The sequence below is a fragment of the Mercurialis annua genome, linkage group LG5, assembly GCF_937616625.2.
Source record: "Mercurialis annua linkage group LG5, ddMerAnnu1.2, whole genome shotgun sequence".
Taxonomy (NCBI): domain Eukaryota; kingdom Viridiplantae; phylum Streptophyta; class Magnoliopsida; order Malpighiales; family Euphorbiaceae; genus Mercurialis; species Mercurialis annua.
The window spans coordinates 35475371-35619549 of NC_065574.1; the positions used below are offsets into that span (position 1 = coordinate 35475371).

A 144179-nucleotide genomic window follows, 5' to 3' on the forward strand; every position below is an offset into this window, starting at 1 on the left:
GGGAGTGTCCGACATCTGGGCAGCATATGTCTAACTCCAGTGTGGCGCAATCGTCTTACCAGCAGCAGAGACCTGCGTTTACACAGTCTGTAGGGTACTCTCAACCTGCAACATCTTTTGGTGGCCAGAAGGGCCGTGGTTCTGGTGGCAGAGGTTTCGGTGGCCGTGGTAACGGTGGCAGAGGTTCCAACAGTTATGCTACTGGGCAGAGTTCTCAGCAGCAGCCGCATGGTCAGGCCAGAGTGTTCGCTCTTACTCCTCAGGATGCGTTGCTTCAAATGCCGTGGTGCAAGGTTGTCACGACCCAAAATATTGAGCCACAACCGGCGCTAGGGAACGGGAGTGGTAGCTCCGGAACCCGTAGCAAGCCTTAAATCACTATTAATTTTTCGCAAATAATAAACAAATAATATCAAACAACGGAAGCAATTACGTACATATCTCATATAACAAAATATTTACATTATCTGTTTAAACCTCGCGGGCTCTAGTTATCGTACCTCGTACGAACTAGCCTCGCGGTACTATATACATCAGTTAATGTCTCAAAACATCTCACCGGCATCTGGGGCCGTGGATCATATATATACCACACGCAACATTCACAGAAGTCAGAAACTATACATATACAGCTGACTTCTAGACTTCAAAATTGGCCTCTAGCTAGGTCCACAAACTAAGCACCTGAAAGACATCAAAGGTGACGGGTCAGTATTCGGGAAATACTGAGTGAGTTGGCATCTACTAACAATATTAATATGGAAAACATAGCATCGCATCTCAAGAAAACAATAATATGAAACATATATACATGTATTTGATCCGTACGAAACTAATATCCTAGCATGCGACACATATCTCGAATAATCATATATCATCCAACCCAATCGTAAATCTCAAGCTGTGAGTCCAACTCACTGGTGGGCCCCACCCACTTGATACGGGGACTTTCAGGCTACACCGTAGCCGAGTTCACTCTCGTATCAAATTCATATCATATCCTAAATATTCAATCATTTCTCAAATGCAAACACACTAGACTGACTCAATACTGGTGATCACACAGCCTATTGACACCCAATAGGTAGCTAGTTTCTCCGGATCGCATACTAGTTCTCGTATATAGAAATTAATAAAACATATAACATTTCAATCAATTATATGTAATGCGATGCGTGTAAACAATATATATATCTATATAAAATAACTTTCATATATAATACATGAAAGTAAAATACAACTCACAGTGACCGCTATCCACTCTACAACAAGATCGATGTGGTAATATGCTCGTACTAGTACACCTCTAGTGCCCTCACTGCTCGGTCGTACGTCTGATACATATTAATTACCGTTTAATAGTCAGACGTATATCATGTGTTTATACATATAATACTTCTAAGTTTTAGGGTTTAGTTTCATTCTTGTACTTATTTACGTATTCAATACCTTTAGTCGTATAGACGACTTAGCGAATGCCATTCCTCATAATTGAGAATCGTTTAACGTCCTTGACGTTTTCCATTATTATTAATTATCAAAAATGTCGAGCTAATCTCGAGACTTTTGATTCTCAAGTCCGGAATCCGTCCTTTAGAGTCAAATTACTCAAAACGTCAAAAACATAGGTCAATTACAGTTTGCATACGCGTGGGGGTGAGTCGGGGTGCACGGGCGTGCCCTTTGGTGGGTACACGATCGTGCAACCAAGTGCACGTTCGTGCACCTCACTGGTGCACGTTCCTGTACTTCTTGTACACGTTCGTGCACCATGAAGAGTGCACGTTCGTGTACTTCAGGTGCACGTTCGTGCACCTTGCTAGGTGCACATTCGTGTACTTCTAGTACACGTTCGTGCACCCGTGGTGCACGGTCGTGCACCACGTGCACAGCTCCCTGGGAGTCGATTTTCGGGGTTTTACCACCATTCCGACGTGCTTCACACACCCACATTTCGGTTTCTTCAAAAACGGCATAATAACTTTAAAAACGTCGAATTCAAACCAATACGCTATAAAACTCAAAACAGCCATTTATTATCGATTTTAGCACCAAATTTCAAGAACTTTACCTCGAAACGAAGCTGAGGATCGATAGAGAACAAGATTCTGAAGAGATTGCCGCTTGAATCGCTTGAATCGGACGTCGAACGGAGAAACGGCGGCGAAACGATCGTAACCGACGATAATCTCATAATTCTCTCGATCCTTCTCTGCTACCTCTTCATTCATATCTCACTCCTTTTATAATCCGGCTAAAGTGCCACTTTAATCCTTGTTCTTTTTGTTTACTATCATTTATTCTTTAAACTTTTCTTTTATATGATTTAATCCATAGCTAAATCATTAAACTCTTTTATTGCGACTTATACGTATTATTTATATCCGATAAATAATACAAAGCTCGATATTAGCACTTTCCTGTCAAAATCCAATATTTCTATTTTCGACAAACGTCACTCACCTATTCACGTTACCGAATCCTTGATTTATAAACGTAAACTTAGTACTTAAATTCTAAGTTATCGACTTAAATTAACACTATCGTATTCCAAATACGATTCTTAGCTTTGATCGTGTTTTGACACTTAGTCGAGATACTTGTCATATCTCTTTTTAATTAATCGGGGTCCTTAATCGTTTTTAGGATCTAATATTAAAAATATCAAAATCCTATTTCCTTAAGGCTAAAAGTCCATTTTAATCCCTCGGGCAAAAAGTCCAGTTTAGTCCCTCGTGGACCCACTGTGCGCCCGCACAGGGTGGTGTGCGTTCGCACACCTTGGGTGTGCGTCCGCACGCCGTTGGGGTGCGTTCGCACACCACCACAGGGGTGCGATCGCACACCATGTGCGATCTGCACGCAGCCCCCCGGAAACAGTGTTTCCGGGCTTCCCGTCGTGCTATCTTCCGCCAAACATACCAAACACTCCATTTCCGACAAAACCCTTAACTTCGATTTTCCAAAAACGCTAAAACCGAGCTTAAATCGATAAATTTCTATTTTATACTAAAACCATCCTTTAATTCGAATTTATTACCAAATATCGAGTTATTTACCTCAAAATGATAATTAGGATCGATAGAGGATTCGATTCTGAAGAAATCGCCGCTTGAATCACTTGAATCGGACGTCGAACGGCGAAACGGCGGCGAAACGATCGATCGGCGACAATTCTCTCAATTTCTCTCGATGGTTCTTCTGCTCTCTAAATCAATTCTTCTTCTTCTTATATTTTGGCTAAAATGCCACTTTGGTCCTTGTTCTTTTTGTTTGTTATCATTTATCTTTTAAACTTTTCTTTCTTACGATTTAGTCCATAACTAAATCGATAAATTCTTAAATTATTACTTTTACGTATTATTTATATCCGATAAATAATACGAAACTCAATATTAACATTTTCCCGTCAAACCTACAAATTTCTATTTTCGACACAAAGTGGCTAAATTACCACTTTGGTCCCTGTACTTTATTTTGGAATTTTCTTGACATTTTTCCTTTTAATTCCAATTCTAACTTTAAACTTGAACTATATTATTAAATTCCTCGCATATAATCCTTTCCAAAACCGACCTACTAAAACTTATTCATCGGAAAACTTTCCGATTTTGCCACTCTGGCAAATCTTGACTTGACACGTGGTCCAATTAGATAATTTAATATTTTGGGGTATTACAGGTTTCATCTGCATCGACTAATTGGTAATATTTTGCATATACAAATGTTTTATGTATTTGCGATTTGAATATTTAATTGTAAAATTTTAGACTCACTTAGAAATATTTATATTTCTGACCCTCCCTAATGTTTACCTTTCAGGTTATCAAGGTTTGAGGTCGAACTTCCACAATAATTCCGGAAGTCAATGTAAACCTTACCTCTAGAGCTGCAAGTAGTTGGGTACGGGAAGTCTGTCTTTTTATTTAGAGAAGTTCAAACTTATTTTGATAAACTCTGATTTGAACTACTGTATATGTATATGTTTGAAAAGATGTGTTTTTTCTAAAATACTAGAACCAGGTGTTTGAGTGATACACTGGTTTCATGTGTTTAGTATTTTAGGATTGTATTAGAAATAGAGCAGGTGCGTCAACTGAGATTGATGTTTGCGCTCTGGTCTTTTTAAATACAATCGGGGTTTTACGAACCCAGTTTTCAGAAATAAGTTTTCATTGAACGAGAAAAGGTTTTAACGATACTTTCTGAAAACAGATTATATGTGATATATGATCTTGAATTGCGATCGCGTTTTTAATAAAAGTGTTAAAGTATTTCTGCAACGAGGTTGCAAACCTTTTTATGTTTTAAAAAGCGAAAAATTTACAAAGGTTATTAGGCTTGCTACGGGTTTCGGAGCAACCACTCCCATTCCCCAGCGCCGGTCGCGATCCATGAATTTTGTCGTGACAAAGTTGGTATCAGAGCAATAGTTCTAGGACTCAAGAATTTAAAAACATTGCTGATACATGGAAATAAAATATGGGGTAGATGTCATAGGTACTCATAGGAACTACTGCAGCACATAGGATTCGAGTCATGTCTCCTACATATATTCTTATGTTTCATAGATTCTCAGCCTTCCCTCATGGGATATAAGACTGCGATATATGTGTGCGAGTCGTCTAGACAATTCGATATCGATGCTTGATTATCAAGCATGGAAATAATGTGAAGACACTTGTAATATCCCGTAAAATTTTAATTTATTTTCTTAATAACTTCCGACGATTTTCCGATCGTTTTTAAGAAAAATCAAAGTTAACGGTCTCGTTCGAGTTGGTTCGTGATGGGTTGATGTTGTGGTTCAACCATTTATATTTTTAAATCAAAAGGAAAAAAAAGAATTTTACTGAATTCCCATTCGAGAATTTGGATTCTCGAACGAGAATCCATTTTTCCAGGCCTGGTCTCGTTCGAGACCAGGGTTCTCGAATGAGAACCAAGCCCAAATGGGCTGTTCTCGTTCGAGAACATGTCAGCCCCATACGGCCCTTTCGTCCAGCCCACTTCGTAACCATTTTCGACCTACTTCCTTTCGTTATTTAAAGTCAACTTCTAAATGAAAAACCTAGACCACGCTGCAAACAAACCCTGGCCGTTTTCCTCTTGTCCATTCGCTGAGTATCGAAGCTGTTATCATCCTCTAAAGATCGTTGTCCGGTAAGCTTCTTATTCCATTTGATTTCAGATTTTGTCTTTGAACGGCATTACGTATCTCTGATCGTTCTCTTCCGTTTCTTGATCGAAATCAGAACCGTTCGATCCCAGAGATTGTAGACTCACGTATCTTCGATCCCCCACCTTGTTTTTGTTGAACGGTACGTGATCGACCTCGTTTCCAATCGCCGTACGGTTTCTGTTTTTAGTTTTGCCTTTACTGTTCTTTCTTGGATAAGTTGCTGCCGTTTCTTTTCCCTTGTTTAATGCTATGGGATGAATGATTATTGAGGGATTAGTTGTTGTTAGTTGTGAATAACTGCTTAGATTGAATTGGTACGAAAATTGCTTCGATGATCGTCGTCCTCCTCCATTTTTGTTATTCGGTTTTCTTTGTTTTCGGGTGTTCATGATTTAAATTCCATCTCTGTTGATTTCATTGATATCTTTAGCATTAGGTTTTATTTAGTTAAGTTTGGTATTGAAGCATTAAGGATAAATGGTGTTGTGATTCAAATTTGGGGTAGGCGGGTTAAACAGTAAGGTTAGAGCTTGAAGATGGTTGATGTGCTAGGGTGGTTCCTCAATTTCTTTGTTTAAAACAAGTTAATACTTAAGGTTTTTGATAATTGATTTTGTTTTAATAATAATAACTTTCAATTCCCGCTTTGATTATAAATTGGTAAATTGTAAATAATAAGTGTTTTACAAAATTAGGTTAATATAATTACTCGGGTAATTATAATTTATCTTCGAACAACTTAGTGGCTAATTTGCAATTTAGCCCCTAAATATTTTTAAAACTTATTTAATTAAGTTTTTGGTTAATAACTTTATATTTAGTTTTAAATTGTAAACAAAAGCAATTAAATTGATTTTGGATGTCAAATTGGTTAAAGTACAATTTAGTCCCTAATTGGCAAAAGTACAGTTTAGTCCCTAAATGGCTAAAGTACAATTTAGTCCCTAAACTTTTATAAACTTAAAATGGTTAGATTTTTGGGGTGTAACTTGGGTTACTTGGAATTGAAGTTATTGAGTTCCGCTTTTAAAATGGTTTATTATTTTATGGAATTATTTAATAAATATAAACTCGGGTTTATATTTGATAAACGTTTTGAGTCGGGTTAGACTTGGGTCAACCGACAAGTGAGGTTAGCTTGGTAGTTAATGATAACTCGGCTAACCCACTATTTGGAAATTAGTTATTATTTAAAGATTATTAAATAATATTTATAAATTGGATTTTAAAGCAAGAATTCAATAGACTTGTATTAATTGGGCTTTATTACCTATTGGGTATTTTGTGTTAATTTGGTTTGTTTTATTCCGACGTGCTATCTGTGCTAGTCCTATGTGGTGTCTAGTACTCTCTAGAGTTAGGGTCTGTTTTTAATAATTATTTTATTTGTTTAGACCCGTCTATTGTTCGTGCTCCAGAAGTAAACCAGGATTAGTTGCTTGCCAGTATTTCACGTGGATTAGCGAGCAGTGAGTTTGTACTTACTATTTACCGCTTTATTAAGTAAATTGTTATTTTAATATTAAATATATATACTGTACGTATATTTTGAACTGTTTTTATATTATGGCTTCTAGTTGGAACATGCTACATAATGGACATCATTAGGACTGTGTGCGCACCGGTAATGATCTGGGAAAGGTAATTACGGTAATGTGGTAACTCGGTGTGAGCATAGCTCTCGGGACCAAGTAGAGTAACTCGGTGTAGCTCAGCTCTCGGGACTCTGGTATAAGTGTGGTCAGTGGTAACTCGGTGTAGCTCAGCTCTCGGGACCAGACCTATTGGATTATGTTTATTATTTAGAATTGTGGATTAGGGTTCCAACTATTATTCGTAATATCGTTATTAAATGTTTTAAACGGTTTTAAAGGTTTTCCACTTAATAAATGTAGATAGTGGTATAAACTCATCTCAGTATATCTGACCCCGTTGTTTTCCAATTTTTCCCAGGGTTATGATCTGAGAGAGTCTGGTGATCTCTGCATTTACTTTTCCTCGGAGGTTCCATTTATTTTAGTAGAACTATCAAACTATTTTATTCTTAGACCGCAGTAGTTGACTAGACGACTTTATTATTATTACAGTTGTTTGTCGGATTTGTTTGACTAGTTATATTGCTCTGGCATGTTATATGATTATTTCGGATTATTTATGTTATGCCTATTTTTAGACTCAGAATTGGATAAGCATGTTATATTAATTATTGAATATTATAACTGCTAGATTTAGGCTGAAGTCTCGGCTGCCCCCGAGCATTGGTTTTCTACAGGTTTAATTCAATTGTATGTTATAAGGAAGGCTAGCTACGGGTGTTGGTACTACATTACCCATGCCCTAGCGCCGGTCACAATTCATGAAAATGGGTCGTGACAACACTGTCAAAGTCATACGATAGTAGTACAAGGAGACAATTGACAGAAGAAGTACTAATTTAGAGGAATGGAGTAGTTGTGGAGAAATCTTACTGGTTACAGAGTTTAGGGTCAGAAGGAAACTTACAAAAAAAACCAAATGATATAACCTATTATTGTTATTCATTTACATGATTTTAAAAGCATAATTGTGCATAGACATGAGACGTCATCACCCTATGCACAATTACGCAAATGTTTTAAAAGTGATTTTTAAAATAAATTGTTTTGAAACGGCGCCAAAGGTGATTGAAATATTTCAAACAGATTTGTTTTTCTTGTAAGTATACCTAGACCAGAACTCTGTAACAAAAGTAAATATTCGAGATCAAGTAGTAAGCGATTCTCGTGGGGGGGGGGGGGGGGGGGGGCAACATAAGCATATAAGAGTGAAAGTTGGAGAATATAGTTATGGACAAGAACGCATGAAGCGAGTTGTAGTTCAACAAACTATAATATGTATTCGGATAGCAATGCATATCCGAGTTACGACAAGTTAAGGATAAGAATATCCTTAAACAAGGTGTTTAGGGCATTGTACCCTGAGACACTAGGAGTAAGAAATGAGAGATAGAACCTACTGATCGAGCAGTGGTTAAGACGATAGAGATATATGATTTCTAACTAGCGATTAGTATAACTTGAGTTTAGGAAGACTCAAGGTAAGTGGAAGAATACGATTCAAAGTGTAGTTGATAGAGATAGTTTATTGATTAAGCGAGTTTTAGATGATGTCTGGAAACTGACAGGGTGTAGTAAAACTCTGATAACTTTTAATTGAACCGTTGGATCGGTTTAATATTGAAATATCATGTTCCTAAGACGGTTACCTAGAGATTAACAGTTGCGATCGTCGAACGGAGAGGTAGACGATAGTTGTTTTCGAAAGTAACGATAGGAAACTTGCGTGAATTTTGGCAGTATGCCAAAAGTGCAAGTGATAAAAGAATGAAGTATCGAGTTTAATTAACTTAGGATTATCAATGTAAGATCCATATATATGTTAATGAATTTGAAAACTGTTGTGAAACAGTAGTTTCAAAAAGTGAAAATTCTGATAACGGGGCCTAGTGACTATGAAGTCTTGGCTGGCTGGTGCGGAATATACATGTAGAGTACATGTATTTGAAAGTCGGGACAGAAACGTGTAAAGTATGGCCGATCAAAAATTGAAAAGTGAAACAAATGTTTTATTTTTAATATGAAATGTTTTTAAAATGGAGCGAGAAGTTGATAATCAGTTAATTAAATATACAAGTGGCTATAGAGCATTGAGAATGACTCTTAGCTGTGAGTAAGAAAGCTATATATGAATAAAGTTAAAAGGTAATACATAGCGATAGTCAGATCAAGATGTAAGGTCTGAGAATGTTATGCATCAATATGAATGAAAGATTCTGAGTAAGCCATAGTTTGAGGTAAATGACATGCCAAGAGTAGAAATATTCGGATATCAAGATAAGAGTTGCGCGATAATGAAAGGAAAAGACTGCATAACCATGAAGAGACACAACATTAGTAAAGATATGTAAGAATATAAAGAGGTGATATAGAAAGTAACATCGTATGAAACGAGTTACGATGGAATAAGCGTACGAGTATAAGATAAATTGCTTATTAAATGAAAAAAGGATGTACAAAGAAAAGAAGTATAGAGCCTAAGAGCTTATATTAAAGAATTATATAAGCTATAAATTCAGAATAAGAAGAGAAAACATAAGCTGTGATTGGTATGTATCTATACTGTAAGTAACATGAAAATGTTTTATCGATACATACAATAGTGAGTTTGACTTTACCTAGCTATAATGTAAGTAAAGTCACAAATTTAAGCTCAATTGAGATTGAGATAAGATACACTAACAGTGAAGGTGTCAGTAGTAGACATAATTATAGGAGTGCAAAAGAGTATTGCATGAAAAGAGATAGAGAAGTATAATAGAAATCCGCCTCACACGTTTGTTAAACGTGGAAATAAAAGAAGTTAAACAAAATCCTACCATGAAGGTAGTATAAGTTAAATTCGATAAGTGGATTTGCATAACGTAGTATGAGTACTACTAGTTCTGATGTGGACATGGAGTGAGCGAACACTTCAGTTGTTCTTATGAAATATATAAGAACAAGGAGTTAAGCTACTCCTATATTATTTCTGGAAGTGGTGTTAATGGACAATGAGTCTGTGTGACTAATAAAGAAAGAAGACGCACAATGTGTGCAACCAGTGATGTAAATTCTGAAAGAACGTCAGAATTAAGTTAAGATTTCCAAATGTAAGTGATAATTTGGAAACACTAGAAATCTTAGATGATATCTAGTTTATCTAAGATGTGGTTAATAAGTTAAGGTAACCAGCGTGGTTATAGAAGTTCGTAATTTTTTTTGAATTTCGCAAAGTATTACGAAAAAGAAAACATCTTGCACCAGTAATAAGAGTTAACCCATGAAATGGGTGAAAGTTGATTAGGCAAATCAACATAAAATGTTTTCAGGATTAAAAGGAACGATTGACCAGTGTACAAGACTTGTAACAATTATAGTACACTGAGTATTAAAGAATCAAGTAAAGATATGTTGTGATATATAACATAATCGAGTTATAGAAAATGTGCCTCGATGAATGAGAAAGCACGAGGTAAATTGTCAATGCATGATTAGGAATTAACAATAGTTATAGTCGCACTAAAAATCGAAAGATACTAGTAGTGTGATATAAAGTGCGAACTAATTACGAGATAAGAGATATTGTGATAGAAGTTGAGAGACACTACCTGTAGGATAATGTGTACATTACCTACGAACTAAAACTCAATGGATGTTGATTTTTAGACATGAAAAGATGCTTGGTAAGTAAAACCAAAAGATTATGATATAAGAAGAATATCATATAGAGATCCTACAACCTAACTGTATAGAGAACAATTATTGAATTGTGAATCAGAGTAGCGCAGTGAAAGTGTGGAGGTTTGCAGAAATTACATGCATACTACACTATTGTGCTAACGATCATTCAAAGTATGATCTAATATTAGACGAAAGGTTTTAAACATTAGAATTCTATTGGCTCAGCCAAGTATGAGACCAATATGAAATAATTAGATCAAAGAGAGTATAAGTTAGAAGTACACAATTCAAGTATGTGTTGAGTATTGATACGCAAAGAAAAGTTTGCGAATTCAGTATTGTTGATGAAATACTGAAACAGGACAATAGATTGTGTAAACGGACATATATTGTCACGACTCAAATTATTGAGCCGAGACCGGCGCTAGGGAATGGGAGTGGTAGCTCCAAATCCCGTAGCAAGCCTAAAATCCTCTACAAATTTTTCGCACTTAAAAATATATCACTCGTAAAACGTTTTCAGAAAAGTCTTTAAACAAATATTTATAATTATTAAAATATCCTATTCATTTTCTGAAAACCGAAACGAAACAATTCTTAGAAACCAGGGTCTTACAAAGCGATATCTCATATCCAGCACCGCCTTATTTCTAATCATAATCATAACCAATTCCATTCATGGAAATTGGTTAAGCAAATCAAATGGATAAAAGGGCACAGCTTTATAAAACTATGTACATGCATTATATCATATTAGAGTTAACAACAAAACACCGTTTGATACAAAACATCATTCATGGTCTGATGTCTATTAACTACTGCGGCGCTACGAAGTAAACATACTTCTATACATACTTCAAAATATCATAGACTCCCGTAACAAGGATGGAAGTTTAACACGTCAAAATACTATTCACCAGAAAGGAAATTGTGAGGGGTCAGTATATGGGGATATACTGAGTGAGTTCGTAAAAATACTGTAGAAAATTAACGAAAATATAAAACATCTTTATATGCATCCAAATAACGAACCGAATGAAACCCTAAGTTCGTTATGTTTCTCTATTAAGTTCGTACTTCTTATTTATTCAAGCAAAGCTTAGTTATTGTCCCAGTCCCGGGATAGTTCCACCGTGCTGACTGGGAGAGATACAGGTCCCGGGATAGTTCTACCGTGCTAACCTCGTATCTCGATTGATGTAGTCCGGGGATAATTCCACCGAGTTCAACTCACATCAATCATCTTAAAGGATATTCTTCATGGCTTCATATCTTATTGAATATTGGTTGTATTTTATCTATATTAAGTTTATTATGACTGGTGTACACACAGTTCTATAGTTGCCCAATAGATAGCTCGTTTCATCTGATCCTTATAAAGGTTTTAAAACATTTAATGTAATAAAACAGATTAAATAAAGCATTTTATAAAATAATGCAAGTATTAAAAATCGACCATATTAATATAAACTCACAAAACACGCTATTCCAAAAACACCACGTTGCTCAGAAAAAGTAAAGCTTCCCGAGCTCCTTGTCCGGTAGTTGCCTGGGTCGCCGGATCTAAAACGATATCAAATAACTCAAAACGTCAAATTATTAATCAAATAATTAATGAGTTGACATTTTGTTAACTCAAAACTAGTTTTTCCAAAACTAGCTTAACTAGTCGACTTTGGGCTATTAAAACGTTCCCGTAAAATAATCCAAGTACCAAACAAACTTGATACCCTTATAGTCCGTAATCCCGTCTACAACTTTTGTTTAGGTTCTAGACATAAATGATAGTCCTAAGGTGTCGAGAATTTATCCCGAAGTTGGTTCCCTGAAGTTGCTGTTTTTGGCTGCCAAACAACCTTACTATCGCTGCTGTTTTAGGCTCTGAAAGAGCATGTACAATAGTCGAAATGAAAAACAAATTCGACATTCCTATACTCTGTACTCTCACCTACAACTTCCATGAAGACATCAACTAGTTTCGATGGTTCGTTTGGTCACAATAAAATCCTAAAGTTGGCTTCTTAGTAAGCTTCAACCTTTTTCTACATTTTTCTTATTTTTCACTAAACTTAAAGCTTAAAAAATATTTTAATTTATCTTATCAATACCCCGATTAATTTTCTCAAAATCAATCCAGTATATCACTCATTCCCGAGTAAGACTTATTATGTATCGAGGTCCGTTTTTAACCTCAAAACAGCCCTCATGACTTGATCATAAACATTTTCAGATTTTAACTAACTCACTTGCTACCTTCATCAATCAAAACCAGCCCTTTCCATACAAGCAAATCCTAAACAAATTCGATATTCTTATATTCCACAATACCGTTTATATTTTCTATTAAGACTCGAACCAAATCCGACATTTCATTTATCCTCAAATATGATCTCAAAGTTAGCTCCTAATCCTATTTTCTACACTTATTTAAATTCGTTATTAAAATTCCAAAAACATCATTTCGGGTCCGAATACGCGCACACCGGCGTAGCCGCCGGTGTCTCTTTCTTTGACATCTGAACTGCTGCTTATTGCAGCGGATATTAAACTCTCTGGGTCACTTAAATCTCAGAAAATTTCAAAAAGATCACTAAAGTCAATTTTCTTAAAAAGTGGTCACTGAACTATACCTTTTATTTCAAAATTATTTCTATTGTTACGAAAAGAACACTAAACTTTTTGTGAACTACAAAAAAATCATTGGGTTATTCTTTTTATTACAAAAAGGTCATTGAACTATGTTTTCTTTTTGTAATTTTGGCTTGCCACGTAAGCAAAAATGTTAGGTTTTTACATCGTTTTATATGGGTGAACTCTTTTGTAATAAAAGGTATAGTTCAGTGACCATTTTGTAAGAAAATTGACATTAGTGACCTTTTTGAGATTTTCTGAGACTTGAGTGGCCCAGGGAGTTAAATATCCTTATTGCAGCAGTTTACTGCTGCAATTCTGCAGCAGTTTTGCTGCTGCAATTTGCAGCAGTTTTGCTCTTGTTGCGGCAGCAATTCTGCTGCTGCTCCGACACACCGTCGGCCGCCTCTCCGCACCGATCGAATAGACTCCGAAAACGCTCCGTTCCGACGTTCCGACACCCCTCAAAATACCTCCGCAAAACAGCTTCTATACACTTTATTTTCGTAACAAAATCAACCTATCTTAACACATAATTCAAGCCTATAACATATCAATTTTAATCCTTCAACCTCAACCTCAAAACAGCCAAAACACATCAGCCCTAAAACTCTATCCTATTAGCTCAAACCCCCTATCATAACTGAACCTTAAACTCCAAAGAATCACCCAAAAATACTTCAAATTATCACTTAAACTCAACTTAAACTTAGCAAAAACAGAGAAGAAAATACAATCACTTTGAACTCCGTAAACATTATCAAAATCATAATCACTTTCAGCAATTAAGGAGTTACCTTGTTTCTTAGCGTGTTGGCTTTCGAATCGAGTTTGATTTACTGAAATTGATGATCGATTGACGGAGTTATGGTCCCTGTCGTCTTCATCGCACAAGAAGGAGAAGAAAATGGGAATAAACCTTCAGCAAGGAGATGAAGCTTCTGGGGTTTGATTTCTCATTTGGGTATTTAGATTATGCTTAGGGAAAAATGTCCATATGGATTCCTAAGTTAACCACCTGTTGCACTTTAATCCTTAAGCTTTAATTCCTTTTTAATTTAATTCCAAATCATCTTAAAATCAAGCGGAACCATGACGATATATATATATATATATCGATAAATAATGGACCTTTATCACTTTATTTATTTATCCGAGTCCGATAATTATTTTCATATTATTTCCCTTTTTCAATAATTAAAGTTCCGCTTAATTAAATATCTTTGTCCAATTTATAACATTGAATCTTAACCCCTTAATTTAATTTAATTTTTTTTTCGAACGTTATCGTAAAATTTACTAGCTCGGAACTTTCCATTTATTTTTATTTTTATTTATTAATTCCCCTTAGTCCCGCTAAATTCCAATTTATCGAATAATAATGTTTACTTACATTATGATTTTACGATAATTTTAATAGACAGCTTTGGTCTAATTGCTTATTTTCGAACTTAATTCTGATGTCCTTGATTTACTTATCGCACTTACGTCGCGTGACACCTTACTTTGTACTTTTAAAAGTACGGGTTATTACATTCTTCCCCCCTTATAAAAATTCGTCCTCAAATTTTCATAAATATAATAATACTACTCTTATCCATCAAATATTACACTTCTTTGCAATTCTTATTGCTTCTTACTAAGACTTAAAGTCTCGCTCCTCACACTATGGTTACCAGTATTTTAAGTCCTAATGACCTCGTCTTTTATGAATATTGTACACTATTGTCTTTGAAATCCATTATGTTCCTTGAAGTTCTTCTTATTGTCATTCCTTGACGGTATCTTATTTACTTGTCACTAGTAAGGTTCCTTAACTTACATTACTTAATTTACTTACTTGCTGCAATTGCTTTACTTATGATACTATTCCTTTTGATCTTTTCTTCTTGTGGCACTTAATCTTATTTATTTCTCTTATCCATGTAATTGCCTCACTTGTAGTTTTTACTATCATTGATCCTATATCCTTCATTTTTATCATTACTTTCCTTTTTATGATACTTAATTTCACTCTAGTTGATCGTAGAGTGAAAGGATACTATGTATTTGTAAACTATTATTAACTTTACTTCATTCATGATCTTGTATCATGAGTTGAGTTTTTTTTTTTAGTTGCTCAATATTTATGTCTTTATTGAATTGGTCTTACTTAGACCCTGAAATCTTCTTATAATGTTTATCTTTTCTGCGCTTCCGACACATACTCCTCTATACTTCCAATACATACTCCTCTACTGTCACGACCCATTTTCATGAATCGCGACCGGCGTTAGAGTATGGGTAATGTAGTACCAAAACCCGTAGCTAGCCTTTCATTTAACATATAAACACGTAAACATGCAAAAAAACCAATGCTTGGGGGCAACCGAGACTTCAGCCTAAATCTAGCAATTATAATATTCAGCAATTAAAAATAACATGCTTTCCAATGATAGTATTAAATCGGCGTAACATAAATAATCCAGAATAATCGTTTAAAATGCCAGAGCAATAAATAATCAGTCAGACCAATCTGACAACAACTAGAGTAAAATAAAGACATCTAGTTACTACTACGGTCTAAGAATAAAACAGTTTTACAGTTTATCAAAAAATAAATGGAACCTCCGAGGAAAAGTAAATGCGGAGATCACCAGACTCTCTCAGATCATAACCCTAGGAAAAATTGGGAAAACAACGGGGTCAGATATACTGAGATGAGTTTATACCACTATCTACATTTATTAAGTGGAAAACCTTTAAAACCGTTTAAAACATTTAATAATGATATTACGAGTAATAGTTGAAACCCTAATCCACAATTCTAAATAATAAACATAATCCAATTGGCCTGGTCCCGAGAGCTGAGGTACATCGAGTTACCACTGACCACACTTTACCATATCCAAAGTCCCGAGAGCTGTGCTACACCGAGTTACTCTATTTAGTCCCGAGAGCTACGCTCACACCGAGTTACCACGTTTCCATAATTACCTTACCCAGATCATTACCGGTGCGCACGCAGTCCTAATGATGCCCATTAGGTAGCATGTTCCAACTAAGAGCCATAATATATAAACAGTTCGCAATATACGTACAATATATATATTTAATATTAAAATAACAATTTATTTAATAAAGCGGTAAATAGTAAGTACAAACTCACTGCTTGCTAATCCACGTGATAACCGGCAAGCAACTAATCCTGGTTCGCCTCTGAAGCACGAACAGTAGACGGGTTTAGACAAATAAAATAATTATTAAAAACAGACCCTAACTCTAAAGAGTACTAGACACCACATAGGACTAGCAAAAATAACACGTCAAAATTAAATAATCCAGAACAACACAAAAATACCCAAAAGGTAACAATGCACAATTATTACAAGTTTATTGAGTTCTCGCTTAAAATCCAATTTATAAATATTATTTAATAATCTTTAAATAATAATTAATTTTCAAATAGTGGGTTAGCCGAGTTATCAATAACTACCAAGCTAACCTCACTTGTCGGGTGACCCAAGTCTAACCCGACTCAAAACGTTGATCAAACATAACCCGAGTTTATATTTATGAATAATTCGATAAAATAAAATCCATTTTAAAAGCGGAACTCATTAACTTCAATTTCAAGTAACCCAAATTACAATCAAAAAAATCTAACCATTTTAAGTTAATAAAAGTTTAGGGACTAAACTGTACTCTAGCCAATTAGGGACTAAACTATACTTTAGCCGATTAGGGACTAAAATGTACTTTAGTCAATTAGGGACTAAACTGTACTTTAGCCAATTTCATATTTGAAATCAAATTAATTACTTTTGTTTATAATTAAAACAAAATATAAAGTTACTAACCAAAAACTTAATTAAATAAGTTTTAAAAACGTTTAGGGACTAAATTGTAATTTAGCCAATTTATACCAAATCAAAATTTGAAATTAATTATAATTACCCGAGTAATTATATTAGCTTAATTTATAAATAACTATCGTTTTAAATATTTAATTTATAATTAAAATAAAATCTAAGTTATTAGTTAAAGTTTAACCTTAAGGATTTATTTGTTTTAGTCAAAACAATTAATTGGTCAAAATGACCTTTTGGCTATCTTCCTCAATTTGAACAAAACACAACCCTGCCATGCTTTGCAAAAGCATTAAATTACAAAATCTCAAATAACGAACTCACATCAATAAATCAATTAAACCTAGATCATAAAAACTATATAATCAATCACAACCTACACATCACTCATCTAGCTATAACTAAACCTTATGGCAACTCATAAACAAGAAGAACAGTAGCTAATGAACCAACGGCAGACCATGACATGCGTTCGGCAATTCAAAACGGCGGCATCAATTAAATTTATCACGTTACTAACAATCAGTTTATGAATCACAACCATGAATTATAACTAAACTCAAGAAAAATGGAAAGGAATGGTTCGGCAGAAACCATAACAACCAAGAATAGTGTTAATGAACTAAAAGCGATAAATCGTACGGAGATTAAAACGAGATCGATAGCGTACCGTTCAACGATAACGAGATAGGGGAACGTAGAGAATCGAGTCTACAATCTCTGGGATCAAACGATTCTGATTTCGATCAAGAAACAAATGAGAACGATCAAAATTACGTAATGTCGTTCAAACGTTAAAACTGAATTCAATGAATTAAAGAAGCTTACCGGATCAGCAACTTTGAGAGATGATTTCAGCAGCGTTTCTTAGTGAAAAAGAATGTTAAAGGTGTCTAGGGTTTGTTTGTAGTGTGGAGGATAGATTAGGGTTGAATTTTAGGTATTTAAATAGGTCGATTAGGTTAGAAACGGAAGACAAAAATGCCCCCCCGCACAGCAATCAGTTCTCGAACGAGAACAGCCAAGCTGGGCTTGGTTCTCGTTCGAGAACTCCTGGTCTCGTTCGAGACCAGGCCCCTAAAACGTGATTCTCGTTCGAGAATCTTAAGATTCTCGAACGGGCTTGAAAGAAAACAAGGGTCTCGTACGAGACCCTTAAACAACAACGTAATCCATATTTTTTTTCTTTTTTTGTTTATAAAATCTTAATTGGTTGAACCTAGATCAATCCCAATCCCGAACCAACTCGAACCAAACCGCTATCTTCGAATTTACTTTAAAATGACTGGAAAATCGTCGGAAATTATAGAAAAATAAATGTAAAATTTTACGGGATATTACATCTACACCTCCGACACATACTTATGGCACATGTGTCTTCGAACGTATAGGGTCTAACTTATTTGGTCTGTCTATAACATTTTTATGAAAAACTGTCACCTACTTCTTCACATGACAATCACAACGGTTATTTCTTAAATAACCGTTTTGGGTATATCATACTCCAATACCAATATGATCCAACGGTTTAATCAAAAGATATCCTAATCTTTTTAAACTTAACATTTTTTTTGATATCGTTTAGAATTCGTTCCGCCAACTTATAAAGTTTGTCTTCATAATACTGGTCCTTGATCTATAAGTTGTTTACTAAATCTCACTGTCATCTTTTATATTGTTTTGCTAAACAATATGGATCGATATATAGGTTCGAAGTTATCGTTGGATGATTCCTCAGAAGTTGCCTCTTTACTCATTACTATTGTCGTGCAGTGTCTTGCCGTTATCTATCGATATTGTTGTTGGAAAGACAAGATTATGTTTATTCAAATCCTAACTACGTGGTAATAATACTAACTTTTCGCATTTTCGACTTGTTCTCCATCGTCGCGAACTTAAGAGTTCTTCCGTTTCGGCACTACTTCCTAATATCCACAGAGTTCTGTCTAGTTATTCTTATTCAAAACCTTTAAAACTATTTGGAAATCTTTTTTTTTTGTTATACCGTATATGTCTATAAAAACACTTGTAAATACCTTTGTGAGCTCACCTTTGAAACAATTCTTTGTAAAATAATATATAATATATTGTAAAATACATACATAATTGTGGCAGGATGATGACACCTCTCATCATCAAAGAGTTGCTTCATATCTATAATCATCCATCTAATGTTCATGATGCATGTTCTAATCGTATTCAATTCTCTTTCTTAATTATTAATTATGATATATATATATTTCTAATAGTGAATGCACAATGTATGCTTATGACATGTCTAGCCACAATTATGCAAATTTTAAAAACTTTTAATAAAACTTTTCAGAAAGTTCAAAATCTTTTCTATAATACATTAAAACATTTTCATATTCAAACTTCACTAGACGTTTCAACTCTGTGGATGGTAAACCTAATCCCAATGTTCATGGGTAGATAATTGCATCTACTAAGCACATAACGATTTATCATCTAATTCTTATATATAAGTAAACGCAATATAAAATAATTGACTTGACCTTAACGTAATAATACCTTGATTAATAGTGATGTTGTTTAAAGCATCATGAGCTTGTTGAGCTGTTCCACTTGTCGTAGCTTGCTCCCACAAGTTAATAGGTTCACTTGGACCAATTCCTTAGCTTCCAACCCTACGCCTATTCATCCTTGGCCTATTCCTTCTCCGTCCATACCCTTGAAATTGATGCTATCTTCATAAATATTCACTCGAGTTTGTCTAGGAAATCCTATACCCATTGGTTTTGACTGCTGATAAAAGGGATTCATCCTTCCTTCCTGAAATCTCTCTTGCTCTAAAATAGGGCATTCTCTTATAAAATGACCATACTCGCCGCACCAAAGACAATTGCGCAGAACATAACGACAGACACCTGGATGTCGCCTTCTACACGTTGGACAGGCTAACGGAATGTATTCTGGATATCTTGGCCTGAGATTTTGATGAATATTACCACCCCTTGCATGTCCAACATTCATGTTTGGGTTAACTCTTATAGACCTTTGTGGGTTTCTAGGTCTTACCTGTAACCTATAAGCATCTTGTCCTGATCCTTCTAATAGCTCTGTTGCACCACTAAGCGATCCAGATCCTAATATGTTTGACTGCCTGCTTTCTAACATCTCATTCCTATTTTCCAATTCATTCATACGCCGACCTTGTTGCAGCATAATTTGATTCATCCTCAATACATTACTTTGCATAACAGCAATTCCTGGTAGCAATTGATTCATATCGATGTTGGATTGTGGATTGTAATACCTCGTAATTTTAAATAATTAGAATATGCCACGAGGTCAAATTGGAGTAATCAAAATATTAAAAATAATATTTTGAAGTTTCGAATATTAAAAAAAATATTCGGAAAGACTAAATTTAATAGTCAAAGGATAATAGTTAGGTTTGACTATTTAAGATTATTAAATCACGGGAAGTTATTTAATAAATTCTGAATACGTAAATTAAATTTAAACGTAAATTTAATTTACACGAATCCTTAAAAGAGTATCGGAATAATATGAATTTTAAATTTAAATCAGGAATTTAAATTTTAATAAACGAGTGTGAACGGGAGTAATTAATTTGAGAATACTCTCTAGCATCGTATAAATTGATATATTGATAATTAATATATCAATGTACCACTCTAAATGAAGAGTTTAAGATTTCGGACAAAATCCCGAAATTAAAATGTCGAAACTCGGAAAGCTCGATAAGTTATGGACAAATATACGTTAAGATATATATAAATATATATATATATATATATATATATATATATATATATATATATATATATATATTAAATAAATAAAAAAGAAAAAAATAAAAGAAAAGAAGAGGCGGTGGAGTAGGAGTGGGGATGAAGTAATGGGAAGGAAAAATGTCTATTTTAGTCCCTAAACTTTTACTTCAATTAGTTTTTAATTATTAACTAATTAAATATTATTTGTTAGTCCAAATTAAAAGAAAATAATTTATAAGTCCCGAGCAAATAATTTTGGTGTTAATATTCGCGAAATAATTTGACGAAGCTACCGTCAAATTTTTATAGAATTTGGACATAGTAATTTTAATTAAGCGGGACTGATTTGAACTTAATAAATCTTTGGAGATTTATTAAAAATAAAATATAAGTCGGATGCGAATAAAAAATATATTTTTATTCGTTTTATATTTTATTAGATATTTGGGTAAAGTTTCGTAAAATTTAAAATTAGTCTCTTTTTAAACTACGAACGACTAATTAAAATCAGAATTAAAGTGCATTATTGAACTAGTACCAAATGGTATTTTAGCCAAATCAAATTCCTATAAATAGGAACAGAGGGGGACGCATAACTCACCTCAATTGTTACTTGAGGTGCTTGCTAGTTATAGCAAGCCGAGGCCGGCGCGGCGCGATCCATTTCGCGACTCCGACTCTAATTCTTCAACGAATCCAGTAGTAATCGAGGTATTAATCTCGTATACGATGTTTATTTCGATATATATTAATTATATATTCGATATTAAACGGTAAACGTAACGAATCGATCGCGTACGTATCGATTCGATGTTTTAATTATAGAATTGAATTGTTTTGGTTGTGATTAAATGTTCGGAGCGGGAAAAATCAATCAAGCACGTCGGAAAGTGGCTCGGGAATGAAATCCCGGTGCCTGCACGTGTGCACGACCGTGCATAGGCAGTGCACGAACGTGCACTGGCCAAGGCTGTGCACGAACGTGCACAGGCAGTGCACGAAAGTGCACAGGCCCTGCACGGACGCGTAGTCCGACTCCGACGGGGTCTTTTCGGACGGAGAATCCGAGGGGACTTCGCCTAGTAGGACGGTGTGTTTACCGTCAGTTAGTAAATATTTAAAGGTGAACGTTTTAAAATAATATAAGTCTATACGTTAAAACGATACGACGTTTTAACTAGGGTCTACATTAATCAATGTGATTAATGTTAAAAGGACTATAAGTCTATACCAAGAGTGGTATTATATATTGAACGAGAAGTTCAATATTGAGATTAGTTCATATGTTTGTTTATAGAGTCGTCTATGAACAATAGTTGTTCGAGTCTATCGTTTATTCGATAGGACTAGAGTTAGAAATTCAATGTCTAATATTCTTTTGACATTTGAATTTTAATTAGATCCGACGAGTAGTCGATCTAGCGAGTCAAACACCAACGTGTTTGACTGACAAGCTTGTTTGGAGCTTACGTTTTTGAAAATGGGGACGACAGTACTGTGAGTTTTACTTTGTGGTTTTTACTTTTAAATATTTATATTTAAACTGTTTTAAATAACAAATCGCACTAGTATAACTTAACCATGAAAGATCCATTGGAACAAGCTTCCTATTGGTTGTCAATAGGACTGTGTGATCACTAGTAGTGTTTCTCGATACGAGCCTGTGTCTGACATAGAGGTCAGTTAATGTAATTGCGCGTTGGAAGTGCTAGCGACCCTGATTTAACAGTTTGAGACGGCAGTAACGGTTACGATCACAGATAGTACTATGATGGCAGTTTCACGGTTACGGTCCAAACACCCGGGTTAGACGGCAGTGATTCAGTTCACCGTCTAAGGCCTATATTGTATAGGTTGAGACCCATACACAAGTCTTACTTGTAGGGTTTCATCCCATATACAAATGTTTTATGTATTTGCGATTTGAATATTCAATTGTAAAATTATAGACTCCTCAGAAATATTTATATTTCTGACCCTCCTCAATGTTTACCTTTTAGGTTATCAAGGTTTGAGGTCAGACTTCCATAATAATTCCGGAAGTCAATGTCAACCATACCTCTAGAGCTGCAAGTAGTCGGGTACCGGGAAGTCTGTCATTTTATTTACAGCAGTTCAAACTTATTTTGATATACTCTGATTTGAACTACTGTATATGTATATGATTGAAAAGCTGCGTGTTTTCTAAAATGCTAGGACTATGTGTTTGAGTGATACACTGGTTTCATGTGTTTAGCATTTTAGGATTGTATTAGAAACAGAGCAGGTGCGTCAACTGAGATTGATGTTTACGCTCTGGTTTCTTTAAATACAATCGGGGTTTTACGAACCCAGTTTTCAGAAATGTGTTTTCATTAAACGAGAAAAGGTTTTAACGATACTTTCTGAAAACAGATCATATGTGATATATGATCTTGAATTGCGATCACGTTTTTAATAAAGGTGTTAAAGTATTTCTGCAACAAGGTTGCAAACCTTTTTATGTTTTAAAACGTGAAAAATTTACAAAGGTTTTTAGGCTAGCTACGGGTTTTGGAGCAACCACTCCCATTTCCTAGCGCCGGCCGCGATCCATAAATTTGGATCGTGACAAAGTTGGTATCAGAACAATAGTTCTCGGACTCGAGAATTTAAAAATATTGCTGATACATGGAAATAAAGTATGGAGTAGATGTCATAGGTAATCATAGGAACTACTGCAGCACATAGTATTCGAGTCATGTCTCCTACATATATTCTTATGTTTCATAGGTTCTCAACCTTCCCTTTTGGGATATAAGACTGCGATATACGCGTGCGAGTCGTCTAGACAACTCGATAACGATGCTTGTATATCAAGCATGGAAATAACGTGAAGACACTGTCAAAGTCATTTGATAGTAGTACAAGGAGATGATCGACAAAAGAAGTATGAATTCAGAGAAGTGGAGTAGTTGTGAGGAAATCTTACTGGTTACAGAGTTTAGATTCAGGAGGAAACTTACAAAAACCAAATGATATAACCTGCTATGGTTATTCATTTAAATGATATTAAAAGCATAATTGTGCCTAGACATGAGACGTCATCACCCTATGCACAATTATGCAAATGTTTTAAAAGTGATTTTTTAAAACAAATTGTTTTGAAAAGACGCCAAAAGTGATTGAATTATTTCAAACGGATTTGTTTTTCTTGTAAGTATACCTAGACCAGAACTCTATAACAAAAGTAAATACTCGAGATCAAGTAGTAAGCGATTCTCGAGGGGGAAACATAAGCATATGAGAATGGAAGTTAGAGAATAAAACTTATGGACATGAAAGCACAAAACTAGTTGTAGTTAAACGAATTACAACTTGTATCGGATATATATATATATATATATATATATATATATATCCGAGGTACGACAAGTTAAGGATAAGAATATCCTTAAATAAGGTGTTAAGGGCATTGTACTCTGAGACACTAGGAGTAAGAAATGAGAATAGAACCTACTAATCGAGCAGTGATTAAGACGTTAGAGATACATGATTTCTAACTAGCGATTAGTATAACTTGAGTTTAGGAAGACTCAAGGTAAGTGGAAGAACACGATTCAAAGTGTAGCTGATAGAGATAGTGTATTGATGAAGCGAGTTTTAGATGATGTCTGAAAACTGACAAGGTGTAGTAAAACCCTGATAACTTTTAATTGAACCGTTGGATCGGTTTAATATTGGAATATCATGTTCCTAAGACGGTTACCTAGAGATTAACCGTTGCGATCGTCGAACGGAGAGGTAGACGATAGTTGTTTTTGAAAGTAACGATAGGAAACTTGCGTGAATTTTGGCAGTGAGCCAAAAGTGCAAGTGATGAGATTATGAATTATAAAGTTTAATTAACTTAGGATTATCAATGTAAGCTCCATAGATATGTAAATGAATTTGAAAACTGTTGTGAAACATTGGTTTCAAATTGTGAAAATTCTGATAACCAGGACTTGTAACCTTGAAGTCTTGGCTGGCTGGTGACAGGATATACATGTAGAGTACATGTAGTTTGAAAGTTGAGCCAAAAATATGTAAAGTATGGTCGACCAAAAGTGAAAATGCGAAACAAATGTTTTATTTTTAATATGGAATGTTTTGAAAACGGAGCGAGAAATTGATAGTCAGTTAATTGAATATAGTAGTGGTTATAGAGCATTGAGGATGACTCTTAGCTGCGATCATAGAGGCTATATGTGGATAGTCAAGACGTGATACATAGCGATAGTCAGATCAAGCATATGAGGTCTGAGAATTTTATGCATCAGAATGAATGAAGGATTGTGAGTAAGCCATAGTTTGAGATAGATAATATGTTAAGAGTAGAAATATTCGGATATCAAGATAAGAGTTCCGCGATAATGAAAGGAAAAAAACTATAGACCAGTGAAGGGACAAAGCTATTAGTAAAGATATATGAGGAGATACGGAAGTGTTATAGAAAGTAACGTCGTATGAAACGAGTTACGATGAAATGGGCGTATGAGTGAAAGGTAAATCGCTTATTACATTAAAACAGAAAGTATATGGAAAAGAAGTATTGAGTCTAAGAGCTTATGTTAAAAAAAAATCATATAAGCCATAGTTACAGAACAAGAAGAGAAAACATAAGTTGCAAGTAGTGTCTATCGATATTATGAGTAACATGGAAACGTTTTATCGATATGCATGATTGTGAGTTTGACTTTACCTAACTATGGTATAAGTAAAGTCACTAACTTAAGCTCAATTGAGATTGAGATAAAGTACACTGGCTGAAAGTGTCAGTAGTAGACATACTTATAAGAGTGCAAATGAATATTGCACGAAGAGAAATAGAGAAGTATAATAGAAATATGATTCACACGTTTGTAAAACGTGTACACGAGAGAGGTTATGATACAACCTATCATGAAGGTAGCATAAGTTAAATCTGATAAATGGATTTGCAGAACGTAGTATGAGTACTACTAATTCTGATGTGGATACGGAGTGAGCGAACACTTCAAATGTTCCTATGAGATATATAAGAACAAGTAGTCAAACTATTTCTTGATTATTTCTGGAAGTGGTGTTAAGGGAGAATGAGTCTGTATGACTAATAAAGAAATGAGATGCACAATGTGTGCGACTAGTGTTGTAAATTTCCAGAGAACGTCAGAATTAAGTTAAGATTTCCAAAAGTGAGTGACATTTTGGAAACACTAAAAGTCATAAATGACATCTAGTTAATCTGGGAAAGATTCAAGTGGTTAACAAGTGGAAGTAATCAGTGTGGTTAAAGAAATTAGTAATTTCTTGAGTTTCGCAGAGGACTGCGAACACTGCTTGCAAGATTTTTCAAAAAAGAAATTTGCATTAGCAATGGAATTCAATAAAGAAAGTGTGAAGGTTGATTGGATAGATCAACGTGAAGTAAATTTTGGAGATTTAAAAGGAATTATTGGCAATAGTGCAAGTGTTAGCACTATTCATAAGATACATAAGTTGTGTTAAAGAGTCAAGCGAAGATATATTATAATATAACATGACTGAGATATAGAAAGTGTTCCTCGATGGTCGAGAAAGCACGAGGTAACTGCCAATGTGTGAATTGGAAATTGACAATAGTTATAGTCGCACTGAAAGTCGAAAAACACTAGTAGTGTGATATAAAGTGCGAATTATTTATGAGAATAAAAGATATTGTAATAGGATTCAAGAGGCACTGCTTGTATTATACAAGGAGTAAGTTGCCTACGAATTAAAAGTCATAAAAGTTAGAATACTATGATATAAGATGATCAGATAAGGATCCTATAGCCTAACTGTAAAGAGAACAGTTAGTGAGTTGTATATCAGAGTAGCGCAGTGGAAGTGTGGAAGGTTGCAGAAATTATATGCATACTACACTACTGTGCTAGCTACCATTAAGTAAGACATTCAAATTTTGAATAATCAAGTGTTGGACGTAAGGTTTCAAACCTGAAAAGTCTATTGACAGAGCCAAGTATAAGATGAAGTGGAAACATTCCAGTTGAGTATATGATGGAATGTGTGATATAATATATGATGGAGGATGTGCTACATGTAGATCAGCAAAGAGAAGTTTGCGATTTCAGTATTATTGATAAAATACTGAAACAAGACGATAAATTGTGTGAACTAGACACGTATAGTCTAAGTATCACAAAAAGTGTTTTGTCAAAGTACCACAAAGAGGTACTATGAAATCATAGAAGTGTTTCGTTGGAACAATATGAGTAAGGCAATGGAAAGGATAATAGTTAAATGTCCAAAGGACCAGTAAGTCAAACTAGAATGCCAGTGACTGTACTGATTTTGGCAGCTATGTCAGATCTAGAATAGAAATGAGAAGAGATGTCAAGGGAATTGTAGTCAAAATACCTGATTATCAGGAAGTTTTGACTCGACATAAGTGACTGTGAACAGTATGATGAAGATCATATGTTCCATACTCTCAAAACTTTGCATATAACAACAAGTTGACGAGAGTCTAGACGATAAAGGAGAAGTCTACAGGCGACAAAAACTTCTAAGAAGTTTTAGGTCAATGATTAGAAGATAGTATCGTTTGTTGCCCATAAGTAACAAACGACTTAAATGGGTAAACTCAATAGTAAGAGTATACACACCTTAAGTGTATAAAAGACTATGGAGTTAGAAAACTCATAAAGTAATGCTATCAGAAAGCATTATGAGATCAAAGCAACTGATCTCCTCTGTGTTAAGAGAACTGAAGAAAAAGAAACTATATGAGACATGATTTGACAAAGAAACCAATCATGAGTACACATACGATTGAACAGTGTAAGGATTACACTTCGTTGACATACGAAGGACACTGATCCAAAGAGGAAGCGTAATTGAGAGGTTAAGAGGAATACGATAAAGAAATGTGGAGTGTGAGCTCCAAGTCATGATGAATCGTGACATATAAGTATATTGCATGAATATGCAACCGACGAGCTAGTGTCGTGATAGGTATTTCGTGCTTCGTACATGACTACTATAAGGATAGGGCTTAGAACCTACCTATATCTGGAATTAAGCTTATGCTACGTAAAGCATAAGGATTGACGTATAAAAGGTTTGTATGGAGTCATTTGAGTATGTGGATTTAGATTTTAAATTTGAGGACGAATTTTTATAAGGAGGGGATAATTAATACCCTGTAATTTTAAATAATTAGAATATGCCACGAGGTCAAATTGGAGTAATTAATATATAAAAAATAATATTTTGAAGTTTCGAATATTAAGAAAAATATTCGGAAAGACTAAATTTAATAGTCAAAGGATAATAGTTAGGTTTGACTATTTAAGATTATTAAATCACGGAAAGTGATTTAATAAATTCCGAATACGTAAATTAAATTTAAACGTAAATTTAATTTACACGAATCCGTAAAAGAGTATCGTAATAATATGAGTTTAAAATTTAAATCGGGAATTTAAATTTTAATAAACGAGTGTGAACGGGAGTAATAAATTTGAGAATACTCTTTAGCATCGTATAAATTGATATATTGATAATTAATATATCAATGTACCACTCAAATTGGAGAGTTTAAGATTTCGAACAAAACCCTGAAATTAAAATGTCGAAACTCGGAAAGCTCGACAAGTTATGGACGAATATACGTTAAGATATATATAAATATATATATATATATATATATTAAATAAATAAAAAAGAAAAAAATAAAAGAAAAGAAGAGGCGGTGGAGTAGGAGTGGGGATGAAGTTAATGGGAAGGAAAAATGTCTACTTTAGTCCCTAAATTTTTACTTCAATTAGTTTTTAATTATTAACTAATTAAATATTAGTTGTTAGTCCAAATTAAAAGAAAATAATTTATAAGTCCCGAGCGAATAATTTTGGCGTTAATATTCGCGAAATAATTTGACGAAGCTACCGTCAAATTTTTATGGAATTTGGATATAGTAATTTTAATTAAGTAGGACTGATTTGGACTTAATAAATCTTTGGAGATTTATTAAAAATAAAATATAAGTCGGATGCGAATAAAAAATATATTTTTATTCGTTTTATATTTTATTGGATTTTTGGGTAAAGTTTTGTAAAATTTGAAATTAGTCTTCATTTAGACTACGGACGACTAATTAAAATCAGAGTTTAAGTGCATGATTGAGCTAATACCAAATGGTACTTTAGCCAAATCATATTCCTATAAATAGGAACAGAGGGGGGACGCATAACTCACCTCAATTGTTACAATTGAGATGCTCGCTGGTTATAGCAAGCCGAGGCCGGCGCGGCGCGATCCATTTCGCGATTCCGACTCCAATTCTTCAACGAATCCAGTAGTAATTGAGGTATTAATCTCGTATACGATATTTATTTCGACATATATTAATTATATATTCGATATTAAACGGTAAACGTATCAAATCGATCACGTACGTATCGATTCGACGTTTTAATTATAGAATTGAATTGTTTAGGTTGTGATTAAATGTTCGGAGCGCGAAAAATCAATCAAGCACGTCGGAAAGTGGCTCGGGAGTGAAATCCCGGTGCCTGCACGTGTGCACGATCGTGCATAGGCCGTGCATGAACGTGCACAGACGTGCACAGGCCGTGCACGAACGTGCACAGGCCGTGCACGAACGTGCACTGGCCAGTGCACGAACGTGCACAGGCAGTGCACGAACGTGCACAGGCCCTGCACGGACGCGTAGTCCGACTCCGACGGGGTCTTTTCGGGCGGAGAATCCGAGGGGACTTCCCCTAGTAGACGGTGTGTTTACCGTCAGTTAGTAAATGTTTAAAGGTGAACGTTTTAAAATAATATAAGTCTATACGTTAAAACGATACGACGTTATAACTAGGCTCTACATTAATCAATGTGATTAATGTTAAAAGGACTATAAGTCTATACCAAGAGTGGTATTATATATTGAACGAGAAGTTCAATATTGAGATTAGTTCATATGTTTGTTTATAGAGTCGTCAATGAACAATAGTTGTTTGAGTTTATCGTTTATTCGATAGGACTAGAGTTAGAAATTCAATGTCTAATATTCTTTTGACATTTGAATTTTAATTAGATCCGACGAGTATTCGATCTAACGAGCCAAACACCAACGTGTTTGACTAACAAGCTTGTTTGGAGCTTACGTTTTTAAAAATGGGGACGACAGTACTGTGAGTTTTACTTTGTGGTTTTTAGTTTTGAATATTTATATTTAAACTGTTTTAAATAACAAATCGCACTAGTATAACTTAACCATGAAAGATGCATTATAACAAGCTTCCTATTGGTTGTCAATAGGACTGTGTGATCACCAGTAGTGTTTCTCGATACGAGCCTGTGTTTGACATAGAGCTCAGTTAATTTCATTGGGCATTGGAAGTGCTAGCGAGCCTGACTTAACAGTCTGAGACGGTATAAATGGTTACGGTCACAGGCAATACTGTGATGGCAGTTTCACGGTTACGGTCCAGACACCCGGCTTAGACGGCAGTGATTCAGTTCACGGTCTAAGGCCTATATTGTGTAGGTTGAGACCCATACACCAGTCTTACTTATAGGGTTTCATCTGGATCGACTAATTGGTAATATTTTACATATACAAATGTTTTATGTATTTGCGATTTGAATATTCATTTGTAAAATTATAAACTCCTCATAAATATTTATATTTCTGACCCTCCTCAATGTTTACCTTTGAGGTTATCAAGGTTTGAGGTCAGACTTCCATAATAATTCCGGAAGTCAATGTCAACCATACTTCTAGAGCTGCAAGTAGTCGGGTACCGGGAAGTCTGTCATTTTATTTACAGCAGTTCAAACTTATTTTGATATACTCTGATTTGAACTACTTTATATGTATATGATTAAAAAGCTACGTGTTTTCTAAAATGCTAGGATCAGGTGTTTGAGTGATACACTGGTTTCATGTGTTTTGCATTTTAGGATTGTATTAGAAACAGAGCAGGTGCGTCAACTGAGATTGATGTTAACGCTCTGGTTTCTTTAAATACAATCGGGGTTTTACGAACCCAGTTTTCAGAAATGTGTTTTCATTAAAAGAGAAAAGGTTTTAATGATTCTTTCTGAAAACAGATCATATGTGATATATGATCTTGAATTGCGATCGCGTTTTTAATAAAGGTGTTAAAGTATTTCTGCAACAAGGTTGCAAACCTTTTTATGTTTTAAAACGCGAAAAATTTACAAAGATTTTTAGGCTAGCTACAGGTTTTGGAGCAACCACTACCATTCCCTTGCGCCGGTCGCGATCCATAAATTTGGGTCGTGACATGGATGCACTTCCAATGCTTGCGCCTCTTCTCCAAAATCTTGATTCATATCATCCGCTTGGTCAACAAATTGCTATGGCACTTCCAATGCCTCCTCCACTCTGGCATTACCTTGATTTCCATCTTGATCATGGGCTACTTCCTCCATCTGTATTAGTCCATTCTCTATCATGACGTCATGTGCTTCATCATGAACCTCCACCTCGCCTTTTGTATTCATAGCATGCTCACTGAATCGTCTTTGATCCTCCATCTACTAATAATACACAACTCGTTCAATCTACTACCGAATCATAAACTAAACAATCGTAACACGACTATTCCATACTAACACGGAAAGTGCACATCCATATAATCAAATCTCCACGCAAAAGCGACATATAAACGCCTCAACGAAACAATTAAACGTAAGTTGAATGTCTATGCATAAGCAGATGGTCTACGCGTGCGTATCTCGTCAAACAATCCTATCGAACGTACAAACATACTCGCTTCCTAAAGTGGAGAGTTGAAAATTTTAAAATCAATGAAAACCGATCAAAGACATGACTCGAATCTTATGTGCTGCAGTAGTTCCTAGGTAGACTGACACACAAAGCAGTGGTATCTTGGAGCAACTGCTCTGATACCAAATCTGTCACGACCCAAACTATTGAGCCGAGACCGGCGCTAGGGAATGGGAGTGGTAGCTCCAAATCCCGTAGCAAGCCTAAAATCCTCTACAAATTTTTCGCAATTAAAAATATATCACTCGTAAAACGTTTTCAGAAAAGTCTTTAAATAAGTATTTATAATTATTAAAATATCCTATTCATTTTCTGAAAACCAAAACGAAATAATTCATAGAAACCAGGGTCTTACAAAGCAATATCTCATATCCAGCACCACCCTGTTTCTAATCATAATCACAACCAATTTCATTCATGGAAATTGGTTAAGCAAATCAAACGGATAAAAGGGAACAACTTTATAAAACTATGTACATGTATTATATCATATTAGAGTTAACAACAAAACACTGTTTGATACAAAACATCATTCATGGTCTGACGTCTATTAACTACTGCAGCGCTACGAAGTAAACATAATTCTGTACATACTTCAAAATATCATAGACTCCCGGAACAAGGATGGAAGTCCAACACGTCAAAATACTATTCACCTGAAATGAAATTGTGAGAGGTCAGTATATGGGGATATACTGAGTGAGTTCATAAAAATACTGTAGAAAATTAACGAAAATATAAAACATCTTTATATGCATCCAAATAACAAACCGAATGAAACACTAAGTTCATTATGTTTCTTATACATTATGTTTCTCTATTCAGTTCGTACTTCTTATTTATTCAAGCAAAGCTTAGTTATTGTCCCAGTCCCGGGATAGTTCCACCGTGCTGACTAGGAGAGATACAGGTCCTGGGATAGTTCTACCGTGCTAACCTCGTATCTCGATTAATGTAGTCCCGGAATAATTCGACAGAGTTCAACTCACATCAATCATCTTAAAGGGTATTCTTCATGGCTTCATATCTTATTGAATATAGGTTGTATTTTATGTATATTAAGTTTATTATGACTGGTGTACACACAGTTCTATTGTTGCCCAATAGATAGCTCGTTTCATCAGATCTTTATAAGTGTTTCAAAACATTTAATGCTATGAAACAGTTCAAACAAAGCATTTTATAAAATAATGCAAGTATTAAAATTCGACAATATTAATATAAACTCACAAAACACGCAATTCCAAAAACACCACGTTGCTCAGAAACCGTCAAGCTTCCAGAGCTCCTTGTCCGGTAGTTTCCTGGCTCGCCGGATCTAAAACGATATCAAATAACTCAAAACATCTAATTATTAATCAAATAATTAATGAGTTGACATTTTGTTAACTCAAAACTAGTTTTTCCAAAACTAGCTTAACTAGTCGACTTTGGGCTGTTCAAACGTTCCCGTAAAATAATCCAAGTACCAAACAAACTTGATACCCTTATAGTCTGTAATCCTGTCTGCAACTTTCGTTTAGGTTCTTGACTGAAATGATAGTCCTAATGTGTCGAGAATTTATCCCAAAGTTGGTTCCCTGGAGTTGTTGTTTTTGGCTGCCAAACAACCTTACTATCGCTGCTGTTTTAGGCTCATAAACAGAGCATGTACAGTAGTCGAAATGAAAAACAAATTCGACATTCCTATACTCCGTACTCTCACCTACAACTTCCATGAAGACATCAACTAGTTTCGATGGTTCGTTTGGTCACAATAAAATCCTAAAGTTGGCTTCTTAGTAAGCTTCAACCATTTTTTGCATTTTCCTTATTTTTCACTAAACTTAAAGCTTAAAAAGTTTTTAATTTATCTTAACAACACCCCGATTAATTTCCTCAAAATCAATCCACGCAACACCGTCTATGTATATCACTCATTCCCGAGTAAAACTTATTACGTATCGAGGTCCGTTTTTAACCTCAAAACAGCCCTCATGACTTGATAATAAACATTTTCAAATTTTAACTAACTCACTTGCTACCTTCATCAATCAAAACCAGCCCTTTCAATACAAGCAAATCCTAAACAAATTTGATATTATTATATTCCACAATACCGTCTACATTTTCTATTAAGACTCGAACCAAATCCGACATTTCATTTATCCTTAAATTTGATCTCAAAGTTAGCAACTAATCCCATTTTTTACACTTATTTAAATACGTTTTTAAAATTCCAAAAACTTCATTTCGGGTCCGAATACGCGCACACCGACGTTTCGGGTCCGAATACGCGCACACTGGCGTAACTGCCGGTGTGTCTTTCTTTGACATCTGAACTGCTGCTTGCAGCAGTTTGCTGCTGCTGTTTGCAGCAATTTACTGCTACAATTCTGCAGCAGTTTTGCTGCTGCAATTCTGCAGCAGTTTTGCTGCTGCTCCGACACACCGTCGGCCGCCTCTCTGCACCGATCGAATAGACTCCGAAAACGCTCCGTTCCGACGTTCCGACACCCCTCAAAATACCTCCGCAAAACAGCTCCTATACACTTTATTTTCGTAACAAAATCAACCAATCTTAACACATAATTCAAGCCTATAACATATCAATTTTAATCCTTCAACCTCAACCTCAAAACAGCCAAAACACATCAGCCTTAAAGCTCAATCATATTAGCTCAAACCCCCTTTCATAACTGAACCTTAAACTCCAAAGAATCACCCAAAAACACTTCAAATTATCACTTAAACTCAACCTAAACTTAGAAAAACAGAGCAAAAAATACAATCACTTTGAACTCAGTAAACATTATCAAAATCATAATCAATTTCAGCAATTAAGGAGTTACCTTGTTACTTATTCCAATCGAGTTTGATTTACTGAAATTGATGATCGATTGATGGAGTTATGGTCTTCGTCGTCTTCATCGCATAAGAAGGAGAAGAAAATGGGAATGAAACCTTCGGCAAGGAGATGAAGCTTCTGGGGTTTGATTTCTGATTTGGGTATTTAGATTATGCTTAGGGAAAAATGTCCATATGGATTCCTAAGTTAACCACCTCTTGCACTTTGATCTCTAAGCTTCAATTCCTTTTTAATTTAATTCCAAATAATCGTAAAATCAAGCGGAACCATGATGATATATATATATTGATAAATAATGGACCTTTATCACTTTATTTATATATCTGAGTCCGATAATTATTTTCATATTATTTCTCTTTTTCAATAATTAAAGTTCCGCTTAATTAAATATCTTTGTCCAATTTATTACATTGAATCTTAACACCTTAATTTTATTTATTTATTTTTTCGAACGTTATCGTAAAATTTACTAGCTCGGAACTTTCCATTTTTTTTATCTATTGATTCCCCTTAGTCCCGCTAAATTCCAATTTATCGAATAATAATGTTTACTTGCATTATGATTTTACGATAATTTGAATAGACAACTTTGGTCTAATTGGTTTTTTTCGAACTTAATTCTGATGTCCTTGATTTACTTATCGCACTTATGTCGCGTGACACCTTACTTTGTACTTTTAAAAGTACGAGTTATTACATATATAGTCTGAATATCACATAAAATGTTTTGTCTTAGTACCATGAAGAGGTACTATAGGGGTATGAAAGTGTATCTGTAGAATAATATGACAAGGATGGTAGTAAATGTCTAATGGACTAGTAAGTCAAACTGGAATGCAAGTGACTATACTTAATTTGGCAACTATTGCCAGAACTAAAATAGAAATGAGAAGAGATGTCGAAAGATTTGGTAGTCAAAACACCTAAGTATTAGGAAAGTTTTTACTCGATATATGTGATTGTGAACAATATGATGAAGATCATATATTCCATACTCTCAAGACTTTGCAAATAATAGCAAGTTTATGAGAGTTAAAACGATAAAGGTGAAGTCTACGGGCGACTAAAACTTGTGAAAAGTTTTAGATCAGTAAATAGACAGTAGTATCATTTGTTGCCCATGACTAACAAACGACTTAAAGAGGTAAACCCAGTAGTAAGAATATACACATCCCAAGTGTATAAAAGAATAAGGAGTTAGGTTAACCTAACCGATAATGAAAAGATCATAGAATAATGCTAAGAGGCAGCATTATAAGATCAAAGTAATTGATCTCCTGTGTATTAAGAGAAGTAAAAGAAAAAGAGACGATATAAGACATGATTTGATATAGATACAAATCATGTGTATACATACGAGTGAACAGTGTAAGGATTTACACTTCGTTGACAGACGAAGAACATTCAGTAAAAGACACTGATCGAAGGAGAAAACGCAATACGATAACGAGTATAACCTAGGTTATAACGGAATGTGGAGCGTCAACTCCAAGTCATGATGAATCGTGACATATATGGAAGTTGCATGAAGAATGCAACCGACGAGTTGGCGTCGTGACAAGTATTCTGTATATCATACACGAATACTGTAAGGGCGAAGTTTAGAATCTACCTCTGGTAGAAATAAGATCATGCTACGTAAAGCATTAGGAATAAGGTATAAAAGATGCTAAGGGTTACTAAAGTTATATGACTAAGATTTTAAATTCGGGGACGAATTTTTATAAGAAGGGGAGAATGTAATACCCCGTATTTCTATAAGCCACATGTAAAGAATTTATTAGCCAGGAATATATAAATTAAATTTAAGCGTAAATTTAATTTATAAATATCCTAAACATATATCGTAATAATCGGAGTTTAAAAATTAAATCGGGGATTTAAATTTAAACCAAGGGATATGAACGGCTAATAAACGGAAAATACGATTTGGGGTCGTATATGAAAATTTATTGATAATTAATATATCAATATACATCTCTAAATAGAGAGTTTAAGATTTCGTACAAAACCTCGAAATTAAAATGTCGAAATTCGGAAAGCTCGACGAGTTATGGACGAATATAAATAAAGATATATATATATATATATATATATATATATATATATATATATATAAAAAGAATAAGGGTGAGGCGGCTGACTATGTCTGCTTAAAAAAGAAAAATTCTTCCTTTAGTCCCTGAATTCTTTACTTTAATTAGTTTTAATTATAAACTAATTAAATGGTATTAGATTTTCTAAATTGAAAATAAAATTATTTATAAGTCCCGAGCGAATAATTTTGGCGTTAATATTCGCGAAATAATTTGACGAACCTACTATCAAATTTTTATGGAATTTGGACATAGTAATTTTAATTAAGCAGTACTCATTTGGACCAAATAAATCTTTCGAGATTTATTGAAAATAAAATATAAGTCGGATGAGACTAAAAATTATATTTTTATTCGTTTTATATTTTATTGGATTTTTGGGTAAAGTTTCGTAAAATTTGGAACTAGTCTCCATTTGCATTACAGACGACTAATTAAAATAAGAATTAAAGTGCATGATTGAGCTAGTACCAAATGGTACTTTAGCCAATCCAATTTCTCTATAAATAGAGAGGGTGGGGGACTCAGAGGCTCACCTCAGTTATGAAACTGAGGTGCTTGCTAGTTATAGCAAGCAAAGGGCGGCGCGGCGCGATCCATTTTGCGATTCCGACTTCGATTCTTCAACGAATCCAGTAGTAATTAGGGTATTAATCTCATATACGAAGTTTTATTTTGATATATATTAATTATATATTCGATATTAAACGGTAAACGTATCGAATCGATCGTGTACGTACCGAATCAATCGCGTACGTATTGATTCGATGTTTTAATTATAGAATTGAATTGTTTGGATTGTGGATAAATGTTCGGAGCGAGAAAAATCAGTCGAGCACGTCGAAAAGTGGCTCGGAAATGAAATCTCGGTGCCTGCACGTGTGCACGACCGTGAATAGGCCGTGCACGAACGTGCACTGGCCAAAGCAGTGCACGAAAGTGCACTGGCCAAGGCTATGCACGAACATGCAGAGGCACTGCACGAACGTGCACTGGCCTTGCACGGACGCGTAGTTCGACTTTGACGGGGGGCTTTTCAGGCGGCGAATCCGAGGGCACTTCGCCTAGTAGGACGGTGTGTTTACCGTCATTCAGTAAATGTTTAAAAGTGAACGCTTTAAAATGATATAAGTCTATACGTTAATACGATACGACGTTTTAACTAAGCTTTACATTAATCAAGTGGATTAATGTTAAATGACTATAAGTCTATACCAAGAGTGGTATTATTTATTGAACGAGAAGTTCAATATTGAGATTAGTTTATGTGCTTGTTTATAGAGTCGTCTATAAACATTAGTTGTTTGAGTCTATCGTTTATATGATAGGACTAGAGTGAAAAATTCAATGTCTAATATTCTTTTGACATTTGAATTTTAATTAGATCTAACGAGTAGTCGATCTAGCAAGCCAAACACCAACGTGTTTGACTGACAAGCTTGCTTGGAGATTATGTTTTTGAAAATTGGGACGTCAGTTCTGTGAGTTTTACTTTGTGATTTTGACTTTTGAATATTTATATTTAAATTGTTTTCAATAACAAATCGCACTAGTATAACTTAACCATGAAATCCATTGGAACAAGCTTCCTATTGGTTGTCAATAAGACTGTGTGATCACCAGTAGTGTTTCTCGATACGAGCCTGTGTCTGACATAGAGGTCAGTTAAAGTCATTGGGCGTTGGAAGTGCTAGCGACCCTGACTTAACAGTCTGAGACGGCGATAACTGTTACGGTCACAGGCAATACTGTGATGGCGGTTTAACAGTTACGGTCCAGACACCCGGCTTGTACGACAGTTATTCAGTTCACGGTCTAAGGCCTATATTGTGTAGGTTGAGACTCATACAATAGTCTTATTTGTAGGGTTTCATCTGCATCGACTAATTGGTAATATTTTACATATACAAATGTTCTATGTATTTGCGATTTGAATATTCAATTGTAAAATTGTAGACTCACTCAGAAATATTTATATTTCTGACCCTCCCTAATATTTACCTTTCAGGTTATCAAGGTTTGAGGTCGGACTTCCATAATAATTCTGGAAGTCAATGTAAACCTTACCTCTAGAGCTGTAAGTAGTTGGGTACGGGAAGTCTGTCTTTTTATTTACAGCAGTTCAAACTTATTTTGATGAACTCTAATTTTAACTATTGTATATGTATATGTTTGAAAAGATGCGTGTTTTCTAAAATTCTAGGACCAGGTGTTTGAGTGATACATTGGTTTCATGTGTTTAGCATTTTAGGATTGTATTAGAAATAGAGCAGGTGCGTCAACTGAGATTGATGTTTTCGCACTGGTTTCTTTAAATACAATCGGAGTTTTACAAACCCAGTTTTCAAAAATGTGTTTTCATTAAACGAGAAAAGGTTTCAACGATACTTTCTGAAAACAGATCATATGTGATATATGATCTTGAATTGCAATCGCGTTTTTAATAAAGGTGTTAAAGTATTTCTGCAACGAGGTTTCAAACCTTTTTATGTTTTAAAACGCGAAAAATTTACAAAGGTTTTTAGGCTTGCTACGGGTTTCGGAGCAACCATTCCCATTCCCTAGTGCCGGTCGCGATCCATGAATTTGGGTCGTGACATATTCCTTCTCTGATACTAATTACCCATTTCATGACCTCTCATATCGAGTCTTATGGAGTTGGATCTATACTAAGCATCATATAACATACATCAAACTCTTTCCTCGTTTTATTCTCTGTAGTGCCAACTATAGAGTAACTAATTCTGAAAGTTTACCCTCTTCAATTCCTTATTCGGAATTATTAGCACGGTTTATGTTATTATTTATTGTTGTTCTTAGTTATACTTTCACGTCCCTTATTATTCTCATCATCGTCTATTGATTTGAGAATCATATTTCATCTATCTTTAGCATATCTATTAACTTTAGATAACTCAATTCTTCCATTAATACTATTATGAACCACTAGCACGTAGTTGTAGCTTATCTCGTACCTGGCTACTTCTCATGTCAACCGCTTACGTCTTTTATGTCTTAATCAATTGTTGTACATTTCTCTCTTATTAAGCTACATTACCTCTCTATATCTTACACACTTTTTCCTTATCCTTATGACAAGGTTCTACCCATTTACCTCTTTCCTTCAACATACAACATTCACGTCCTCGTTTAAGAGTTATTGACAATCGTTCATAGTTGTCATACTATATCTTTCATTCTTTGCCATACGAATTCAGGTCTCGTGCCCTTTACAATTATGTTCCTTAGCTCCTTAATCAACTTTTCTAATTCCCTAACTTACTCTGTATAATACACATGTCTCATTTCTTAATCTCATTAACCAAATACTTCACACTATTCGTATTTATATTGATTTTCCATAAATGATCTCAATATATCTTATATTCCTACAGCTAGTTCACTAGCCTGGTCCTCTCTATTCATATAAGTCTTTTGGTATTCTTTTCATAAACACTTTCGTGTGACTCTCTATTTGACGATCACCATGGTTCCTTCCTAAGTAACCTTCTTAGGAATGTCATACTCCGACGTCTTAGTTTTACTTATCTTGGCAATTCCCTGATAGCACTTAAAATACGCTTTTTTAGTTGGTAAAGATCGCCCCTATATCTCTATTACCTTAGTCTTACAATTCGCTTACTAGGTTCTGTCATCTTTCTTTATACATCTACTATCTTATAACATTATGTCCTAAACACCCCATTTACAAATTAGAACGTCCTAGCTCACTGCTTAATCGTATACACATCGCTATACAAATACATCTTACTATTCTACTCGCAGTATAGTTCCTTAAACTACGGAAAACCTTGTATAGTCAAAACATAAATCTTCATTTTGTATTCTAATGCACATTCGTTTTGCCTTCACGAGTTGCTTGCAGCTTAATCTCGAGCATTTTACCTTCGTTACAGAGTCTTGGTCTAGGTATACTTACATTAAAATAAAAATGTTTGAAAACATTTCAACAATCTTTGAAATCCAAAGAAACTAACTCTTTTGTGAAATTATCGATGAAATCCTTTTAAAAAAATTAGCATAATTGTGCACTAGGGTGATGAAGTCTCTCATCCCCAAAGAGTTGCCACGACTCACCTTACGGTCTGAGTACAATGCATATGATGCATGTCCTACTAATGAATGAATCCATTTATTATTCTTTCCATTTAGTGTGTATGTAGTGATGCAGTTCTATTTATGTCGTGGCAATATTGCATTTCTATTTCGGGTCTAGGCACAATTATGCTTTTAAAAGCATTAAACAATTAACTTTAAATCACACTCTTTTGATTTTGTAAGTTCTTCAGACTTTAAACTCTGTAACTTGGTAAATTCTTCCGCCTCTTTAAATCCACGCATTTTTTGTCAATCATCCCTTAACGCTTCTATCGTATGGTTCCAATAACGTCTTCACGTCATACGATGCTTAACACACTAGCCTGGTTATCGAGTCAAATAAATACTAATTATTTAGTTCGCATGCAATTACACACAACAATCGCGGCCTTATATCCTAAATAGGAAGGCTGAAACAACAGAAAACAGAAGACAACGTACAAAAGACATGACTCGAATCCTATATGATGCAGTAGTTTTCTAGGTAAACTCACACAAAGCAGTGGTATCCTGGACCAACTGCTCTGATACCACATTTGTCACAATCCAAAATCGGGCCGCGACCGGCACTAGGGAATGGGAGTGGTAGCTCCAAAATCCGTAGCAAGCCTAAATTTACTAAAAACGTTTTCGCATTTTAAAATCGTCATAATACTTAGTAAAACCATTTTCGAAAAATCGGCAATATAACGGCTGAAAATTTAATAAACCACACCTGTTAAAAACACACAAATCACCCTGTATAATATACTAAATAACCATATATTAAATTTCTGGATAGTTCACTTTTTGAAAATACATTGCTAGTACAAGGCGTGAAACAAGCATAAATCATTTGCTACTGGCTAGGTCTATTATCATGACTACTACAGCTCTAAGAAGGATAGAACTTTCCATAACTGAGACTTCCAGAACAATGAATGGAAGCTCAACCACGTCATTATATGTTAAGCCTGAAAGAAAACACTGTTGGGGGGCAGCCAACACTGAGTGAGTTCACAATTTACTAACGGTATTATAATTAAAATAAGGTCGCATTCACGATAAAACATACTTTATTATATATTGAAACAATAAACTTATTATTCAAACATATTTCGATAATAAACGATTAAGTAAACATAAACAATTGTAATGTAAATTAATAGTTTCCAATATCGGATCCATTCGAAACCCTAAACCCAAGTGCTATGGACTTATTGGACACATCGATAATAACTGCTCTTCGATCATATCGTCCAAGTGGCCGGGTCCCGAGATAGTTCGACCGAGTTACTCGCTACCCCGTGGCATAGTCCCGAGATAGTTCAACCGAGTTAGTCATGCCACTGCTTAATCCAAAGGTGTGAGTCCCGAGATAATTCGACCGAGTTACTCACTAGACACAGGTCCCGAGATAGTTCCACCGAGTTACCCCGAGATAGTTCCGCCTAGACTCAAGTTGACACTGGTGATCACACAGCCTACTGACGCCTAATAGGTAGCTCGTTTCCCCCGGATCACATATTGGGTTTAAATAATAATTTCACATAATAAACAATGTATAAGTTCGTATAATAAACATACATGTAGCGAAGCTATTAAAATAACAAATGCTATAATTAAATTCTCAAATTCTCTATATCAATATACATGCTAAAAGGCATTAGAAGAATAAAGAGCATTAATTAAATAATACTTGCTCTTCTAAATTAATCGACGCTATTTCATTGGCGATCTCACGATCTAACAATCGCCGACTACAAATCACATCATCCTTAATAAAATCAAAGTCTAATATCAAATATATTTCAAACTCAATTTATGTGACCTTTAATAAAGTATAATATATTTTAATCATTCATAGCATAAATTAATAAAAATCACAAACTTATTATTTAAAATACCATAATGAAGCTTTAGTAATATTAATATCAATTCTATACATAAATACATGGGTTTAAAAATAAACATTCAACCAAATACATATATCTATTTATATATAAAAATAATAATACTTGAAAGTAAATCGTGAACTCACCTCGATTGCTTAATCCAATTTTTTTTAAAAGCAAATATAAAATATCTCGTTGCTTAACCCTCCAAATTCTCTACTTCTCTTATCCAAATACGTGTACGATTTATAATACAAATAAATACTAAATTAACATCTTAATTCGTAATTATTTTATTTTCAAAATTTCGCGTTTATATTCAAGCGTTCAAACTTGCATTGGTTCTAAGTCCATTTCTTTTACTTTTTCCTTCTTAACAACCTATTTAACCAATTCGACTTTCCACTTAACAAATCCGTTAAACCAACCATTTTTAACTGCTAAATTTTAAACTTTATTTTAAACTTTACCTTAAATATCCTAAATCATTTTAAATCCATTCATTCGACTCACAAAATATCTTAATCCCTCCTAAAAACACTTTAAATTTTACATTCAAGCATTTAGGCTTGAATTTGATTTATGCCATAATCTCTTCTAACTTCCCATTTGAAAATCACTTGTTAAAGTCTTAAAATTTCCATTTTCAGCCTTAGTTTTTATACTTAATCCAATTTGTTTAAATTTCCAAAAACACTCTGTTTTAGCAAAATTGTTCGGCGACACAAAGACACGGAGCGACCGCTGGTCTGCCCCTCGAAGCAGACCAGCAGGTCTGCTCCTTAAGTGCAGTCGGTCTGCTCTTCTGAGCAGAAGGGTCAGGCCCTCCGTGGCCTGACTGGTCTCTTTCAGTCACCGCACTTCCGACAAACACGGCCTCTATTCAGCTCAAGTTGCAATTATTAGAAATCTTAAAAATTACAGCTTTGTTCTTAAACTTTCTTTATAAAATTGATTAATTAAACCTCTAAACCAACTTTAATCTGGCATCTTTCAATTAAATAATTACCTGTGACAAATTAATCTACACTCCATACTAACTCCAAGAGATTAAAGATAGCAATTGCTTGAATTATATTTGCAAAACCCATAAACCCTTAACTATTCAATTCAATAATTTTAGCCATAGATAAAGAACAATTACCTTTACTTACAGCTTCAATTTAAAGGTGGATGGAAGATGCAACTTGTTAATAAGAGAATTGCTTCAATTTGATACCACACTTTGACATCGTCACTTTCTCCATGACTTAGCCTTTGAAAAGAATAGGAGATTGCTATCTCTGGATTGTTCTTTATTTTCCTTCTTAATTCTAAGGGATGGGCTTAATGTAATATGGGCTCACTCCAATTTAAAATTTTAATCTTTTATTATTCTTTAATTTAAAATCCATAATTGTTAATCCATCGATTAACCAAGTCGTTTTTTTGTTGCCGAGCTTAAATACAATTTTTCAAACGATAATAAATTATACGAAGCCTTTTTATTAGTCCAAAATATTAATTATTTCCTTTTCCTAAAATTTTATTATTTAACCGTATAAGTTAAGTCGCGCTTAAACTCGTATTTAAAAATAATATTCTAAATATTTATGAATTCTCTTAAAATAATCCAAATAATAAAATCTATGTATATTATTTAAATATCCATTTTAAAATCATTCATTTTATTAATGGAAATTTTTCCAATTCTTTTCCATTAAATCCCGACATCTTTATCTCGATATCCAAATACGAGATAAATTTTAATTCTGATTAATTTTAATCTAATAACATAGTCCAACTTTATTAAAATTCATTTCTCGTCAAAATTCTATTTTCCGTCTCATTTACGGAAATTCCCTTATTTTTAGCTGTAATTGGCTAAAATAATATAATTAATCGAATAAATACTTTTACCAAAAATACGGGGTATTACATTAAATTGATAAAAACGTGAAACGTTTGGATTTGTTTCGTAACGTTTGTAAACGTTTGGCTTAAATCTATAAAAAGGTTGAACATTCTGATTTGTTTCGTAACGTTTTAAACGTTTGGATTTGTTTCGTAATGTTTTTAACATTTGCCTTAAATCTCTAAAAAGGTGAAATGTTTGGATTTGTTTCGTAACATTTGTAAACGTTTGTCTGAAATAGCTAAAAAGGTGAAACGTTTTGTAATAACCCGTAAATTTTTAAATTTTTCTGATGGGTTCCCGGTATAAATTCAGGTCATTTTTCGGTTTGGTGGTTTTATTCGTTGTTTGATTTATGGTTCGGTTTAATTTTAGGTTTGGGTCAGGTTCCTTTAGGTTGTGGTTCAATCAAACGGTTGAACCACAAGTTTTTGCTCAAGTCTCAAAAGAGACCTGATTTCCTCGTAATGTCGCGTTCGAGACATTGAAGTCTTGAACGAGACATTAGCAAATTACTGCTGGTCTCGAACGAGACCTTAGCAGTTTTGCTGGTCTTGTTTAAGACCAACATCTGATTCCTCCAAAGGCATTTTTGCCTTTTCATCCTCCCAATTTGCCCTCGATTTTAACCTAATTCATTCACCTCACTGCAATCAAACCCTAGCCTTCCTCTTTACTACAAATCGCTGAGAATTTAAGAGCTAATCAATAATCAAATTTGGGTGTTTATCGGTAAGTTCTTGAGTTTATATTTCAGTTTTGGTTTAGAAACGACCTCTCTGTATTTTGATTCATTCGTAACCATTTCATATCCAAAGTCAGTTTCGATTTGTCCTAGTCGAAGTAGAATCACATCTCTAAGAATCCCATCTTTAGTTTCGCAAAACGGTACGTTATCCTTTCTGTTATAACTGCCGCTGTTTTACCATTTTTAAGTTATTTACTGTTTTGAACTCTAAAATCGATACCTTCGTTTTTTGATCCGTTCGTAGTCGTTTCTAGTTCGAATTCAGAGTCGTCTCGTCCCCGTGAAAGTAGACTTATTCCTGTACAATTTTGCTTTTCGTTTCTCGCAAATTGGTACGTAAATCACCTTGTATCAATTGTCGTCGTCTCGCCGTTTTTCTTTGTTATCAACTGATTCCTTGAGTTTGATTGCTACTGGTTTCTTGTGTTCTTCTTGAGTTATAATTATGTTTATTTCTTTGGTTATAACCTCTGGATTGTTGTTATTTAAGCTATCAGTGAGTTCTGCTAGATCGTTCAGATTATTATTGATCGTTCTAAGAACGATAAAACATTGCAGTGATGTTCTTTGTTGTCTTTTGATGTTAATGTCAAATGTTGTAATTGATGGTGTTGGTTCTAAGTTCCGGGTTGTTGTTGTTGGTGTGATTAGGGAGCCCTCAATTTAAAAATATGGATTGAATATTGTTGTTCCGGTTTCTATTATTGATAATGGCGGGTCTGTAAGTTTGAGTTTTGTATGTTGTAGAAGATGATGGTGACGTGGCAGTGTGAGGTTGGTTCCTTTGAAATTGTTTTGGCTAAAAGCTATAAATGGTCACTGAGATCTTATGACTTAATTAAATAAGTTCCTTAAGTTATTTATTAACTAAGTATAATTAATTTTATTCATTGATTAATTAACTTTGATTTCTAAATTGGGGATTTCATTTTAATTTGAAAGTTTATCAAATTAGTAATATTATTTTTAAGACATAAAAATAATATTGGAATTATTTAAAATTAAATTAATAATAATTATTAATTATTATTTAATTGATAATTTGAGATTTTTGGCTTAGCGTGCCAATGTGATTAAATTTATATTTTTAATTATTGGTTTGCGTTTCAAATTATAAATTGACAAATTGAAAACGATGATCATTTTTGTAAAATAAGTTAATATAATTACTTGGTTAATTATATTTTATTTTAAATATCTTTTTCGTTTGTCATTACAATTTAGCCCTTAAACGTTTTTAAAACTTATTTTATTAAGTTTTTGGTTGTAACTTGTGTTACTAGAAGTTAAAGCTATTGAGTTCCGTTTTAAATATCGATTTATTATTTTATCAAAGTTGATTCTATAATTATAAACTATGGTTTATAATTGAATATGATTATATTTATTTTATCAAAGTGGAAATTATAAACTCTGGTTTATATTTGAGAAAATTAGAATAAATACTCCATTTTTAAATATAATTTGATTTCCTACCTCAACAAGGAAAACATAGAGAAAATACCTCACCGTTTTAATGTTTTTATTTTTTTAGTCTAACACCTAATTATACCTCTCTTTTATTATTATTTTACTCTATTTATATTTTTTCTACTCTTAAGTGACAACTGTCACTTATTTTCTTTTTTTCTTTTTCTTCTCCATTCCTTTTTTTCTCCTTTTCTGTTCTTTTTTTCCGCCATTATTTTTCTTCATTTTCTTCTTCTTCTTAATTCCTTCTTCATTTTTGTTCTATTCTTCTTCATCATTAATTCATCATTTCGCCATCATTCCGCCGCTGCTCAGCCGTTTTTCATATTCAATTTTAGCGTTTTTTCCTCGACTCGTGGTAATTAATATGATTTGTTTAACTTTCATATCTAAATAAATTACTCTTGAATTTTCTCAATTTTATATCTAAAAATCTGCATTAAAAACATTTTTATACACAAAAATTATTTTCTGAAAAAAAAACTGCTTCTGATTATCATATGAGTATTATCAATGCATTATTATGCAAGTATCATAACACTGCAGAAAAAATCAATTTTTTTATTAAAAAATAGCGTCTGATTATCATATTATTACCAATAAATTATCATGTCGTTATCATAATATTATATGATTATGAGAAGATTATGATAATACCATGTATGATAATGATAACTAGATGATAATGAATTATGATAAGGTTATGATAACTGGATGATAACGTACGTGAAAATATAATTACAAAAAGATTCATGACACCAATATGATAACCAGATGATAGTAAAATAATAAAGTTATGATAATAGTATGATAATATGATACATATATGTAAAAAATTACAGAAAAATTATGATAATGAGATGATAATGTGAAAATAATAGTATGACAATATGATTCTTGTATGAAAAAATAATTACAAAAAAATTATGATAACGGGATGATAATATGAAGATAATAGTATGATAATATGATACATGTATGAAAAAAACAATTACAAAAAAATTATTATAACCAGATGATAATGTGAAGATAATAGTATAATAATATGACCTTATTATACTTCATTATCATATTATTTTCTTCACATTATAATTTCGTTATCATAGTTTTTATGTAATTCTTTTTCATATAGGTATCATATTATCATACTGTTATCATAACTTTATTATCATGTTATTGTCATAATATTATCAGTTAGGTAAAATAATACATTATCATTGCGGTATCATATGATTATATTATGAGATGATATTACAGTGATAACAAGATGATAATCAATTTTTTTTGTAGAAAATCTTTTTTTATGCAGTGTTATGATAACAACATTATAATACAGTGACTCATATGATAATCAGAGACTTTTTTTTTTTATAAAAAATCATTTTTCCTGCAGTTTTATGATAATCATATGATAATCAGATGCTGTTTTTGTTTTTTGCAGAAAATTATTTTTTTATCATAATATCGTTTTATCATGCAGATTTTTAGATCTAAAATTGAAAAAAATATCAAGACTAGTTTATTTATATCAGAATGTTAAAAATTCGCAATAATCACCATGAATTTAAGAAAAAATAAAATATAAATGAACAATGCAGCGAGTGGAGCAATAAAAAAACAGCGGCGAAGCGATGAAGGAACGACGAAAAAAGAAAAATGGTGAAGAAATGAAGAAGGAGAAGAAAATTGACGAAGAAAAAAAAAACAGAGAAGAAGAGCAAGAAGAAAAGGAGAGAGAAAAAAAGAGAAAAATATAAAAATATGACAGTTGTCAGATGATAAGAGTAAAAATATATATTTAGAGTAAAAAATTAATAAAAAATATGTATAATTATAATATAAACATGCTTTATAGTAAACAAATAAAAGCATTAGAATGATAAGGTATTTTCTCCATCTTTTCTTTATTGAGGTAGGAAATTAAATTATATTAGAAAATTAAGTATTATCCTAATCTTCTCTTTATATTTTGATAAAATATTTAGGTCGGGTTAGACTTGGGTCACCCGACATGTAAGGTAGCTTGGTAGTTATTGGTAACTCGGCTAACCCAATATTTGAGGAACTGGATTTAAGTTATTATTTACTTATTATTTAATCAATATATTCCGGAACGGATTTTAAAGCGAAAACCTAATAGACTTGGCTTATTTATTTATTTATCGAGTATTGCGTTACTCGATGTGGTTCATTTTTGACTCGGGTCATTATATGATTAATTGTTCATTCTATTCTAGTTATGTTTATACTTGACTCGGTATTCTGCTAGTCCTATGTGGTGGATAGTACTCTCTAGAATTAGAGGTTGATTTTAATAATTGTTTTAATATGTTCTTAGACTCGTCCACTGTGCGTGCTTCGTAGTTGATTCAGGTTTTGTCGCTTTCCAGGTTTTCACGTGGATTAGCAAACATTGAGTTTGTAGTGCTATTTACCGCTTTATTAAGTATCGAATCTTATTTTAGTATTATAAATGTTTTTGAACTGTTTTAAGCGATTATGAATCTGGATTGAAACGAGCTGCTCGATAGGCTTGTATCGAGACTGTGTGCACCGGTAAGTACTCTGGGATCGGCAGACTAATATTTTGCTTACCCTGATATATGATGAGGATTTGTTCTCGTCCACTCTGGGTTTATCAGTATGCCATGTTATACTTACGCTGGAATCATTTTAATACTGTTGTTCCATAATCATATTATATATTAGTATAAAAGATTTTGATTTAAGGGTTTTAAACTTAATAAATGTAAATAGTATTGCGAACTCATCTCAGTATATCTGACCCCCGTTGTTTTCCCATTTTCCAGGTTTATTATTTTGAGCGAGTCTGTTGATCTCCGATTCTTTATTCCTCAGAGGTTTATTTCATTTTAATAAATTGTCAAACTAAATTTTGTTCTTAGACCGCAGTAGTAAACTAGAAGTCTACATTATTATAGTTGTTGTCGGATTTGGTCTGACTTGCTTATTTTATGCTTGGGTTTTATTATCATTTAATTATGATTAATTATTATTCAATGGAAATATTATACTTAAACTGTTAGTTTAAGTTGGAGTCTCGGTTGCCCCCGAGCACTGGATTTTCTACAAGTTTATATGATAAGTTGTTTTCCTCAAGGATTGTTACGGGTTTTGGTACAACCATACCCATACCCTAGCGCCGGTCACAATTTTTAAATTGGGTAGGGACACATTTGGTTTTTTTGTAACGTTTTAAACTTTTGGATTGGTTTCGTAACATTTTAAACGTTTAGATTAAATTGGTAAGAAGGTGAACCGTTTGGATTTGTTTCGTAACTTTTTTAAACGTTTGGATTAAATTGCTAAAATGGTGAAACGTTTGGATTTGTTTCGTAACGTTTTAAATGTTTGGCTTAAATCGTTAAAATGGTGAAACGTTTGGATTTGTTTGGTAATTTTGTAAATGTTTGGCTTAAATCGCTAAAAAGTGGAAACGTTTGGATTTATTTCATAACGTTTTAAACGTTTGGATTGGTTTCGTAACATTTAAAACGTTTGGCTTGAATTGATAAAAATGTGAACCATTTAGAATTGTTTCGTAACGTTTGTAAACGTTTCGCTTAAATCGCTAAAAAAGACGAAACGTTTAGATTTGTTTTCTAACATTTTAAATGTTTGGATTGGTTCCATAACGTTTTAAATGTTTGGCTTAAATAGCTAAAATGGTGAAATGTTTAAATTGGTTTTGTAACATTTGTAAACGTTTGGCTTTAATCGCTTAAAAGGTGAAACGTTTGGATTTATTTCATAACGTTTGTAAACGTTTGCCTTAAATCGCTAAAAAGGAGAAACTTTTAGATTTGTTTCGGAACGTTTTAAACGTTTGGCTTAAATTGCTAAAAAGGATAAACGTTTGGATTTATTTCGAAACGTTTTAAATGTTTGGCTTAGATCGCTAAAAAGGTGAAACGTTTGGATTTGTTTCGTAACCTTTGTAAACGTTTGGTTTAAATCGCTAAAAAGGTGAAATGTTTGGATTTATTTCCTAACGTTTGTAAACGTTTGGCTTAAATAGCTATAAAGGAGAAACGTTTGGATTTGTTTCGGAACGTTTTAAACATTTGACTTAAATTGCTAAAAAGAAAAAAACGTTTGGATTTGTTTTGAAACATTTTAAATGTTTGGCTTAAATCGCTAAAAAGGCGAAACATTAGAATTTGTTTCGTAACGTTTTAAACGTTTGGCATAAATCGCTAAAAAGGCGAAACGTTTGGATTTGTTTCGTAACTTTTGTAAACGTTTGGCTTAAATCGGTAAAAAGGTTAAACGTTTGGATTTGTTTCGTAACATTTTAAACGTTTGGTTTAAATCGTTAAAAAGGTTAAACGTTTGGATTTGTTTCGTAAAATTTTAAACGTTTGAGTCAAATCGCTAAAAAGGTGAAACATTTGGATTTGTTTCGAAATGTTTTAAACATTTGGCTTAAATCGCTAAAAAGATGAAACGTCAGGATTTTTTTTGTAACGTTTGGCTTAAATCTCTAATAAAAGGTGAAACTTTAGGATTTGTTTCGTAACATTTTTAATGTTTGGTTTAAATCTCTAAAAACTTAAAACGTTTGGATTTGTTTCCTAACGTTTAAAACGTTTAGCTTAAATAGCTGAAAAGGTGAAACGTTTGGATTTGGTTTGTAACGTTTTAAACGTTTGGATTGGATTCATAACATTTTAAACGTTTGGATTTGTATCGTAACGTTTGTAATTTGGCTTAAATCGCTAAAAAGGTTAAACGTTCTTAATTTTTTCGTAACTTTATAAACGTTTGGATTGGTTTCATAACGTTTTTAACGTTTGGCTTAAATCGCTAAAAAGGTGAAACATTTGGATTTGTTTCGTAACATTTGTAAACGTTTGGCTTAAATAGCTAAAAATGTGAAATATTTGGATTTGTTTTCTAACGTTTTAAACTTTTGGATTGGTTTCGTAACATTTTAAACGTTTAGATTAAATTGATAAAAAGGTGAACCGTTTGGATTTGTTTCGTAACGTTAGTTAACGTTTGGATTAAATTGCTAAAAAGGTAAAACGTTTGGATTTGTTTCGTAATGTTTTAAACGTTCTGATTGGTTTCATAATGTTTTAAATGTTTGGCTTAAATCGCTAAAAAGGTGAAACGTTTGGATTTGTTTCGTAATGTTTATAAATGCTTGGCTTAAATCGCTAAAAAGGGGAAACGTTTGGATTTATTTCATAATGTTTTAAACGTTTAGATTGATTTCGTAACATTTTAAAAGTATGTCTTAAATTGATCAAAAGGTGAACAGTTTAGATTTGTTTTGTAACGTTTGGCTTAAATTGCTAAAAAAGGTGCAACATTTGGACTTGTTTCGTAACATTTTAAACGTTTGGCTTAAATCGCTAAAAAGGTGAAACATTTGGATTTGTTTCGTAACGTTTTAAACATTTGGATTGGTTTCGTAACGTTTTAAATATTTGGGTTAAATTGCTAAAAAGGTGAAACGTTTAAATTTGTTTCGTAAAGTTTGTAAATGTTTGGCTTAAATCGCTAAAAAGGTGAAACGTTTGGATTTATTTCGTAAAATTTGTAAAAGTTTGGCTTCAATCGCGAAAAAAGGGAAACGTTTCGATTTGTTTCGGAGCGTTTTAAACGTTTGGCTTAAATTACTAAAACGTTTTAAACTTTTGGATTTATTTCATAACGTTTGGCTTAAATTGCTAAAAAGGAGAAATGTTTGGATTTGTTTCGAAATGTTTTAAACGTTTGGCTTAAATCGCTAAAAAGGTGAAACGTTCGGATTTGTGTCGTAATGTTTCAAACGTTTGGCTTAAATCGCTAGAAAGGTGAAACGTTTTAATTTGTTTCTTAACTTTTAAAACTTTTAGCTTAAATTGATAAAACGGTAAAACGTTGGGATTTGTTTCGTAACGTTTCTAAATGTTTGGCTTAAATCACTAAAAAGGGGGAAAATTTAGAATTTGTTTCGTAATGTTTTAAACGTTTGGCTTAAATTGCTAAAAAGGTGAATCGTTTGGATTTGTTTCCTAACGTATAGCTTAAATTGCTAAAAAGGTGAAACGTTTGGATTTGTTTCGTAAAATTTTAAACGTTTGAATTAGTTTCGTAACATTTTAAATTTTTAGCTTAAATTGATAAAAACGTGTAATATTTGGATTTGTTTCGTGACGTTTGTAAACGTTTGGCTTAAAACTCTTAGAACAAGAAACAATTGGCTTTTTTTCATAACGTTTTAAATGTTTGGATTGATTTCGTAACGTTTTAAATTTTTGGATTGATTTCGTAACATTTTAAATGTTTGACTTAACTTGCTAAAAAGGTGAAACATTTGGATTTGTTTCGTAACATTTGTAAATGTTTGACTTATATCGCTAAAAAGGGAAAAGGTTTGGATTTGTTTCGTAACGTTTTAAACGTTTGGCTTAAATTGCTAAAAAGGTGAAACATTTAGATTTGTTTCGTAACGTTTTAAGCGTTTGGCTTAAATCACTGAAAAGGTTTGTATTTGTTTTGTATCGTTCATAAACGTTTGGCTTATACTGTTAAAAAGGCTAAACGTTTGGATTTGTTTCGTGAAGTTTTTAACGTTTGGATTGGTTTTGTAACGTTTCAAACATTTGGCTTAAATCGCTAAAAAGGTGAAACGTTTGGATTTATTTTGTCACGTTTTAAACGTTTGGCTTAAATCGCTAAAAAGAGGAAACATTTGGATTTGTTTCGTTACATTTGTAAACGTTTTGCTGAAATCGCTAAAAAAGGTGAAACGTTTGGATTCGTTTCGTAACGTTTTAAACGTCTGGACTGGTTTCGTAACATTTTAAATGTTTGGCTTGAATTCATAAAAAGGTGAACTGTTTGGATTTGTTTCGTAACGTTTATAAACGTTTGGCTTATATCGCTAAAAAGGCGAAACATTTGGATTTGTTTCGTAATATTAAACGTTTGGATTGGTTTCATAACGTTTTAAATGTTTGACTTAAATCGCTAAAAAGGTGAAACGTTTGTATTTGTTTTATAACGTTTGTAAACGTTTGTGTTAAATCGCTCAAAAGGTGAAACATTTGGATTTGTTTCATAACGTTTTTAACGTTTAGCTGAAATCGCTAAAAGGTGAAACGTTTGGATTTGTTTTGTAACGTTTTAAACGTTTGACTTAAATCACTAAAAAGGTGAAATGTTTCGATTTGTTTCGAAACATTTTAAATGTTTGGCTTAAATCGCTAATAAGGTGAAACGATAGGATTTGTTTCGGAACGTTTTAAACGTTTGGCTTAAATCTCAAAAAAAGGAGAAACTTTAGGATTTGTTTCGTAACGTTTTAAACGTTTGGGTTTGTTTCGTAATGTTTTAAACGTTTGGCTTAAATCGCTAAAAAGGTGAAACATTTGGATTTGTTTCCTAAATTTTAAAACATTTAGTTTAAATTGCTAAAAAGGTGAAACGTTTTGATTTGTTTCGTAACATTTTAAACGTTTGGATTTGTTTCGTAATATTTTAAATATTTGGATTAAATTGATATATGAAACATTTGGTTTTGTTTTGTAACATTTGTAAACGTTTGGCTGAAATCGCTAAAAATGTGAAACATTTGGATTTGATTCATAACATTTTAACATTTGGATGGGTTTCGTAAAACATTTAACGTGTTGATTGGTTTCGTAACGTTTTAAATGTGTGGCTTAAATCGCTAAAAAAGATGAAATATTTGGATTTGTTTCGTAACGTTTGTAAACGTATGGCTTAAATTGCTAAAAAAATTAAACGTTTGGATTTGTTTCGTAACGTTTTAAACTTTTGGCTTAAATCATTGAAAAGGTGAAACATTAGGTTTTGTTTAGTAACGTTTTAAACGTTTGGCTTAAATCACTAAAAAGGGTGAAACGTTAGGATTTGTTTCCTAACGTCTTAAACGTTTGGATTTGTTTCGTAACGTTTTAAACGTTTGGATTAAATCGCTAAAAAGGTGAAACGTTTGGATTGTTTCCTAACGTTTAGCTTAAATTGCTAAAAATTTGAAATATTTGGATTTGTTTCGTAATGTTTTAAACGTTTGGATTGGTTTCGTAACATTTTAAACTTTTGGCTTAAATTGATAAAAACGTGAAACGTTTGGATTTGTTTCGTAACGTTTGTAAACATTTGGCTTAAATCACTAAAAAGATGAATTATTTGCCTTAAATCGCTCAAAGGTGAAACGTTTTGATTGGTTTTGTAATGTTTTAAATGTTTATTTAAATCGCTAAAAAGGTGAAACATTTGGATTTGTTTCGTAACATTTGTAAACGTTTGTCTTAAATCGCTAAAAAGATGAAACGTTTGGATTTGTTTCGTAACGTTTTAAACGTTTGGTTTAAATCTCTGAAAAACTGAAACGTTTGGATTTGTTTCGTAACGTTTGTAAACATTTGGTCAAACGTTTTGATTTGTTTCATAACGTTTTAAACGTTTGAATTGGTTTTGTAACATTTTTAACGTTTGGATTAATTTGATGAAAAGGTGAACCGTTTGGATTTGTTTCGTAAGTTTGGATTTGTTTCGTGACATTTTACACGTTTGGATTTGTTTCATGACGTTTTAAACGTTTGGATTTGTTTCGTGACGTTTTAAACTTTTGGATTGGTTTCGTAACGTATTAAATGTTTGTCTTAAATCGCTAAAAAGGTGAAACGTTTGGATATGTTTCGAAACGTTTGTAAACGTTTAGCTTAAATCGCTAAAAAGGCAAAACGTTTGGATTCGTTTCGTAACGTTTTAAACATTTGGCTTAAATCGCTAAAAAGGTGAAATGTTTGGCTTTAATCGCTATAAAGGTGAAATGTTTCTATTGTTTCGAAGCATTTCAATTGTTTGGCTTAAATCGCTAAAAAGGTGAAACGTTAGGATTTGTTTCGTAAAGTTTTAAACCTTTGGCTTAAATCTCTAAAAAGGTGAAAATTTAGGATTTGTTTCGTAATGTTTTAAATGTTTGGCTTAAAATGATAAAAACTTGAAACATTTGAATTTGTTTCGTAACATTTGTAAACGTTTGACTTAAATGGCTTAAAAGGTGAACATTTGGGTTTGTTTCGTAACGTTTTAAACGTTGGAATTGGTTTCATAACGTTTTAAATGTTTAGCATAAATCGCTAAAAAGGTGAAACATTTGGATTCGTTACGTAACCTTTGTAAATGTTTGTCTTAAATCGTTAAAAAGGTGAAACGTTTGGATTTGTTTCGTAACGTTTTAGACGTTTGGCTTAAATCACTAAAAAGGTTAAATATTTGAATTTGTTTCGTAACGTTTTAAGCGTTTGGCTTAAATCGCTAAAAAGGTGAAACATTTGGATTTGTTTTGTAACGTTTGCAAACGTTTGGCTTAAATCGCTTAAAAGGTGAAACGTTTGGATTTGATCCGTAACGTTTGCAAACGTTTGGCTTAAATCGCTTAAAAGGTGAAACGTTTGGATTTGTTTCGTAACGTTTTAAATGTTTGGCTTAATTCGCTAAAAAGGATAAACTTTTGGATTTGTTTCATAACATTTTAAACGTTTGGCTTAAATTGCTAAAAAGGGGAAACGTTTGGATTTTTTTCGAAATGTTTTAAACGTTTGGCTTAAATCGCTAAAAAGTTGAAACGTTAGGATTTGTTTCGTAACGTTTTAAACGTTTGACTTAAATCTCTAAAAGAAGGTGAAACTTTAGGATTTGTTTCGTAATGTTTTAAACATTTGGCTTAAATCGCTAAAACATTGAACCGTTTGGATTTGTTATGTAACGTTTGTAAATGTTCGGATTAATTGCTAAAAAGGTGAAACATTTGTATTTGTTTCGTAACATTTTAAACGTTTGGATTGGTTTCGCGACGTTTTAAATGTTTGGCTTAAATCGCTAAAAAGGTGCAACGTTTGGATTTGTTTCGTAATGTTTGTAAATGTTTGGCTTAAATCGCTAAAAAGGGAAACGTTTGTATTTGTTTCATAACGTTTTAAACATTTGGATTGGTTTCGTAACATTTTAAACGTTTGGCTTAAATTGATAAAAAGGTGAACCGTTTAGATTTGTTTCATAACGTTTGTAAACGTTTGGCTTAAATCGCTAAAAAGGTGAAACATTTGGATTTGTTTCGTAACTTTTTAAACGTTTGGATTGGTTTCATAACGTTTTGAATGTTTGGCTTAAATAGCTGAAAAGGTGAAATGTTTAAATTTGTTTCGTAACGTTTGTAAACGTTTCGCTTGAATCGTTGAAAAGGTGAAACGTTTGTATTTATTTCGCTACGTTTGTAAACGTTTGGCTTAAATCGCTAAAAAGGAGAAACGTTTGGATTTTTTCGGCACGTTTTAGACGTTTGGGTTAAATTGCTAAAAAGGAGAAACGTTTAGATTTGTTTCGAAACGTTTTAAACTTTTGGCTTAAATCGCTAAAAAGGTGAAATGTTAGGAATTGTTTCGTAACGTTTTAAAAGTTTGGCTTAAATCGCTAAAAAGGTGAAGCGTATGAATTTGTTTCTTAACGTTTTAAACTTTTGGATTGGTTTTGTAACATTTTAAAAGCTTGGCTTAAATTGATAAAAAGGTGAACAGTTTGGATTTGTTTCGTAATGTTTGTAAACGTTTTGCTTAAATTGCAGAAATGTTTGGATTTGTTTCTTAACGTTTTAAACGTTTGGATTGGTTTTGTAACGTTTTAAGTGTTTTTCTTAAATCGTTATAAATATGAAACATTTGGATTTGATTGGTAAAGTTGGTAAACGTTTGGCTTAAATCGCTAAAAAGGTGAAACAATTGGTTTTGTTTCGTAACGTTTGTAAACGTTTGGCTTAAATCGCTTAAAGGTGAAACATTTGGATTTGTTTTGTAACGTTTTAAACGTTTGGCTTAAATTGCTAAAAAGGGGAAACGTTTGAATTTATTTGGTAACGTTTTAAATGTTTGGTTAAATTGCTAAAAAGGTGAAACGATTTGTTTCATAACATTTGTAGACGTTTTGCTTAAATAGCTAAAAAGGTGAACTGTTTGGATTTGTTTCATAACGTTTTTAACGTTTGGATTGGTTTCGTAACGTTTTAAAAGTTTCGCTTGAATTAATAAAAAGGTGAAACGTTTGGATTTGATCTGTAACGTTTGTAAACGTTTGGCTTAAATCATTAAAAAGGTTAAACGTTTGGATTTGTTTCGTAACGTTTTAAACGTTTGTCTTAAATCACTAAAAATGTTAAACTTTTGGATTTGTTTCATAACGTTATAACCATTTGGCTTAAATCGCTAAAAAGGTTAACCGTTTGGATTTGTTTCGTAACGTTTTAAACGTTTGGCTTAAATTGCTAAAAAGGCAAAACGTTTGGATTTGTTTCAAAATGTTTTAAACGTTTGTCTTAAATCACTAAAAAGAATAAACGTTAGGATTTGTTTCGTAACGTTTTAAACGTTTGTCTTAAATCTATAAAAAAAGGTGAAACTTTTAGATTGGTTTCGTAACATTTTAAACATTTGGATTAAATTGATAAAAAGGTGAACTGTTTGGATTTGTTTCGTAACGTTTGTAAACGTTTGGATTAAATTGCCAAAAAAGGTGAATCGTTTGGATTTGTTTCGTAACGTTTAAAATGTTTGAATTGGTTTCGTAACGTTTTAAACGTTTGGCTTAAATCGCTAAAAAGGTGAAACGTTTGGATTTGTTTCGTAATGTTTGTAAATGTTTGACTTAAATCGCTAAAAAGGAGAAACATTTGGATTTGTTTCATAATGTTTTAAAGGGTTTGGAATTGTTTCGTAACATTTTAAACGTTTGGCTTAAATTGATAAAATGGTGAACCATTTAGATTTATTTCATAAAGTTTGTAAGCGTTTGGCTTAAATCGCTAAAAAGGTGAAACGTTTGGATTTTTTTCGTAACATTTTAAACGTTTAGATTAGTTCAGTAACGTTTTAAATGTTTGGCTTAATTAGCTAAAAAGGTGAAACGTTTAAATTTGTTTCGTAACGTTTGTGAACGTTTGGCTTAATTCGATGAAAAGGTGAAACGTTTGTATTTATTTCCAAACGTTTGTAAACATTTGGCTTAAATCGCTAAAAAGAAGAAATGTTCGGATTTGTTTCGGAACGTTTTAATCATTTGGCTTAAATTGCTAGAAAGGAAACACGTTTGGATTTGTTTCGAAACGTTTCAAATGTTTGGCTTAAATCGCTAAAAAGATAAAATGTTAGGATTTGTTTCTAACGTTTTAAATGTGTGGCTTAAATCGCTAAAAAGGCGTAACGTTTGGATTTGTTTCGTAACGTCTTAAATGTTTGGATTGGATTTGTTTCAAAACGTTTTAAATGTTTGGCTTAAATCGCTAAAAAGGTGAAACATTAGGATTTGTTTCGTAACGTTTGTAAACGTTTGGCTTAAATCGCTAAAAAGGTTAAACGTTTGGATTTGTTTCGTAACGTTTTAAACGTTTGGCTTTAATTGCTAAAAAGGTTAAACGTTTTGATTTGTTTCGTAACGTTTTAAACGTTTGACTCAAATCGCAAAAAAGGTGAAACATTTGGATTTGTTTCAAAATTGTTTTAAACATTTGGCTTAAATTGCTAATAATTGAAACGTCAGGATTTGTTTTGCAACGTTTTAAACGTTTGGCTTAAATCTCTTATAAAAGGTGAAACTTTAGGATTTGTTTTGTAATGTTTAAAACGTTTGGTTTAAATCGCTAAAAACTTAAAACGTTTGGATGTGTTTTCTAATGTTTAAAACGTTCAGATTAAATTGCTAAATTGGTGAAACATTTAGATTTGTTTCGTAACGTTTTTAACATTTGGATTGGTTTCATAACATTTTAAACGTTTAGCTTAAATTGATGAAAACGTGAAACGTTTGGATTTGTTTCGTAACGATTGTAAACGTTTGGCCTAAATGGCTAAAATAGTTAAACGTTCTGATTTCGTAACGTTTTAAACGTTTGGCTTAATGTCACGACCCATTTTCATGAATCGTGGCTGGCGCTAGGGCATGGGTAATGTAGTACCAACACCCGTAGCTAGCCTTCCTTATAACATACAATTTAATTAAACCTGTAGAAAACCAATGCTCGGGGGCAACCGAGACTTCAGCCTAAATCTAGCAGTTATAATATTCAACAGTTAATATAACATGCTTATCCAATTCTGAGTCTAAAATAGATTTATCATAAACCAATGTAAATAATATAACATGCCAAAGCAATATAACCAGTCGAACCAATCCGACTAAATATATAATAATAACAAAGGCGTCTAGTTACTACTGCGGTCTAAGAATAAATCAGTTTTACAGTTTTATTAAAATAAAAGGAACCTCCGAGGAAAAGTAAATGCGGAGATCACCAGACTCTCTCAGATCATAACCCTGGGGAAAATTGGGAAAACAACGGGGTCAGATATACTGAGATGAGTTTATACCACTATCTACATTTATTAAGTGGAAAAACCTTTAAAACCGTTTAAAACATTTAATAACGATATTACGAATAATAGTTGGAACCCTAGTCCACAATTCTAAATAATAACATAATCCAATAGGTCTGGTCCCGAGAGCTGAGTTACCACTGACCACACTTATACCAGAGTCCCGAGAGCTGAGCTACACCGAGTTACTCTACCTGGTCCCGAGAGCTACGCTCACACCGAGTTACCACATTTCCATATATATCTTACCCAGATCAATACCGGTGCGCACGCAGTCCTAATGATGCCCATTAGGTAGCATGTTCCAACTAAGAGCCATAATATAAAAACAGTTCGAAATATACGTACAGTATATATATTTAATATTAAAATAGCAATTTACTTAATAAAGCGGTAAATAGTAAGTACAAACTCACAGCTTGCTAATCCACGTGAAAACCAGCAAGCAACTAATTCTGGTTCGCCTCCGGAGCACGAACAATAGACGGGTCTAGACAAAGATAATAATTATTAAAAACAGACCCTAACTCTAGAGAGTACTAGACACCACATAGGACTAGCACAAATAACACGTCGGAATTAAATAAGCCAGAACACGCAAAAATACCCATTAGGTAATAAAGCCCAATTAATACAAGTATATTGAGTTCTCGCTTAAAATCCAACTTAAAAATATTATTTAATAACTTTAAATAATAAATAATTTCCCAAATAGTGGGTTAACCGAGTTATCATTAACTACCAAGCTAACCTCACTTGTCGGGTGACCCAAGTCTAACCCGACTCAAAATATTTATCAAATATAAACCCAAGTTTATATTTATAAAAATAAATTAACAAAATAATATTCCATTTTTAAAGCGGAACTCAATAACTTCAATTCCAAGTAACCCAAGTTACAAAACAAAAAAACTTAATTAAATAAATCTTATAAAAGTTTAGGGACTAAATTGTACTTTAGCCAATTAGGGACTAAACTGTACTTTTGCCAATAAAGGACTAAATTGTACTTTAACTAGTTTGATATCCCAAATCAAATTAATTACTTTTGTTTATAATTTAAAATTACTAATCAAAAACTTAAGTTCAATAAGTTTTAAAACGTTTAGGGTTCAAATTGTAATTTAGCCGATTTAGACCCAATCGAATTTCAAAGTTAAGTATAATTATCCGAGTAATTATAATAACTAAATTTATAATTAATTATCGTTTTCAATATTTAATTTGTAAATCAAAATATAATCCAAGTTATTAGGTAAAGTTAAACTTAAAGGATTAATCTTCTTTAAGCAAAATAATTTGATGGTTAAAGTGGCTATTTAGCCATCATTTTCCTTTTAAAAAGGAAACAAACCCGCCAACAACACCATCATCTTCTTCATGAAGGAAAATTTGCAGAAACATGAAACTCCCATATTTAAACCAAATCATCAAGCTTCATAATTCTTAACAACCTATGCTAACATTATCACAATCAACATAGCAAGAACAAAAACAACACAGAACCAACTAATCAAAACACAACCGAGAACATCAATTAACGATGGATTCGAATTGGTGGATTCAAACCACAACCGATAGCATAAAACGATAAACGACTAACATACTAAGAGATTATAATCATAACAATCAAATTCATGGCCAAAAGAAACAGAAACATTCGGCAGAAACTACATATTCCAAGAACAGTGTATAGCATTCCTAAAACGGAAACCGTACGGCGATTGAAACGGGATCGATAGCGTACCGTTCAACGAAAACGAGGTGGGGGATCGAAGGTATGTGAGTCTAGAATCTACGGGATCAAACGAAACCAATTTCGATCTAGAAACGAGAGAGAACGATCAAAAATACGGAATGTCGTTCAAAGGTAAAATCTGGAAATTATAGGAATTATGAACACTTACTGAACAGCAATCTTTGGAGGATGATTACGGCTTCGATACTCAGCGAAAGAACGAAAGAAAAGTGGCTAGGGTTAGTTTGCAGTGTGATCTAGATTTTCTGTTTAGAAGTCGACTTAAAATAACGCAAGGAAACGGGCCGTAAACGAGATCGAAAAGGGCTGGGCGAAGGGGTCCTATGGGCTGAATGTTTCTCGAACGGGAATGGCCTTTCAGGCCATGATTCCCGTTCGAGAATGCCTGGTCTCGAACGAGACCAGGCCCAAAAATGAGATTCCCGTTCGAGAATTTCAATTCTCGAACGGGAATGGTCCAATTCTATTTTTTTTTCTTTTTAAAATATATAAAAAAAAACAAATGGTTGAACTACAAATCAAATCATTCACGAACCAACACGAACCCGACCATAACTTCAATTTACTTCGAAACGATCGGAAAAACAATTGTCCGAAACACAGTGAAATTTACGGGGTATTACACTTAAGTCGCTAAAAAGGTGAAACGTTTGGATTTGTTTTGTAACGTTTGTAAACGTTTGGCTTAAATAGCTAAAAAGGTGAAACGTTTGGATTTGTTTTATAACGTTTTAAACTTTTTGATTGGTTTCGTAACATTTTAAACGTTTGGATTAAATTAATAAAAAGGTGAACCGTTTGGATTTGTTCTGTAACGTTTGTAAACGTTTGGATTAAATTGCTAAAAAGGTGAAACGTTTGGATTTGTTTCGTAACGTTTGAAACGTTTGGATTGATTTCGTAACGTTATAAATGTTTAGCTTAAATCGCTAAAAAGGTGAAACGTTTGGATTTGTTTCGTAATATTTGTAAATATTTGGCTTAAATCACAAAAAAAGGTGAAATGTTAGGATTTTTTTTGTAACATTTTAAACGTTTGGCTTAAATCCCTAAAAAGGTGAAAAGTTTGGATTTGTTTCGTAACCTTTGTAAACGTTTGGCATAAATCGCTGAAAAGGTGAAATGTTTGGATTTATTTCCTAACGTTTGTAAACGTTTGGCTTAATTCTCTAAAAAGGAGAAACGTTTGAATTTGTTTCGGAACGTTTTAAACATTTGACTTACATTGCTAAAAAGGAGAAACATTTGTATTTGTTTCGAAACGTTTTAAATGTTTGGCTTAAATCGCTAAAAAGGCGAAACATTTGGATTTGTTTCGTAATGTTTTAAACGTTTTGATTGGATTTGTTTCGTAACGTTTTAAATGTTTGGCTTATATAGCTAAAAAGGTGAAATGTTAGGATTTGTTTCGTAACTTTTATAAACGTTTGGCCTAAATTGCTAAAAAGGTTAAACGTTTGGCTTAAATTGCTAAAAAGGTTAAACGTTTGGATTTGTTTCGTAACGTTTTAAACGTTTGGCTTAAATCGCTAAAAAGATGAAACGTCAGGATTTGTTTCGTAACGTTTTAAACGTTTGGCTTAAATATATAAAAAAAGGTGAAACTTTCGGATTTGTTTCGTAATGTTTGAAACGTTTGGCTTAAATCGCTAACAAGTTGAAACGTTTGGATTTGTTTCCTAACATTAAAAACGTTTAGCTTAAATTTCTAAAAAGGTGAAACGTTTGGATTTGTTTCGTAACGTTTTAAACGTTTGGATTGGTTTCGTAACATTTTAAATGTTTGGCTTAAATTGATAAAAACGTGAAACGTTTGGATTTATTTCGTAACTTTTGTAAACGTTTGGCCTAAATCGCTAAAAAGGTTAAACGTTTGGATATGTTTCGTAACGTTTTAAACGTTTGGATTGGTTTCGTAATGTTTTTAACGTTTGCCTTAAATCGCTAAAAAGGTGAAACGTTTGGATTTATTACGTAACGTTTGTTAACGTTTACCTTAAATAGCTAAAAAGGTGAAACGTTTGGATTTTTTTGTAACGTTTTAGACATTTCGATTGGTTTCGTAACATTTTATACGTTTGGATTAAATTAATAAAAGGTGAACCGTTTGGAATCGTTTCGTAACATTTGTAAACGTTTGGATTAATTGCTAAAAAGGTGAAATGTTTGGATTTGTTTCGTAACGTTTAAAAAGTTTCAATTGTTTTCGTAACGTTTTAAATGTTTGGCTTAAATGGCTAAAAAGGTGTAACGTTTGGATTGGTTTCGTAATGTTTGTAAATGTTTGGCTTAAATCGCTAAAAAGGGGAAACGTTTGGATTTATTTCATGATGTTTTAAACAATTGGATTGGTTTCGTAACATTTTAAATGTTTGGTTTAAATTGATAAAAAGTTGAACTTTTTTTATTTGTTTCGTAACATTTGTAAACGTTTGGCTTAAATTGCTAAAAAGATGAAACTTTTGGATTTGTTTCGTAACATTTTAAACGTTTGGATTGGTTCCGTAACGTTTTAATTGTTTGGCTTATATAGCTAAAAAGGTGAAATGTGTAAATTTGTTTCGAAACATTTGTAAACATTTGGCTTAAATCGCTGAAAAGGTGAAATGTTTGGATTTATTTCCTAACGTTTGCTTAAATCGCTAAAAAGGAGAAACGTTTGGATTTGTTTCGGAACGTTTTAAACATTTGGCTTAAATTGCTAAAAAGGAGAAACGTTTGGATTTGTTTCGAAACTTTTTAAATGTTTGGTTTAAATCGCTAAAAAGGTGAAACATTAGGATTTGTTTCGTAACGTTTTAAACGTTTGGCTTAAATCGCTAAAAAGGCGAAACATTTGGATTTGTTTCGTAATGTTTTCAACGTTTGGATTGGATTTGTTTCAAAACGTTTTAAATGTTTGGCTTAAATCGCTAAAAAGGTGAAACGTTAGGATTTGTTTCGTAACGTTTGTAAATGTTTGGCTTAAATCACTAAAAAGGTTAAACGTTTGGATATGTTTCGTAACGTTTTAAACGTTTGACTCAAATCACTAAAAAGGTGAAACATTTGGATTTCTTTCGAATTTAAACGTTTGGCTTAAATCGCTAAAGAGATGAAACGTAAGGATTTATTTTGTAACGTTTTAAACGTTTGGCTTAAATCCCTAAAAAGGTGAAACTTTAGGATTTGTTTCATAACATTTAAAACGTTTGGCTTAAATCGCTAAAAACTTATAACATTTTGATTTGTTTCCTAACGTTTAAAACGTTTAACTTAAATTTCTAAAAAAGGTGAAACATTTAGATTTGTTTTGTAACGTTTTAATCGTTTGGATTGGTTTCATAAAATTTTAAATGTTTGGCTTAAATTGATTGATACGTGAAACATTTGGATTTATTTCGTAACGTTTGTAAACATTTGGCTTAAATCGCTAAAAAGGTTAAACGTTCTGATTTGTTTCGTAACATTTTAAACGTTTGGATTAGTTTCGTAACGTTTTTAACATTTGACTTAAATAGTTAAAAAGGTGAAACGTTTTGTAATAACCCGTAAATTTTTAAATTTTTCTGATGGGTTCCCGGTATAAATTCGGGTCATTTTTCGGTTTGGTGGTTTGATTTATGGTTCGGTTTAATTTTAGGTTTGGGTCAGGTTTCTTTGAGTTGTGGTTCAACCAAACGGTTGAACCACAAGTTTTTGCTCAGGTCTCAAAAGAGACCTAATTTCCTCGTAATGTCCCGTTCGAGACATTGAAGTCTCGAACGAGACATTAGCAAATTACTGCTTGTCTCTAATTCCTCCAAAGGCATTTTTGCCTTTTCATCCTCCCTACTTTGCCCTCGATTTTAACCTAATTACGTACTATATATACCTATTTTTTTACCCTAATTCATTCACCTCACTGCTATCAAACTCTAGCCGTCCTCTTTACGACAAATCGCTGAGAATTTAAGAGCTAATCATAAATCAAACTTGGGTGTTTATCGGTATGTTCTTGAGTTTATATTTCAGTTTTGGGTTAGAAACGATCTCTCTGTATTTTGATCCGTTCGTAACTGTTTCAGATCCAAATTCAGTTCTGATTCGTCCTAGTCGAAGTAGACTCACGTCTCTACGAATCCCATCTTTAGTTTCGCAAACCGGTACGTTATCCTTTCTGCAATAGCCACCACCGTTTTACCGTTTTTAAGTTATTTACTGTTTTGAACTCTAAAATCGATACCTTCGTTTTCGATCCGTTCATAGCCGTTTCCAGATCGAATTCAGAGCCGTCTCGTCCCCGTGGAAGTAGACTCATTCCTCTATAACTTTGCTTTTTGTTTCTCGCAAATCGGTACGTAAATCACCTTGTATCAATTGCCGTCGTCTCGTCGTTTTTCTTTGTTATCAACTGATTCCTTGAGTTTGATTGCTACCGGTTTCTTGTGTTCTTATTGAGTTATAATTATGTTTATTTCCTTGGTTATAACCTCTGGATTGTTGTTATTTAAGCCTTCAGTGAGTTCTGCTAGATCGTTCAGATTATTGTTGATCGTTCTAAGAACGATAAAACATTGCAGTGATGTTCTTAGTTGTCTTTTGATGTTAATGTCAAATGTTGTAATTGATGGTGTTGGTTCTAAGTTCCGGGTTGTTGTTGTTGGTGTGATTAGGGAGCCCTCAATTTCAAAATATGGATTGAATGTTGTTGTTCTGGTTTCTATTATTGAGAATGGCGGGTCTGTAAGTTTGAGTTTTGTATGTTGTAGAAGATGATGGTGACGTGGCAGTGTGAGGTTGGTTGCTTTGAAATTGTTTTGGCTAAAAGCTATAAATGGTCACAGAGATCTTATGACTTAATTAAATAAGTTCCTTAAGTTATTTATTAACTAAGTATAATTAATTTTATTCATTGATTAATTAACTTTGATTTCTAAATTGGGGATTTCATTTTAATTTGAAAGTTTATCAAATTAGTAATATTATTTTTAAGACCTAAAAATAATGTTGGAATTATTTAAAATTAAATTAATAATTATTATTAATTATTATTTAATTGTTAATTTGAGATTTTTGGCTTAACGTGCCAATGTGATTAAATTTATATTTTTAATTATTGGTTTGTGTTTCAAATTATAAATTGACAAATTGAAAACAATGATCATTTTTGTAAAATAAGTTAATATAATTACTTGGTTAATTATATTTGATTTTAAATATCTTTTTCGTTTGTCATTACAATTTAGCCCTTGAACGTTTTTAAAACTTATTTTATTAAGTTTTTGGTTGTAACTTGTGTTACTATAAGTTAAAGCTATTGAGTTCCGTTTTAAATATCGATTTATTATTTTATCAAAGTTGATTCTATAACTATAAACTATGGTTTATAATTGGATATGATTATATTTATTTTATCAAAGTGGGAATTATAAACTCTGGTTTATATTTGAGTAAATTAGAATAAATACTCCATTTTTAAAAATAATTTGATTTCCTACCTCAACAAGGAAAACATAGAGAAAATATCTCACCATTTTAATTATACCTATCGTTTATATTACTCTATTCATATTTTTTCTACTCTTAAGTGACAATTATCACTTATTTTTTTTTCTTTTTCTTCTCCATTCCTTTTTTTCTCCTTTTCTGTTCTTTTTTTTTTCCGCCATTCGTTTTCTTCATTTTCTTCTTCTTCTTAATTCCTTCTTCATTTTTGTTCTATTCTTCTTCATCATTAATTCATCATTCCGCCGTTGTTCAGCCGCTTTTCATATTCAATTTTAGCATTTTTTTCCTCGACTCGTGGTAATTAATACGATTTGTTCAACTTTCATATCTAAATAAATTACTCTTGAATTTTCTCAATTTTAGATCTAAAAATCTGCATTAAAAATGTTTTTATACACAAAAATAATTTTCTGAAAAAAAAACTGCTTCTGATTATGGGTTTTTGATATTTGGGTGCCTCAAAGGTACCCAAATTTCTAAATCAGTGTCTCTTTCGGAATTAATTCCGAAAGAGTGCCTGGTCCCACTTGTTCCGCATTCTAGGAATGCGGAACAGATGGGGTTCCGCATTCCAAGAATGCGGAACGGTTAAGCAGCTGATTAACTTTTGTTAATCAGCTGCTTAAGCACGTTCCGCATTCTAGGAACGGAACGTGCTTACCCAATGATTGGGGAGAAAGTTTTATCTCCCCAATCATTGGGGCTGCAATGATTGGGCATTTACTGCCCAATCATTGCAGAATTTTAATTTAAAAAAAATATTATGTTAATTTTTTTAATATACACTATAAACTAAAAACAAGTTAAAATAATAACGATATATTAAGAATCGATTTAAATGCTTGTTTGATTTAACTACTGATTTTAACAAACGCTTATAAAAAAATTAAAAAATTAACAGAGGATTTAAATATTTGTTTTATTTAACTAATGATTTTAACAGACGCTTATAAAAAAATAACAATTTTAACAAACGATTATAATATTCAAAATATAGTAAACATACAACATATACTAAAATACAAAAATCGATAAATGAATAAAAATATGAAATCTAATCCTCATATCTACGAGTCCTCGGTCTCTGTATCCTCAAACCGTGAGTCTCCCGTCGGTGCCGCGAGCTGTCTGTAATCGAGTGAAACTGTCTGGGTACCGGAGGGCTCTCGCTGTCGTCGTGGGCGTCCTCGTTTTGAGCTGAAAGCTCAACGTCTGCTGCTGGTGGTGCAGTACCGGTCTCCTCCTGCGTGGGCGGTAGGAGTCTGAAAGATGGAGGTGTGAGATCCGGTCGTGATAAAAGCTCCTCGTACGCCTTTGAACCGATCTCCGGACCGAATAACCATGACTCTGACAGTGTAAAATGTAGCTGTGATGGATCCTGAGCCTGGTGAGAAGAAGATGGCCGCGAATTTGACGTCGACGGCTGATCATCCGGAGGCAGCGTGGGACGGTAACACTGATCGAAAGAAGTGAACTGCTGATCATCCGTATATGGCGCTGGACGGTAATACTGATCTGATGCAGCAAACGGCGGTGGTGTGGCCTGCCGAAACAGAGACGCCGGTGGCGTGGCCTGCCGAAACTGAGATGCCGGTGGTGTGGCCTGCTGGAACTGAGACGCCGGTGGTGTGGCCTGGTGGAACTGAGACGGCAACGTGTCCAGAGGAGTCGTATATGTTGTCTGTCAGTACGACGACTCAAAAAATGGCATCGACGAAGTCTGGACCTGATACGATGATACCTGGGGTCCCTGAAACACAAAGTTAAAAACGCAACATTTAGATTATATATTTAACTACGAGTTAAAAAAGCAATAAAATAATTAACAAATGATATGAAACCTGTGGGAAAGAGGTCTGAGGCCACGGAGGCTGTGATGTTGAAGCGGAGGTGGAACCGTAGTACTGAGTCGGCCCATAGTACTCCCCCTGTCTGTCTATAGTGGCTGTAGGATCAAAGTGGTAGTAGACCGGTGGGGAGATAGGGTCTGCCGGGCGCTCGCGAGGCTGGGCGGCTCTAGGATGCCGTCTACGCGCTCCCCTGATGTGAGCCAGATCGATGGTCAGGGGAGGAATAGGAGGTAGTACGTAAGCCGGAACTGCTGGCTCTGGTGGGGGCAGTGTGACGTCACGGCGCTCTTCTCCGTAAGCTAATTGGGAACTGCGCGCAGCAGTCCTAATCCTAGACGCACGCGCCACTCTCTGAAGGGCGATCATCTCGAAAGTGTCACGCTGTTTACATCAAACAAACAAATTGTCAGTGTATACAATAATAAGAGAAATTTAATAATAAAATAAATACGTATACTCTGTCCGGCCGCTGCGCCCTCATGGGTAATCCAACGCCGGCTGCGGCTCCGAAACCACTCCATATACGCTGAATGGTAGTGAGGTGGACGCTGGTAACCCTGAACAACGTAAGCCGCTCTGTTGTTCCAAATCTGGATGTAATCTGAGAGCAGTTCATCGAAGTTGTAGTTCCCCTGATACTGGATGTTATGAAGGCGCCGATCTTGCATAGCAGGTAGGGGAATGGATGCATATTGGAGTGTAGTGAACGTTTGTGGCAATCAACTCCTCATAAGTCTTCCAACGCGTGTCGACCATTTTAACCATCCGATCAAAAATTGCCTCAAGCATTGATGTGATCGGAAGCCTCATTATATTCTTCAGTGTCGCGTTGACAGACTCATCATAGTTAGTTGTCATCACATTGTGGCGTTGCTCTTTTTTGTCATACACCCTTGCCCACTTTTCTTTAGGCCGCTTTTCTTTCTTAGTCAGCCATGCATACGCTTCTGGGCTTCTAATATCGATCGTTTCCATGTAGCGTTTATACTTCTTCTTCTGATATGCTCAGCCTAAAACACAAACCATAATATTAGCGCATAATAATAACCTATTTTGTCAACATAATCACTCGTAAAAAATCATTACCTGCTTTCTCCGCCAGCTTCTCCAAAACCTTGTTCCTAAACTTGGTCTGAAAATTACTACAGAAATGTCTGATGCAAAACTTGTGAGCGACACCGGCCCATTCAGGACGCTTCAGAACCGATAATATTCCAGCGTGCCGATCAGATATAATGGCCACCTTCCTTTCGCAAATCACTTGCTCACGCAAATGTTCAAAAAAGTACTCATAACTAGCAGTACTTTCAGATTCAACAAGTGCAAATGCCAGTGGCATGATGTGACTGTTCCCATCGATTGCCGATTCGATCAACAAGGTCATTTTATATTTGCCATACAAATGAGTACCGTCGACGAACAAAACTGGCTTGCAAAAACGAAACCCTTCAATTGTCGGTTTGAAAGTCCAGAACATTCTAATGAACGTTACGACTTTCGGCTGAAGGATCCCGTCAGTGTACACCTCAGCGCCTACATATCACAAGTTCAACAAAATTAGAATTATTACTTGAAGCAACTCGTTCTATAACAAATTACAGTTATTACGTATACCTTCTGCATCCCAGAAAGATCCAGGGTTGACATGCATCATCTCGTTCATGAACTTGTGAACCATAGCAAATGATTCATACCAGCCACCGTAAACATTAGCTATTGCCTTTTCCTTTGGATTCCAAGTTCGTTTATACGGAGGCCTAACTCCATATTGTTGCCAAATTCCAGCTCTGAGGGTATCGATCCGTATGTCACGTTGCAGCTTTACTTGACCCTTGATATAGTCTGCGATCGCACCAGACCCAAAATTCCGATGGTTTGGATCAAGTAACAGCTGATTGCACGTGTGCGGGCCAATATATTTTGTCAACGTCCACGTCTGAGTTGATTGCAGAAGTGTAGCGCGCAACCACCATTTACATACAGGGTTGTGCCTACAAGCCAACACAATTGTGGAGTTGGTAGTCCGGCGACCCTTGTACTCCCTTCCCAACCCGACCGAATAAGTAGTCGCACAAGCTAGGACGGCATCGCGATTTGGGAAGACCATCCCTACTCGGAATTCCATCCCAGGATCCCACATAATATTTTCATCAGCCTCCGGGGCGACGTCAAAGTCGCAAAGATCCGCCGTTCTTACATGCTCAGGAAGTTGCGATTGATATTATGAATCTGCTCCTAAGTCTTCCTCGACATCCTCTTCGTTGCTGTCATATAAATCCTCTTCTTCCTCTTCTTCCTCTTCACCACTACCCCTCTCAGACCCGCTGGAATCACCTAAAACCAACTGGTCCAGTGAAGTCTTGTTGCGAACCACAGCCTCGTATTCCACGTACAATTCCAAAATCTCCAGTTGCGGATACCGCACGACCTCGTTCAAAATTCCAAACACATGCTCGTTATTCTCCACAGAAAACAACGAGTACGAGCGTATCGCACCCTCAACTATTCTTGGAACTGCTCTTCTACAAATATTTTGTAATTCTTCGAAACTCATTCTCTCGCTAAGCGCCATATTAACCGGACGACCCCCGTGGTATTCTATTCCACATGGAGAACTCACAATACGGCCATCACACCATATCAACAAAGATATATTTGGACTCGTCATTTCTAATTAATAAACAGCAAACATATCACCGTTATATTTAAAATGCGAATTTTAAATTTATAGCGTTAACATATCAATTGTAATTACTGTTACTTTATTTCTAATATTTTTTTTAAATATTATAAAATTAAATTAAACATATCCTAATATAATTGTATGAAATAACAATTTATATTGACAATTAATTTTTTTAACAATTAACAATATTTTAATAAACTACAATAATTTTTAGAAACAACAATATTAATAATTAAAGTCTAACAATAAAGATATTAACAATATTTTAATAAAAAAATTAATAATTAAAACAATTATAAATATAATCTAATTTTTTTATATTATACATACATTTCTAAATAACTATTAAAAGCTAACATTTTTCTATATTATAAGCTTTTTTATACATGTATTTCTGAATTATAATTAAAATCTAACATTTTTCTATTATAATTAAATTTATACATGCATTTCTAATATTAACTAACACTAAAATTATTTAAAACAATAAATAAAATAATTAAACGTACTAACCTCTTGTAGTCCTCCAAAATAATTAATATTAAATAAAAAATATAACTCCTTAACTCCGAAATATAGATCCGCAATAAAAGCACCTCCAAACTATAGATCCGAAATAAAGGCACCTCGACTCAAAAAATTTCCGCTCAAAATAAAAACCGTCTCCCTCGAACTTCTAAAATTTATCTTCTCAAATTTTTCTGCTCAAGTTAACCATTTCACATCGGCTCAACTTAATCACAAGTGAAATTGTGATTTTTTACTGATGTTGAAGGCTGAATTTATAGCCTTGGTTCCGCATTGTAGAAATGCGGAGCATTTAATGTGTTCCGCATTTCTACAATGAGGAACACCTTTATTATACCGTTGGGAGCTGTCAGCTCCCAACGGTAAAGTCAGCGTGTTCCGCATTCTGGGAATGCGGAACAGGCATTAATCAGCTGATTATTAATTAATCAGCTGATTAATGTGTTCCGCATTCCCAGAATGCGGAACACAACATGGTCCTCATTTCTAGAATGTGGACCATGTGGGAACAGGCACTCTTTCGGAATTAATTTCGAAAGAGGCACTGATCCGAAAATTTGGGTGCCTCAAATATCAAAAACCCTCTGATTATCATATGAGTATTATCAATGCATTATTATGCAAGTATTATAACACTACAGAAAAAATTAATTTTTTTATTAAAAAATAGCGTCTGATTATCATATTATTACCACTAAATTATCATGTCGTTATCATAATATTATATGATTATGATAAGATTATTATAATACCATGTATGATAATAATAACTAGATGATAATGAATTATGATAAGGTTATGATAACTGGATGATAACGAACGTGAAAATATAATTACAAAAAGATTCATGACACCAATATGATAACCAGATGATAATAAAATATTAAAGTTATGATAATAGTATGATAATATGATACATATATGTAAAAAATTACAGAGAAAATATGATAATGAGATGATAATGTGAAAATAATAGTATGACAATATGATACTTGTATGAAAAAATAATTACAAAAAAATTATGATAACGAGATGATAATGTGAAGATAATAATATGATAATATGATACATGTATGAAAAAAACAATTACAAAAAAATTATGATAACCAGATGATAATGTGAAGATAATAGTATAATAATATGATCTTATTATACTTCATTATCATATTATTTTCTTCACATTATCATTTTGTTATCATAGTTTTTATGTAATTTTTTTTCATATAGGTATCATATTATCATACTGTTGTCATAACTTTATTATCATGTCATTGTCATAATATTATCAGTTAGGTAAAATAATACATTATCATTGCGGTATGATTATATTATGATAACGAGATGATAATACAGTGATAACAACATGATAATCAATTTTTTTTTGTAGAAAATCTTTTTTTATGCAGTGTTATGATAACAACATTATAATACAGTGACTCATATGATAATCAGAGACTTTTTTTTTATAAAAAATCATTTTTCCTGCAGTGTTATGATAATCATATGATAATCAGATGCTGTTTTTGTTTTTTGCAGAAAATTATTTTTTTATCATAATATCGTTTTATCATGCAGATTTTTAGATCTAAAATTGAAAAAAAATATCAAGAGTAGTTTATTTATATCAGAATGTTAAAAATTCGCAATAATCACCATGAATTTAAGAAAAAATAAAATATAAATGAACAATGCAGCGAGTGGAGCAATAAAAAAACAGCGGCGAAGCGATGAAAAAATGACAAAAAAAGAAAAATGGTGAAGAAATGAAGAAGGAGAAGAAAATTGACGAAGAAAAAAAAAACAGAGAAGAAGAGCAAGAAGAAAAGGAGAGAGGAGAGAGAGAGAGAAAAAAAGAGAAAAATATAAAAATATGACAGTTGTCAGATGATAAGAGTAAAAATATATATTTAGAGTAAAAAATTAATAAAAAATATGTATAATTATAATATAAACATGCTTTATAGTAAAAAAAAATAAAAGCATTATAATGATAAGGTATTTTCTCCATCTTTTCTTTATTGAGGTAGGAAATCAAATTATATTAGAAAATTGAGTATTATCCTAATCTTCTCTTTATATTTTGATAAAATATTTAGGTCGGGTTAGACTTGGGTCACCCGACATGTGAGGTAGCTTGGTAGTTATTGGTAACTCGGCTAACCCAATATTTGAGGAACTGGATTTAAGGTATTATTTACTTATTATTTAATCAATATATTCCGGAACGGATTTTAAAGCGAAAACCTAATAGACTTGACTTATTTATTTATTTATCGAGTATTGCGTTACTCGATGTGGTTCATTTTTGACTCGGGTCATTATATGATTAATTGTTCATTCTATTCTAGTTATGTTTATACTTGACTCGGTATTCTGCTATTCCTATGTGGTGGCTAGTACTCTCTAGAATTAGGGGTTGATTTTAATAATTGTTTTAATATGTTCTTAGACTCGTCCACTGTGCGTGCTTCGGAGTTGATTCAGGTTTTGTCGCTTTCCAGATTTTCACGTGGATTAGCAAACATTGAGTTTGTAGTGCTATTTACCGCTTTATTAAGTATCGAATCTTATTTTAGTATTATAAATGTTTTTGAACTGTTTTAAGCGATTATGGATCTGGATTGAAACGAGCTGCTCGATAGGCTTGTATCGAGACTGTGTGCACCGGTAAGTACTCTGTGATCGGCAGACTAATGTTTTGCTTACCCTGATATATGATGAGGATTTGTTCTCGTCCACTCTGGGTTTATCAGTATGCCATGTTATACTTACGCTGGAATCATTTTAATACTGTTGTTCCATAATCATATTATATATTAGTATAAAAGGTTTTGATTTAAGGTTTTAAACTTAATAAATGTAAATAGTATTGCGAACAATGAATGGAAGCTCAACCACGTCATTATATGTTAAGCCTGAATGAAAACACTGTTGGGGGGCAGCCAACGCTGAGTGAGTTCACAATTTACTAACGGTATTATAATTAAAATAAGGTTGCATTCACGGTAAAACATACTTTATTATAAACTTATTATTCAAACATATTTCGATAATAAACGATTAAGTAAACATAAACAATATTAGTATAAATTAATAGTTTCCAATATCGGATCCATTCGAAACCCTAAACCCAAGTGCTATGGACTTATTGAACACATCGATAATAACTGCTCTTCGATCATATCGTCCAAGCGGCCGGGTCCCGAGATAGTTCGACCGAATCACTCGCTACCACGTGGCATAGTCCCGAGATAGTTCAACCGAGTTACTCATGCCACTGCTTAATCCCAAGGTGTGAGTCCCGAGATAATTCAACCGAGTTACTCACTAGACACAGGTCCCGAGATAGTTCCACCGGGTTACCCCGAGATAGTTCCGCCTAGACTCAAGTTGACACTGGTGATCACACAGCCTATTGACGCCTAATAGGTAGCTCGTTTCCCCCAGATCACATATTGGGTTTAAATAATAATTCCACATAACAAACAATGTATAAGTTCGTATAATAAACATACATGTAGCGAAGCTATTAAAATAACAAATACTATAATTAAATTCTCAAATTCTCTATATCAATATACATGCTAAAAGGCATTAGAAGAATAAAGAGCATTAACTAAATAATACTTGCTCTTTTAAATTAATCGACGCTATTTCATTGGCGATCTCACGATCTAACAATCGCCGACTACAAATCACATCATCCTTAATAAAATCAAAGTCTAATATCAAATATATTTCAAACTCAATTTATGTGACCTTTAATAAAGTATAATATATTTTAATCATTCATAGCATAAATTAATAAAAATCACAAACTTATTATTTAAAATACCATAACGAAGCTTTAGTAATATTAATATCAATTCTATACATAAATACATGGGTTTAAAACTAAACATTCAACCAAATACATGTATCTATTTATATATAAAAATAATAATACTTGAAAGTAAATCGTGAACTCACCTTGATTGCTTAATCCAATTTTTTTTAAAAGCAAATATAAAATATCTTGTTGCTTAACCCTCCAAATTCTCTACTTCTCTTATCCAAATACGTGTACGATCTATAATACAAATAAATACTAAATTAACATCTTAATTCGTAATTATTTTATTTTCAAAATTTTGCGTTTATATTCAAGTGTTCAAACTTGAATTGGTTCTAAATCCATTTCTTTTACTCTTTCCTTCTTAACAACCTATTTAACCAATTCGACTTTCCACTTAACAAATCCGTTAAACCAACCATTTTTAACTCCTAAATTTTAACACTTAACTAAATTTCAAACTTTATTTTAAGCTTTACCTTAAATATCCTAAATCATTTTAAATCCATTCATTCAACTCACAAAATATCTTAATCCCTCCTAAAAACACTTTAAATTTTACATTCAAGCACTTAAGCTTGAATTTGATTTATGCCATAATCTCTTCTAACTTCCCATTTGAAAATCACTTGTTAAAGTCTTAAAATTTCCATTTTCAGCCTTAGTTTTTATACTTAACCCAATTTGTTTAAATTTCCAAAAACACTCTGTTTTAGCAAAATTGTTCGGCGACACAAAGACCCGGAGCGACCGCTGGTCTGCCCCTCAAAGCAGACCAGCAGGTCTGCTCCTTAAGTGCAGTCGGTCTGCTCTTCTGAGCAGACGGACCAGGCCCTCCGTGGCCTGACTGGTCTCTTTCGGTCACCGCACTTCCGACAAACACGACCTCTATTTAGCTCAAGTTGCAATTATTAGAAATCTTAAAAATTACAGCTTTGTTCTTAAAAGTTTCTTTATAAAATTGATTAATTAAACCTCTAAACCAATTTTAATCTGGCATCTTTCAATTAAATAATTACCTGTGACAAATTAATCTACACTCCATACTAACTCCAAGAGATTAAAGATAGAAATTGCTTGAATTTTATTTGCAAAACCCATAAACCCTTAACTATTCAATTCAATAATTTTAGCCATAGATAAAGAACAATTACCTTTACTTACAGCTTCAATTTAAAGGTGGATGGAAGATGCAACTTGTTAATAAGAGAATTGCTTCAATTTGATACCACACTTTGACATCGTCACTTTCTCCATGACTTAGCCTTTGAAAAGAATAGGAGATTGCTGTCTCTGGATTGTTCTTTATTTTCCTTCTTAATTCTAAGGGATGGGCTTAATGTAATATGGGCTCAATCCAATTTAAAATTTTAATCTTTTATTATTCTTTAATTTAAAATCCATAATTGTTAATCCATCGATTAACCAAGTCGTTTTTTTGTTGCCGAGCTTAAATACAATTTTTCAAACGATAATAAATTATACGAAGTCTTTTTACTAGTCCAAAATATTAATTATTTCCTTTTCCTAAAATTTTATTATTTAACCGTATAAGTTAAGTCGCGCTTAAACTCGTATTTAAAAATAATATTCTAAATATTTATTAATTCTCTTAAAATAATCCAAATAATAAAATATATGTTTATTATTTAAATATTCATTTTAAAATCATTCATTTTATTTAATGGAAATTTCTCCAATTCTTTTCCATTAAATCCCGACACCTTTATCTCGATATCCAAATACGAGATAAATTTTAATTCCGATTAATTTTAATCTAATAACATAGTCCAACTTTATTAAAATTCATTCCTCGTCAAAATTCTATTTTCCGTCTCATTTACGGAAATTCCCTTATTTTTAGCTCTAATTGGCTAAAATAATATAATTAATCCAATAAATACTTTTACCAAAAATACGGGGTATTACATTAAATTGATAAAAACGGGAAACGTTTGGATTTGTTTCGTAACGTTTGTAAACGTTTGGCTTAAATCTATAAAAAGGTTAAACGTTCTGATTTGTTTCGTAACGTTTTAAACGTTTGGATTTGTTTCGTAATGTTTTTAACGTTTGGCTTAAATCGCTAAAAAGGTGAAATGTTTAGATTTGTTTCGTAACGTTTGTCTGAAATAGCTAAAAAGGTGAAACGTTTTGTAATAACCCGTAAATTTTTAAATTTTTCTGATGGGTTTCCTGTATAAATTCGGGTCATTTTTCGGTTTGGTGGTTTTATTCGTTGTTTGATTTATGGTTCGGTTTAATTTTAGGTTTGGGACAGGTTCCTTTAGGTTGTGGTTCCACCAAACTGTTGAACCACAAGTTTTTGCTCAAGTCTCAAAAGAGACCTGATTTCCTCGTAATATCGCGTTCGAGACATTGAAGTCTTGAACGAGACATTAGCAAATTACTGTTGGTCTCGAACGAGACCTCAGCAGTTTTGCTGGTCTCGTTTAAGACCAACATCTGATTCCTCCAAAGGCATTTTTGCCTTTTCATCCTCCCAATTTGCCCTCGATTTTAACCTAATTCATTCACTTCACTGCAATCAAACCCTAGCCGTCCTCTTTACTACAAATCACTGAGAATTTAAGAGCTAATCAATAATCAAATTTTGGTGTTTATCGGTAAGTTCTTGAGTTTATATTTCAGTTTTGGTTTAGAAACGACCTCTCTGTATTTTGATTCATTCGTAACCGTTTCATATCCAAATTCAGTTCCGATTCGTCCTAGTCGAAGCAGAATCACATCTCTACGAATCCCATCTTTAGTTTCGCAAAACGGTACGTTATCCTTTCTGTTATAACTGCCTCCGTTTTACCGTTTTTAAGTTATTTACGGTTTTGAACTCTAAAATCGATACCTTCGTTTTTTGATCCGTTCATAGTCGTTTCTAGATCGAATTCAGAGTCGTCTCGTCCCCGTGAAAGTAGACTCATTCCTGTACAACTTTGCTTTTTGTTTCTCGCAAATCGGTACGTAAATCACCTTGTATCAATTGCCGTCGTCTCATCGTTTTTCTTTGTTATCAACGGATTCCTTGAGTTTGATTTCTACAGGTTTCTTGTGTTCTTCTTGAATTATAATTATGTTTATTTCTTTGGTTATTATCTCTGGATTGTTGTTATTTAAGCCTTCATTAAGTTATGCTAGATCGTTCAGATTATTGTTCATCGTTCTAAGAACGATAAAAAAATTGCAGTGATGTTCTTAGTTGTCTTTTGATGTTAATGTCAAATGTTGTAATTGAAGGTGTTGGTTTTAGGTTCCGGGTTGTTGTTGTTGGTGTGATTAGGGAGCCCTGAATTTCAAAATATGGATTGAATGTTGTTGTTCTGATTTCTTTTATTGAGAATGGCGGGTCTGTAAGTTTGAGTTTGGTATGTTGTAGAAGACTATGGTGACGATGGTGACGTTGTAATTGATTTTATTCATTGATTAATTAACTTTGATTTCTAAATTGGGGGTTTCATTTTAATTTGAAAGTTTATCAAATTAGTAATATTATTTTTAAGACCTAAAAATAATATTAGAGTTATTTAAAATTAAATTAATTATTATTATTATTAATTATTATTTAATTGATAATTTGAGATTTTTGGCTTAGCGTGCCAATGTCATTAAATTTATATTTTTAACTTTTTGTTTGCGTTTCGAGTATAAATTGACAAATTGAAAACGATGATCATTTTTACTAAATATATTAATATAATTACTTGGATAATTATTTTTAATTTTAAATATGTTTTTGGTATGTCATTACAATTTAGCCCTTGAACATTTTTAAAACTTATTTGATTAAGTGTTTGGTTGTAACTTGCGTTACTAGAAGTTAAAGATATGGAGTTCCGTTTTAAATATTGATTTATTATTTTATCAAAGTTGATTCTATAATTATAAACTATGGTTTATGATTGGATATGATTATATTTATTTTATCAAAGTGATTTTTGAAAATTATAAACTCTGTTTGATATTTTGATAAAATATTTGGGTCGGGTTAGACTTGGGTCACTCGACATTTGAGATAGCTTGGTAGTTATTGGTAACTCGGCTAACCCAATATTTGAGTAACTGGATTTAAGTTATTTTTTACTTATTATTTAAGTAATATTTTCCGGAACGGATTTTAAAGCGGAAACCCAATAGACTTGGCTTATTTATTTGTTTATCGAGTATTGTGTTACTCGATGTGGTTCGTTTTTACATGATTAATTGTTCATTCTATTCTAGTTATGTTTATACTTGACTCGGTATTCTGCTATTCCTATGTGGTGGCTAGTACTCTCTAGAATTAGGGGTTGATTTTAATAATTGTTTTAATATGTTCTTAGACTCGTCCACTGTGCGTGCTTCGGAGTTGATTCAGGTTTTGTCGCTTTCCAGGTTTTCACGTGGATTAGCAAACATTGAGTTCGTAGTGCTATTTACCGCTTTATTAAGTATCGAATCTTATTTTAGTATTATAAATGTTTTTGAACTGTTTTAAGCGATTATGGATCTGGATTGAAACGAGCTGCTCGATAGGCTTGTATCGAGACTGTGTGCACCGGTAAGTACTCTGGGATCGGCAGACTAATGTTTTGCTTACCCTGATATATGATGAGGATTTGTTCTCGTCCACTATGGGTTTATCAGTATGCCATGTTATACTTACGCTGGAATCATTTTAATACTATTGTTCCATAATCATATTATATACTAGTATAAAAGGTTTTGATTTAAGGGTTTTAAACTTAATAAATGTAAATAGTATTGCGAACTCATCTCTGTATATCTGACCCCCGTTGTTTTTCCATTTTCCAGGTTTATTATTTTGAGCGAGTCTGCTGATCTCCGATTCTTTATTCCTCAGAGCTTTATTTCATTTTAATAAATTGCTAAACTAAATTTTATTTTTAGACCGTAGTAGTAAACTAGAAGTCTACATTATTATAGTTGTTGTCGGATTTGGTCGGACTTGCTTATTTTATTCTTGGGTATTATTATCATTTAACTCTGGTTAATTATTATTCAATGGAAGTATTATAGTTAAACTGTTAGTTTAAGTTGGAGTCTCGGTTGCCCCTGAGCACTGGATTTTCTACAGGTTTACATGATTGGTTGTTTTCCGCAAGGCTTGCTACGGGTTTTGGTACAACCATGCCCATACCCTAGCGCCGGTCACAATCTCTGAAACTGGGTTGTGACACGTTTGTATTTGTTTTTTTAACGTTTTGAACTTTTGGATTGGTTTTGTAACATTTTAAACGTTTAGATTAAATTGATAAAAAGGTGAACCATTTGGATTTGTTTCGTAACTTTTGTAAACATTTGGATTAAATTGCTAAAAAGGTGAAACGTTTGGATTTGTTTCGTAACGTTTTAAACGTTTGGATTTGTTTCGTAATGTCTTAAATGTTTGGATTAAATCGTAAAAAAGGTGAAACGTTTGGATTTGTTTCGTAATTTTGTAAATGTTTGGCTTAAATCGCTAAAAAGTGCAAACATTTAGATTTATTTCATAACGTTTTAAACGTTTGGATTGATTTCGTAACATTTAAAACGTTTGGCTTAAATTGATAAAAAGGTGAACCGTTTAGCTTTGTTTCGTAACGTTTGTAAATGTTTCGCTTAAATCGCTAAAAAAGGTGAAACGTTTGGATTTGTTTCGTAACATTTTAAACGTTTGGATTGGTTCTGTAACGTTTTAAATGTTTGGCTTAATTAGCCAAAAAGATGAAATGTTTAAATTGGTTTTGTAACGTTTGTAAATGTTTGGCTTTAATCGCTCAAATGGTGAAACGTTTGGATTTATTTCATAACGTTTGTAAACATTTGGCTTAAATCGCTAAAAATGAGAAACGTTTGGATTTGTTTCGGAACGTTTTAAACGTTTGGCTTAAATTGCTAAAAATGAGAAACGTTTGGATTTGTTTCGAAACGTTTTAAATGTTTGGCTTAAATCGCTAAAAATGTGAAACATTAGGATTTTTTCCGTAACGTTTTAAACGTTTGGCTTAAATCGCTAAAAAGGTGAAACGTTTGGATTTGTTTCGTAACATTTGTAAGCGTTTGGCTTAAATCGCTGAAAAGGTGAAATGTTTGGATTTATTTCCTAACATTTGTAAACGTTTAGCTTAAATCGCTAAAAAGGAGAAAAGTTTGGATTTGTTTCGGAACGTTTTAAACATTTGACTTAAATTGCTAAACACGAGAAACGTTTGGATTTGTTTCGAAACGTTTTAAATGTTTGGCTTAAATCGCTATAAAGCTGAAACATTAGGATTTGTTTCGTAACTTTTTAAACGTTTGGCTTAAATCGCTAAAAGGCGAAATGTACTGATTTGTTTCGTAATGTTTTAAACGTTTGGATTGGATTTGTTTCGAAACGTTTTAAATTTTTGGCTTAAATCACTAAAAAGGTGAAACGTTAGGATTTGTTTCGTAACTTTTGTAAATGTTTGGCTTAAATCGCTAAAAAGGTTAAACGTTTGGATTTGTTTCGAAACATATTAAACATTTGGCTTAAATCGCTATAAAGGTTAAACATTTGGATTTGTTTCATAAAGTTTTAAACATTTGACTCAATTCTCTAAAAAGGTGAAACATTTGGATTTGTTTCGAAATTGTCACGACCTATTTTCATGAATCGCGACTGGCGCTAGGGTATGGGTAATTTAGTAACAAAACCCGTAGCTAGCCTTTCAATTAACATACAAACACATAAACCTGCAGAAAACCAATGCTCAGGGGCAATCGAGACTTCAGCCTAAATCTAGCAGTTATAATATCCAACAGTTAATATAATATGCTTATCCAATTCCGAGTCTAAAATAGATTTAACATAAACCAATGTAAATAATGTAACATGCCAAAGCAATATAACTAGTCGAACCAATCCGACAAAAACTATAATAATAATAATAATAAAGACGTCTAGTTACTACTGGTCTAAGAATAAAACAGTTTTACAGTTTGTCAAAAATAAATGGAACCTCCGAAGAAATGTAAATGCGGAGATCACCAGACTCTCTCAGATCATAACCCTGGGAAAATTGGGAAAACAACAGGGTCAGATATACTGAGATGAGTTTATACCACTATCTATATTTATTAAGTGGAAAACCGTTAAAACCGTTTAAAACATTTAATAACGATATTACGAATAATAGTTAGAACCCTAATCCACAATTCTAAATAATAAACATAATCCAATAGGTCTGGTCCCGAGAGATGAGCTACACCGAGTTACTACTGACCACACTTATACCAGAGTCCCGAGAGCTGAGCTACACCGAGTTACTCTACCTGGTCCCGAGAGCTATGCTCACACCGAGTTACCACATTTACATATATAACTTACCCAGATCAATACCCGTGCGCACGCAGTCCTAATGATGCCCATTAGGTAGCATGTTCCAACTAAGAGCCATAATATAAAAACAGTTCGCAATATACGTACAATATATATATTTAATATTAAAATAACAATTTACTTAATAAAGCGGTAAATAGTAAGTACAAACTCACTGCTTGCTAATCCACGTAATAACCGGCAAGCAACTAATCCTGGTTCGCCTCTGGAGCACGAACAATAGACGGGTCTAGACAAATAAATAATTATTAAAAACAGACCCTAACTCTAGAGAGTACTAGACACCACATAGGACTAGCACAATATAACATGTCGGAATAAACAATCCAGAACAACACAAAAATACCCATTAGGTAATAAAGCCCAATTAATATAAGTCTATTGAGTTCTCGCTTAAAATCCGATTAACAAATATTATTTAATAATCTTTAAATAATAATAAATTTCAAATAGTGAATTAGCCCAGTTACCAATAACTACCAAGCTAATCTCACTTGTCGGGTGACCCAAGTCTAACCCGACTTAAAACGCTTATCAAATATAAACCCGATATTATATTTATAAAATAATTTGATAAAATAATAATCCATGTTAAAAGCAGAACTCAATAATTCCAATTGCAAGTAACCCAAGTTACAACCCAAAAATCTAACCATTTTAAGTTTATAAAAATTTAGGGACTAAACTGTACTTTAGCAAATTAGGGACTAAACTGTACTTTAGCCAATTAGGGAACAAACTGTACTTTAGCCAATTTAATATTTGAAATCAAATTAATTACTTTTGTTTAAAAACAAAATATAAAGTTACAAACCAAAACTTAATTAAATAAGTTTTAAAACTGTTTAGGGACTAAATTGTAATTTAGCCGATTTATACCAAATCGAAATTCGAAACTAATTATTATTACCCGAGTAATTATATTAGCTTAATTTATAAATAACTATCGTTTTAAATATTTAATTATAAATTAAAATAAAATCCAAGTTATTAGTTAAAGTTTAACATTAAGGATTTGTTTGATTTAAACAAAACAATTAGATGATCAAATAGGACATTTGACCATCATCTCCATTTCAAAAGGAACACTCCCCGCCCAAGCCTTCCTTCATACCCCAAAACTTAAGTTTCTTAACTTAAACTCAAACCAAAAACAACTTAAAATCATAAACTACTTATAGCATGATCATATATGGCATAGAACCAACCCAAAAACTCAACTTAGGCAAACCACCAAACATTAAGACGTTAACAGCAAAATAGAATTCATAATCGGCAATAACAAATCAAGCGAGAACGATGGTATAACTCAATCCAAAAGCTTTAACTATTAACCACTAATCATACCCAATGGATTCATAGCCATAAACAAGAAACATCATGAATAAAAGGGAAAGGATGATCGGCAGTACTCAAAGAAACCAAAACAAAATATATAACAAACTCAAAACGATAACCATACGGCGATTGAAGCGAGATCGATAGCGTACCGTTCAACGAAAATGAGATAGGGAATCGAAGGTACACGAGTCGAGAACGTCTAGAACAAACGGTTTCAATTTCGATCTAGAAACGAGAGAGAACGATCAAAATTACGTAATGTCGTTCAAACGTTAAAACTGAAATCAAATGAATTAAGGAAGCTTACCGGATCAGTCACTTTGAGGAATGATTTCAACAACGTTTCTTAGTGAAAATGAATGTTAAAGGTGGCTAGCGTTTGCTTGTAGTGTGGAGAATGAATTAGGGTTGAATTTTAGGTATTTAAGTAGGTCGATTAGGTCGGAATCACGTGACGAAACTGCCCCCACGCACAACAATTTAGTTCTCGAACGAGAACAGCCAAACTGGCTTGGTTCTCGTTCGAGAACTCCTGGTCTCGAACGAGACCAGGCCTTTGAAACGTAGGTCTCGTACGAGACCTTGTGTCTCGTACGAGAATTAAGGAATTTCCTTTTTTTTTCTTTTGTTTTTGAAATATTTAATGGTTGAACCACAAAATCAACCCACTCACGAACCTACATGAACCAGGCCATTAACTTCGATTTTTACTTAAAAACGATCGGGAAATTTGTCGGAAAAATGCTGAAAATTTACGGGGTATTACAGAAATGTTTTAAACGTTTGGCTTAAATCGCTAAAAAGATGAAACGTCAGGATTTGTTTTGTAACGTTTTAAACGTTTGGCTTAAATCTCTAAAAAAAGGTGAAATTTAAGGATTTGTTTCGTAACATTTAAAATATTTGGCTTAAATCGCTAAAAACTTAAAACATTTGGATTTGTTTCCTAACGTTTAAAATGTTTAGCTTAAATTGCTAAAAAGGTGAAATGTTTGGATTTGTTTCGTAACGTTTTAAACGTTTGGATTGGTTTCATAACATTTTAAACGTTTGGCTTAAATTGATAAATACGTGAAACGTTTGGTTTTGTTTCGTAACATTTGTAAACGTTTGGCTTAAATCGTTAAAAAGGTTAAACGTTCTGATTTTTTTCGTAACGTTTTAAACGTTTGGATTGGTTTCGTAACACTTTTAACGTTTTGATTAAATCGCTAAAAAGGTGAAATGTTTGAATTTGTTTTCTAACGTTTTATACTTTTGGATTGGTTTTGTAACATTTTAAACGTTTGGATTAAATTGATAAAAAGGTGAACTGTTTGGATTTATTTCGTAACGTTAATAAACGTTTGTATTATATTGCTAAAAAGGTAAAACGTTTGGATTTGTTTCGTAATGTTTTAAACGTTCTGATTAGTTTCGTAACGTTTTAAATGTTTGGCTTAACTCGCTAAAAAGGTGAAACGTTTGGATTTGTTTCGTAATGTTTGTAAATGTTTGTCTTAAATCGCTAAAAAGGGGAAACGTTTGGATTTATTTCATAACGTTTTAAACATTTGGATTGGTTTTGTAACATTTTAAACGTTTGGGTTAAATTGATCAAAAGGTGAACCGTTTAGATTTGTTTCGTAACGTTTGTAAACGTTTGGTTAAAATCGTTAAAAAGGTGAAACGTTTGGATTTGTTTCGTAACGTTTGTAAACGTTTGGTTAAAATCGCTAAAAAGGTGAAACGTTTGGATTTGTTTCGTAACATTTTAAATGTTTGGCTTAAATCGCTAAAAAGGTGAAACATTTGGATTTGTTTTGTAACGTTTTAAACATTTGGATTGGTTTCGTAACGTTTTAAATGTTTGGGTTAAATAGCTAAAAAGGTGAAATGTTTAAATTTGTTTCATAACGTTTGTAAATGTTTGGCTTAAATTGCTAAAAAGGTGAAATGTTTGGATTTGTTTCGTAAAGTTTGTAAAAGTTTGGCTTCAATCGCTAAAAAGGTGAAACGTTTCGATTTGGTTCGGAACGTTTTAAACGTTTGGCTTAAATTGCTAAAAAGTTTTAAACTTTTGGATTTTTTTTAATGTTTGGCTTAAATTGCTAAAAAGGAGAAATGTTTGGATTTGTTTCGAAATATTTAAAACGTTTTGCTTAAATCGCTAAAAAGGTGAAACGTTTGGATTTGTTACATAACATTTTAAATGTTTCGCTTAAATCGCTAGAAAGGTGAAACGTTTGAATTTGTTTTCTAACGTTTAAATATTTTAGCTTAAATTGATAAAAAGGTGAAACGTTTGAATTTGTTTCGTAACGTTTGTAAATGTTTGGCTTAAATCACTAAAATGGGTGAAAATTTAGGATTTGTTTCGTAATGTTTCAAATGTTTGGCTTAAATTGCTAAAAAGGTGAAACATTCTAAATTTTTGGCTTAAATTGATAAAAACGTGTAACATTTGGATTTGTTTCGTGACGTTTGTAAACGTTTGGCTTAAAAATCTTAAATGTTTGGATTGATTTCATAAAGTTTTAAATGTTTGGCTGAAATCACTAAAAGGGTGAAGCATTTGGATTTGTTTCGTTAACATTTGTAAATGTTTGACTTAAATCACTAAAAAGGGAAAACGTTTGGATTTGTTTCGTAACGTTTTAAATATTTGGCTTAAATCGCTAAAAATGTGAAACATTTAGTTCAAAGAGAACATATATTGTGTCAGTTGAACTTGTCATAAATTTGCATACGTATTTAAAAGTGGGGAAACTTTCGAATTCAAAATGTGGATATTTTGAAAATTTTCAAGGGTTTGTAAAAAAAACGATGGTTTTTTTCAACGGTAAAGGTATTTTGATTTTGAATGAAAAAGGAGGTTTAAGACGTAGACTCTTTTAAACAGGGTGAAAAATTTTGTATATTAAATATTTTGTATTAAAATATTTTATATCCACAGGGGGTCGGTTTTGAACATAACTGACAATCCTTTTGTAGTAAACTGGTCGTTTTGATCTCTCGTTGTATACGAGGTTATAGTAAAATGATTGAAATTTTTTGAGAATTTTGAGAATTTGAGTTGGATTTTGTTATATGAGAGAGTTGATTTGAGAATCGGAGTCGCGGTTAATAGGTTTCGACAATCATGATTGGTTGATCGATTTTGTTAGTAGATGGAATTATTGTAATGTCTGGTTATCGTCTGGGTCAGTGGTTGAACCCTTGGTGAGAGGGGAAAAATATTCTTTTTATGTTGTGAGGTGTAGTCGAGGTTCAGTTAGTTGGGGCGTTATGTTTCTAAATGATTGGAGGAATCATTGTAGTTAAGATTGTTTATTATTAATCTGGAGTTTCTATTATTATGAGTTAAATTCACATTTTCTTGGGAAAAATAGTATGCGTCTTGTGTTTTGGAACCGAAATACTATCTGAAGTTCATTAGGTTTTGTTATCGATTATTTTATTATCGAGATATTATTAGTGGAAGTAATTAAGTGTTGTAGAAAGCAAGAATTTATCAGCTTGTGTTTTTCAGTATTCCTATTTATGATGGGATTCAGAGTTGTAAAAACTGTAGTCGAGCTTGGTGCTTGATCTTGTATTAGATGAGTTTCGAGCTGGTTTTGGAAAACCACTCCGGTAAAAACTAATTGTTTTATGTTAAGGGGAAGTTAGCATTAAGGATTTTGGTGATCTTTGAGATCGATCGTTATATGGAAGATTATTGACTAGTTTAGCAATGCTAAGTTTCGTTGCTTTTCAAACTTCAAGTTGTTTTATAAAATAAATTTCTGGATTTTAAACATTGGTTTTTATTGTGGTTTTCTAGGGTCGGGATAGACTTGGGTCGCCCGTTACGTGATGTAAGCTTGGAAGTCTTGGTTGACTCGGCTAAATACTATTTGTTTCTTCTAAGTTGTTTTACAAAATAGTTTGAAAAAATTTCCGAACTGTGCTATTAAATGAAACTCAATACGGATTAACTTACTATATTGTTTTGCTTTTGTGATTACTTAGTTAAAGTATGTTTTGAGGTTTCATGATGGGTAGGTGCGTCTTGTTCAGCTCGTTACGAAAACTTTTCGTTGTGTTCTAGGTCAGTAGTTTTGGTTTAAATTCGAGGACGAATTTTTAATATGTTGGGAAGTATGTAATTGTAATATCCCGTAAAATTTTAATTTATTTTTTCGTAATTTCTGACAATTTTCCGATCGTTTTGAAATAACTTCGATGGTAGCGGTTTGATTTGAGTTGGTTGGATTGGGGTTGATTTTATTGGTTCAACCAATTAATTGTTTTACTCAAAAAAATTAAAAAAAAAAATTTGAACCTTTCCCGTTCGAGAATTGAGATTCTCGAACGGGAATCTCTCTTTTGGGCCTGGTCTCGTTCGAGACCAGGCCATTCTCGAACGGGAATCAGGCCTGAAAGGCCATTCCCGTTCGAGACCTTCAATCCTAGCGAGGGGGCATGTTCGCCTTTGTTTCAACCTATTCCGACCTAGTTAAATACGATTTTTTAACCTAATCTAATCTCCACACTGCAAACAAACCCTAGCCTTCATTCCTTTGTTGTTTCGCTGAGAAACGAAGCCGTAATCTTCCCTCAAACATTGCTGATCCGGTAAGCTTCTTATTCCATTTGATTTCAGACGTTCTAGACTCACGTATCTACGTTTCCCTATCTCGGTTTTGCAAAACGGTACGTAATCAATCCCGTTTCAATCGTCGTACGGTTTACCGTTTGAGTTGTTTTGCACTGTTTCTGGATTCATGTTTCTGCCAAATCCTAATCTATGTTTGGGCATGATTTCTTGTTATGTTAGGCCTTGTTCTATCGCCAAAATCTAGCCGATTCATTCCTGAGTTCAGTGAACGTTTTACCTTCAAACGGTATGTTTGATTTCCTTGAGTTCACATTGTTGAAGTTTCTGCCATTGTTTTTGAATTGGATTCCTTTTACTATGCTACTGTTTATGAGTTTAACTAAGTGATTAGTGTTGTTGTTCATTCATGAATTATGTTGCTTTGCCAAGTTAGTATAAGATTTTGGATGGCTTAGGGTTTAAACATGATGATTACTGTAACTTGTGATTAATGGAGGGAAAGGATTGTTTGAAACGAAAGAGATGGTAAATGGGTCATTTTAATCACCCAATTATTTTGTGTAATCAATCAAATCCTTTTAGTTAAACTTAACCTTTTGCTTTGGATATTAACTTTGGATTTAAATTTGATTTATAATTATTAAATTGAAAACGATTGCTATTTATAAATTTAGCTAATATAATTACTCGGGTAATTTGATTTAATTAAGAATATCAAATTTGCATAAAATTGGTTAAATTACAATTTAGTCCCTGAACTTATTTTATAACTTAATTAAGGGGATTTTAGGTTATTAACTTTATATTTTGTTTTAACTATAAACAAATGCAATTAAATTGATTTTGGATATCAAATTGGCTAAAGTACAATTTAGTCCCTAATTGGCAAAAGTACAGTTTAGTCCCTAAACTTTAATGAACTTAATATGGTCAGATTTTTGGGTTGTAACTTGGGTTACTTGCAATTGAAGTTATTGAGTTCCGCTTTTAAAATGATTTATTATTTTTTGGAATTATTTTATAAATATAAACTCGGGTTTATATTTGATAAACGTTTTGAGTCGAGTTAGACTTAAGTCACCCGACAAGTGAGGTTAGCTTGGTAGTTATTGGTAACTCGGCTAACCCACTATTTGGAAATTATTTATTATTTAAAGATTATTAAATAATATTTATAATTGGATTTTTAGCGAGAACTCAATGGACTTGTATTAATTGGGCTTTATTACCTATTGGGTATTTTTGTGTGTTCTGGCTTGTTTTATTCCGACGTGTTATTTGTGCTAGTCCTATGTGGTGTCTAGTACTCTCTAGAGTTAGGGTCTGTTTTTAATAATTACTTTATTTGTCTAGACCCGTCTATTGTTCGTGCTCCAGAGGCGAACCAGGATTAGTTGCTTGTCGGTTTTCACGTGGATTAGCAAGCAGTGAGTTTGTACTTACTATTTACCGCTTTATTAAGTAAATTGTTATTTTAATATTAAATATATATACTATACGTATATTTCGAACTGTTTTTATATTATGACTTCTAGTTGGAACATGCTACCTAATGGGCATCATTAGGACTGCGTGCGCACCGGTATTTATCTGGGTAAGGTATATATGGAAATGTGGTAACTCGGTGTGAGCATAGCTCTCGGGACCAGGTAGATTAACTCGGTGTAGCTCAGGTCTCAGGACTCTGGTATAAGTGTGGTCAGTGGTAACTCGGTGTAGCTCAGCTCTCGGGACCAGACCTATTGGATTATGTTTATTATTTAGAATTGTGGATTATGGTTCCAACTATTATTCGTAATATCATTATTAAATGTTTTAAACGGTTTTAAAGGTTTTTCACTTAATAAATATAGATAGTGGTATAAACTCATCTCAGTATATCTGACCCCGTTGTTTTCCCAATTTTCCCAGGGTTATGATCTGAGAGAGTCTGGTGATCTCCGCATTTACTTTTCCTCGGAGGTTCCATTTATTTTTGATAAACTGTAAAACTGTTTTATTCTTAGACCGCAGTAGTAACTAGACGTCCTTATTATGATTATATATTTTGTCGGATTGGTTCAACTGGTTATATTACTTTGGCATGTTATATTATTTATATTGAGTTTTGATAAGTCTATTTTAGATTCGGAATTGGATAAGCATGTTATATTATCTGTTGAATTTTATAACTGCTAGATTTAGGCTGAAGTCTCGGTTGCCCCCGAGTATTGGTTTTCTGCAGGTTTATGTGTTAATATTGTTAATTGAAAGGCTAGCTACGGGTTTTGGTACTACATTACCCATACCCTAGCGTCGGTCGCGATTCATGAAAAATGGGCCGTGACAAACTTGGTATAAGAGCTTTGGTTTCAAACCAAGGCCATTTGCTTGCTATGTGTTTACTCTGTTAAGTAAGGTTGTGTCTTAGGAACTACTGCGGATATAGGTTTCTGTCATGTCTTTAAAAACGTCATCTTTTGATTTTAAAACATTCTGCCTACACCAATAGGATTGCGTCGAGTCAGTCATTATATGTTGATTTGATGCTATTAAATGTTAATTTTATTTCACTTCGGTGAATATTTTATTGCTGTTGATTTCTTAGGAAATCCTATATGTTGCTTGTTTTTGTTCATACTTGGGTATGAAATATCTGTGTATTTAAATTGTTTTTGTTCAATCCTTAGGATATGGACAATGTTGTTCGTACTCGTGCTCGTGCTGTGGTAGAGCAAGAAGCTGAGGCTGATGATGCAATTTCCATGGAAGTCGATCATAACGTACCACCAGTTCCGGCCAATGCTGGACGTGGTAGAGGTAGAGGTGCTGGTAGAGGTAGAGGTAGAGGAGCTGGTGCTGGTGCTGGTAGGGGCGGAGCTAGAGGACGTGGTGCAGCAGGTGTTGAGGCACCGGATGTGCAGCAAGCACCGAATGTGTAGCAGGCACCAGGGGTGCAACAGGCACCGAACATGCAGGCGTTCAACTTCATTACCTTCTTGGCTAGGATCGTCGAGATGTAGAACAACCAGGCTCTTCTGCAAAATCAGTGTACTGTGTTGGGTCAGATAGCGCAGCAACAGCAACCTCAGGCTGGTGCTGTAGCTAGTATTGGTGGACTTGCTGGTGTCGGTCACATTCCGACAGACAGAGAGATGGTGATGACCTACATGAAGTTGAATCCGACTTCTTTTGATAGTACTGGGGATGCTCTTGACTTTTTGGAGGAATTTGAGTACAACAGTCAGAGGATTCAAGCTACTGATCGTCAATCAGTGATGCTTGTGGAGATGTCACTGAAGGGTCCAGCTAAGGACTGGTATCGCGATAACATCATACCAGATATGGCTACATTGTCTTGAGCTGATTTTGTGACAAGGTTCAGAGGTTACTATCTACCTTTCTCTGTTATTGAAAATTTCAGAGAAAAGCTGCTGGGTTTGAAGAAAGGGGATAAATCAGTGACAGACTACACTACAGAGTTTGTCCGTTTGGGGCGTTTTGCTACAGATCTACAGGGTGATCAAGGGCGAGTGAACGACCGCTATGTTAGGGGTTTAGACTCGGAGTTTCTTCCTTTGCTGATAGGGGCAGACATGGAGTTTGCTCGGTTATTGGATAGTGCTCGACGGATGGAGAATTCGTTGATTCAGTTTGGGACGATCTCTGACCCTTTCCAGAATCAGAAAGGAAAGAGTGATGTTCCTAGTGGGGGGCAACATGCCCCAGTGCAGCATGGTAGTGGGAACTACTACAGTGGCTCTTCTCAGGCCAATAAGGGGAGTCGCCGTACTCACAACAAAGGGAGGCATAGTGCTAGGAGTGCTCCGTACAGCTCTAGTAGCAGTGGGAGTAACCGTGGTTCAGGACGCGGGTACAGTGGTGGATCGAACATTCCGTTCTGCCAGAATTGCAGACGCAGACACTATGGTCAGTGTCAGTTAGCTCCTGGAGGTTGTTTCTCTTGTGGCCAGCCGGGTCATTTTTCCAGGGAGTGTCCGACATATGGACAGCAAATGTCTAACTCTAGTGTGGCGCAGTCATCTTATCAGCAGCAGAGACCTGCATTTATACAGTCTGTAGGGTACTCTCAACCTGCAGCATCTTTTGGTGGCCAGCGGGGCCGTGGTTCTGGTGGCAGAGGTTTTGGTGGCCGTGGTAACGGTGGTAGAGGTTCCAACGGTTATGGTACTGGGCAGAGTTCGCAGCAGCTGCCGCAGGGTCAGGCCAGAGTGTTCGCACTTACTCCTCAGGATGCGCGTGCATCAAATGCCGTGGTGCAAGGTACCATTCCGATCTCTTTTATTGATGCTCTGGTGTTATTTGATGCGGGTGCAACCCATTCGTTTGTGTCTACTTGCTTTGCTGGGAAATTGGGTATTGCACCATCTGTTTTGAGTGAACCTCTAGCTGTGTCTACACCTATGTCTGAAGGTGTAGTAGTAGACGTCGTTTATCCTTCTTGTCCAGTGGTTATTCAGGGTAGAGAATTATTTGCTAATTTGATTGTGCTTGACGTTCTTTCTTTTGATGTCATCTTGGGGATGGATTGGCTGTCGTGCCATTATGCTTCTATTGACTGTCGAGGGAAGTCAGTCGAGTTCAGGATTCCAGGTGATCTACCTTTTTCCTTTCAGGGAGAAAAGGCGGAGACACCTAAGAATCTGATTTCCGCCATCAAGGCGAAGCGGATGTTAGGCAAGGGTTGACAGGGTTTCCTTGCTGTGGTTCGTGATTTGGAGGTTGATAGTGGTGATATGCATAGTGTTCCAATAGTGAATGAGTTCACTGATGTGTTTCCAGAGGAATTGCCTGGATTACCACCTGACCGTGAGATTGAGTTTTGCATTGATGTGGTTTCTGGTACAGCTTCGATTTTGATACCGCCATATCGGATGGCTCCTGCAGAGCTGAAGGAGTTGAAGGACCAGTTATAAGAGTTGTTGGATAGCGGGTTCATCAGACCGAGTACTTCTCCTTGTGGTGCTCCAGTTCTGTTTGTGAAGAAGAATGACGGTTCCTTTCGACTGTGTATCGACTACAGACAGTTGAACTAGGCTACTGTCAAGAACAGATATCCTCTTCCTCGCATCGATGATTTGTTTGACCAGTTGCAGGGTGCGAAGTGTTTTTCCAAGATTGATTTGAGGTCTGGGTATCATCAGCTTTGGATCCGTGATGCAGATGTGCCTAAGACTGCTTTTCGGACTCGTTATGGACATTTTGAGTTTTTGGTTATGTCCTTTGGTCTGACGAACGCACCAGCAGCGTTTATGGATATGATGAACATAGTGTTCAAGCCGTTTTTGGATCAATTTGTTATCGTCTTTATTGATGACATTTTGATCTATTCTCGGAGTGAGGAGGAGCATGCTTACCATTTGAGGACTATACTACAGACGTTGCGTGAGCATCAGTTGTATGCTAAGTTCTCAAAATGTGAGTTCTCGTTGGATCAGGTTACCATTCTAGGACACATAGTGTCGAAAAACGGGATCAAGGTTGATCCAAAGATGATTGAGGCGGTTATGGATTGGCAGAGGCCGAGGTCAGATACCGAGATCAGAAGTTTTCTGGGTTTAGCTGGCTACTATTTTCGGTTCATGCAAGATTTCTCCAGAATATATGCACCGTTGACTAAACTGGCACAGAAGGGTGTTAAGTTTGAGTGGACTGACAAGTGCGAGGCGAGCTTTGAGAAGCTCAAGGAGATTTTGACTACAGCTCCGGTTTTGGCATTGCCTTCTGGCATTGACGGTTTCACAGTGTATTGTGATGCGTCTCATATTGGTTTGGGTTGCGTTCTGATGCAACATGGACAGGTGATTGCCTATGCTTCCAGACAGTTGAAGAAGCATGAGGTGAATTACCCTACTCATGATTTAGAGTTAGCAGCTGTGGTTTTTGCGCTGAAAATCTGGAGGCATTATTTGTATGGTGCTACTTGTGAGATTTCCACTAATCATAAGAGTCTGAAGTATATCTTTGATCAGAGAGAATCGAACTTGAGACAACGGAGGTGACTACAGTTGCTCAAAGACTACGACTGTACTATTCAGTACCATCCTGGTAAGGCTAATGTGGTAGCCGATGCTTTGAGTCGCAAGTCTTTGGGCAGTTTGGCTCATATTTCAGAGGTTGGGCGTAGACTCATGGTTAGAGAGTGGCACAGTTTGATAGCTTCAGGCTATTGTTTTCAGGTTACTCAGGCCGGTAGTTTGTTAGCACATTTACAAGTGCAACATGTTTCTATTGATCGGATCAAAGCTTTACAAGCTGAGGATCCACAGTTGAAACGGATTATTGAGGAGGTTCAGCAGGACGAAAATTCTGAGTTTACTTTTGTGGATGGTGTTCTGAGACATGGTTCGAGATTGTGTGTTCCGGATTCGGATGGTTTGAGAGACCAGATTCTGGAGGAAGCGCACAAGTCTGCTTATAGTGTTCATCCGGGTTCTACTAAGATGTACCATGATCTTAAGGGTACCTACTGGTGGAGCAGGATGAAGAAGGATGTCACTGAGTATGTTTCTAAGTGTCTGACGTGCCAGCAGGTGAAGTTGGAGCATCAGAGACCTTTTGGCTATCTCCAGCCACGACCTATTCCAGAGTGGAAGTGGGAGCGGATTGCCATGGATTTTGTGGTTGGTTTACCACGTACTCGACAGGGATACGATTCCATCTGGGTGATAGTTGACTGTATGACCAAGTCAGCTCATTTCCTTCTGATTAAGGTTTCGTATACTGCTTCGAGGTTGGCTCAGTTGTACATCGACAGAATTGTCAGTTTGCATGGTATGCTGGTTTCCATTGTTTCGGACAGAGGTTCTGTGTTTACTTCGAGGTTCTGGAAAGCGTTACAGGAATCTTTTGGTTCCCGGTTGGATTTCAGTACAGCTTTTCATCCTCAGACTGACGGTCAGTCTGAAAGAACTATTCAGACATTGGAGGATATGCTCAGGATGTGTGTTCTCGATTTTCAGGGTAGCTGGAATGCTCATTTGCCGTTGATTGAGTTTTCTTACAACAACAGTTACCACGCGAGTATCGAGATGGCGCCATATGAGGCTTTGTACGGGCGCAAGTGTAGATCTCCTATCTGTTGGGAGGAGGTTGGAGAGCGTAAACTCTCGGGAGCAGAGATTATTCAGATTACCTCAGAGAAGGTACCGTTGATCAAACGGAGGTTAGAGACTGCTTTTAGTCGGCATAAGAGTTATGATGATCCGAAGAGGAAAGACATTGAGTTTCATGTTGGTGATTTCGTGTTTCTTCGGGTTTCGCCTATGAAAGGCGTGGTTCGTTTTGGTGTCAAGGGAAAGTTGGCACCTAGGTATATTAGCCTTATGAGATTTCAGAGAGGATTGGAGTTGTGGCTTATCGTCTGGTTCTGCCGCCAGACATGTCTTTAGTTCATCCCGTGTTTCACATTTCCATGTTGAGGAATTGTATTTCTGATCCTTCGCACGTGATTGTGCCTCAGAGTGTTGAGATTGACCAGGAGCTATCCTATGAGGAACAACCAATTGAGATTGTAGATACGCAAGTGCGTAAATTGCGGAACAAGGAGATTCCGATGGTCAAAGTTCTCTGGCGAAATCATTCTGTTGAGGAGTGCACTTGGGAGACCGAGCCGGATATGCGGAATCGTTATCCTTTTCTTTTTCAGTGAGGTACGATATCTTGATTTTCTATGATTTTTATGATTTATACTTGGGTTACATGTTGTTCTGGTGGTAATTGCTTATCGTGTTAAATTCGAGGACGAATTTTTAATTACTTGGGGAGAATGTAATATCCCGTAAAATTTTAATTTATTTTTTTCGTAATTTCCGACAATTTTCCGGTCGTTTTGAAGTAACTTCGATGATAGCGGTTTGATTCGAGTTGGTTGGATTGGGGTTGATTTTATTGGTTCAACCAATTAATTGTATTATTCAAAAAAAAAAGAATTTTGAACCTTTCCCGTTCGAGAATTGATATTCTCGAACGGGAATCTCTCTTTTGGGCCTGGTCTCGTTCGAGACCAGGCCATTCTCGAACGGGAATCAGGCCTGAAAGGCCATTCCCGTTCGAGACCTTCAATCCTAGCGAGGGGGCATGTTCGTCCTTTGTTCTAACCTATTCCGACCTAGTTAAATACGATTTTTTTAACCTAATCTAATCTCCACACTGCAAACAAACCCTAGCCTCCATTCCTTTGTTGTTTCGCTGAGAAACGAAGCCGTAATCTTCCCTTAAACCTTGCTGATCCGGTAAGCTTCTTATTCCATTTGATTTCAGTTTAACGTTTTGAACGGGATTACGTAATTCTTATCGTTCTCCATCGTTTCTTGATCGAAATCAGAATCGTTTGATCTCAGACGTTCTAGACTCACGTATCTACGTTTCCCTATCTCGGTTTTGCAAAACAGTACGTAATCAATCCCGTTTCAATCGCCGTATGGTTTACCGTTTTGAGTTGTTTTGCACTGTTTCTGGATTCATCTTTCTGCCGAATCCTAATCTATGTTTGGGCATGATTTCTTGTTATGTTAGGCCTTGTTCTATCGTCCAAAATCTAGCCGATTCATTCCTGAGTTCAATGAACGTTTTACCTTCAAACGGTATGTTTAATTTCCTTGAGTTCACGTTGTTGAAGTTTCTGCCATTGTTTTTGAATTGGATTCCTTTTACTATGCTACTGTTTGTGAGTTTAACTAAGTGATTAGTGTTGTTGTTCAATCATGAATTATGTTGCTTTGCCAAGTTAGTATAAGATTTTGGATGCCTTAGGGTTTAAACTTGATGATTACTGTAACTTGTGATTAATGCAGGGAAAGGATTGTTTGAAACGAAAGAGATGGTAAATGGGTCATTTTAATCATCCAATTATTTTGTGTAATCAATCAAATCCTTTTAGTTAAACTTTACCTTTTGCTTTGGATAATAACTTTGGATTTAAATTTGATTTATAATTATTAAATTGAAAACGATTGCTATTTATAAATTTAGCTAATATAATTACTCGGGTAATTTGATTTAATTAAGAATATCAAATTTGCATAAAATTGGTTAAATTATAATTTAGCCCCTGAACTTATTTTATAACTTAATTAAGGGAATTTTTAGTTATTAACTTTATATTTTGTTTTAACTATAAACAAATGCAATTAAATTGATTTTGGATATCAAATTGGCTAAAGTACAATTTAGTCCCTAATTGGCAAAAGCACAGTTTAGTCCCTAAACTTTAATGAACTTAAAATGGTCAGATTTTTGGGTTGTAACTTGGGTTACTTGCAATTGAAATTATTGAGTTCCGCTTTTAAAATGGTTTATTATTTTATGGAATTATTTTATAAATATAAACTCGGGTTTATATTTGATAAACATTTTGAATCGAGTTAGACTTGGGTCACCCGACAAGTGAGGTTAGCTTGGTAGTTATTGGTAACTCGGCTAACCCACTATTTGGAAATTATTTATTATTTAAAGATTATTAAATAATATTTATAATTGGATTTTTAGCGAGAACTCAATAGACTTGTATTAATTGGGCTTTATTACCTATTGTGTATTTTTGTGTGTTCTGGCTTGTTTTATTCCGACGTGTTATTTGTGCTAGTACTATATGGTGTCTAGTACTCTCTAGAGTTAGGGTTTGTTTTTAATAATTAATTTATTTGTCTAGACCCGTCTATTGTTCGTGCTCCAGAGGCGAACCAGGATTAGTTGCTTGCCGGTTTTCACGTGGATTAGCAAGTAGTGAGTTTGTACTTACTATTTACCGCTTTATTAAGTAAATTGTTATTTTAATATTTAATATATATACTGTACGTATATTTCGAACTGTTTTTATATTATGACTTCTAGTTGTAACATGCTACCTAATGGGCATCATTAGGACTGCGTGCGCACCGGTATTGATCTGGGTAAGGTATATATGGAAATGTGGTATCTCGGTGTGAGCATAGCTCTCGAGACCAGGTAGAGTAACTCGGTGTAGCTCAGCTCTCGGGACTCTGGTATAAGTGTGGTCAGTGGTAACTCGGTGTAGCTCAGCTCTCGGGACCAGACCTATTGGATTATGTTTATTATTTAGAATTGTGGATTAGGGTTCCAACTATTATTCGTAATATCTTTATTAAATGTTTTAAACGGTTTTAAAGGTTTTTCACTTAATAAATGTAGATAGTGGTATAAACTCATCTCAGTATATCTGACCCCGTTGTTTTCCCAATTTTCCCAGGGTTATAATCTGAGAGAGTCTGGTGATCTCCGCATTTACTTTTCCTCGGAGGTTCCATTTATTTTTGATAAACTGTAAAACTGTTTTATTCTTAGACCGTAGTAGTAACTAGACGTCCTTATTATGATTATATATTTTGTCGGATTGGTTCGAATGGTTATATTACTTTGGCATGTTATATTATTTATATTGAGTTTTGATAAATCTATTTTAGATTCGGAATTGGATAAGCATGTTATATTAACTGTTGAATTTTATAACTGCTAGATTTAGGCTGAAGTCTCGGTTGCCCCCGAGTATTGGTTTTCTACAGGTTTATGTGTTTATATTGTTAATTGAAAGGCTAGCTACGGGTTTTGGTACTACATTACCCATACCCTAGCGCCGATCGCGATTCATGAAAAATGGGTCGTGACAGTAATACCCCGTAAATTTTTGTTAAACTTTTCCGAAGAGTTCCGAAATTAAATATGATTCGTCGCGGAATCTTGGTTCGATTTGGAGTCATTTAAATATTTTTTGTTTGGGAAGAGGTTACTTCGAGTTGTGTTTCAACCAAGCGGTTGAACCACAAGAGTTTAACTCAGGTCTCATGTGAGACCTGAATTAAACCCGTGAGGTCTCCCATGGTTTTTATTGCTGGTCTCGTTCGAGATCAGCAAGGTCTCGAACGTTATCACATCATTTTTGCTGGTCTCGTTCGAGACCAGCGTCAATGCCAGGAGGCTCGATTTCAGCCCTCGCACCTTTCCTTCTTCGACTCAATTTCTACCTAAGATTTTGCCTATAAATATCTAGTTTCAATCCCTAAACTCTTTCCCTACACTTCCTTCTACCCTATCCGTCACCCATAGCTTTTATCTCTGAGAAATCATTGATCAGTTCATCATCAAACTCTTAATGTCATATCGGTAAGTATTGTTCCTAAACTCTGTTTTAAGTTTAAATACGACACCTCCGTATTTAGTTCCGTTCTTAATCGTTTTAGCGTTATTTTCAGAACCGTTTCGTGTCAGTCGTGATACACTCGATTCTCTATAATCGTAAAGTCTCAGAACTGGAAACGGTACGTTATTCTATTCGTTTGAATCGCCGTCGTCTCACCGTTTTGTTTTGTTCTTGACTGTTTATTTGAATTTGTTATCTGCCGTCTCTTGTTCTTCTTGATTATTCGTTTGAATATCTGTCGTCTCACCGTTTTATTTTCAGTATTCCTGTTTATGATGGGATTCAGAGTTGTAAAAACTGTAGTCGAGCTTGGTGCTTGATCTTGTATTAGATGAGTTTCGAGCTGGTTTTGGAAAACCACTCCGGTAAAAACTAATTATTTTATGTTAAGGGGAAGTTAGCATTAAGGCTTTTGGTGATCTTTGAGATCGATCCTTATATGGAAGATTATTGACTAGTTTAGCAATGCTAAGTTTCGTTGCTTTTCAAACTTCAAGTTGTTTTATAAAATAAATTTCTGGATTTTAAACATTGGTTTTTATTGTGGGTTTCTAGGTTCGGGATAGACTTGGGTCGCCCGATACGTGATGTAAGCTTGGAAGTCTTGGTTGACTCGGCTAAATACTATTTGTTTCTTCTAAGTTGTTTTAAAAAATAATTTGAAAAAATTTCCGAACTATGCTATTAAATGAAACTCAATACGGATTAACTTACTATATAGTTTTGCTTTTGTGATTACTTAGTTAAAGTATGTTTTGAGGTTTCACGATGGGTAGGTGCGTTTTGTTCATCTTGTTACGAAAACTTTTCATTGTGTTCTAGGTCAGTAGTTTTGGTTAAAATTCGAGGACGAATTTTTAATAAGTTGGGGAGTATGTAATACCCCGTAAATTTTTGTTAAATTTTTCCGAAGAGTTTCGAAATTAAATATGATTCGTCGCGGAATCTTGGTTCAATTTGGAGTCATTTAAATATTTTTGGTTTGGGAAGAGGTTCCTTCGAGTTGTGGTTCAACCAAGCGGTTGAACCACAAGAGTTTATTGCTGCTCTCGTTTGAGACCAGCAAGGTCTCGAACGAGACCACATCATTTTTGCTGGTCTCGTTCGAGACCAGCGTCGATGCCAGGAGGCTCTATTTCAGCCCTCGCACCTTTCCTTCTTCGACTCAATTTCTACCTAAGATTTTGCCTATAAATATCTAGTTTAAAACCCTAAACTCTTTCCCTACACTTCCTTCTAACCCTAGCCGTCACCCATAGCTTTTATCTCTGAGAAATCATTGATCAATTCATCATCAAACTCTTAATGTCATATCGGTAAGTATTGTTCCTAAACTCTGTTATAAGTTTAAAAATGACACCTCCGTATTTAGTTCCGTTCTTAATCGTTTTAGCGTTATTTTCAGAACCGTTTCGTCTCAGTCGTGATAGACTCGATTCTCTATAATCCTAAAGTCTCAGAACTGGAAACGGTACGTTATTCTATTCGTTTGAATCGCCGTCGTCTCACCGTTTTGTTTTGTTCTTGACTGTTTATTTGAATTTGTTATTTGCCGTCTCTTGTTCTTCTTCATTATGAGCTTTGAGGTGTTAAGGACTATGATTCGTGGGTTTTAGATATTATTTTCATACCTTCTTGAATCGTGTCTTGTCTTGTGGATTCATTGCTAATAGTTTGGTTGTTTCGGTCCTTATTATCGTCACTGCCATGCTTCAAGATTTTATGTGATTGATTAACGATTAAGTTGTTGATTATGATTCTGTGGGTTGTGCATTTTGTTTGATTTGTTGATTATGTCTTTGTTAGTAGGGTTTGTTAAAGAGTTAGGAAGTTTATTATTGATATTGCAGGTTTCGGGTTCTGCTTCCATGAATGATTTTTATATTTGGTTTGAAATTAAAGAAGCTGATGATGTGTTGGTTGTTCATTGGCTGTTTAAAATTTGTTTTGGCTAAAGGCCCTTTCTAGTCGTTGATTTGTTTTACTTAAAACATATTGATTCCTTAAGTTACTTTTCTATTATTTGGTTTTGAAATGAAGGAGATGGTTAAATACTCATTATGGTCACCAAAATATTTTGCTTAAATTAAATAAATACTTAAAGTTAGTTTTACCTTTTATTTTGTTAATAATTGGATTTCGTTATGATTTATAAGTAATATATTGTAAACGATAGCAATTTAGAAATTAAGTTAATATAATTACTCGGGTAATTATATTCCATTTCGAATATCATATTGACGCGTAAATTGGCTAAATTACAATTTAGCCCATGAATGTTTTTCTTAAACTTATTTGATTAAGTTGTTGGTTATAACTTTATTTTTCATTTTGAATTATAATAACTCTATTTAATTTCGAATATCAATTTGGCATGAAAATGGCTAAATTACAATTTATCCCTTGAACATTTTTAAATACGTATCTAAGTAAGTTTCTGGTTTATAACTTGGGTTACTTGAATTCAAAGTTATTGAGTTCTGTTTTAATGGTTTATTATTTTATCAAATTATTTTATAAATATAAACTCGGGTTAATATTTGATAAACGTTTTGAGTCGGGTTAGACTTGGGTCGCCCGACAAGTGAGATTAGCTTGGTAGTTATTGGTAACTCGGCTAACCCACTATTTGGAAATTATTTATTATTTAAAGTTTATTAATAAATATTTATGAAATGGAATTAAAAACAAGAACTCAATAGACTTGTATTAATTGGGCGTTATTACCTATTGGGTATTTTGTGATGTTCTGGATTGTGTTATTCCACTGTATTATCTGTGCTAGTCATATGTGGTGTCTAGTACTATATAGAGTTAGGGTCTGTTTTTAATAATTATTTTATTTGTCTAGACCCAATTACTGTTCATGCTTCATAGGCGAACCGGGATTAGTTGCTTGCCGGTTATCACGTGGATTGTGAGTTTGTACTTACTATTTACCACTTATTAAGTAAAATGTTATTTTTATAATATATATTGTATACGTACAATTGCGAACTGTTTTTCCATTATGGCTCTTAATTGGAACATGCTACCTAATGGGCATCATTAGGACTGCGTGCGCACCGGTATTGATCTAAATAAGGTATGTGATATGTGGTGGTAACTCGGTGTGAGCATAGCTCTCGGGACCAGTAGAGTAACTCGGTGTAGCTAAGCTCCCAGGACTCTGGTTAGGGATCAAAGAGTGGTCGGTGGTAACTCGGTGTAGCTCAGCTCTCGGGACCAGGCCTATTGGATTATGGTTATATTTAGTATTGTGGATTAGGGTTCCAACTATTATACATAATGTTGTTATTATATGTATTAAACGGTTTTAAAGGTTTTCCACTTGATAAATGTAAATAGTGGTATGAACTCATCTCAGTATATTTGACCTCGTTGTTTTCCTAATTTTTCCAGGGTTATGATATGAGCGAGTCAACTGCTCTCCGATTCTTAATTTCCTCGTAGGATTTACTTATATCTTAATAAAGTTAGTAAACTTATTTTATTCTTAGACCGCAGTAGTAATTAGAAGTCTTACTTGTCAAATGCTTGTTATCAAATTTAGTTTAATTGTTATTTATATCGTTTTAGCATTTTTATATTAACTTGGGTTAATATGTATTTATGCCATGTTTAAGACTCAGGGTTGGCTGAGTAATTATAAGAAATGTTGAATATTATAAACTGCTAGAATTAGGCTAAAGTGTCGGTTGCCCCCGAGCATTGGTTTTCTTACAGGTTTATCGAATTGTTGTTTATCCGCAAGGCTAGCTACGGGTTTTGGTACAATTATACCCATACCCTACATCGGTCGCGATCCATGAAAATGGGTCGTGACAAAGTTGGTATCAGAGCTTTGGTTTCAAACCAAGGCCTTATGCATGTGATTTGTTATGTGTTTTGGCATGATAAGTTGATGTCGTGTCATAGGAACTACTGCAGAATTAGTATTCGTGTCTTGTCTTTTAAAACGTCATCTTTTGTTTTCAAACTTTCAGCCTACATCCTATAGGTGATGTCTGTCAGTCTTTATTTGGTGTTGATGCTATGAGTGACAATTTATTTCACTTGGATATTAATTGCTGTGTTATATCAGTTGAGGTTATTTCACTTGGATGTTAATTGCCGTGTTATATCAAGTTGAGGTTATTTCACTTGGGTGATTACTATTGCTTTCGATTTCTCGGAAAATCTTAGGCTGGTAAACATTTCTAAAACTCATACTTGGGTATGATGTTGTTGATAAAACTTGGCGTTTATGCCTACCACGATTTAGAATATATGGTATGGTTACAGTTATTTTACGTGTTGCATTGAATTGCTTTTGCCTTATTAATAAAGTACATCTTGACTTTGGCCTCGATTGTTGATTTTAAATGTGATCGTATGTTGGGCGTTAGCCTTGTTTTTCTATTAAAGAGATTGGGTTAAGCCTTAAAACGTGTTCGATGGTCATGCATTGTTTGACGACATGTTGATTTAAAGATTTTCATTGAGAATATTGTTTTATCCGATTTGTGTTTCGACATAGAATCATAAGAGAAGTTTGATTTTAAATTCATAAAATGTTTGATTTTTGGTTGAGTTGCCAGTAAAAAGAAATTCTTGTATTTTGAAATATTATGTTTGGTCTGGTGTTAACAAGCGAAGGTTTCAAAATGATATTTTATGAGATAAGCCATTGTTTTAAGAATTTAACATTGAAGTTATTTTATCATGTTGTAGTATGTCAGCAGTTTAAATTTTTTGAGATTTACGGAATAGATGTTTGAAATCAAAGATTTCTCACTTGAGTTTTAGATTACCGTTTAGCGGTTGGTTTAAGTTGAGCTCCCAAATTTGAAAGGACGGAAATTTTATTAAAATATTTTTTCGGATTCACAAATATTTTGAATATGTTTTATAAACGATTGTTTTGGGTCCGACTTGGGTCACCCAAATTTAGGAGTTGAGTTTGGTAGTTGTAATGACTCGACTAGCTCGATGATTTTATGGTTTGAAATATTTGGGTATCCGTTTTAAAGCAATTAATTAACAAAAAGAGACTTTTACAAATTGTGATTTTGTTTTAACCATGGGGCTCGACAAGATTTGGAAGTTTTTGTATTCGACATTTAGATTTTAAAATGAATTTTAAAGCGTACTATTTAAGAATGATATAATTATATGGTGATTTTGTATTGAGATTTCAAAAATATTGTGGCATGTCCTGATTTGAATTTTAAGTATGTTTAGGTAAATTGTGTTCAATGACATGCTTACATGGGTTATGGTTTGTAGAAATTATAATGTTCTTGGTTTTCATTTGCGTTGTATAATTCGCTTACCTGTCAGAATAAGTTCATGGTTTTGTTTCATCTCTTCATGCGAAATAGCACGAGGGTTGATTTATTTCATGCGATTATGGTAAATATCTGATGTTGGTTTGATTGTAAGTCAAACTTTTGTTCAGACCCTGTTTTTGATATAGTATCAACTGAGAATAAGTTCGGTTTGCTATATTGTTGTTGGATCGAAATCTTTGGGTTTCGATATCAAGGAAGACGAGAGAAGTATTCCCTTGGAATGGTTGATGGTTTCTGGTTATCCTTGAAAGGTATTAGAAGTTCTAACCCGAGAACATAGATCGGTGTATAAATACATTGGTGATTACACCAATTAATGATGCGATGCAGGAGCTGGTGGTAAATTTTGTAGGATCGTTTTGATATGTTATTTTTTTGGGAATAAGTTTCAGTTTGGGTTGAGGTTAGTTAGATACTTTATGTGATAAAGTTTTAGCGAAGTTATCAGGTTAAGTTGTTATATAATATTGAATGATGATAGATTGCAAGTAAGAAACTTGAGAAATATTATGAGGTTATCAAGTGCACATCTCATAAAGTGTAACGCCTAGCAAATGTTTTATTGTGAAATGAATTTCAAATGTTGATTTGTTAAAATATTGAAATATTTTTAACACGTAATTGTGCCCAGACATATCATGAACATGCATTTTGAATGTCACGAATAGGAATGCATTAAGAACTAAGTATATTCACTAAATAAAAGATAAATCAATAATTGATACATGCATAATAGTACATGCATCACGGGCATAGAAATGATTAAGGTTGGATGCAAATCCTTGGGGATGAGAGATGTCATCACCCTGGCGCACAATTATGTAAAATGAATTTTATCGATAAAGTGTTTTGAGAAAAATGTTTTGAAATGAACTCGCGAGTCACATTGTGATATATTTATTTATAAAGTTGTTGGATTTCAAATGATTTTGAAATTGTTACCGAAAGGTAGTTAGACAAATACTCTGTGACGATGTTGATGGTTATTGGATGTTTATTTTGTGAGCAATTGGTCTGTAGAATCAAAATCTTGTGGTCATATGCAAGAATGTGTAATAACCTGAAATTTTGAGGTTTAGAAAATAAGCAGTGAGTCTCATTCTAAATCGTCAAAATGAGAAAAATAATAAATTAAGCAGAATAATTAAATAAAAGAAGATCCGAGTAGGTCAACATTAGAATTTTAATAAGGAAATATTAATAATAATATTCCACAAGAAAAATGGAACTGGGTTAAAGAGATATATGTGAGAAAGTGGCTAAAAGTCCACTTAGCTCAAAATTGGAAAATAAGCGTTTAATTCCCGGAAAATAGAAATTAAATAAATAATTGACGGGAATTAGTATTTATAAAAAAAATATATCGATAAAATGGTTATCAATACTTATTTAAATTTAATTTGGACGACAAAGTTGAAAAAAGTGCAATTTAGCTCAAATTGAAAATTGGGCGTTTTTGGCCAAAATTGCTAAAATAAATCGACGGGAAATGGCATTAAGAGATATGGGAATAGTATTATTTATTTGAAAATAAGTAATACGGAAATTATCGAGTTCGAATAATTAAGCGATTAATGACTAAATTGGACGAAAGAAAAGTCAGGAATCAACTTTTGAGGAGTTGGCAATCATAAGGACCAAGAGGTAACTTTGTCATAGATATATAAGGGAATTAATTGGAGTTTAAACTCAGATTTTCCATTTGAAGAACAGCCATCAAAAATCATTATCTTCTTCCTTTAAAAGCTTTTCATGTAAAAGCTTAAAATCGCCATAACTTACTCGTTTCTTGACGGAATTGGACGATTCTTGAGGCCACGGAACGAGGAGGAGGAGCTCTACTGATCAATACCAATTAATCAAGGTAAAAATAACGACTTGGGGTTAGGTTTAGGAGCTATAACTTTCGGGATTTGATGATAATGGTGGTGATGATGAATTTGAGCTTAGAATTGATGATTTTGGCATATAATTGTTTGATAAAACCGAGTTTAATCGATCAATATGAGGTAATGAGAGTTGTGTTTTTTGATATGTGTGAGGGTTTGAGATGGCTGGCCGGAGGTTGGCGTAATGGCCAGACCTGCTGGACATGGCAGTCCAGCAAGCGCACCACCGTGCTGAATACACGGTGGTGTTGAGCTGCCACGGGCAGCAGCTCTGGTGCAACAGCCCTCCCCCTTGCTAAAACAGGGGAGGGCGATGGTGAAAGGGAAAGGGCTGATCCGACCCTTTCGCGAGGTCCAAACGACGCGAAGTTTTCACGAAAACGTCAAGTTACGTAGCTAGTGCGGTTTTGACGTAAAATATGTTTGAAATGGATAAAATGGACTAAGGTTTTATTGAATGATATTGGATGGATATAATATGTTCAAGGGCTGTTTTAAACATTTAAAATGTTAAGAAATAGAGATATGAGTTAAGCGTTTTACGTTTAACACGTAAGCTTAAAATTGACGCAAAATGCATAGTTTACATAAAATGCCATTAGGTCGGGTTTAAAAGCTAAAGTGGTATATGGTTAACATAACCATCAAGAATAAATTGGATAAAGATTTTAATAATTGAATTTGAGTTATACGTATTTAAATTGATTAAATACATTATCGGTTTTAAATAAAACCGTTGAAGTTTAAACGCTAAAGTGAATATTAAAAGAATATCAAACTTAAAGATTGAATTAATATTAAATAGGGTATTGACTTAAAGTTATGAATTAGGTCAATGCGTATTGTTTATATATTTATTAGACTTAAACGTTTTTGGTGGTGATTGTGTTATAGGCATCGACGATTTTGGCTAAGGGGTTCGGCCAAGACAAGGAAATCACAAAAGAATTGGAATAGCAAGTAGTGAGTATATTTTACGCACTATTATTATCATATTCAAAGCTATTTTATATATGCTATATATATTATTATTATTAAATGCATCGCGTAAATTATATAGTTTGATTTTATTGAGTTGTTCTTATTGGATTGAATTATATTTGAATTGTTTGTTTATGAAGTGAACTACATTATATTAGATTGACTTGTTTGATATATGGATTGTATATCTTTGTTTATGACTTGTCGATTATTTGCCAATGTGAATTTGTATACGATCCGAAGAAACGAGCTACCTATTGGGCGTCAATAGGCCGTGTGATCGCCGGTGTTTATAAGAGTCTAGATATTTGTACATAGAATCGGTTGATGTGAGCTCATTAAATGTTGATCATTTTTGTGATTATGAAATGGAAGAAGGATTATGTTTTGTAGATACAAGGTAACTCGGTGGATGTAGGATCTCGGGACCTGTATCTAGTGAGTAACTGGGTTGAACTATCTCGGGACTCACAACTTGGGATTAAGCAGTGGCATGAGTAACTCGGTTGAACTATCTCGGGACTATGCCACGTGGTAGCGGTAACTCGGTCGAACTATCTCGGGACTGTACCACTTTGATTAAAATGATTTGATACGAATACGATACAGATTAGGAAAGGTTAGGAGTTTAAGATTAAGGTTTCGATAGGATCAAATACTTGTCTTAAGTGAATTGTTTACAATCGATGTGATTGTATATGTTGGAATTGTTTGAAAATGTGATTATATATATATATTTTAAAAATGTTTTAAATGCGATGCTTATTTTGATAATATGGTAAGTAAAATATAACTCACTCAGCTTAATAGTTGACCCCCCAATAGTGTTTTTCAAGTACCTAGATTCTGGACTTGGCTAGAAGTCCGTCTTTGACCGGAAGTCCCTTTGGCTATGTACAGTCCCGACTTCCATAGTTGCTGCAATAGTGTGATTTCGTACCAATGTCGTGGCCTAGTATAGCGGTAAAATTTTATATTGTTTATAATTGCTTTATATTGTGTATATGTATGTTTGGCTACGATAGTTATGCTTTGTACCATGGAGGTAGATTCTCGTGATGTAATTTTGACACTAGTAGTTTATGCCGAGCTAGTACGTACATGGTATGGAAATGATAAGCACGAGCAAGTTGTACGATTTAGCTAATATGTATAAATGTGTCTTTATTTAAATGCTTCCGTTTGTAAGGTCAAGTTCTATATGGTAGTTGCGAAAACGTTTTAGTGAATTTCAGGATTGCTGCGGGTTTCAGAACTATAATTCCCATTCCCTAGCGCCGGTTGCGGCCCTCGATTTTGGGTCGTGACATAATGATTTTGAGGTTGCGCTCGGGATATTAGTTGTGCTAAGAGCGGTATAGAGTAATTTAAAATAGAAAGCTTTCGTGATAATTTACGATTTGTGATTTAAGGATTTGTGGATTAAGGATGTTGGTTATGCTCGTGTGTGTGTACACACTATGTTTTTAAAAGAAACTTTATCTTTCCAGATTTGAAATTGTCCAAAGTATTTTGGTGTATTGATATAAAGGTATTTTCATAAATAAGAGATTTGCATTGCTAATTTTATCTTTCTGAGGAAAGGGAGAAATTTTGTCAAAATTGATTCAAAAAGGGATAATAAATTTTTTTTTCGCTTGAGCAATTTCTTCAATTGTGTTTTTGTTTAATAGCACAAATTTTAGATACGAATTAAATTTTAATGTCTTGAAACATTTATATGTATCTCAAATATGGAGGATTTTGCCACGGTTTAACTTTTACGAGAAAAGTGTAAATTGATGTTAACAAGTTTAGTTCAAAGAGAGCATAAATTGTGTCAGTTGAACTTGTCATAAATTTGCATACGTATTTAAAAGTGGGGAAACTTTCGGATTCAAAATGTGGATATTTTGAAATTTTTCAAGGGTTTGTAAAAAAAACGATGGTATTTTTCAACGGTAAAGATATTTTGATTTTGAATGAAGAAGGAGGTGTAAGACGTAGAGTCTTTTAAACAGGGTGGAAAAATCTTTATATAAAAGATTTTGTATTAAAAGATTTTATATCCACAGGGGTTGGTTTTGAACATAACTGACAATCCGTTCGTAGTAAACTGGTCGTTTTGATCTTTCGTTGTATACAAGGTTATAGTCAAATGATTGAATAATTTTGAGAATTTTGAAAATTTGAGTTCGATTTGGTTATATGAGATAATTGATTTATGAATTGGGAGTCGCGATTAATAGGTTTCGACAACCATAATTGGTTGATCGATTTTGCTAATTGATGAAATTATTGTAATGTCTGGTTATCGTCTAGGTCAGTGGTTGAACCCTTGGTGAGAGGGGCAAAATATTCTTTTTAAGTTGTGAGGTGTAGTCGAGGTTCAGTTAGTTGGGGCGTTATGTTTCTAAATGATTGGAGGAATCATTGTAGTTGAGATTGTTTATTATTAATCTGAAATTTCTATTATTATGAGTTAAATTCACGTTTTCTTGGGAAAAACGATATGCGTCTTGTGTTTTTTATGATTCACAAGTTAATGGTATTATCGAGTTGGTATTAATCATTAGGATTGGATGGTTATTATAATGTTTGTTTTGGAACCGAAATAATATCTGAAGTTTATTAGGTTTTGTTATCGATTATTTTGTTATCGAGATATTATTATTGGAAGTAATTAAGTGTTGTAGAACGCAAGAATTTATCAGCTTGTGTTTTTCAGTATTCCTGTTTATGATGGGATTTAGATTTGTAAAAACTGTAGTCGAGCTTGGTGCTTGATCTTGTATTAGATGGGTTTCGAGCTGGATTTGAAAAACCACTCCGGTAAAAAGTAATTTTTTTTATGTTAAGGGGAAGTTAGAATTAAGGCTTTTGGTGATATTTGAGATCGATCATTATATGGAAAATTGTCGACTAGTTTAGTAATGCTAAGTTTCGTTGCTTTTCAAACTTCATGTTGGTTCATAAAATAAATTTCTTGATTTTAAACATTGGTTTAATTGTCGTTTTCTAGGGTCGGGATAGACTTGGGTCGCCCGATACGTGATGTAAGCTTGGAAGTCTTGGTTGACTCGGCTAAATACTATTTGTTTCTTCAAAGTTATTTTACAAAATAGTTTAAAAAAGTTTCCGGACTATGCTATTAAATGAAACTCAATAGGGATTAACTTACTATATAGTTTTGCTTTTCTGATTACTTAGTTAAAGTATGTTTTGAGGTTTCACGATGCGTAGGTGCGTTTTGTTCAGCTTGTTACGAAAACTTTTTGTTGTGTTCTAGGTCAATAGTTTTGGTTTAAATTCGACGGCGAATTTTAATAAGTTGGGGAGAATGTAATGCCATATAAATTTTTTTAAAATTTTTCCGAGGAGTTCCGGAATTAAATTTGATTCGTCGCGGAGTCTTGGTTCGATTTGGAGTCATTTGAATATTTTTGGTTTGGGAAGAGGTTCCTTCGAGTTGTGGTTCAACCAAGCGATTGAACCACAAGAGTCTAACTCTGGTCTCATGTGAGATTTGAATTAAACCCGTAAGGTCTCATTCGAGACGATGCGGTCTCGAACGAGACCTATGGTTTTTATTGCTGCTCTCGTTTGAGACCAGCAAGGTCTCGAACGAGACCACATCATTTTTGCTGGTCTCGTTCGAGACCAGCGTCGATGCTAGGAGGCTCTATTTCAGCCCTCGCACTATTCCTTCTTCGACTCAATTTCTACCTAAGATATTGCCTATAAATATCTAGTTTCAAACCCTAATCTCTTTCCATACACTTCCTTCTATCCCTAGCCGTCACCCATAGCTTTTATCTCTGAGAAATCATTGATCTATTCATCATCAAACTTTTAATGTCATATTCGGTAAGTATTGTTCCTAAACTCTGTTTGAAGTTTAAAAACAACACCTCCGTATTTAGTTCCGTTCTTAATCGTTTTAGCATTATTTTCAGAACCGTTTCGTCTATGTCGTGATAGACTCGATTCTCTATAATCCTAAAGTCTCAGAACTGGAAACAATATGTTATTCTATTCGTTTGAATCGCCGTCGTGTCACCGTTTTGTTTTGTTCTTGACTATTTGTTTGAATTTGTTATCTGCCATCTCTTGTTCTTCTTGATTATGAGCTTTGAGGTGTTAAGGACTACGATTCGTGGGTTTTAGATATTATTTCCATACCTACTTGAATCGTATCTTGTCTTGTGGATTCATAATTAATAGTTTCGTTGTTTCGGGTCTTATTATCGTCACTGCCATGCTTCAAGATTTTATGTGATTGATTAACGATTAAGTTGTTGATTATGATTCTGTGGGTTGCAGGTTTTGTTTGATTTGTTGATTATGTCTTTGTTAGTAGGTTTTGTTAAAGAGTTAGGAAGTTTATTATTGATATTGCAGGTTTCGGGTTCTGCTTCCATGGATGATTTTTATATTTGGTTTGAAATTAAAGAAGCTGATGATGTGTTGGTTGTTCATTGGCTGTTTAAGATTTATTTTGGCTAAAGGCCCTTTCTAGTTCTTGATTTGTTTTACTTAAAACATATTGATTCCTTAAGTTACTTTTCTCTTATTTGGTTTTGAAATGAAGGAGATGGTTAAATACTCCTTATGGTCACCAAAATGTTTTGCTTAAATTAAATAAATACTTAAAGTTAGTTTTACCTTTTGTTTTGTTAATAATTTGATTTCGTTACGATTTATAAGTAATATATTGTAAACGATAGCAATTTTGAAATTTAGTTAATATAATAACTCCGGTAATTATATTTGATTTCGAATAATATTTTAACGCGTAAATTGGCTAAATTATAATTTAGCCCATGAACGTTTTTCTTAAACTTAGTTGATTAAGTTGTTAGTTATAAGTTTATATTTCATTTTGAATTATAATAACTCTATTTAATTTCGAATATCAATTTGGCATGAAATTGACTAAATTACAAATTAGCCCGTAAACGTTTTTAAAAACTTATTTAAGTAAGTTTCTGGTTTGTAACTTGGGTTACTTGAATTCGAAGTTATTGAGTTCTGTATTAATGGCTTATTATTTTATCAAATTATTTTATAAATATAAACTCGAGTTTATATTTGATAAACATTTTGAGTCGGGTTAGACTTGGGTCACCAGACAAGTGAGGTTAGCTTGCTAGTTATTAGTAACTCGGCTAACCCACTATTTGGAAATTGTTTATTATTAAAAGTTTATTAAATAATATTTATGAAATGGAATTTAAAACAAGAACTTAATAGACTTCTATTAATTGGGCGTTATTACCTATTGGGTATTTTGTGTTGTTCTGGATTGTGTTATTCCGACGTATTATTTGTGCTAGTCATATGTGGTGTCTAGTACTCTCCTAATAATTAGAAGTCTTACTTGTTTAATGCTTGTTATCAGATTTAGTTTAATTTATATCGTTTTAGCATTTTTATATTAACTTGGGTTAATATGTATTTATGCCATGTTTAAGACTCAGAGTTTGCCGAGCAATTTTAAGAAATGTTGAATATTATGAACTGCTAGAATTAGGATAAAGTCTCGGTTGCCCCCGAGCATTGGTTTTCTTGCAGGTTTATCGAATTGTTGTTTATCCGCATGGTTAGCTACGAGTTTTGGTAAAACTATACCCATACCCTAGCGCCGGTCGTGATTCATGAAAATGGGTCGTGACAAAAGGTGAAAGGTTTGGATTCGTTTCGTAATGTTTTAAACGTTTGGATTAGTTTCGTAACATTTTAAATGTTTGTCTTGAATTCATAAAAAGGTGAATTGTTTGGATTTGTTTCGTAACTGTCACGACCCATTTTCATGAATCGCGACCGGCGCTAAGGTATGGGTAATGTGGTACCAAAACCCGTAGCTAGCCTTTCAATTAACATATAAACACATAAACCTGCAGAAAACCAATGCTCGGGGGCAACCGAGACTTCAGCCTAAATCTAGCAGTTTTAATATTTAACAGTTAATATAACATGCTTATCCAATTCCGAGTCTAAAATAGATTTATCATAAACCAATGTAAATAATATAACATGCCAAAGAAATATAACCAGTCGAACCAATCCGACAAAATTTATAATAAATATAAAGACGTCTAGTTACTATTGCGGTCTAAGAATAAAAAAGTTTTACAGTTTATCAAAAATAAATGGAACCTCCGAGGAAAAGTAAATGCGGAGTTCACCAGACTCTCTCAGATCATAACCCTGGGAAAATTGGGAAAACAACGGGGTCAGATATACTGAGATGAGTTTATACCACTATCTACATTTATTAAGTGGAAAACCTTTAAAACCGTTTAAAACATTTAATAACGATATTACGAATAATAGTTGGAACCCAAATCCACAATTCTAAATAAACAATATAATCCAATAGGTCTGGTCCCGAGAGCTGAGCTACACCGAGTTACCACTGACCACACTTATACCATATCCAAAGTACCGAGAGCTGTGCTACACCGAGTTACTCTATTTGGTCCCAAGAGCTATGCTCACACCGAGTCACCATATTTCCATATATAACTTACCCAGATCAATACCGGTGCACATGCAGTCCTAATGATGCCCATTAGGTAGCATGTTCCAACTAGAAGCCATAATATAAAAACAGTTCGAAATATACGTACAGTATATATATTTAATATTAAAATAACAATTTACTTAATAAAGCGGTAAATAGTAAGTACAAACTCACTGCTTGCTAATCCACGTGAAAACCGGCAAGCAACTAATCCTGGTTCGCCTCTGGAGCACGAACAATAGACGGGTCTAGACAAATAAAATAATTATTAAAAACAGACCCTAACTCTAGAGAGTACTAGACACCACATAGGACTAGCACAATTAACACGTCGGAATTAAACAATCCAAAGCAACACAGAAATACCTAATAGGTAATAAGGCCCAATTAATACAAGTCTATTGAGTTCTCGCTTAAAAATCCAATTTATAAATATTATTTAATAAACTTTATATAATAATTAATTTCCAAATAGTGGGTTAACCGAGTTATCATTAACTACCAAGCTAACCTCACTTGTCGGGTGACCCAAGTCTAACCTGACTCAAAACATTTATCAATATAAACCCGAGTTTATACTTAGAAAAAAATTCAATAAAATAATAATCCATTTTAAAAGCGGAACTCAATAACTTCAATTTCAAGTAACCCAAGTTACAACCCAAAAATCTAACCATTTTAAGATTATAAAAGTTTAGGGACTAAATTGTACTTTAGCCAATTAGGGACTAAACTGTACTTTTTCCAATTAGGGACTAAATTGTACTTTAGCCAATTTGATATTTAAAATCAAATTAATTACTTTTGTTTATAATTAATAACAAATATAACATTACTAATCAAAAACTTAATTAAATAAGTTTTAAAAACGTTTAGGGACTAAATTGTTTTAGCCAATTTCGTGCCAAATTGGTATTCGAATATAATATAATTACCCGAGTAATTATGTTAACTTAGATTATAAAAATATCGTTTACAATATATCAATTGTAAATTATAATGAAATACAAGTTATTATCGAATAAAAATAACTTAAAGGACTTAATAATTTCAAACCAAATAAGATAGTGATTAGAATGGTTTATTAACCATCCCTTTCCTTTAAATCCTCCAAAACCCCCGCCCATCACCTACAATTCCATAACTCACCATTTTTGCTACTGTACATGATTTCTAAACCTTAATTCATTCAATTATAAAGCTAACACATCAAGCTTTATCAAGAACAATCAACACTAATCTCCATAACCAAACCAAAACTAATAACAACACCATCAAAACAACACCAAACATTAACACCGAAAATCAACCCAAGAACATCGAATGTGATTCGAACAATGAGATGAAATTCTAACCGAGAGCTTTAAGCTATTAACGATTAACCAAATCCTAGAGATTCATAATCATAGAATATCAAAATCATTGCCCACAAGAAGAATTACAATCGGCAGTAACATTAAATTATCAAGAACAGTGAAGGCATTTATAAAACAGAAACCGTACGGCGAATGGAAACGAGGTCGATCATGTACCATTCAACAAAAACGAGGTGGGGAATCGAAGGTATATGAGTCAAGAACGTCTGAGATCAGTGAGATCAGACGGTTTTGATTTCGATCTAGAAAGGAGCAAGAACGAATCAGAAAACCGAAAGACGTTTCAAAATGAAAACTGAGATTTAACGAAACCAGAAAACTTACCGAGGCAGCAACTTTGGATGAAGATTCCCGCTTTGTTTTTCAGAGAATAAGCAAGGGAATGACGACTAGGGTTTCAGTGAAGTGTGGTGAAGGTTTTCTATTTAGAAAGCGTTTATAAATATCAAGAGGAACTAGGTCGAAAACGAATGCGAAGTGGGCTGGACGTAAGGCTCCCATGGTCTGCAATGTTCTCGAACGAGAACAGCCCATTTGGGCTTGGTCCTCGTTCGAGAACCCCTGGTCTCGTACGAGACCAGGCCTTGAATGATGGATTCTCGTTCGAGAATCTTAATTCTCGAACGGGAATCCATTAAATTCCTTTTTTTTTCTTTTTTGATTTAAAAATTTTATGGTTGAACCACAAATTAAGTCACTCATGAACCAACGCGAACCCGACCATTAATTTTTATTTTCACTTCAAAACGATCGGAAAATTTGTCGAAAAAACGCTGAAAATTTACGGGGTATTACAGTAACGTTTATAAATATTTGGCTTATATTGCTAAAAAGGCAAAACATTTGATTTATTTCGTAACGTATTAAACGTTTGGATTGGTTTCGTAACGTATTGAATGTTTGGCTTAAATCGCTAAAAAGGTGAAACGTTTGGATATGTTTCATAACGTTTGTAAACGTTTGGCTTAAATCGCTCAAAAGGTGAAACGTTTGGATTAATTTCATAACGTTTTTAACGTTTAGCTTAAATCGCTAAAAAGGTGAAACGTTTCGATTTATTTGGAAACGTTTTAAACGTTTGGCTTAAATCGCTAAAAAGGTGAAACGTTACGATTTGTTTCGTAATGTTTTAATAGTTTGGCTTAAATCGCTAAAAAGGTGAAACGTTTGGATTTGTTTCCTAAACTTTAAAACGTTTCGCTTAAATTGCTAAAAAGGTGAAACATTTTGATTTGTTTCGTAATATTTTAAACGTTTGGATTGGTTTCGTAACATTTTAAACATTTGGCTTAAATTGATAAAAACATGAAACGTTTGGTTTTGTTTCGTAACGTTTGTAAACGTTTGGCTGAAATCGCTAAAAAGGTGAAACATTTGGATTTGATTCGTAACGTTTTAAACGTTTGGATTGGTTTCGTAACATTTTTAACGTTTGAATTGGTTTCGTAACGTTTCAAATGTTTGGCTTAAATCAATAAAAAGGTGAAACATTTGGATTTGTTTCGTAACGTTTGTAAAAGTATGGCTTAAATTGCTAAAAAGGTGAAACGTTTGGATTTGTTTCGTAACGTTTTAAACGTTTGGCTTAGATCGCTAAAAAGGGGAAACATTAGGTTTTGTTTCGTAACGTTTTAAACGTTTGGCTTAAATCACTAAAAAAGGTGAAACTTTAGGATTTGTTTCCTAAACTTATAAACGTTTGGATTTGTTTCGTAACATTTTAAACATTTTACTTAAGTCGCTATAAAGGTTAAACGTTTGGATTGTTTCCTAACGTTTAAATTGTTTAGCTTAAATTGCTAAAAAGGTGAAACATTTGGATTTTTTTCGTAACGTTTTAAACGTTTGGATTGGTTTCGTAATATTTTAAACGTTTGGCTTAAATTGATAAAAACGTGAAACATTTGGATTCGTTTCGTAACGTTTGTAAACATTTAGCTTAAATCGCTAAAAAGGTAAAATGTTTAAAGTTTTTAAGTTTGGATCGGTTCTGTTACATTTTAAATGTTTGCTTTAAACTGCTAAAAAGGGTAAATGTTTGGGTTTGTTTTGTAACATTTATAAACGTTTGGCATAAATCGCTAAAAAATTGAAACGTTTGGATTTGTTTCGTAATGTTTTAAACGATTGGCTTAAATTTCTAAAAAGGTGAAACGTTTGGATTTGTTTCGTAACGTTTTAAACGTTGGGCTTAAATCGCTAAAAAGGTGAAACGTTTGGATTTGTTTCAAAACGTTTTAAACGTTTGGCTTAAATCGTTAAAAAAGTGAAATGTTAGAATTTGTTTCGTAACGTTTTAAACGTTTGTCTTAAATAACTAAAAAAGGTGAAACTTTAGGAGTTGTTTCAATACGTTTTAAACGTTTGGATTTTTTTGTAACGTTTTAAACGTTTGTCTTAAATCGCTAAAAAGGGGGAAACGTTTTGATTTGTTTCCTAACGTTTAAAAAGTTTGGCTTAAATTGCATAAAGGGTGAAACATTTTTATTTGTTTCATAATGTTTTAAACGTTTGGATTGGTTTCGTAACATTTTAAACGTTTGGCTTAAACTGATAAAAATATGAAACATTTGGATTGGTTTCGTAACGTTTAAACGTTTGACTCAAATCGCTAAAAAGGTGAAACGTTTGGATTTGTTTCTATCGTTTGTAAACATTTGGCTTAAATCGCTAAAAAGGTGAATCTTTTGGATTTGTTTTGTAAAGTTTTAACGTTTGGATTAGTTTCAGAACGTTTTAAACGTTTGGCTTAAATTAATAAAAAGGGTAAACGTTTGGATTTGTTTCGTATTGTTTGTAAACGTTTGACTTTAATCGCTAAAAAGGTGAAATCGTAACATTTTAAGCGTTTGGATTGGTTTCGTGACATTTCAAATGTTTGGCTTAAATCGCTAAAAAGGTGAAACATTTGGATTTGTTTCGTAACGTTTGTAAATGTGTGGCTTAAATTGCTAAAAAGGGGAAACGTTTGGATTTGTTTCGTAATAATTTAAACGTTTGGATTGGTTTCGTAACGTTTTAAATGTTTGGCTTAAATAGCTAAAAAGATGAAACGTTTAAATTTGTTTCGTAACATTTGTAAACGTTTGGCTTCAATCGCCAAAAAGGTGAAACGTTTGGATTTATTTGTAACGTTTTTAAATGTTTGGCTTAAATCACTTAAAAGGTGAAATATTTGGATTTGTTTCGTTACGTTTTAAACGTTTGGCCTAAATCGCTAAAAAGGTGAAATATTTGGATTTGTTTCGTAACGTTTTAAGCGTTTGGCTTAAATCGCTAAAAAGGTGAAACATTTGGATTTATTTCATAACGTTTGTAATTGTTTGACTTAAATCGCTAAAAAGGTCAAATGTTTGGATTTGTTTTGTAACATTTTAAACGTCTGAATTGGTTTCGTAATATTTTTAACCTTTGGTTTAAATCACCAAAAAGGTGAAACGTTTGGATGTGTTCCTATCGTTTAATACATTTAGCTTAAATTGCTAAACGTTTGGATTTATTTCGTAACGTTTTAAACGTTTGGATTGGTTTCGTAACGTTTTATACGTTTGGCTTAAATTGATAAAAATATGAAACGTTTGGATTTGTTTCGTAGCTTTTGTAAACGTTTGGCTTAATTCGCTAAAAAGGTGAAACTTTTAATGTTTTAAACGTCTGGATCGGTTTCGTAACATTTTAAATATTTGGCTTAATTTTCTAAAAAGGGGAAACATTTGGATTTGTTTCGTAATGTTTGTAAACGTTTGGCTTAAATCGCTGAAAAAGTAAAACGTTTGAATTTGTTTCGTAACGTTTTGAACGTTTAGCTTAAATCGCTAAAAAGGTGAAACGCTTGGATTTGATTCGTAATGTTTTAAATATTTGGCTTAAATCGCTAAAAAGGTGAAACGTTTGGATTTGTTTCGAAACGTTTTAAACGTTTGGCTTAAATCGTTAAAAATGTGAAATATTAGGATTGATTTCGTAACGTTTTAAACGCTTGGCTAAATCAACAAAAAAGATGAAAATTTAGGATTTGTTTCGTAAAGTTTTAATCGTTTGGATTTGTTTCGTAACATTTTGAACGTTTGCTTAAATTGCTAAAAAGGTTAAGCATTTGGTTGTGTTCCCAAACGTTTAAAACATTTAGCTTAAACTGCTAAAAAGGTGAAACCTTTAGATTTATTTCGTAACGTTTTAAACGTTTGGATTGGTTTTGTAACATTTTAAACGTTTGGCTTAAATCGCTAAAAAGGTGACACGTTTGGATTTGTTTCGTAATGTTTGTAAACGTTTGGTTTAAATCGCTAAAATGGGAAATATTTGGATTTGTTTCGTAAAGTTTTAAACGTTTGGCTTAAATCACTAAAAAGGTGAAACGTTTGTATTTGTTTCGTAAGTTTTAAATGTTTGGATTGGTTTCATAACGTTTTACTCCTTTCTCCTATACTTCAGAATTTAAATGTAGAAGATGAAGTATAGTGGAATGGAGAGTTCTCTGGAATGTTTTAAATTCTGCAGTTAAAGGAGTGGACTTGGGCTTGATAATTTATTTGGGCTCTATTCTAAATTCACTTATCCCATTCTTTAATTAAACTCTTTCTTCTACTTACTTATAATTTTAAAGTCCATAATAATTAATCTTATTGATTAACCACGTCGTTAACATGTCGGATTTTAATCCAAAATTTTCAAACGCCTATAAATTATATGGAGTCCCTTTCACTAATCCAAAACATTAATTGTTGCCTTTTTCCTTTAAATTTTATTATTTGGATCGTAACGGTTTAAACGTTTGGCTTAAATCGCTAAAAAGCGGAAACGTTTGGATTTGTTTTGAAACGTTTTAAACGTTTGGCTTAAATCGTTAAAAAGGTAAAATGCTGGGATTTGTTTCGTAACGATTTAAATGTTTGTCTTAAATCACTAAAAAAGGTGAAACTATAAGATTTGTTTCGAATGTTTTAAATGTTAGGATTTGTTCCGTAACGCTTTAAACGTTAGGCTTAAATCACTAAAAAGGTGAAACGTTTGGATGTGTTTCCTAACGTTTGAAATGTTTAGCTTAAATTGCTAAAAAGGTGAAATGTTTGGATTTGTTTCGTAACGTTTTAAACGTTTCGATTGGTTTCGTAACATTGATAAAAACGTCAAACATTATGATTTGTTTCGTAACGTTTTAAGCATTTGGCTTAAATAGATAAAAAGGTGAAACGTTTGGATTAGTTTCCAAACGTTTAAAACGTTTAGCTTAAATTGCTAAAAAGGTGAAACATTTGGATTTGTTTCGTAATGTTTTAAACGTTTTGATTGGTTCCCTAACATTTTAAACGTTTGGCTGAAATTGATAAAAACATGAAACATTTGGATTTGCTTCGTAACGTTTGTAAACGTTTGGCTTAAATTGCTAAAAAGGTGAAACGTTTAACATTTTAAACGTTTTGATTGGTTTCGTAACGTTTTAAATATTTGTCTTAAATGGCTAAAAAGGGGAAACGTTTGGATTTGTTTCGTAGCGTTTGTAAACGTTTGTCTTAAACTGCGAAAAAGGTAAAACGTTTAGATTTGTTTCTTAACGTTATAAACGTTTGGCTTAAATCGCTAAAAAGGTGAAACGTTTGGATTTTTTTTGTAACGTTTTAAACGTTTGGCATAAATTGTTAAAAAGCCAAAATGTTTGGATTTGTTTCGGAACTTTTTAAACGTTTGACTTAAATTGCTAAAAAGGTGAAACGTTAGGATTTGTTTCGTAACGTTTAAAGCGTTTGGCTTAAATCACATAAAAAGGTGAAAGTTTAGGATATATTTCATAATATTTTAAACGTTTGGATTTGTTCTGTAACGTTTTAAAGGTTTGGCTTAAATCATTAAAAAGGTGAAAGTTTGGATGTGTTACCTTAAGTTTAAAAAGTTTAGCTTAAATTGCTAAAAAGGTAAAACGTTGGGATTTGTTTTGTAACATTTTAAACGTTTGGATTGGTTTCGTAACATTTTAAACGTTTGGCTAAAATTGATAAAAACGTGAAACGTTTGGATTGGTTTCTTAACATTTTACACGTTTGGCTTAAATCGCTAAAAAGGTGGAAAGATTGGATTTGTTTCATAACGTTTTAAACATTTGGATTGGTTTCGTAACGTTTTTAACATTTGGATTGGTTGCGTAACGTTTTAAATGTTTGGCTTAAATCACTAAAAAGGGTGAAACGTTTGGATTTCTTTCGTAACGTTTCTAAATGTTTGGCTTAAATCGCTAAAAAGGTGAAACGTTTGGAAATTTTGTCTTAACGTTTGAAATGTTTAGCTTAAATCCCTAAAACGGTTAAACATTTGGATTTATTTCAAAACGTTTTAAACGTTTAACTTAAATCTCTAAAAAGGTGAAACATTGGGTTTTGTTTCGTAACGTTTTAAACGTTTGGATTAAATCACTAAAAAAAGTGAAATTTTAGGATTTGTTTCCTAACGTTTTAAACGTTTGGATTTATTTCGTAACTTTTTAAACGTTTGGCTTAAATAGCTAAAAATGTGAAACATTTGAATTTGTTTCCGAACGTTTAAAGAGTATAGCTTAAATTGCTAAAAAGGTGAACTGTTTGGATTTGTTACGTAACATTTTAAACGTTTGGATTGATTTCGTAACATTTTAAACGTTTGTCATAAATTGATAAAAGCGTGAAACGTTTGGATTTGTTTCGAAACCTTTTAAACGTTTGGCTTAAATCGTTTAAAAGGTTAAACGTTAGGATTTGTTTCGTAACGTTTTAAGTATTTGGCTTAAATCACTAAAAAAAGGTGAAACTTTGGATTTGTTTCGTAACGTTTTAAATGTTTGGCTTAAAACACTTAAAAGGTGAAACTGTTGGATTTGTTTCATAACGTTTTAAACGTTTGGATTGGTTTCATAACGTTTTAAATGTTTGGCTTAAATCGCTAAAAAGGTGAACCATTTGGATTTGTTTCGTAATGTTTGTAAACATTTTGCTTAAATCGCTAAAAAGGTGAAACTTTTGGATTTGTTTTGTAACGTTTTAAACGTTTGGATTGGTTTCGTTACGTTTTAAACGTTTGGCTTCAATTAATAAAAAGACGAAATGTTTCGATTTGTTTCGTAATGTTTGTAAACGTTTGACTTAAATCGCTAAAAAGGTGAAACATTTGGATTTGTTTCATAACTTATTAAACGTTTGGATTGGTTTCATAACGCTTTAAATGTTTGGCTTAAATCGATAAAAATGTGAAACATTTGGATTTGTTTAGTAACGTTTGTAAATGTTTGGCTTAAATCGCTAAAAATGTGAAACGTCGAGATTTATTTCGTAACGTTTTAAACGTTTGGCTTAAATCGCTAAAAAGGTGAAACGTGTGGTTTTGTTTCTTAACGTTTGTAAACGTTTGGCTTAAATCGTTAAAAAGGTGAAACATTTGGATTTGTTTCGTAACGTTTTAAACGTTTGGCTTAAATTGCTAAAAATGTGAAATGTTTGGATTTGTTTCGAAACGTTTTAAATGTTTGGCTTATATCGCTAAAAAGGGGAAACATTAGGATTTATTTGCTAACGTTTTAAACGTTTGGCCTAAATCGCTAGAAAGGGGAAACGTTTGGATTTGTTTCGTAACGTTTTAAAGGCTTGGCTTAAATTGCTAAAAAGGTGAAATGCTAGGATGTTTTTCGTAACGTTTTAAACATTTGAATTGGTTTCATAACGTTTTAAATGTTTGGCTTATATCGCTAAAAAAGGGAAACGTTTGGATTTGCTTCGTAACGTTTGTAAACATTTGGCTTAAATCGCTAAAAAGGTGAAACGTTTTGATTCGTTTTGTAACGTTTGAAATGTTTGTATTTGTTTCGTAACGTTTGAAACATTTGGATCGGTTTCGTAACGTTTTGAATGTTTGGCTTAAATTGCTAAAAAGGGGAAACGTTTGTAAACGTTTGGTTTAAATCGCTAAAAAGGTGAAACAACGTTTGGCTTAAGTCGATAAAAAGATGAAACGTTTGGATTTGTTTCGTAACATTTGTTAGAGTTTGACTTAAATTTCTAAAAAGGTGAAACGTTTGGATTTGTTTCGTATCGTTTTAAACGTTTGGATTGGTTTTATAACGTTTTAAATGTTTGGCTTAAATCGCTAAAAATGTGAAACGTTTGAATTTCTACGGGAACATTTTAAACGTTTGGCTTAAATCGCTAAAAAGGTGAAACATTTCGATTTGTTTCGTAACGTTTGTAAACGTTTGGCTTAAATCGCTATAAAGGTGAAACATTTGGATTTGTTTCGTAATGTTTTAAACGTTTGGATTGGTTTCGTAACATTTTAAACGTTTGTCTTAAATCTCTAAAAAGTTGAAACTTTTGGATTTGTTTCGTAACATTTTAAACATTTGGCTTAAATCGCTACAAAGGTTAAACATTTGGATTTGTTTCGAAATGTTTTAAATATTTGACTTAAATCATTAAAATATTGAAACGTTCGGATTTGTTTCATTACGTTTTGAACGTTTGGATAGGTTTCGTAATGTTTTAAACGTTTGGTATAAATCTTTCAAACGGGGAAATGTTTGGATTTCATTCATAACATTTATAAAAGTTTGGCTAAAATGGCTAAAAAGGTTAAATGTTTGGATTTTTTCGGAACGTTTTAAACGTTTGACTTAAATCGCTAAAAAGATGAAACGCTAGGATTTGTTTCGTAACGTTTTAAAAATTGGATAGGTTTCGTAAAGTTTTTAACATTTGTCTTAAATCGCTAAAAAGGGGAAACGTTTGGAATTGTTTCGTGACGTTTGTAAACGTTTGGCTTAAATCGCTAAAAAGGTGAAACGTTTTGATATATTTTGTAACGTTTGAAACATTTGGATTGGTTTCGCAACGTTTGAAACGTTTGGATTGGTTTCATAATGTTTTAAACGTTTGGCTTATATCGCTAAATATGTGAAACGTTTGGATTTGTTTCGTAACTTTTGTAAACGTTTGGCTTAAATCGCTAAAAAGGTGAAACGAGGTTGTAGTTAGTTTGGTGGAATAATTCTGGAAATTTAATCTGGTTCTGATATTTTAGTTAAGCTAGTGTACTCTCTAGAGTGTTGGTATGTGAATTTGTGATTCTTAGTTCGCAAAGTTTGTTGAATCTTTCGAGTTTAGTTTATGTTGTTAGACTGCTAAACTCTTGTGATATTTTATGTTGCCGTTGTTTGTCTTTTAGAGAGAATTTTATCTGGCTGATTTATTGGAGTAAATCATTCATTTTATATAACGATTTCTATTAAGTATTTTTAATATGGGTTGCTTGATGTTTAGTTGACGAGAAATGAAGGATGCATATCAGTTTGTGATATTTAGTGTTTTCCGATTTGGAATGATAGACGTTGGTATCATAAGAATTACGATTTGAGTTTCATGTCTTGTTTCCACCTTGTTAATGTTATTTGAGTGGTTGGTAAGACTCTGCCTTGTTTCTTTGAAATCACTTATGTAAGGGTTGTTCATTTTGATGTTAATAGGGGTTAGTATTGAGGTTAGTGTGACCATATGAGATAGTTACAAGTATGTGAGCGGTGGTAAGAGATTCTTTGATCGAGGAGCAACCTGTAGAGATGGTGGTTACGTAAGTACATAGGTTGATAAGTAAGGAAACTTCTATGGTTAAGAGCTATCGTTTAATCACTCGGTTGAGGAGTGTACTTAGGAGACAGAGTCCGATATGCAAAATTATTTTTTGTTTCTTTTTTCATTGATGTATGTTGGGTTTGTTCATTTTGTATTTTTATATTATTTTTGTGCGCACTGTGTTTAATTTTATGCTTGAGATGCTTTGAGTCAAATTTGAGGACGAATTTGTTTTTAAGTTGGGAAGAATATAATACCCCGTATTTTCAAACTTGATTTGTCAGTTTGGTTATCCGTTACAAATTGGTTGTTTTCTTGCATTCGTTGTTATTTTGCATTTCAACATTTTTCTTGTTATGTTTCGAACTTGATTCTGAATGGTTATATGTTAGAAGTAACGCTTTGGATACCTTGGTAGTGTCTTTTTGAGTGTTTTATATATATCCCATGATCTCGTATGTGTTTGATGTTGATTCGACTTATTTTCGGGTATTTATCAAAACAGTATTCACATGTTTTCCAGAACTGCCCTGTTTTAGTAAAATGTTGATATCTCCCAATTAAAATGTCGGATTAGGCCCATATTTTTATATGTTGTTCATAAGAGTTCTAGCATGTGTACAATTTTTGCGTTGTTTGGATGCTTCTAACTCTCAAAATGATAATTAAACCTTGGCTTTTATCAAAGTCCATGTAAAGCTCGTATAAGTCTATAAATAGACCCTTATTTTCATGTGAGCAGCCCCCTTTTCTTTTCCACAAATCCTAAAACGATTATCTTCATAGAAAATACACATTTCCTTTGTTCTAACAAGTCCGGATGCGATTCACTACGCTAAGAACTTGATTTTTCATCATACTCGCAAGATCTACACGATTTCTACGTTGCGTTCTTCGTTGGTGGCTTGTGGATCCAATTGATTTCGGTCCAGACCTTTGAACCTTGGGTTAATACATCAATTATAATCTTTTCATCATTATTAGGTAATGTTTTCACTCCTAATTGTTTTATGGATTCGCTGTTGTGTGATTTTTCCTAGAAATGCATAATATAGGATTTCGATGGATTGAATCGTTGTTATTGATATGCTATGTTTAAGCTACTTATCTTATATGATTAAATGATGGATTATACATATATAATCTGATGTTATAAGTTTTGGAAAGTGTTTGGCATGATTCAATAACGAATTGGTCTAATTAAACAATGATTAGGCGATTTCTAGACTTGTGCAAATTGGATTCGTTTAATGAATTATTTAAACGGTTGAATCCAAATTGATTGTTTTTTTAAGTGTTCTTATATCAATAACTACTTATATAAAAAGTTTTTATTTGTAAATGAGAATTGAAATTGGTTTGTGTTGTAAAATCTCTGCGATTTGCGAAATTGACAATTCTCCGAAAGTTAAACGCTACGATTGCAAACTGGTTTTCAAATGCTATATCTACTGATCTAATATTTTCTATATGATGTTTTTAAATCAGTAGTAACATACTTTGGTTCATCGACTGTTTGTTTTGAATCGTTTGGCTAGTTTAGACAATTTTCGGCAAAATTGCCAAATTTGATTATTTGAGTGTTTTGGCTTAATTTTGGTTTTGATCAAATTTTTAATGGCTGGAAATACATTTTATAAACTATTTTGGACGTTTATGGAATGATAGTTTACCTTGGGTCGTTTTGAAAATCAATGGTTGTCATGGTATATAAGTTATGGTGAATTTTACAAAGGTGTTATGGCTATCTAAGTTAATATTTCATATTTGAGTTTAAACCTTTAAAAGGTGATTAAATCCTATTGATTCCATTTAAGGTAGAATTTTTAAGTGATGTATATTTTGGGTGAAACTTGCCAAGTGTTGGCAAGCTATATGACTTATTGCTTTTAAGGTTGGAATTGTTAAGCTATGGACTGAGTTCTTATTGAAATGACTTTGGTTTTATTTAAGAATTGGCTTTAAACTCTGGTTTTCACTTTGGCTTATGGTTGGGTCGGGTTAGACTTGTGTCGCCCGACATGTTGTGTTGAGCTATACTTCATTTAAGGCTAACACACTACTCTGGGAAACTCTTTGATTTAGAAGAACTATTTAAGTTATGAAAAGGACTTAAGTTTTGTTTTTAAGGATACAGACTCATCTAAGATAACTTGCCTAAATTGTATAAAGTGAATGGTATGAATTATTTGGTTTGTTTTGTACATAGATGTTTACCTTACTTGGGTTGTACTTTGGTTGTGTTCAAAATGCTACCTTACTTGGGTTGTGTTCAAAATGCTAGTCCTATGTGGTGTCCAGTATTCTTAGAGTTAGGGGTTGTATGGATTTTAACTTATACATTATTTTAGACTCGTCGACTGTTCGTGCTTCGGAGTCTATGCAGGGTTAGCTGTTTGCCAAGATTTCATGTGGATAAGAAAGCAGTGAGTTTGTAGTGTTATTTACAGCTTCATTAAATTGTAGTGTTATTTACCGCTTCATTAAGTACCGCAATTATTTTAGTATATAAACTGTTTCGAACTGTTTTTAGCAATTATGGATCTGGATTGGAACAAGCTACTCGATAGGCTTGTATCGAGACTGTGTGCATCAGTAAGTACTTTGGGATTGGCAGACTAATGTCTTGCTTACGCTGGTATATGACGAGGATTTGTTCCCGTCCACTCTGGGTTCAGTATGATATGTCATACTTACGCTGGTATGATTTCAATACTATATTTCCATAACCTTAAGTATATTAGTATAAAAAGATTTGTTTTAAGGGTTTCAGACATAATAAATGTAAATAGCATTATGAACTCATCTCAGTATATCTGAACCCGTTGTTTTCCTAATTTTCCAAGCTTATGATTTGAGTGCGTTGGTCATCTCCGTTTCTTTGATTCCTCTAAGGTTTTTACGTCAATAAAGCTAATTAACTGTTTTATCTCTTAGACCGTAGTAGAACTAGTTTATCATTTTGATTATCGTACTTGGATTGTCGGATTGGTCCAATTGTTTTATTATTACCTTTGGCATGTATACTTTGGATTTATCTCGTTATATAAGGCATGCTGTTGAGACTCAGTTTAGATGAGTATTTCAGATATTTAAGTTGTTCATATTAAAACTGTGATATATACTGCTAGATTTAGGTTGGAGTCTCGGTTGCCCCCGAGCAGTGTTTTCTGAAGGTTTATTTATTTGATTGTTTTCCGCGAGGCTTGCTACTGGTTTTGGTATGACCATACCCATACCCTAGCGCCGGTCGCGATCCATGAAATTGGGTCGTGACAGTTTCGTAACATTTTAAACGTTTGACTTAAATCGCTAAAAAGGTGAAACATTTTGATTTGTTTCGTAACGTTTGAAACTTTTGGATTGGTTTTGTGACGTTCAAACATTTGGATTGGTTTCGTAATGTTTGAAACATTTGGTTGGTTTTGTAACGTCTTAAACGTTTGGCTTAAATTGCTAAAAAGGTGAAACGTTTGGATTTATTTCGTATCTTTTGTAAACGTTTGGCTTAAATCGCTAAAAAGGTGAAACGTTTGTATTTCTTTCGTATCTTTTGTAAATGTTTGGATTAAATTGCTAAAAAGGGGACACATTTGGATTTGTTTCGTAACGTTTGTAAACGTTTGGTTTAAATCGCTAAAGGTGAAACGTTAGGATTTGTTTTGTAACGTTTTAAACGGTTGACTTAAATCGCTAAAGAGGTAAAACGTTAGGATTTGTTTCATAATGTTTTAAACATTTGGAATGGTTTCGTAAAGTTTTAAACATTTGTCTTAAATCGCTAAAAAGGTGAAACGTTTGGAATTGTTTCGCAACGTTTGTAAACGTTTGGCTTAAATTGCTAAAAAGGTGAAACGTTTTGATTTTTTTGTAACATTTGAAACGTTTGGATTGGTTTTGTAACGTTTTAAACGTTTGCATTGGTTTCGTAAAGTTTTAAACATTTGGCTTATATCATAAAAAAGGTGAAACATTTGGATTTGTTTTCTAACGTTTGTAAACGTTTGGCTTAAATTGCTAAAAAGGTGAAACGTTTGGATTTGTTTCATAACGTTTGTAAATGTTTGGCTTAAATCGCTAAAAAGGTGGAACGTTTGGATTTGTCTCGTAATGTTTAAAACGTTTGGTGGTTTCATATCGTTTTAAAAGTTTAGCTTAAATCGATAAAAAGGTGAAACGTTTGGATTTCTTTCGTAACGTTTTAAACGTTTGGCTTAAACTGCTAAAAAGGTTAAACGTTTGGACTTGTTTCGAAATGTTTTAAACATTTGACTTAAATCGTTAAAATAGTGAAACGTTCGGAATTGTTTCATAACGTTTTAACTATTTGGATTGGTTTCATAATGTTTTAAACGTTTAGTTTAAATCGCTAAAAAGGTGAAATGTTTGGATTTGTTTCATAACGTTTGTAAAAGTTTGGCTTAAATGGCTAAAAAGGTGAAATGTTTAGATTTTTTCGGAACATTTTAAATGCTTGGCTTAAATAACTAAAAGGTGAAATGTTAGGATTTGTTTTGTAACGTTTTAAACGTTTGACTTAAATCGCTAAAAAGGTGAAACATTAGGATTTGTTTTGTAACGTTTTAAACATTTGGATTGGTTACGTAAAGCTTTAAACATTTGTCTTAAATCGCTAAAAATGTGAAACGTTTGGAATTGTTTCGTGACGTTTGTCAACGTTTGGCTTAAATCGCTAAAAAGGTGAAACATTTGGATTTATTTTGTAACGTTTGACACGTTTGGATTAGTTTCGTAACGTTTGAAACGTTTGGATTGGTTTCGTAAAGTTTTATACGTTTGGAATTTATCGCTAAAAAGGGTAAACGTTTGGATTTGTTTAGTAACGTTTGTAAACGTTTGGCTTAAATCGGTAAAAAGGTGAAACATTTGGATTTGTGTCGTAATGTTTAAAACGTTTCGTTGTTTCATATCGTTTTAAAAGTTTGGCTTAAATCGGTAAAAAGGTGAAACGTTTGGATTTGTTTCGTAATGTTTAAAACGTTTCGTTGTTTCATATCGTTTTAAAAGTTTGGCTTAAATCGGTAAAAAGGTGAAACGTTTGGATTTATTTCGTAACGTTTTAAACGTTTGGCTTAAACCGCTAAAAAGGTTAAACGTTTGGATTTGTTTCGAAACGTTTTAAACATTTGACATAAATCGATAAAATAGTGAAACGTTCGGATTTTTTCATAACGTTTTAAACATTTCGATTGGTTTCGTAATGTTTTAAACGTTTGGTTTAAATCGCTAAAAAGGTGAAATGTTTGGGTTTGTTTCATAACGTTTCTAAAAGTTTGGCTTAAATGGCTAAAAAGGTAAAATGTTTGGCTTTTTTTCGGAACATTTTAAACGTTTGGCTTAAATCGTTAAAAGGTGAAACGTTAGGATTTGTTTCGTAACGTTTTAAACGTTTGACTTAAATCGCTAAAAAAGTGAAACGTTTGGATTTGTTTTGTAACATTTTAAACATTTGGATTGGTTTCGTAAAGTTTTAAACATTTGTCTTAAATTGCTAAAACGGTGAAACGTTTGGAATTGTTTCGTGACGTTTGTCAACGTTTTGCTTAAATCGCTAAAAAGGTGAAACATTTTGATTTGTTTTTTAACGTTTGAAACGTTTGGATTGGTTTCGTAACGTTTGAAACGTTTGGATTGGTTTCGTAAGATTCTAAACGTTTGGCTTATATCGCTAAAAAGGTAAAACGTTTAGATTTATTTCGCAACGTTTGTAAACGTTTAGCTTAAATCGCTAAAAAGGTGAAGCGTTTGGATTTGTTTCGTAACGTTTGTAAATGTTTGGCTTAAATCGCTAAAAAGGTGAAATGTTTGGATTTTGTTCGTAATGTTTTAAACGTTTGGTTAGTTTCATATCGTTTTAAAAGTTTGGCTTAAATCGCCAAAAAGGTGAAACGTTTGGATTTGTTTCGTACCGTATTAAACGTATGGTTTAAATCGCTAAAAAGGTGAAACATGTTGATTTGTTTCGAAATGTTTTAAACATTTAGCTTAAATCTTTAAAATAATGAAACGTTTGGATTTGTTTCGTAACGTTTTAAACGTTTGGATTGGTTTCGTTACGTTTTAAATATTTGGCTTAAATCGCTAAAAAGGCTAAACGTTTCAATTTCTTTCATAACTTTTCAAACATTTGGCTTAAATTGTTAAAAAGATGAAAAGTTAGGATTTGTTTTGTAATGTTTTAAACATTTGGATTGGTCTTGTAACATTCAAAACGTTTGGCTTAAATCGCTGAAAAGGACAAACGTTTGGATTTGTTTCGTAACGTTTGTAAACGTTTGGCTTAAATCGCTCAAAATGTGAAACGTTTGGATTTATTTCGTAACGTTTTAAACGTTTGGATTGGTTTCGCAACGTTTTAAACGTTTGGCTTAAATCGCTAAAAAGGTGAAACGTTTGAATTTGCTTCGCAACATTTTAAACGTTTGGCTTAAATCACTAAAAAGGTGAAACGTTTCGATTTGTTTTGAAACGTTTATAAACGTTTGGCTTAAATCGCTAAAAAGGTGAAACGTTTTGATTTGTTTCGAAACGTTTGTAAACGTTTGGCTTAAATCGCTAAAAAGGTGAAACATTTGGACTTATTTTGTAACGTTTTAAACGTTTGTATTGGTTTCCTAAAATTTTAAACGTTTTTCTTAAATCGCTAAAAAGGTGAAACGTTTGAATTTATTTGGAAACGTTTTAAACTTTTGGCTTAAATCGCTATAAAGGTGAAACGTTTGGATTTTTTCGAAATGTTTTAAACATTTGACTTAAATCGTTAAAATAGTGAAACGTTAGGATTTGTTTCATAAAGTTTTAAACGTTTGGATTGGTTTCGAAATATTTTAAACGTTTGGTTTAAATCGCTAAAAAGGTAAAATATTTGGATTTGTTTCATAACGTTTGTAAAAGTTATGCTTAAATGGCTAAAAATGTGAAATGTTTGGATTTATTTCGGAACGTTTTAAACATTTTGCTTAAATCGCAAAAAGGTGAAAAGTTACGATTTGTTTCGTAACGTTTTAAACGTTTAACTTATATAGCTAAAACGTTGAAACGTTAGGATTTGTGTCGTAACGTTTTAAACATTTGGACTGGTTTCGTAAAGTTTTAAACATTTGTCTCATATCGCTAAAAAGGTGAAACGTTTGGAATTGTTTCGGAACGTTTGTAAACGTTTGGCTTAAATCGCTAAAAAGGTGAAACGTTTTGATTTGTTTTGTAACGTTTGAAAAGTTTGGATTGGTTTCGTAACGTTTGGATTTGTTTCGTAAAGTTTTAAACGTTTGCCTTATATCGCTAAAAAGGTTAAACGTTTGGATTTGTTTCATAACGTTTGTAAATGTTTGGCTTAAATCGCTAAAAAAGTGAAACGTTTGGATTTGTTTCGTAACGTTTGTAAACGTTTGGCTTAAATCGCTAAAAAAGGGAAACGTTTGGATTTGTTTCATAACATTTTACACGTTTGGATCAGTTTCATATCGTTTTAAAAGTTTGGCTTAAATTGCTGAAATGGTGAAACGTTTTGATTTGTTTCATAACGTTTTAAACGTTTGCCTTAACTCGTTAAAAAGGTGAAAGGTTTGATTTGTTTCGAAATGTTTTTAACGTTTAGTTGAAAACGCTAAAATGGTGAAACGTTAGGATTTGTTTCGTAACGTTTTAACCGTTTGAATTGGTTTCGTAACGTTTCAAACGTTTGGCATAAATCGCTAAAAAGGTTAAACGTTTGGATTTCTTTCATAATGTTTTAAAAATTTGTCTTAAATTGCTAAAAAGGTGAAACATTAGGATTTGTTTCTTAACGTTTTAAAATTTGTATTGGTTCCGTAACATTTTAAACGTTTGGCTTAAATCGCTAAAAAGGGGAAACATTTGGATTTGTTTTGTAACGTTTGAAACTTTTTAATTGGTTTTGTAACGTTAAAATATTTGGATAGGTGTCGTAACATTTGAAATGTTTGGATTGGTTTTCTAACGTTTTATATGTTTGGCTTAAATCGCTAAAAAGGTGAAATGTTTGGATTTGTTTCGTAACTTTTGTAAACGTTTGGCTTAAATCGCTAAAAAGGTGAAACGTTTGGATTTGTTTCGTAACGTTTGTAAACATTTGGCTTAAATCGCTAAAGGTGAAACGTTACGATTTGTTTTGTAACATTTTAAACGTTTGGTTTAAATCGCTAAAAGGTGAAACGTTAGGATTTGTTTAGTAACGTTTTAAATGTTTGACTTAAATCGCTAAAAAGGTCAAATGTTTGGAATTGTTTCGTAACGTTTTTATCATTTGGATTGGTTTCGTAAAGTTTTAAACATTTGTCTTAAATCGCTAAAAAGGTGAAATGTTTGGAATTGTTTTGTAACGTTTGTAAATGTTTGGCTTAAATCGCTAAAAACGTGAAACATTTTGATTTGTTTTGTAACGTTTGAAACGTTTGGATTGGTTTCGTAATGTTTGAAACGTTTGGATTGGTTTCGTAACGTTTGGATTGGTTTCGAAAAGTTTTAAACGTTTGGCTTATATCGTTAAAAAGGTGAAACGTTTGGATTTGTTTCGTAATGTTCGTAAACGTTTGGCTTAAATCACTAAAAAGGTGAAACGTTTGGCTTAAATCGCTAAAAAGGTGAAACGTTTGGATTTGTTTCGTAACGTTTGAAAACGTTTGGCTTAAATCGCTAAAAAGGTGACACGTTTGGATTTGTTTCGTAATGTTTTAAATTTTTGGTTGTTTCATATCGTTTTAAAAGTTTGTTGTAATAACCCGGAAATTTAAGGGATAAAAATATAGTCATGTGTCTAATATTTTATTAGACGGGAGTAGATAAATTAAATTTAAAGATAAATTTAATTTACAAGTGTCCCTAAATTTTTAATATGGTTATAGGATTACAAATTTAAATTTTTAAAATTTAAATTTGAATAGTTATATAGTTAACGATGACAATTTGGATTTATGAATTGGGTGGAGAATAATTCATAAGTCCCTAGCGAATGTTTTTGGTACTTATATTCGCGAAATATTTTAAAAAGGTTATCGTGAAAATTTGATAAAATTTGGAAGCAGAAATTTTATCAAGCGCAGTCAATGCAGACTTAATAAACCGAAAATGATTTATTAAGAATAAAATATAAGTTGGATGGGAATAAAAATTATATTTTTATTCTTATATTTTATTTGATTTTTGGTAAAATTTTCACGAAATTTGAAAGTCGTTTCCGTTTAGGCTACGGACGACTAGTTTAGAAGTTGGTTTAAAGTGCATGATTGAGCTAGTACTAAAGCGCACTTTAACTAATATGTATATATATAACATTAGGTTAAGAAATGAGATCAGAAACCTCATTTCATTAACTTACAAATAGAATTAGAGCAGCTTAGGCTATGAGCAGTGCGGCAGAGATTAGGTTTCAAGCCGTTTCGTCCGTTTTTCGATTCTAACTAAATTTCTTCATTGATTACTCACGTAATCGAAGTATTATATCCGTATTAAACGTTTATTTCGATTTATTTCGAATATAAATTCGTTTATAAACGGTTACCGTATCGAATAATCGTTTTAAACGTCCGCATTAATTTTGAATTGTGTATACGTGATTTTGGATGTTATTTGGACGTTTAAAGCAGGAAGAGAGGTCCCGGAAATTCATTTTCGGGGCTGTGCAGGTGCGCAGCACGCTGTGCGACCGCACACCAATAAAATGCTGTGCGGCCGCACAGCAACCCCGACGTAATGTCGGGGTTCGTTTTCTCCGGTCTTTTGTGGGACTTTCCGGGGGGATTCCGACGTGCTTTCGCCTAGAAACCCGAGGTGTTTTCCAAATAAATATAAAATATCTTTAATAAATAATTTTAAACCAAAGTTAGATATTTTAAAATAATAACTTGTGATAGAAGAAAGTGAAAAGGTTTTATATACTAAACCTAAAGACTTTTAAAAGGAGATTTTAAAAGTAAAGTTAAACGTTTATAATGGAGTTTAAAAGAGTTAAAGTCAACGTTTAAACGGCTTTAAAGATTTAGCAATTGGGTTTGCTAAATACTTAGTATATGACCGAGAATTGTTTTGACAATTAGGTCTATACTATAAATAGTTTTCTTTAGGTATTGCGATACCTAATATAAATTCTAAAGTGAAGTTAGAACGTTTTCTCAAAACGAGAATTTATAATATGGTTTTAAAAAAAGACCATAAGTGCTATGTGTTTAAATGATTATATGTTTGACCTAGATCTAGGTTTAAGGACCTATAAATTTTATAGGAAACATATATTGATGTGTTTCATCCTGTTTGCTTTGTGTGTTTAGTCCGACCAGCTAGCCAGCAGTCGGACCACAACCATAGGATTAAGTTCCAGACCTAGCGGTGTTTGTGAGTTCATTTGTTTACTTTTGAATATTAGTATTCAATTGTTTTTAAATCCATAAATCGCACTAAGTATCAAACTTAGCCAAGGAAGATCCACTGAAACGAGCTATCTATTGGGCAATAATAGGACTGTGTGATCACCGGTGTTAATGAACTAGATGAAAGGTAAATATTATAAGCATACATATTGAGATTAGGTTTTAAGCCAGATGCTTGTAAAGCGGCTTAAACCTATTGGGTAGTCCTGAGGTGGAAGTGATTTAAGTTTCGGCCCAGCAAACCTATACAGAGTCAAGATGGTTGTGATACATAAGTATACAGCTCATCATGTATTAAACAAGAGTTGTGCATATGCATTATATATGATAGCACTATAACGTATCAGGACTAGAGTTTCATTTGGATCGAGAACTGGTAATATTTTTATATACCGATATTTTGTTTATACGCGATTTTGGTATTGAATTGTAAACCTATCTACTCACTCAGAAATATTTATATTTCTGACTCCGTTGTTGTTTATAATTTTTCAGGTACCTAGCTACCGGGTCTGGTCAATCTTCCACCCTTTTCCATCAGGGAAGCTTATTCTGTTGTTATGTAAATAACACTTTAAACTCTTAGATGCTGCAATAGTGTATATAAGTTTGATATGTCTGTGGCCACGTCATGGTTCCTCTGTCTATATACTCTGATAGGAACCTGACTTTGTCTAACTCTAATAAGTGGCTACTTAATAGGCATATGGTGTTTTATGGTGTCCCCTACGGGTGGGCCATGCTTCGTGTCTTTGGTTTGCAAAGACACTGTTTGTAGTTTAGATGGCCTTACATTTGTGTGCCTGCTGTGCATGTTTTTAATATATTTGATATAACGCTTTGAAAAGGAAAGTTTTCAATATATTTCATTAAACATATTGGTCGGATGCGTGGTTTGAAACAGGGCTGCCTGCGAGGCAAGGCATGTGAGCTAAGTCCCTGTACCACCGCACCGGTTTTCAGAAATGCGCGTGGGTCAGAATAACTAGGGTTATTCAACCAGCATTTTTGAAAATGCGATTTCGCCTATATGAATATTTTCAGAATGTTTTTTCCACGTTAAACAGAAAAATATTTTAACGGTGTTTTCTGAAAACGGGTTTAAGGTGGCAAAAAATTTATAAAGGTTTTAGGCTTGCTACGGGTTTCGGAACAACCATTCCCATTTCCTAGCGCCGGTCTCAACTCGAGTTTCGAGGGGGAAATCGGGTCGTGATATTTGTAAATCGCTAAAAAGGTGAATCGTTTGGATTTGTTTTCGTAACGTTTTAAACGTTTGGCTTAAATCGCTAAAAAGGGGAAACGTTTGGATTTGTTTCGAAATGTTATAAACGTTTAGCTTAAATCGCTAAAATAGTGAAACATTGGGATTTGTTTCGTAGCGTTTTAAATGTTTGGATTGGTTTCGTAATGTTTTAAGCGTTTGGCTTAAATCGCTAAAAAGGTTAAACGTTTAGATTTCTTTCATAACGTTTTAAACATTTGGCTTAAATTGCTAAAAAGCTGAAACGTTAGGATTTGTTTCGTAACGTTTTAAATATTTGGATTGGTTTCGTAACATTTTAAACGTTTGGCTTAAATCGCTAAAAAGGTGAAACGTTTGGATTTGTTTCGTAACGTTTGTAAACGTTTGGCTTCAATCGCTAAAAAGGTGAAATGTTTGAATTTTTTCGAAGCATTTTAAATATTTGGCTTAAATCACAAAAAAGGTGAAACGTTTCGATTTGCTTTGTAACGTTTGTAAACGTTTGGCTTAAATCGCTAATAAGATGAAACATTTGGATTTGTTTCGAAATGTTTTGAACGTTTGGATTGGTTTAATAACATTTTAAATGTTTGTCTTAAATTGCTAAAAAGGTGAAACGTTTAGGTTTGTTTTGTAACGTTTTAAACGTTTCGCTTAAATTGCTAAAAAGGTGAAACGTTTGGATTTGTTCCGTAACGTTTTAAACGTTTGAATTGGTTTCATTATGTTTTAAACATTTGGTTTAATTCGCTAAAAAGGTTAAATGTTTGAATTTGTTTCATAACGTTTGTAAAAGTTTGTCTTAAATGGCTAAAAAGGTGAAATGTTTGGATTTTTTCCGAACATTTGGCTTATATTGCTAAAATGGGAAACGTTAGGATTTGTTTCGTAACATTTTAAACGTTTGACTTAAATCGCTAAAAAGGTGAAATGTTAGGATTTGTTTCGTAACGTTTTAGACATTTGGATTGGTTTCGTAAACTTTTAAACATTTGTCTTAAATCGCTAAAAAGGGGAAACATTTGGAATTTTTTCGTAACGTTTGTAAATGTTTGGCTTAAATCGCAAATAAGGTGAAAGGTTTTGATTTGTTTAGTAACGTTTGAAACATTTGGATTGGTTTCGTAAAGTTTTAAACGTTTGGCTTACATCGTTAAAAAGGTGAAACGTTTGGATTTGTTTCGTAACGTTTGTAAACGTTTGGCTTAAATCGATAAAAAGGTGAAACGTTTAGATTTGTTTTTGGATTAATTCCTAAAATAATCACGAACTTTACACGAAGTTTCATTTTAAGCATGACCTTTAAAAGTTGCCATTTAAAGGCATGAACTTTCATTTTGTTTCAAATCTATCATTTCAGTGTATTTTTGTTGACTAAATTCTTCAATAAACCATTAATAAAAGACCCAAATTATAAATCGACATTAAATCTTATTATCTTTTAGTTAGAGTATATAGGATTAGGAATTTTTGGTTCGATAAAATACACCGGATTTTACTTTGGCGATAGATTTGAAACAAAATGAAAATTCGTGCCTTTAAATGACAACTTTTAAAGTTCATGATTAAAATAAAACTTCGTGTAAAGTTCGTGATTTTTTTAGGAATTAACCCTTTGTTTTTTAACGTTTGTAAACGTTCGCCTTCAATCGCTGAAAAGGTGAAACATTTGGATTTGTTTCGTAATGTTATAAACATTTTGATTGGTTTCATATCGTTTTAAAATTTTGGCTTAAATCGCTAAAAAGGTGAAACGTTTGGATTTTTTTTTGTAACATTTTAGACGTTTGGCTTAAATCGCTAAAAAGGTGAAACGTTTGGATTTGTTTCAAAATGTTTTAAACGTTTAGCTTAATTCGCTAAAATTTTGAAACATTAGAATTTGTTTCGTAACGTTTTAAACGTTTGGATTGGTTTCGTAACGTTTTAAACGTTTGGCTTAAATCGCTAATAAGGTTAAACGTTTGTATTTCTTTCATAACGTTTTAAACATTTGGCTTAAATTGCTAGAAAGTTGAAACGTTAAGATTTGTTTCGTAACGTTTTAAACATTTAGATTAGTTTCGTAACATTTTAAACGTTTGGCTTAAATCTCTAAAAAGGTGAAATGTTTGGATTTGTTTCGTAATGTTTGTAATCGTTTGACTTAAATCGCTAAAAAGGTGAAACATTTTGATTTGTTTCATAACGTTTTAAACGTTTGAATTGGTTTTGTAACGTTTTAAACATTTGGCTTAAATCGCTAAAAAGGGGAAACGTTTGAATTTGTTTCGAAACATTTGGCTTAAATCGTTAAAAAGGTGAAACGTTTCGATTTGTTTCGTAACGTTTGTAAACTGTAATACCCCATAAGATTTTTAAATTTATTTTATGAATTTCTGGTAATAATATGGAGTCGTTTACAAATTTATGGTTCGTTTCGTGGTTTGAGTAAGTTATTTTGGTTATATTTTATTAGTTAATTAAGCGTTTGGGCTTTATTTCGGCTGGGCCTCCTCTCTTTTTATTTATATATTTCTTTGGGCCTCTAGCCCATGCATTTTCATGCATATTAGAATCTTTATTCTGCAACTCTAAGTGTTGCCTTCTTTCCCTTTCTTTAACTGCTACGTTTCTTTCCCTTTATATTATCGTTTCTCAAACCCTAATTCACCCATTAATCTCATAAAACCCTAGCCGTTACTCTCTCCTCCAAGCTCTATGAATTCATCATACAAGATTCATCCCCATCGTTGGCATATTTTGGTAAGTGTTCTTTGTTGTTCTCAGATTTTGTTCAAAACGACACTTCCGTTCTTAACAATATTTCTTTTGTTTTAGCATCGATTGGACCGTCTCATCTCAGCTGTAGTAGACATCATCCTCTTCAATCCCAAAGTTTTGGAATCAAATTCGGTACGTTTAATCTATTCATTGTAGTCGTCGCCGTTTTATCGTTTCTGAATGTTTTGTTACTGTTTTACTTTTACTTGTTGATGACGATCCTAAGCTTGATTTAGGCATGATTCTGGACGTGTTTAAGCTAAAATCTCAAGTGTTATACTCGCTAACCGAATTGTTATAGTTTGTGATTGTTTCCTTTGATTTTACTCGTTCGTTCTTGGCTGCGTCTCTTCGTTGATTTACTGCCAGTTTGTTCTTTTAAAATCTGTTATTTATGCTTGTTTTTTTGTGGTCATTAACTAAGCTTGTTTGTTAAGGTTTAGTTTGGCAATAGTAAATATTTGTTTCAAGTTTGGTTATGGTCATTGTTCTTTTGAAATCATAGTTGATATAGTTCTGCATTTGGTTTTGATTCTGTGTGATTAGTAATGGTGGGCGGGAATGTTGAACTATTTGAGTGTGGCTTGTCCACTGAGTTCATGGATATATTTACTTTCACGTTATATGGCTGGGCATGTTATTTTTTATTGTTTTGTCTATTCATTTAATAAAGATGCTTAGATTTAAGAGTAGGCAGTGTTTGATTGGCAAGATGGTTAGTTGGTGGAAATTTATATTCCAATTTACTTTACCACTTCTGTGGTGGTTAATGTTTCAATTATGACCTTGGGCTTTTGTGTTAGTGATATGCACTAGGTTAATCATGTTTGACCATATATTGACTTTATCATTTTGTTATTTATTGATTGGCTGTTTTTATCATTTTATCTTATGATTAAAATACTTGAATGGTTAATTCTTTCTAAGGTCATCAAGTATGTGACTTGATAGTAGAACCCTTAGCTTTAATAAATAATTATATTCCATCTATCTCTAGTCTTAAAAGAACATTGAGAGTAGTATGATGTTGATTGATGATTATGTTTTACTAATCATGTATATGAGATATTAAGTCAAATCATAGGTGCTATTTGCGAAATAAGGCACTAGATGACCCACTTTGATAATACTACATAGATCACTGTCATAAGTAATTCTCATTACAGTTCTATTAGTATAATCCTTTGACCTTGAAATCATCATGGATTTCTACATATCTATTTCATATTTTGATACAGTCTTACATTATCTTTAACAGGATAATGGAATAGATTGTCATTGGATATGAAAGTAACTATGTGAGAAATGTGAGTGACTGAGAAGGAATTTGTCCCTCATTTATTTGAGTAAGATATCTATGGGCCCCTTGAAGAAGATAGACTGAAGGAAATGAATGGCCATGCTAAATGAATTGATAAAGAGTTATCATTTTCAGTCTATTTATAATCAGGGAACTAATGATTGAATATTATAAGGATGACACTATGCCTTATATTCAATCTGGATATCGAGAGACAAAGGGATTAAAATATTATTGCAAATGGTTAAATCGGATTGTCGATATTCGTATAACCTGGGTAGTCATAATGTCTTGCTAGAGGCCACTTATGACTTGTGGGCTGAAATAGGAATTTCGGGCCTACTGCCAACGTTATATGAACCTATAGGGTCGCACAATAAGAACAGACCCAAAACAATTATGGGTTGTACAAGCCCAATGAAATTAAGTGACTAATTATTATATATATAAATTAATAAATATATATTAATTCGAAATTTAAGGATAAGTGTTTTCCTTAATTTATTATTTTTTGAAGATAATAATTATAATAATTAGTATATATGGATGATTATCAAAAAGGAGTTTTTGATAAACATAAACTTGTAAGAGTTACAATTAGATTGAAATACGAATTTGTCTCAAACCCTAGTGTTGTTGTATGACTATAAATACACCTTAAGGAATGAGTTTGAGAATTACGAAATTCATTATTCACTAAATAATTCAAAATTGCTTGTGAAGCAATAGTGCTACCACACAAGCACTATTTTTGGCTAAAGGTCTGTTCGTGTGGATACTCGTAGAGGACGCGTTCTTTTGGAGGCGTTTCTGATCCGAGGCCAGGTATCACCAAAGTGAACCACCTCCTTTCTTCCTACATTGCTGTTTGAATTCGACATACAAGTAAGTGTCAATTATGTTATTAATCTATTTATTCGAATTACATGGATCTTGGTTTGGGTTTTAGATAAAATTTTTGAAATTCCGCTGCTTTATGAACCTAGAAAACCCAACATTTTGGGCACTTAGACAAATGTTTGGGCAATTGGTTCCTATTACTTTTCGTTGGGTTTTTATCGTTAATCAGAGGTTTGATTTGATTTTATAAACCGATTTTAAAACCGGACTTTCGAATATCGTTTTAATTTCTAAATTATTGATTGATAGCATTAATCTTCAAATTTGAAAGTAACGTTCGTTTTGTTTTAATTAGATTATTTTTTTACTATTTTAATCGGAAAGCGATAATTTTATTATAATTTTTTTATCGGATAATTACTCGGGTAATTATCATTTTGAGAATTAGTTTGGTGTGCCAATTTGGCTAGTTTACATTTTTATTTTTAATTATTTTCTCAAATTGTTTTAGTTAAGTATTTTATTGATAACTATTGGTTACTTGGATTTTAAGATATTGAGTTCCGTTTTAAATTTTGATTATTATTTTATCAAAGTTGTTTGTATAATTATAGACTATGGTTTATAATTAGATATAAATATATTTATTTTTATCAAAGTTATTTTTGGGAATTATAAACTTTGTTTTATATATTTGATAAAATATTGGGCCGGGTTAGACTTGGTTCACCCGACATGTGAGGTAGGTTGGTAGTTATCGGTAACTCGGCGGACCCACTATTTGGAAATTGAATTATTTTATTATTTAAATTTTATATAAATAATTATTTGAGTATTGTGTTACTCGATACGGTTTCATATTTTTGACTCGGGTCATTGTGTGTTTAGTTGACCATTCTATGTTGGCTATTTTTATGCTTGACTTGGTTTGTGCTAGTCCTATTTGGTGTCTAGTACTCCCTAGAGTTAGGGGATGATTTTTAATGTTGGTTTATTTATTTCTTAGACTCGTCGACTGCTCGTGCTTCGGAGTCGAGACAGGTTATGTCGCTTGCCAGATTTTCACGTGGATTAGCAAGCAGTGAGTTTGTAGTGCTATTTACCGCTTTATTTATTACCGCATCATATTTTAGTATCATAAATATTTTTGGACTGTTTTAACGATTATCGATTTGGATTGAAACGAGATACTCGATAGGCTTGTATCGAGACTGTGTGCACCAGTAAGTACTCTGTGTCACGACCCAAAAGCCACCCTAATCCAAGTCACGACCGGCGCTAGGGAATGGGAATGGTTGTTCCGAAACCCGTAGCAAGCCTATGTAATATCCCGTGTTTTTCCGTCATGGTTTCATCGTGTTTCCGACTTGGTTCCAGATCATTTATGATGGAATTAGCAAGTGTGACAATTACTTTGGGATTTGATTTGTATCTTGTATGTGTCACATGTTATGTGTTGGTTTTCGATAGCAA

At 33.3% G+C, this 144179-nt stretch overlaps 1 protein-coding gene across 1 annotated transcript; it reads right to left on the reverse strand.

Moving 5' to 3' along the window:
* Positions 1-70047: 70047 nt before the first annotated feature.
* On the reverse strand, positions 70048-71139 carry LOC126681806 (uncharacterized). The gene is made up of 2 exons (XM_050377362.1): positions 70614-71139; positions 70048-70532 (listed from the first exon to the last, which is right to left on the reverse strand). The coding sequence occupies exons 1-2, from the start codon at positions 71137-71139 to the stop codon at positions 70048-70050; spliced, it is 1011 nt and encodes a 336-aa protein (XP_050233319.1).
* Positions 71140-144179: the final 73040 nt, after the last annotated feature.

Coding starts and splice junctions, on each gene's coding strand:
- LOC126681806 (XM_050377362.1), bottom strand. CDS start 71,139: ATGTGGGATCCTGGGATGGAATTCCGAGTAGGGATGGTCTTCCCAAAT. Junction 70,533..70,613: donor ATCTTTCTGGGATGCAGAAG/GTATACGTAATA, acceptor TGTGATATGTAG/GCGCTGAGGTGTACACTGAC.